Below are 124,196 nucleotides of genomic sequence, written 5' to 3'. Positions count from 1 at the left end.
GCCTTCGATACATTTCTATGTTATAACTTCCCGAAAAAACTACACAAACATATAAAACAAACTTCTAGCAAAATACTAACAGCATCTTACTTACCAATCCAAAAGAAATGTTGCAAGTTCAGAGTCGAACCTCATTTCTTTCATGTCCATAAGTTGTCTCCAGCGATGGAAAGCAGTGCCAATGTTGACTCTGGTTCTGTTCCTTTTTTTATCAGATTTTATTTGCGATTCCGAGCGCGGTTTTTCCCCTGCAGCGGGTGGTTGTGGTGGTGGTAAGGGTCTCTTGCCAAGGGCTTCAGCCATTCTTCCGCTCTCTTCCCTGAACTGAAATGTAGTAGTGGGCTGTACTTTCCACACGATTGACATCCGGTTCAAGTACGCCCACAAGCCGTGCGAGTTATTCGTGTATTGCAGTTTGGCTGGTGGTTATGTTGCCCGCATACCGCCTCCCATGGCCGAAACTGGTATTATGACACCTGTCGGGCTGTGGCTAGTAATTTAGCATGCTAATTCAGGTTGATATCTCTGCAGCACTATAACTTGTCATTTTTTTAATGACATCATCACCCTTATTTCTTCTCATTCTTTTGATGCGTGTAGCTAATTTTTTGGATATTTTTACCTCAATTCTTACACATGGCACCTTTAAGTAATTACTTAGTAATTAGCCACTAGTGCTTATTCTTTAGGTAGGCCTACTAGTGCTTTTACTTATTCATTAGATAGGCTACTAGCCTGTTACATTGGTACTAGTAGCCTACTTATTTATTAGATATTAGTAGCCTACTTATTTATTAGATACTAGAACTTTATTAAATACTAGTACTTATTCATTAGATACTAGTACATATTAAATACTTATTAGATACTTATTCCAATAGCGACTTGTAACTATTCTATTGAAACACTTTTTTTTTTACATTTTTGCCATTGACTTCTATTGGAATCTGTCATTCAGATATCAACTATTCAGTTTTGACTACAGTATGTATTCCAATTGTGACTAGTACATATTTTTTATATACTAGTAGTTGTTCATTAGGTACTAGTACTTATTTTTAGATACTAGTCATTAGATACTATTTATTACTAGTATTTATTCATTAGATATGGGCCTATAGTTCTTATTTATTAGATAGCCTACTACTTCTTATTCATTAGATACTCGTACCTATTAAATAGATACTAGTACTTATTCATTAGATACTTATTCATTAGCTAATAGTAGCCTACTTATTCAATAGACACAAGTACACATTTATTAGATACTAGTATTTATTCCAAATGTTACTAGTGAGATTTTTTATTTTACTATAAGATTTTTAATTGAACACTACAGTGGCCATTCTGACTAGTCCTATAACATAAGACGAGTAAAACAGCAATTGTGAGGGTGCAAGTGGGGTGCAACTGGAAGAAAACAAAACTAGTTTTTTCCGTATTTCATGGAAAGAGCACGATTGCGTACAGAGGGGCCTTAAAAGCTGCTAGATCTGCTTATTTTTCAACCGTATTAGAAGAAAATAAACAAAACCCTAGGTATTTATTTGAAACAGTGGCTAAATTAACGAAAAATAAAGCTTCAACCCTAGACGTTTCCAAGCAGCACAGCAGTAACGACTTTAAGAACTTCTTCACTTACAAGATTGATAATTTCAGGAAGAACATTGTAGTCTCCTTGAGGAAAAATTTGATTAATTCATTGCTTAAGAGAGGAAGAATTTTCTAAACTCGTTAAATCATCTAAATCGACAACCTGTATGTTAGACCCTATACCGACCAAGCTACTGAAAGAGATGCTTCCATAGGTCATAGATCCTCTTCTTAATATCATTAATTCATCTTTGTCATTAGGATACGTACCAAAAACTTTTAAACTGCACTGTAAAAAAAAACTGTAAATTTACAGGAAACGGTCTGTATTTTTTAACAGAATTTTGTCGTTTTGTCATTATACAGTGAATACCTGTTATTTTACAGATATTTGTTGTAATTTAAAGGTCCACTATTAAATTTACAGGTAATTGCTTTTATTTTGGTTTTACATTAATTTTACGTTTTTTTTAAAGGAAATTCTCTGTAATTTTATAGGGTTATGTGTAATTTTACATACAAAATTAAGTAATATTTTACAGATTATTTCTGTGGAATTAGAAAACAAAGAAAATAAGGTATAACTGCAGAAATTAGCAGTCACTAAACATGTTTTCCTTAAAGATTATTAAGCATGTGGGGGTTAAAGTGAGTTTTAAGATTTGTACACACATTAGGCAAGCCTATTTAATTATTTAGTCTTTTAATTTTGTCTTGCAAATAGATGTTCATTTTGATCATCTTTTGTAGGCTATTTGCCCGAAAATTTCATTTAGGCCTATATTTTATGTCTTTTATGAATCGTTTTTCCAAATCTGCGTGGCTTTGTGTGCGTTTGTATGTATGTATGTATGTGTGTGTGTGTGTGTGTGTGTGTGTGCCCGCGCGCGCGCGCGCAGATTCAAATTATCCGCCATTACGTTTCGTTGCTGCTAGTCCCGCCCACAACAGTTAGCTACCTACAGATCTGTCTCTGTCGTCGATCTGTGTCAAGGGCAAGCGGGAGATTTGAAGTTTCAGTCTACGCTCGTGAAGTAGTCGTGGATTGTGATCACAGTGATCAAAGCTATAATCGTATTCGACAGAAGCAGCCAGCCGTGAGCAGGAGCGCTGAACACATATTAGTTGTTTGTAGTCTGCTTGTCAGTCAGTCTAGAAATAACGCGCCCTTTTTCAGTGAGCCTGGTTCGTCGTCACAGCGGACCTCATCCCGACAGATCAACGGCTGAGGTAAGAGTCTCATACATGTGTGTACGATATTTTATATTACATTTGTGTTAAGTGGTTAGACAGTTTCCATGCTAACGTTAGCATTCTTAAATGATGTTCAGTTATAACTGGGTCAGGGCAAAACACTGAAAATGCAGCATGCGTTTTTTAATTATCGATCTGTGTTAAGAAAGATCAGTTGAACCCAACCCACATCTCTACTTGTTAACTTAAAGACCTAAAACAATCTTTAGTAGACTTGTTATTCATATTAAAGTCCATAATTGTGTATAAAATCTTCGTTATGATAGTCAGTAACATTAAACCAATAAATGGCGGGATATTTTGAAACACTGTGACTGTCTGGAAGCTGAAAACTTTTCTCTTAAAAAACATACTTTATTTTATTATAATAAAATTGTAGTAAACACGTTTTTAGCTGATTTTTTTACCATTGTAATAGCCACAGTTTTACTAAAAATAGGCCTACTAGGTGTGCAGCTAGGTCACAGTAAATCATATTCATTTAACATTACTTTCTATAAATGTAACTTAGCTAAAATCACATGGCAGCTCAAAATATTACTGTTAGCCTTTCCAGCTCAGCTTCAAGATCATAGTCATTTGAGTTTTTGCATTGTCCCAATGGAACATATTCTGACATGTGTAAATCTAATACTGAGTTTTAAAATAACTTGTGTGTGTGTGTGTGATTTCAGGTCACGTGGAAAGCAGATGATCATGGCAAACAAGGTATGGGAAGAATTCATTAAAACATAAAAATCATAACGGTTCTGATTCCATATGATTGCACTAAAAGTATGCACAAGGTTTGGATTTGCTACAGCAAGATTACGATTGTGTTAGATTCCACCCATCTTTCTTTCTTTTTTTAATTTTTTTTAACTACCCACTAAGCAAAATGATGTCCGAAAGACTTCTTTTCAATGTCTTTGTTACAAAAATCAGACGTTGAAATGCCGTCCACTGAGGAGCCAGAATGAAAGTTATGACGTCTTTTTTTGACGTGTTCTGCACGTCCGATATAGACGTTCATCGAACCTTCGTACAAGGTTAAAACTAGTTCAGATGTGGCCATTGTGGACATATTTCAACATCATTTATGGTCTCATTTAGACATAATTACTTTGACTATTGCTGTCAGATGATCTTAGTGACAATGAACAGAGGTTTAGATGTTGATATTCGTTTAATTTGAAGTGTCACCATTGTGGCGATCCGTGTTTGCTTTAGTTGGGCTCTTGGTCCCCGTTCCTTTTATTTTAACTTTTCTTTGGCTGCTGTAACAGTGTGTTTGTGTAACACAATTGTTGTGGCAGAGAAAGCCTAGAAAAAGTATGAGGTGTTATCAGTTCAATGTTGATGATGACATAATTATCACAAAAATGGGCCTTTAATATTGTGTTTAAAGTTTTGTGTTTATATTTGCCATTAATAACCACCAACCTTTTGGAACTGCATTATTGGTGAAGGTGTATTTATTTGAAGGTGTATAAAAAGCATGTGCACATTATGTTTTGAGCAAGAGTATCATACAGTCACACACAGACATCAAGATTTTGGATATGAATCACAACAACGGTGACAACCAAAAAAAGCTTGGGAATTAAGGATGAGTTTTGTACTATGAAAGCTACCCATCATGCATTGCAGCATGAAGCTTTTTTTTAAATTGTCACCATTGTTGGAAATCATATGCACAATCTTGATGTCTGTGTGTGACTGTATGATACTCTTGCTCAAAACATCATGTGCACATGCTTTTTATACACCTTCAAATAAGTGATCATTTTAATGTTTTTGGCACCAATAATGCAGTACCACAAGGTTGTTGGTTATTAATGGCAAATATAAACACAAAACTTTAAACACAATATTAAAGGCCCATTTTGTGATGATTATGTCATCATCAACATTGAACTGATAACACCTCATACTTTTTCTAGGCTTTCTCTGCCACAACAATTGTGTTACACAAACACACTGTTACAGCAGCCAAAGAAAAGTTAAAATAAAAGGAACGGGGACCAAGAGCCCAACTAAAGCAAACACGGATCGCCACAATGGTGACACTTCAAATTAAACGAATATCAACATCTAAACCTCTGTTCATTGTCACTAAGATCATCTGACAGCAATAGTCAAAGTAATTATGTCTAAATGAGACCATAAATGATGTTGAAATATGTCCACAATGGCCACATCTGAACTAGTTTTAACCTTGTACGAAGGTTCGATGAACGTCTATATCGGACGTGCAGAACACGTCAAAAAAAGACGTCATAACTTTCATTCTGGCTCCTCAGTGGACGGCATTTCAACCTTTGATTTTTGTAACAAAGACATTGAAAAGAAGTCTTTCGGACATCATTTTGCTTAGTGGGGCTCTGTCATTTAGAAACATGACTTTTCCTATCACTACTATCTTAATGACACATATCTCTACCTTTTAATCCAGCTAGATGATCTGACGGTTGCTGCTCGCATCTCAGCCTACCTGATGGAAAATTCTTGCTGGATGAATGACCTTCACCTTCAACTCAACCTTGCCAAGACAGAACTGCTTATGGTTCAGCTTTCAGCCAAAACATACTTGCTGTGATCCTGCTGATTTGCCTTATCATTAGGAGGATCAGGCCCTTCCTATCGGAGCTACACAACTCTCTTGTTCTATCCAGACTGGGCTATTGTAATGCTCTCCTGGCAGCTTTTTCAGTTTCAGTCAAACCTCTGCAACTGATCCAGATGCTGCAGCAAGAGTTGTCTTTAAAGGTAGTCCTATGCCTAAACTCACTGCTTCAGATCTGTGTCTCCAGAAGCATGTGTTCTGCAAGTGAACGGCGCCTTGTGGTGCCATCATCCCAAAGAGACACAAAACCACTTTCACTGACATTTACCTGGACTGTTTCCTGGTGGTGGAATGACTGGCGCAACGCAACACATTTTCAAGAAACTGCTAAAGATCCATCTTTTTCATAAACACTTCACCCAATAATACTAAATCTTTGTAAAAAAAAACAAAAACAAAAAAAAAAACACCTTTCTATGTGTACTGTGCTAGACTAACTGGGACTTGTCACTGCACTTGTTGCTTTTTATTATCTTTAATTATTATCTTAATTGGTTAGTCACTTTGGATAAAATGTAATTGTAAATGTTAAAATAAGTTATACTGTAAAGGTATACGGTAATTGCTTTTTATTGTGGATATTTTTACATGTTCTAAATTATATACTAAGCTTCTATTTCCTATCAATCACTTATCTTGATGTTTAGTGTTTGTTCAATTACTAATACTGTAAATATGCAGGTAATTTGTACTCATACATTTAGTTAATTTAAAAGAAATTGGCTGTACATTTGCTATTATTAAGAACTTAATTAGAGATGTTGTGAAATTGGATCTGTACAAATAAAAAATAAAACTGTAAATTTACAAACATTTGTATTTGAATTTATGTACTTGTGTGCATTTTTTATACATAATTTCATTGTTATTTTACAAATAAAAACTATATTAAAAGAAAATTACTGTAGATAGACAGCATTATTATATAAAATAATTTTATAAAACCTTAAATTTACAGTATTTAATTGTTTTAAAGGTGTATATGACTTTTTAAAACATTAAAAATCCCAATAATTACATAAGATTTAATGTAATATTAAAGATATAATCTGTTATTTAATTATGGAAAATTACTGTATTTTAACGAGATTGTTTTTTGCCGTTATTTTACGGTAATTTTCTGGCGCCCCAGCTGCCGGAATAATACCGTTTTTTTACAGGTTTTTTTTTTACAGTGTGGCTATTATTAAACCGCTTGTTAAAAAAACACAACTTGATCCTACAGAATTAGTCAATTACAGGCCGATCTCGAATCTACCTTTTCTGTCAAAGATACTAGAAAAGACGGTATCCTCACAACTATGTTCCTTTTTTAGAAAGAAATGATATCTGTGAGGATTTTCAGTCAGGATTTAGACCATACCATAGTACTGAGACTGCTCTCATTAGAGTCACAAATGATTTGCACTTATCATCCGATCGTGGTTGTATCTCTCTATTGGTGTTACTCGATCTTAGTGCTGCTTTTGATACTATGACTACAACATTCTTTTAAATAGACTCGAAAATTATGTTGACATTAGTGGAACTACATTAGCATGGTTTAAATCATACTTATCTGACCGTTATCAGTTTGTAGCAGTAAATAAAGAGATGTCTTATCGATCAAAAGTTCAGTACGGCGTATCACAAGGCTCAGTGCTAGGACTTTTACTGTTCACTCTGTACATGCTACCCTTAGCAGATATCATTAGGAAGCATGGCATTAGTTTTCACTGTTATGCTGATGATAGTCAGCTCTATATTTCTTCACTCCCTGACGAAACGCACCAATTCACAAAATTAACGGAATGCATAACTGATATAAAAAACTGGATGACTAGTAATTTCTTACTTCTTAATTCTGAAAAAAAACAAAGATTCTAAAAACTTCCTCACGTAATAACCTAGAATACTGTCTAACACTTGATGGCTGCTCTGTTAAGTCTTCATCATCAGTTAGGAACCTGGGTGTGCTCTTTTATACCAATCTTTCATTTGAAAGTCACGTGTCTAGTATCTGTAAAACCGCATTTTTCATTTTCGTCATATGCTCTCAATGACAAATGCGGAACAATTAGTTCATGCATTCATCATGACATCAAGGCTAGATTATTGTAATGATATTATGGGTGGTTGCCCTGCACGCTTAATAAACAAACTACAGCTGGTCCAAAACGCAGCAGCTAGAGTTCTTACAAGAACCAGGAAGTATGGCCATATTAGCCCGGTTCTGTCAACACTGCATTGGCTCCCTATTAAACATTGCATACATTTTTAAAAATTGCTGATTACTTACAAAGCACTAAATGTTTTAGCTCCCAGTACTTGAGCGAGCTCTTAATTAAAATTTAAAAAGTACTAGTCCCTGTTAAGTAAAAAAAAAAACCAAGTACTAGTTCTAATTTTTCTAAGCAAGTATAATGAAGTATAATTAAATACTAGACACTATTGGAATAAGTTCTTGTCTAATAAATAAGAACTTGGACCTAAAGAATAAGCACTAGTATCTTAAGAATAGGCACTAGTACCTAAAGAATAAGCACTAGTAGCTAATGGATAAGTACTAGTAGCATAAAAATAGAGACTGGTACTTATTAAGGATTAAATGTTAAAATGGCTTGCCATAGTACACCATTTATTTGAGTGCTTGTACTGTTAAAACATACTAAATGCCATAAAATATCAAAGGAAATAGACTCTGTGATGTGAAAAATTAGGTTGACTCTGAAAGGCAAAGCAAATATAATGATTAACATAATGTATTTTATTTGGATTGCTACAGACGTTTTTAATCAGAACTGACAGAGAATGAAAGCGTAAAGGCATTCAGACAATATTAACCTCAAGGGACATTCCATGGACAGAAATAACAGCAATTCACTGTGTGTATAGTTTAAATGGAAAGACATTATCATAGACATAAATGTGCCACAAGTGTTTGGCTGGAAAAAAGCTTTTGCGTAATGTACGATTAGGAGTATAGAATATATAAGTATATTTATATATATTATAATAATTATAATTATATTACCATTGACATCATTTAATGCTCACTTAAAGTTAATCTTTAAAAATGTAATTACTGTTAAAAGTAATCATACTGAATCCATTTTTGATGCCTAAATTCAAGTACAATAATATAATTCATACAAAATATTACATTATTTTATTGCCATTAGCTATCAGTTATTTACCATAACATGAAAATAATTATCGGCTTATGAGTCTCGGTCAAAAATATTGTGCATACTTAGTAATAATTTGTGTTGATATTTAATGTAAATTTATTGTATCTTTAATATTTTACCCATTCTTTCATTCAATGCCAAATTTGCCCTCACTCCAACTGACACAGCTTGATCGAGGCTCCACAGCTCATAAACTCAAAGCCAGGGTAGAGAGGTTGTGTGAATGTGGTCTGAACTCTGTGAAGGAGGGTCATTGATTCATCAATGCTGTAAAAAGCTAGTGTCCCGGCCCTATGATCTAGATAAACACCTATCTTTGACGAGCCAGGCTCTGAGATCTTACTGACAATCCTGTTGTGTCGGAAAGCGTAACCTCTCCTGCAGCAGAACAAACTCCAGGATTTGTCATTGTGACCGAAGTGAGCTTCATTGCTTTCCCCTTTCCTGGCAATGTTTTTGTATGCGACGGCAATGTTTACTCCCATCCCACTCCATTCCACCTCCCAGTAGCTGCAGCCTGTCAGGCCCTCAGTGCCCAGCACCTGGCACCAGTAATCAAAGCGCTCCGGGTGGTCGGGACAGGATTGCTCTTGGCTCTGAACAGCCGCTTCTCTGTTCCCATTGGACAAACTGAGGTCCTTGTGGGCTGTTAAAGAATTTAGTTGCAGCGGGCAGGAATCTGAGAAATGGATAGAGCATAAGAGATCAAAAATGTTTATTCATGATGTATTATATTCAACTCATCTATAAATACATATCAGATGAGAAGTTGAAGAACACTAACATCTACACTACACCGTTTAAAAGTTTGGGGTCAGTGAGATGTTGTTCTTTTAAAGAAATTAATACTTTTATTCAGCAGGGATATTGATCAGAAGTGACAGTAAAGCCTGTCTGCAGTGTTACAAAACAATGTACAATATTCTATTTCTAATCATCAAGCATCCTGACAAAATATATAAGCAGCACAACTGTTTTCAGCATTGGTAATAATCAGAAATATTTCTTGAGCACCAAATCAGAATATCAGAATGATTTCTGAAGGATCATGTGACACTGAAGACTGGAGTAATGATGCTGCTTTGAATTGTAATAATTTTACAATAGGCTATTACAGTTTTTTGAGCAGCCTTGGTGAGCATAAGACTGACTTACGGTGCAGGAACTCTGATCTAATTCTGGGCACTGTGCAGTGAAGGATCTTCATTGATCTAGCTGGAGAGAAAATGGAAAGCATTTGCACATCACAAGGAAGCGATTTAACCAAAAGGGCTGAATTACATAACAATTTGCAAATCAGTTAAACAGGAACTGCTTAGGCAGAAAGATTAGGGTGTTTCCCCTTCACCTGCTTGATAAATCCTGAGCCATTCCTTTTTAAAGACAACTTCAAGCTTCTTCTTTAGAGCAGATATTGCATCGTTCACCTTGCTAAAATCTGAGAGTGAAGCAACTGTGAAGGGTGGGTTAGGAAGGCCAGAAGAGAACAAATGACAGTTCTGTAAGGGGACAGAGAGAGAGAAGTATTTGTCAAATTGTTTCTGAGCAATTTTGTTGTATATATTTTCAGTCAGCACTGGGTTCAAGGTTGCCTGAAGAACATGAACGTGATCTTCAGACTTCAGAAGCATCTCAAGCTCATGATCCCTCTGTTTGAGCTCAGTGATTTCTTGCTCCAGTGTTTGCAGCATGCTCTCCGCAGCTCTCTCTTGATCTCGGATCAGATCTCTGAATTTACACCTCTTCCTTTCAATAGACTGCAGCAACTCATTGAAGATCTGTTCACCGTTTTCCATAGCAGCTTGTGCAGAGCTCTTTTAGGGCACAAAAACATTTATCCAGTGATTTTTATTATTAAAAAAAAGTATATATATATATATATATATGAAGAGTTCAGATGCAAAAGCCTCTAAGTGCCATCTGAAATTTTCTTCTAGAATGATCATTTTTATCAAGCTCGTATATATAAGTTCAATAATTTCACTTAAATGGCAATGAAAATGACCTATTAATTGCCATTTAAGTGAAATTACTGAACTTAAATAAACGAGCTTGATAAAAATGATCATTCTAGAAGAAAATTTCAGATGGCATGAGGTTTTTGCATCTGAACTCTTCATATTATTTAATAATATTTATTTTAAAATAAACTATAATAATTATTATTATTATTATTATTAATACAAAGTAAATAGTTAATTGATATGATGAGAGATGAATTAATTTTCAGGTTAATTGTTTTTGATTTAAAACATTTGAGGATTCATCTATTTTAATAAAGCAGTTCTGGAAATGTCTTACTTTCAGGGCATCCACAGCTTGTTTAAGCTCCAGCAGGTCCTTTTCTTTAGTGTGGATTTTGAGCTTGTATTTCTGTCGTGTCGTGCCCAATTCTTTCTGTGAAGAAACAAGTGTTTTTATTGTAATATTCATGCTTTTTAACTATAATTATGACTATAATTAGAATGGAGGAGTGATGTTACAGAATAGACATACTGCATTATTTGGGAATTTGTTAACATCACTTAAGTATAACTTTATGTTATATTTGATCTTTTAATATGTGTTACTCTTATACTCATTTGTCACAAACAAAATAGTGAAAACACTTTATATGTAAGGACATATATCTAGAATATTCAAAGTAGCTGACCAAGCAGATCATAATCTCTGATTTGTTAACAGGAAGCTCTGCTGGGGATATGTTTGCATAGAAGGTTGACATTTAAATGTGAAGCAGGAAGTTATTTTTCTTATATTATATAATCTTATAACATTACACTTATTTGCAGTTACTTTATTGTTTTGGGCTGGAAACCTGAACTCAAGGGACAGCCTCAAACACATCAGTTCTATGCCTCCTTTCTCTCACATTTTGTCCCTGTTACTCTGTTGCATGAACTTTTCTGTACAATGAAAGCTGTTCATATTGAGCTGGAGTGCACTTTGGAAAATGTGCATTGCCTCAGTGGAAAATGATTTTGGCTTCTAAAGACTTCTGAGTATACGGTAATTTACTGTGTCTTAGAACCATGAAAAAGTATCTTGTTAAATACTTACACACTCAAAGAAAAACAAGAAAGATGATTGTTATTTTATTTTTATTTACCTGTTTCTTTGTGCTTTCCACAGCTGCTAGTACTGTATCATGACCTTTGTGGTCCTCCATCACACACAAAGGACATATGCACTGTTGATCAGTTCGACAGTATATCTCCAAATATTTGCCATGATGAGGACAGATCTCCTGCTGGCTGAGGTTCACAGAGGCTTCAATCACCTTGTGTTGCTTCAAGGCAGGAGATTTGTTGTGTGCTTCAAGGTGATTTTGGCAGTAAGATGTCAAACATACCAAACAAGACTTCACAGCCTTTTGTTTGACACTTGTACAGAAATCACAGGTTACATCACCTTGCATGTAATTGCTACAGATCTCAGAGTTTCCTGGAAGTTCCAGTTTCTTCGGCTTGTCCACCATATCTGCCAGTATGGTGTCGTTCAGAATAGGCCTGGGGCTAAATGTCTGTGCGCACTGGGGACAGCTGAAGACCCCCAAATTATCTTTTTTGTTCCAAAAATCATTAATGCATTCTGTGCAGTACCTGTGCCCACATGGTATAGCCTCTGGATCTTTCAGCACATCCAGGCATATCGAACAGCGAAACTCTTCTGTATCCCGGAGCTCTTCCATTTTGTTGTCTACTGAAGGGAAATGTTTGAAATGAAAAAGGGTCCGTCACTGAGAAGCAGTTTGCAGTTTTGCACGGATGTTCCTGGGCCACACCCATTAGTTCTTCCTATTTAGATGACAGATAGGTAAATGTGTGTGCCCATTGCACTGTAATTGTAATAAAAATGCTGCACTGTGTAAACTTTAAAGAAAAAATATAAAATAAAATAAAGATATTTGAAGCAGGGTTGCACTTAGATTGCCTTAGATTGCCACACCTGAACAAGCTCTAAACCAGTGTTTCTCCACCAGGGGGCCTCAAGAGGATTTAAAATGATTCAAAATATGACAAAACAAGCTTTAAAATAAGATAAGCCAAAATGTCAAAATATCAAGATATTTCTTCTTTTAATTCACCCCCTTAACATTTTTCTTCTTTGCAAAACCAGGATTCATATGGCCTTGGAAAACTGGGATGTCTAGACCTGGAGAAGTAAATGAATAAAATATTTTTTTATTTTTTTATTTTTATTTTTTCTAGTTATTCCAAGCTTTCAAATACCTACTGGGTATAGATACAGATTAACATATTTAAAAAAAGTATTCAAGTAAAAAAAGTGTAATGGGTGAAGTGGCTCCAATAAAGCACGACAAAGGATTAAACAACAAAAACTGTCTTTAATAATAATTCAACTAGAACAAGCAAGAATTTCAAGAGTAATAGTTTAACAACCACATGAAGACGTAAACGAGACCGAACAAAGAACTGAATGAAATGAAGGCTTAAATACACAGACTGTAATCAATGGAAAACAGAACAGGTGCGTAAATTAGGAACAATGGAAACTAATCTACATTCACACACTGTCAGTCCAAATCCGATTATTTGCGTATCAGTTTGGAATCTGATCTAAAATGATTGACGTCCACATTGCAGGCCCGGGGTGGGTAATCGGGAGAATTCTCGGTGGGCCGCTTCACTTTTGGGCCGGTCTAGGATTTTTTTTTTTTTTTTTTCACATTTGTCACGTTAGTTACATTAAAGGCCTATTTATACTTCTGCGTCGAACTGCCGCCGTAGCTACGTCGTAGGCTGTGTGTAGCGCGCGTACCCTACGGCGTACCCTGACGTGCACCTCAAGGTTATTATAGTTTTGCATTTTTAAATTAGTTTTTATTTTAATATAATTTTCAAATTTCCTATAAATTTCAGTTTAGTTTTAGTTAGTTTCATTCATGGTTTTGTTAGTTTTAGTTTAGTTTTTATTTTGTGAACACATTTCTATTTAGTTTTTATATATTTAGTTTCAGTTTTAGTAATTATAGTTTAGCAGAGTTAACAGAACACTTCCAGTTAAAGACATTTAATTTCAGCAAAGTTTAATGTTTGCAGTTTACATTTAACTCTTGTGAAAACCTCTTAATAATAAAAATAAAATAATTGTTTGAGGATGAACAAAGAACCAAACAAATGCAACTAAAAAGTAAAAATTATATAATAATATTAAAAATGAAATCTTGTTAAACGTGGTGTATACAGTAAGAAAAAGAAAAAGATATGCGTATGATTATTATGATTATTCTTTAAGTTTATTTCTATGATTAATCCTTTCAAACATTATTCTTGTATTGATCCCTTTATGCTTTTTGTTTAAAATCATATACTCATAGTTATACACATATTCAAATGTTCTCTTCAGACCAGACATTTAGTATACTTTTACTCTGACAAATATACGTCTATTTCTGGGCTATAGACATGCTATTTGGTTTTTTTTTCCGTTTTCTGCCCAGTGTGGTATCTTGTCTAACATGTGTGGTAGGCCTATCTTGTTAAGGCTATAGTTTCACATGAGATGGTTATCTTATACCTGGAATTAAGGTACAGCTGTATTTGCATGAGGTGGAAATACTTATTTGGGCCTTTCTGCTTCTTAGGGATTCACACAGAAAGCGGTTTTGCTTTGAAAAACGGAAAAAAGACGCGGGCACAGTGGGGAAAAAGCGCAAGGTCTCGATACGCGTCTTTTAAAAGTTGAACTTATTTTAACTTGAGTGCTGCGTTTTTAGAGCGTCGTGTCATGCACGTGATGCTGCAGAAGACGCGAGACTCAAGCGCACGGGTCATACATTAGGCTTGTTTGAGATGCGCCTTGCCTCGCCTGAAATGTATGCGAGAGTAGGCGGCTGCAGTTAGAGGAGGAGTGAAAAAAGCGCAGGCAAGACGGACAGTTCTCTCTTCTCGTAGTGGATCTGACACCTGCGAGATCAAAGATGGATATCGCGGGATTCACCGGATTCACGCTCGTGCACAGTGTTGCTAATAAACTGGATGGAATTTAACTTCTGTTGCTTTTATATGAAAATAAATAAAATGAACAAGACACCCAAAGTAGCCTACTTATTAAATTCCATTCCAAATACATGTTTATCAGTCTTTTTTCTTTAATACAGAGTCACAGACATGTGTTTTTTTTTTCCTTTTTTTCTTTTTTTTAATAAAAATTACATTGCATATAACCCATAGAGATCGCACTGAGATAGTTTGGGAATATTACCACATAATGTATACACATAAAACATGATATCAGAGTTTTAAAATCAAACATTTTAAAAGAGAACAATACATCAGGGTTGTTTAAACCAATGAACATCAAGCTGTGTCGTCAGCAAGTCGTTTCCCATCATGCTTTTGATCAGCGCAGTCAGTGGAGAGCAACTGCGCTCGACTGCAGAATCCGACAGGTGCGCCTTGCGCTCGCGAGAGATTTTTGACATACGTCAGCATGACATCAGAGCAAGGCGGACTGCACTCGGACACGTTTCTAACCGGCATGCATCTCGCGCTGATCACCGGTGATCGATTCTGCGCAGATTTTGCTCATCTCAAACAAGCCTATTGAAAAATAAAGTAGCACAGTGGAAAGGAGAAAAGGCTTATTTAGGAGAGCTTATTAATTACGAAAACGATGATTTATTTCTGCTAATTATTATTTTGTTTCAGTTAGTTTTTCAGCAACTGTTGTTAGTTTTGTTTAGTTTTAGTTTTTCACCTCTCCAAAAATTTAACAACGCGTCAACTCTACGTGGACGCAAGCGCTGTGATTGGTCTGCTAGGACCGCTCCCTCGGGTTTCACATGCTCCCTCTGCGCGCGTCAACGCGGACAACGACGCAGAAGTATAAATTAAAACCAATGCGTTGCCTACAGCGTAGAGGCTCCGGTGTAGGTCCGACGCAGAAGGATAAATCAGACTAAAGGCCAATTTATACTTCTGCGTCGAACTCACGCCGTAGCTACGTCTAAAGGCCTCATTATACATCTGCGTCGGACCTACGCCGGAGCCTATACGCCGTAGGCAACGTGTTGGTTTTAATTTATACTTCTGTGTCATTGTCCGCGTTGACGCGCACCTAGGGAGCATGTGAAACCCCGAGGGAGGGGTTCTGGCAGACCAATCACCGCGCTTGTGTCCACGTAGAATTGACGCGTTGTTACATTTTTGGAGAGGTGCACGTCAGGGTACGCCGTAGAGTACGCGCGCTACACACAGCCTAAGCCTGTTTTATACTTCTGCGTCGAACTGCCGCCGTAGCTACGTCGTAGGCTGTGTTTAGCGCGCGTACCCTACGGCGTACCCTGACGTGCACCTCTCCAAAAATGTAACAACGCGTCAATTCTACGCGGACGCAAAGCGCTGTGATTGGTCTGCCAGAACCCCTCCCTCGGGGTTTCACATGCTCCCTAGGTGCGCGTCAACGCGGACAACGACGCAGAAGTATAAATTAAAACCAACACGTTGCCTACGGCGTATAGGCTCCGGCGTAGGTCCGACGCAGAAGTATAATGAGGCCTGTACCCTGACGTGCACCTCTCCAAAAATGTAACAACGCGTCAATTCTACGCGGACACAAGCGCGGTGATTGGTCTGCCAGAACCCCTCCCTCGGGGTTTCACATGCTCCCTAGGTGCGCGTCAACGCGGACAACGACACAGAAGTATAAATTAAAACCAACACGTTGCCTACGGCGTATAGGCTCCGGCGTAGGTCCGACGCAGAAGTATAATGAGGCCTTCAGACGTAACTACGGCGGCAGTTCGACGCAGAAGTATAAAACAGGCTGTAGGCTGTGTGTAGCGCGCGTACCCTTCGGTACCCTGACGTGCACCTCTCCAAAAATGTAACAACGCGTCAACTCTACGCGGACGCAAGCGCTGTGATTGGTCTGCTAGGACCGCTCCCTCGGGTTTCACATGCTCCCTAGGTGCGCGTCAACGCGGACAACGACACAGAAGTATACATTCAAACCAACACGTTGCCTACGGCGTATAGGCTCCGGCGTAGGTCCGACGCAGATGTATAATGAGGCCTTAACGGTACGCGTCAGGGAGGATGGATGGGAGGAAGAGGCCAGGAGGTATGGAAGCTTGTTTCCGCCACAGAATAAAACATTTTAAAAGATAATTGCGACTTTTTATCTCACAATCTCACAAAATTCTGACTTTTTTTCTAAGAATTGCCAGATATAAAGTCAGAATTGCGTGAAATAAAGTCACAATTGCGTGTTATAAAGTCAGAATTGCGAGATATAAAGTCAGAATTGTGTGAAATAAAGTCGCAATTGCTTCTTATAAAGTCTAAGTGAATTATTATTTAATCTTTACACTATTTGTTGAACCATATTAATACAAACTACACAATAGTAAGAGCTGAACTGTTGCTTCATTTATCCAATTTGGAAAAAGTACTAATTTGGAATTCCACCATGGAAAAAGTGGGCCGGTCTTGGGCCTGAAACTCCCGGGCTGAAAAGTGGCCCCACTCCGGCCCTGCCACATTGTGTATCGCAACTGTTCAGATCCGATTTGTGTGTCTATGCCACTTTTTCGTTTTCTGATATATTTGCATTGGTTTCTATGGCAACAATGTGTTGGTAGGCATAAGCCAAACAACAACAACAACATACAACAACAACCAAATGGAGGGTTTGCAATACAGATGTTTCTTATTTACAACATGACAATGTGTAGCCGCCACTGGACTACATCTTTTGAGTGAGCGACAGAAACAGGAGGCTGGTATGAGCGACTTTATTCTGTGCTGTCGCCTCCGCCAGTTTCAAAACATGTCTCTGTTATATTGTCATTTTCTGCTTTACAACAACACATCCTTGTTTCTGCAGAGACTTTCAGCATGTTTAACAACGTCTGACGTTTATGTTTATGTGGCGTGAGAAAGTCACATAAACCATGCAAAATCCGATCAGAGCAGACAGACTAAAACTGATTTCCAGAAATGCGATTTGAATAAGATTTCAAACCACATATGAATCGTGTAGCTCGAAATGAGAAATGTGTGCATTTCATGTGATTTTTTTGCCGTTCAAACTTGTTAAATTTCAATCAGATATGCACAAAAATCAGATTTGGACTGATAGTCTGAACATAGCCTAATAAGCACAGGGAACTCAGGGAAACGAAACACATAGAACTACACGTTACAAAAATGTTGAGAAAACTAGATCTTTATTGCAGTGATTAGGTGGTGCCAAGTGACTCATTATAAGAGAGTCATTGAATCATTCATTGATTTGATTAATTCAAAATAGCTCATTCATTTACGAATAAATTCATTAAATGAGTAAAGTCACTAAATGAGTAAGTCTTTATGAGTAAGTCACTGAATCATTTAGTCAGCTGATTTGGTCCAAAAATGCTGATTCATTTAGGAACCTGAAACACCTCACTGGAGACAGAGACCTATGAAATCAATTTTTTTAAATTGAATATTCTATACTTTTTCTGTATATCAACAATTGTTTGATTTTTATTTCTCCTAATCTTTAATTTTAGGAGAAACACATCTGGCAAAGGTGATTCATACATTCAACATAACTGAACAATCCAACCCAAGTCTCCTGAGCTGAGAAAAAGCGACCTCTGAGCAATTAAATGTTCCTCTGGGTGAATGCACTGTACGTGAATGTTCTAGAATGTGATTCATTAGCTCAGGGATGGAGAGTCAACAGATGTTCTGTATCTTTTCACACATGCATGACTTTAAACAAAGAATGAGTAAATGGTTGGTAAGTCTAAATCACTGTATACAATAGTAAATGAGGCAAGAGCGCAGATGCACAGAGATTACACTTGTTTCTTTATCATGGTTTTTATTCAGAGCTTGATTACACATTCACACAATGCTGCGGTGTGTGCTGTTCTCTCAGCACAGAGAGAGACACAGTGCTGCATGTGCTCTCTCACTTTTTTATAATACAATGAAAACATTCTCATTCAAGCATCGAGCACTGTGTAATAGTCTGTGACAGGCACATGCAGATCCCAGAGACTTACAGCACAGCAAACAACATTTCATTTTCCTTCATTATTGTGAGGTGTCTGTGTAACTGATACTGTCTGCTGGTGTACAAAAAAAAAAACAGCAATGGTTTCTATAGAGATTTGACAAGAAAAATATTTGTAGCATTTGCATACTTCGCAAATCCATATGCACATATATAGCAATAATATCCCGTAAATATGAATCCAGTACAACATGTATATAAGAATAACAATATATTCAAGATGTCTTCAAAGTTTAATGATATGTCCAAATATACATGTATATTTCCCTTCATCGTCAATGTGTCGAAGTTACATTTTAGGATTTCATTATGTACGGTTCATTACACCATATGGACTTGACACATATACAACAAAGAGCAGTGTAATGTACTGAAGCATATCAAGTATTACATAACAGACATTAAGTGCAAACACAGTTTTTAACTGATGCTGATTAACCTGAATGAGCTGAAGGCTGTTATATTGTGGTGATTGGTGATTTGACATTCACTCATACAAACTCACAAAGCTATAGTAGCTAATAAAAGAATCCTTCATGCAAAGCAACTTAAAGCACAAAGAAACAAAAATAATAATAATAAAAAAAATTAATGGAACATATATATATATATATATATATATATATATATATATATATATATATATATATATATATATATATGTTACATTAAATTTTTTTATATATTTTTTTTGTCAATGATTTATAATCATTAATTTATCCATTTGTTACATTTTAAAAAATAATTTTAAAAAGTCCAACTTTTTTTGCCTACTGTACACATGATTGCTAAACAGGCATGACAAAGAATATAGCTAACAGTGAATATAGTTTGACCTTTCATTTCAACATCATTGCTCTCCAACCCACTTCCCTCTTTTTGCCTTTTAACTCTTTGCCGTCTTCTTGTATTATTTCGAGCTAAACCCCTTAAACATTAACAAAAACCAGCCTGGCTGAGTAGATGAGATCAGCCAGATAAAGAATGAAGTTGAGAGCGCTGAGCACCGAGATGGCCAGCAGCTTGTCCCACGAGCACAGGCCGCTGCTGGAGCCACAGCTGCTGGGTCTGTGGCTTTGGCCTCCATGCTTATTGTCAAACTTATATATTGGCCAGATGATGGTGGCGGACAGATACAAGCCCACAGCCAGGAGGGCATATGAAGACAGGAAGCGGGCGAAGGAGAAGGGCAGGCAACCTGTGCACTCTCCTACGCACATCACGATGATGGCTGCCGAAAAGATGAAGCAGATGCAGTACACAGCCAGGCACCACTTGGTCGCCGCATTTTGGTCATACGATATCGGCTCGCTGATGAAGACGAATATAATGCAGGCGACGAAGGTCTCGCAGACCTTTAGCAGCCCTGGTGCTGTGGCCATGTAGCCAGCCACCTCTCCCGGACGAGCCTTACTGAGACTCACCTCGCTTAAGTACGCGATGGTGGCGAGGCAAGAGAATACGGTAGATGCAATGCGGCAGTTGATCATCTCACTGCGACCAGCAAAGCCTTTCAGGAAGTAAAGGGGGAATATAATCGAAGCGGAGAGGCAGAGGAGGGAGGCGTAGCAGGCGAACGTGATCGGAAAGTTCTTCCATGAGACAGGGGCGCGGGTCTGGAGGCCAAACATTTCCATTAAGATTATCAGAAGAGTTCCAACGAAACTGAAACTCCAGCAGAACACGCACCAGTCACCCGTGCCGTGGGTTACACCCGCTCCATAAAGAGCTACACTGAATGCTACACAGGCGAAAACCATGGCAGCCACACGGGCCCACAGGAGAGGTGAGGAACGCAACACCACCGGCATGATGGGCTCACAAAAAGACGATTTACAGGCCAATTAATGTCAACTGTGAGTAACAGGAAACAGGATTCTGTCTCTTCTTGGTTGTCTAGGAGAAATGAAGAAAAAGTAATCAGTCAGTCGTAAGAAAAAAACACAATATGAACAAAACATCTAATAGATTTCTCACAGATTAAAGGGAGAGTTCACACAAACATCTGCAACTCATGTTGTTGCAAACCTGCTCTTTCTTCTTTGGAACAGAAAAAATCGAAGATATTTTGACTAATTCTATCCAGTCGGAAGATATCAAACATATTTGATATGTTGAGCTGGTTCTTGAACATTTATGCATTTAGCAAAAATATTCCAAAACAAGCTCAAAATCGAAATATCAAATGTTTATTTTGAGACAATTTTAGAAAGCATATGAAGAGTTCAGATGCAAAAGCCTCTAAGTGCCATCTGAAATTTTCTTCTAGAATGATCATTTTTATAAAGCTTGTATATTTAAGTGAAGTAATTTCACTTAAATGACAATTAATAGGTAATTTGCATTGCCATTTAAGTGAAATTATTGAACTTAAATATACGAGCTTGATAAAAATGATCATTCTAGAAGAACATTTCAGATGGCACTTAGAGGCTTTTGCATCTGAACTCTTCATATTGTTTTTTGTTTGTCATGCGTCTCCAATAGCAACCATGCGCATATTTCTGTGTGGTTTTGTGTATGATGCCAAGTTTGATGCCAAGTGTTTTAAAATCTGTTCAGATTATAAAAATCATGTGTTGTGTTCCTCATTCGAGTTTGCAACAATATGAATTGGAGTAAATGATGACTTGAATTTTTGGATAACTTATTACTTTAATAACAAGGCTGAGTGAGGTTGTTTACTGAGGATAATCAGAAGTTAATCTGTGATTACAATCATTTCATTTTGGTCACATGTTAAAATTCCCCACAATGTTAAACTTGTAAGCCATGTATTCATGCAAATTAAATGGTCACATACTGAATAAATTTGGTGCTACAACAAAACGTCTCTGAGACTCTTTCGGGATTCCAGACTGGGAGTCAGTGAAATTATCTCAGTAATGCATTCAAGCTATTTAGACAAACTCGGCACAAGCGAGACCTTTACTCAACCCTACAGTCCATCTGTCATCAACCTTGTGGGAGGAGCCAGATAGGCTAACAATCGGAGCATTGAGGCCCCTTCCCAGCCCTCCTACACAGTTCTGTAACAGCCAGGAATACCTCCTTCATCTTGTCGGAGAGGTTCAAGTAAACAATAGAGGCATGCGTGTTTACATTTTCAGGGTTAAGTGGACAGAGGAGAACATAGTTAGGAAATAAGGGACAAAAAGTGATAAAGACGTTGTAAAAAAAAGCATAAAGCCATGCAGATTCATTCAGAGCCACATATGGACAGACAGCCGATGGGTTTGAAAAAGCATGCCCTTTCACCTCACAACGACTCATATTTTAAACACAGGCGGGAATAGCTTAGCTGTGAGTCATTTATCCCTTGCTCCCTCCTTTTTTTCCCTCTCTGCCTCTCTTACACTCTTTCTCTGCCTAGTGTCAAATTTTCCAACTTGCTGATCAATTCCAGATGCTCTGCATCCCATCAAACGGCAAAATGAGAGGGATGTACCTGGTGTTTTCCACTCAATTCCCCCAACCTCTCTTTCCTTACTTGCAGTTCTACCACACACACCCACCCTTCAGACGTTTTTTTTATACTCCTTTCGTTCCCTTTCAGAATTGGTTACTACAGAAATAGAATAGTGAAAGGAGAGTTTCTCCTTGCTTTAAACTTTCTCCTTCTCCTCAAAACCCTCTCCTTGCTTTAGTTTTGTCATCCACTCATGGCTATGTAACATGATGAGATGAAATATGCTGCTGAATTCAATGCAATACACAATTACTCATGTTCTCCGTCAGCAGCAGAAATTGCCTACGTCAAGGAAAAAAAAATCTTTAAACAGATCCAAGGAAACACGTATGAGAACACAGGACATGACATGGCTTGGAGAGCTTGACACAGACCTAGACGAGGGCGCGTTGATGTCTGAGACATGCCATTTATAACTCAATTTTCTCTCTTAATCTGGTTACAGTGCTGTTATTTGTCTGTACAAAAAAAAAACAAAAAACAAAAAAAAAAGCTCTCTACAGCCATATTTTCCTACCTGGTGCAGAAAGAAGGAAAAAAAAATAATGTGCCAGCTCTATTGACTGCCAAAATGTTTTTTCAGTGGAAAAATTTACTTTTTTGTATCAGAAACCATTTGGTCTTCTGTAAAAGACCAGAATGGAAGGGAAAGCATTAGACTAAGCTCAAATGGAAAACATAAAATTAAATTAATTTTATGTTGGCTACTATGGAAGCAGTAAATCAAAACAAATTGTATCAAATGAACGGATCAATTTAAAATGGCAAAAAGCGACAGGACATGAAAATGACATTTAGCTAGAAATGAAACTTCTATCATGGCACCATCCTGCCAGACCATAGACTGTAAGTGCCAGACACGACAAGTGGGCGCGCCTCCCCACGTGCCGCACCCATTCATACAGGATACATGAATTTTACTTTAAAAAATTTTAAAAGTCAGAATGTCAAGTAAGCAAATATAGAAAAGTACATTTCTGTCTCCGTCATCACGATTTCCACATGCTAAAGCAACACGTGACGGGTGCTCGAGGAAATAGCCTAATGGATTTTACATTTTATTTAATTTTATCTGACCAATTGATCGCTACGGATGCACACTACGCCACAATCAAAGTCTGAAGGAATAAAATAATGTATAATATAAAGCATTTTTATCGCCATCATCAGAATCCAGAACGCAAGTAAAACACTCTCTAGTTCAGTAGCCAACACATAAGTAAACATAACGGTGCTGGCTGCTCGAAACGTCTGCTTTTAAAAAGATGAAAGTAAACTATCCTCTGCCTCTTTCTTACCCTTGTCCCGTTCTCGTTCTCTCGAAGTGCTCAGTCTGAAACAAGTAGGCACGGTCTTGGATCTGATTTTTCAATCAGTGAGGACACTTTAAAACATGTTTATGAGGGATACCCCTCCACCCACCCCCAGTCCGCCCATTACATGCCAAATTAGGTAATATGTGCTCTCTTTCTCGCTCTCTCTCACTTTCTTCTGCTCTTTCTTCAACCCTCAAATAAACTGCTAATGCTCCTCAAAAAAAATTCTGAGCATGAGCAGACGATTTACTTTCTCATTCATGCAGTAATTCAACTGAATTCAGCCAAAGAAAAATACTGTATTTCCAGAGCATAGTCTTTTCTTGTTTTATTGACTAAACTGAACTAAACTTCACCACCATCTTTCATATTCTATCCCAGCAGCCTGGAGGATAACACAAGAAATGTGACCTGTCTGCTTTCAGTCATCTTGTCAGGCAAAACATGTAGGCTACTAAGAGGTCTTCAACCCTGCTCCGACCTGGAGACGCATTGTCCTTCAATGTTTATTTTCAACCAGCTTCCACACATATGACTTTTAAGCAATCCTGAAGACCATGATTAGCTGGTTCAGGTCAGGTCTGGCCAGGTGTTGCTCTAAGCAGCTGGGATACAATGAATGTTGGCATGCATACCTATCAGGATCTGCTGCCTCCGTGACTAGTATGCATGTGATACCGGACTAACCCACACCACAAAACATTAAAACCTAACATTAAAAGAATGCGTGTATATAGAGTGGATAAGGTGAATAAGAGTTAGGTCATTAAAGCATATTTTACCTCCCATATATTAAACTACACTGCAAACTGACATAAAAAGCCAGTGAATAAACTCTAAATGGCCATATCCGGCCTCTTGGTTGTGTAACTATTGTTATTCTACATCATCAAGCACTATACAAGTATCTTAAGTGGATGCTGGTCAGGAATGTTAGCATTTTGTTTTTGTTTTTGTTTAGGTCCATACAAGCTGGATGTCAGTGTTGCAATGTCACTTAAAGGGATAGTTCACCCAAAAATGAAAAGTCTTCCATTATTTACTCACCCTCAAGTTCTTTTAAACCTGAACCATGATGTTCTTTTTTGTGTTGAACACAAAAAAAAGATATCTTGAAGAAAGTTGGCAACCAAACAGTTGCTGACATCTAAAGAATAGAAGAAGAAACTATGGAGGTCAATGGGGACCAAAAACTGTTCGCTTATCAACATTCTTCAAAATATATTCTTTTGTATTCAACACAAGAAAGAAACGAATATAGCTTTGGAACAACCAAACTCTTGAGGGTGAGTAAATGGTGACAGAATTTTCATTTTTGGGTGAACTATTCCTTTAACTGCAAGTTATTGAACTATAGCCCCTGTATTTTATATTGTCTTTAATGCATGTCATTTGTCATGTTAAAGAAAGATTTGTCAAGACAAATGTAATTTAGTGGGTTTATCCATGCATATTGATGATAAATATCACATTCTCAATTACAAATACTTTAACAACAAATGCCATAAACAAAATAATTGTCCCAATAGGGTTTATAAGGAGGGTGACAATAGTGAAAAGAAGTGGTGTATATCCATTTCTGCATATATTTCTACAAAACGACTGTACTGTACGTTATAAGATTGGGATGGTATGTTGTAACTTTAACTCAAAATACAAACCATCATCCACAACCTTTAAAACCACTAGAAATATGTGCTCTGGTAAAAAGTTCACACTAGAAGTTATCATGCTATAACATCTACCTCTTGGTATTTATTTCTGTTGCTAGGATGCAGAGCTTGTTACTATGGAAACCAGATGTTTGTTTATGCTGTAATGTGGTTAGAGTGATGTGTGATTCGGAGCACATGTCCGCTCGCTGAGAACTGCTGCAAAAAGCGGAAATAGTGATTCCCCTCTCTCTTATAACCACTCCCTTCCTCACAAGATGCTGTTCACTCACAGAAATAGAGACTGAGAAAATCTTTACAGAGAGAGGACAAGTTTATGAGAAAGGAAGAGTGCAGCTGAGTATTACGATAAAAATAAAATGCCCATTTCGCACTCTCTTCCGATTCACAATTAAAAACACTATATAAATGTATCAGCATGGGTTGTGATAAAGCACACAAAGATGAAGACAATCTTTAATAAACTCCAAAGTGAAATCCAAGAAAAGGTCATCAAAGAAAACAGAACCTTAACACAAAATGAGACATGAGAACTGAAAAGACTGCAACTTAAATACATGGGAAATAATGGTAAAATAACAAACACATATGCAGATCAAATTAATCACCATGACAACCGATAAGTGGCGGGAAAACTAGACAAAGAAACTCAGGAAATGAATGAAAACAAACTAAAAGTCCATGAAAATGAAACTAAGACCAAAATAACTGAATGTCTGTGACAATATATTTTATTATATATTATTTTGTGTTTTTTAATTTAGAATTTGTATAATAATTAAACATATAAAGGCCTGGTTTCACAGACAGGGCTTGGATTAAGCCAGGCCTTAGTTCAATTAGAGCATTTAAGTAGCTTTTATAAATGTACCTTTAAAAAAAACATTACTGGTGTGCATCTTGAAACAAAACAATGCACGGACATATTTTAAGATATGTCAGTGCAAGTTGCTTTCAGTTAAAACAGTTCAAACATGCATTTTAGTCTAGGGCTAAGCTTAAAGCCTTGTCTGTGAAACCGGGGGGATAGGGATTAGAGTGTTTAATCAGACTGAAAGATTTGTAATTATCGAACAGAACAACAGACAAAAAATTACACACAACTAGCATATTTGAAATAAAATAATTTATTGACGGGCTTTTTCTGATAAGTTATCAAAAAGTAATGTATTCATTCTTAATTATTTTAATTATTAATTAATTATTGCAAATAAATTCAACTGTAATGCCATTGTTTGTTTACCAAATAAAGTACAAAGTATAGTGTTATAAATATACATAATATATGTGTATATTAATAATATATAATAATATATAAATATAAACGTTTACAGTCTGTGAAAAGGATCCATAGAGAGATAGACCCTACAGACCTTGCTAAAGGGAAGGGATTGGTGTTGTATGCTACCACCTACTGGTGAGCCACCAAACCAACCACCAAACACGCATGGTGAAGTACGGTAACTGACCCACCCATGCCGTTTTAAACACACACACACGCGCGCGCGCGCACACACACACATATATAAAGGCTATATATTTTATTTTATTTTTCTTCTTCTTTTTTTTTTTTCTTTACAGAGATTTTTGAGAAGGGTAGGCCAACTAGATCTTGAATGGGAATGTGTTAAATTTGCAGGTGTACCTCAGGTCAGGTGTGTTCGCCTGCGTCCGCGCGTGACAGCTGCAATAGCAGTTTGAATGCAGGCGAGGGCGGCGTGTCATCATCACACACACATCAACTGCAATTAAATCACACTGCGATGTCAGGAAGTAACAAGCCGCCAGTGTTGTTTCAGATTCTGGAGGCGAGATACCAGTCTTCCTTGTTTGTCGTTGAAGATTTCTCCGTGTCAGTCACGTTTGGTGTTAACAGACTCTTAATTGTTTTACCTGTGCCCTGTATGTCGGTTTATCGTGTCCGGTTACGTAGTAATGCAGATGGACGGCTTTGACTAGTAACTTATAGTTTTGTCTGGAAAGCACGACAGGATTTTTCCATGTTGGAAAGGACTCCGCTGTGGAACTAAACGAGTGTGTTTTGAAACAGGTAAATTTATTGTTGTTATTTTGATATAGGCTACTTTCAAGTTTTTAATTGCCAATCTCTTAAAAGACAACTATAGTCAGATTGTCTTAACTGTAAGTAGATAAAGGTAAAGATAGTTTACTTGTTTGTTGATTATTGGATGCGTTTTTATTGCGCAGTTTAAAATATATTGTAATACATTTGCTATGCCAGGATGGATTTTGTACATTTGTATTTTTCTTTAAAAATCAAAATAATAATAATAATGATATATTATACAAAAAATATAATAACAAAACCTGTGCCTCTCTATGTTCCGAACATTTAGGAAATAATCAACCTAATAGACAGAAAAATAGTAAAGCATAGATACAAATATAAATATAAATATAAACAGCAGTACTTAAATGCTGAAATTGAAAATATTTTGTTTATTATTAAATTAAAACTGTTTAATTTTGTTTGTGTCACAGTTTATGCTTATTTATAAACTGCTAACAGTTCCCACATTAGGCAAGTTTGTACACGCATGCACTGGTGGTCTGACTGCTGTTTCTCGCTCAAACTTACATTCTTTCTTCTCCAGATCCTTATCATGCTGTACTGTGCACTGCAGTATGCTGATGCATGTTTGTGCGTTTAAAGAATGAATGTCACCAACTGCAAGGGTACAAGCTGCCAGGATGAAACGGTCCACACTCTGCAAATTTACCACAGGTTATCCATCAAACCTGGGCAAGGATGCATCCTCAGGGTCCCAAAAGAGGCAACAGTTGCCACTGTCATCAAGATGGCTCTCACCACACTTGGCTTGGACACATCCAAGCCTTACATCCTCGTGGAGGTCCAAGAGTATGGTGGAGAGGAGTGGGTCCTTCAAGCAAGCGATCTGCCTGTTCATAGAGTCCTGCTCTGGCCAAGAAAGGCCCAAGATAAGCACCCTCAAAGTGATGGATACTATTTCGCCCTTCAAGAGGGATGCAAGGATGGATCCATCCAGTATGACGTTATGACGTCTGTACGGCAAGAAAAAGTAGCTCAGGGACTTGTGACTCGGGGTTTCGTTGCACAGCAGCCTCAGGAATATGACGATTTATGTAACCTCCCCGAGCTGACAGAGGAGAGCATCTTGGGAACCCTACGACATCGCTTCCACAATCAGAAGATCTACACATTTGCGAGCAACATTCTTATCGCCGTCAACCCCTTCAAGTTTCTCACCATCTACAATCCCAGATATGTCAAGATGTATGAGAACCATACGCTGGGCAAGCTAGAACCTCACATCTTTGCTATTGCGGATGCAGCCTTTCACACAATGCTGAACAAACAGGTTAACCAATGCATCGTCATCTCTGGAGAGAGTGGTTCTGGTAAAACCCAAAGCACCAACTTCCTTATTCACTGCCTGACTGCCCTCAGTCAGAAGGGCTATACTAGTGGAGTGGAACGAACTATCCTGGGGGCAGGCCCTGTGCTTGAGGTGAGTTCTGTAGGTTTGAGGTTTATCACTGTTCATTTCTTACTTTGAAGTTAGCAATAGGAAACCAAGAAAGGATGTAAGATGGTAAGTTATTTTGAGACTCTGATGTAATTGCTGTTTTACGAGGATTATGTCCTTTGGATGAATGGTAGCCTTGTTCAGGGTTCAGCAATAAATGGTGTTTCTTCAACTATGGGCTATTTTGCACTTCAAGAGACATTTTCACCACATTTCAAATGATGCACTGGGTTTTGCACAACTTTTTAAGCAATGTTGCCATAAACAGGCAAACAGGTGAGACACAGGGCCTACGACCGATCTAAAGTATCCAGATAGAAATTTGTTGGCTATTCTCAATGGGAAGTGCCCAAGCATCATTGCTCAAAAAAGTTCCCCCGTGTATCATCACCTTAAGTCTAGGCTGAGACCAATAGAAGGTTGAGTCAAAATCTAGACAGAGTCTGAGTCCATGACAAGACCATGACCATGGAAATATCGTCTTGAACTCAGACTTGAGACGCTCCCCTTTGTCTCGCTAATGCTCATTTCACAGCTAGCATTTTTTGTATCCTTTATACGCAATATTGAATAACATTTTCAGTGTCCAGGTCAGTTTTATTTTCAGTATTATTTATATACTTTTATAGTATTATTATTTATGATAATATTATTATATTATATTATTATATATAATCCACTATTTGTCATTTTATCCTTTTTTTTTTCTTCATATTTTATTTAAAAAATATTTCTATATAGCTTTAATTTATTTTTATTTCAGCTTTAGTTATTAGTAATCAAACTTATTTATTTCAGGTATTTGCCAAGGCAACATTTCTAATTTCTAATACAATTTTTAATAAAAATCTACCCCAGGACAAAAAAGTGCCTGAAGTTGAAGAAACACCTGAACAAATGGGATAAGATCAACTACTTTAGTTTTTTTCTTGTACACTCTGTATCTTGTCAGAAACTGTGGTCTCATGATTTATTATTGGGTTGCTCGACTCATCTCTATATCTTGATGTACTGATAAAGAGTGTCTTTCGGGCGGAAATTATGACCTCTGTGCAGGAAATGGCTTGTCCTCTCGTATTTTGCACGATTTTAGATGTTCATCATGTTGATGACTGAAAGTTTGACACTCTCCTTAAATCAAATGCCACAAATTGTGAAAGAATGGTTTCCCCTTTCCTCCCTTAAGCACGGTCAAATAAGGATCTAGAAACCATTCGGCCACGCCACACGCAAGGGGACTTTCACATCACTTCCTCTGCATCTCCCAGGAAAAAGGGGACTCCGAACAGACCTCTGTCTCCTTGAGCACTTTAAATAGACACTGTAGATCATGAAAAACACTGAGTCGCAGTTTAAAGGTTTCAACACACTGATATTTTTAGGTGTTACCATTGTTAATACATAAACAATGAAGTAAATTCACAACACTCTCAGGAGTTTAAGTTTTTCCACTGTTTATACAATGTGTTCATTACAAGTTTGGTATATTTCCGAACAGTCCACTTCCTACATTTCCTGTTCAGAATTTAGTATGAAGTGTGCTGGTGCTAATGTGATAGTGAAGTTCTACTGAGTAAATAGCTCATAATTCATGGGTTTTCTTTACTGTGGCCTGAAGTCCCGCCCCCTTAAACTGAGCTGTCAGTCACCGTTTGTCATGCACTGACCAACTGGGATTCTCAATCTGATCTGAAACCGGTCAAACAAGTTCTCTGTTTTTTCTTAAAAACTTTCTTTTATCAACAAGTCCACGCCCCTCTCAGTTCTGCAGTTTTGCTTACAAAGAAAGTAAATGGCTAAGAGGAACAAGCAACTTGTGTTATGCCTTGGAGGTTTAAAATAGAATTTCTTATGAAGAGATGTTTTTGTGTTATAGCTAAAGGAAGCAGAACAAGCAAGCAGATTGAGACTGTTAAATACGTATGGTAATATGTTGTGACCATTAATATTTGATGAGAATTATTATTTAAACAAATAGATTAGATGATAATTGGATCTCATAAATTATAAATAAAAGATCCACTTGAAATGAGTCATTGAAGTCCTGTTGTTCCCAGATTAGGTACTTTGATACACAACCGTTCAAAAGATCGATACTTTTATTCAGCAAGGATGCATTAAACTGATCAAAAGTTACAGTTAAGACATTTACAGTGTTACAAAAATGTCCATTTTTAAATAAATGCTGTTCTTTTGAATTCTCTATTCACACTATCTACAAAAAATTTAAGAAATACCATGATATTGTTCCTGGTTGAGCATAATGCTAGCAAAGCAAGTTACATTTTCAGGGAATGCACATACTGTTATTAAAGGTATAGTTCACCCAAAAATGAAAATTCGGTCATGGTTTACTCACCCCAAGTTGTTCCAAACCTGTGTGAGTTTGTCTCAGAATATCTTCTTTTGTGTTCAACACAAGAAAGCAACTCATACAGGTTTGGAACAACTTGAGGGTGAGTAAACCATGACCGAATTTTCATTTTTGGGTGAACTATCCCTTTAAGTCCATTTATTGTATATAAAAGGTCCTCCAGCTGAATAAATTTACATCTATTGTAAAGGTAAAAATAAAATAAAAACTGTGGTAGTGCTATGATACTTTTAAATATGAGTTGCTTGCTTCATGATGGGTTCTATGGTCTCTGCTTTTGGTTTTGTTGAGTCAAAAACACCTAACCTGTGCCTGTATTCCACTTCACTAATTCATAGAGACCTTTGTGTATTGCCTTCACGTGGTGTATCCCTCTAACAATATGCACATTGTTTGGCTGGCAGTGCTATTTACACATGTACTACTGTTTAACTATTATGCATCAACGCTAGAGACTCCACCTCCTTGGTAATTGTGTTTTATGTTTTGATTCAGACAGCTTAGCACTTAGTACAGATAATGGAATTGTATAGCTCAACTCCATTGTAGAGAGTTCATCATTAAAAATCCATTACCAGCGCATTTGTTCCATTTAGGCATTCATACTTATTCTAAAACTCTAAATGCTATGAAATTGACTTGGTAGTCCTGTTTTATCAGCCCGTTTGTAAGAAAATAAGAAGAGATATGTCTGAAATAGAGCCAGATATAGGCAATGTGGGTGGCATATATGTGGTTCGAGTTTTTTTCAGACTCGAGTAAAGTATTAACCATGTAGAACACTCTAGCAACTCTTTAACAACATTCTAAAAAACACTTACCAACTACATAGCAATGTGCTAGAAACCATGTGCAACTCTTTTGTAGGGACAAACTCCTATTACTTTTACTTAAAATGTTGGAAACGTACTGAACAGATGTTTGAGAAACAAAAATGGGTCACAAAAAACTGGGTCATCATATCTTGAGAGTAAAATTTGTTGCATTTGCACTGAATTTTTACTCTCACTTTCACTGAACTTTGACTGAGAGTCCATTTTTTTCAGTTTTCAGTTTCGTTTGATAGTTGTAAGAGGTGCCAATGCTCTGTTATGACATCTGAGGAGTGCGGTTGTGACCTATGTCCGTTTACTTCTCCAGTGTGAAAGGAATAAGAGAGAGCTCTGGGGGAAGAGAACACATAACAGCTGTTAAATATGTACAGCAGTGAATCTAGGCCTTGTTGTTGAGCTCTTAAAGAGATAGTTCATCAGTTGTCATCAATTACTCACTCTCATGTAATTCCAAACCCAGACTTTCGTTCATCTTCGAAACATAAAGGCATTTTTTATTGAAATCTGAGAGAGTTATGTCCCTCCATTGAAAGTCTATTCAACCCAAAAATCTGACAAACGTTCATAACGAGATAAATAAATCCATATGAATCGAGCTGTTTAATCCGAGTCTTTCAAAGAGACATGATCACTTTATAAACATTTTGAATCATCAGAGTTTTAGTTGAATGGACTTTCAATTGAAAAACAGAAATCTCTCAGATTTCATTAAAAATATCTTCATTTGTTTTTCAAATATTAATGAAAGTTTTATGGGTTGTGAACAACATGAGGGTGAGTAAATGATTACAGAGTTTTCATTTCTGGGTGACCAAACTTTTCTGTTTCATGTGTAGAAGCCCTGGGTGTTGGCTTTGTCAGAATACCAGAACGAGTCGGCGTACGTCAGCATGTCAAAACAGGCTCTGTCAGGCCATCGTATAAAAACGTATCATTTGAAGTAACATCTTTTTCTATTCTCTCTATTCTGGTGTTTTATGACCTTCTTTCCTCAGTATTTGTCTTCCTACACAATTTGAACATGGAAGTGGGACAAGGAAACCATTTGTATAAAAACATGTTTACTACAGGATAAAGTCCCGAATGATGGTAATGTCACAGATCGTGTTGAAAGTATGCACATATTGAGAATCAATAGAGAGCAGTGTGAAAACCTGTTGGTACATGTTCACATGTCAAAGTCCTTCTACAGAATGTTTAGTTTTAAAAGCTGCAGTGTGTAATGTATTCCACCTTTAGCTGCACAAATAACATTATTGAATATGATTTCTCAAAAACTGCAACTTTCTGCAACAGTTCTGGAAAAAAGAGAGAAACCAAGATGTTCACTGAATAATGATTTTTTGTCTGTTATTCACACACAGCTATCATATAACTTCATAAGACTTATAAGGAATTTTTATAAGTAATCTTGAGTGCTTTTATGTTTTTTTTGTTTTTGTTTTTCTTTTGGGGGTCAATTTTCAGAGGTTGGCAGCCCCTGGCCACAACATGTTTTCATTGTATCGAAAAGAGTGGTTAAGAGAGTCTTCAAACCATTTTATTTTGAGTTCCACTCATACATGTTTGTGGTTCCTGTGGGTGATATAAAAAGGAGTTCTGTGCTACCTACTAAATTTTTTTTCAGATTATCTATGACAACGTACTTTGCAGTTGAGCAACTAATAATAATGATAATCTATTGTCAGTAATGGGTCAAGAGTTGTCTGTCAGCATTCATGAAGACCAGACATCAGTGGGGTTTTTTTGGTCTGAAATATTTGTCTGTTTCCTCTAAAACAATTTGCCTATCTGATGCCTTTATCTTTGGTCTCCTCAGGCCTTTGGCAATGCTAAAACGGCATACAACAACAACTCGAGCCGCTTTGGAAAGTTCATTCAAGTGAATTATCTGGAAAGTGGCATTGTGAGAGGGTGAGTCATCTGTGTACTTCTGCCTATCATCTTCACACACCAGAACACCCACAGCTGAACATGATGACAAATGCATTTTATCTAATGAGGAAATGTTTATTTATTAATGTAAAATAAATGTTGAGCTGTGATGCTCATTCTGTTAAGTCAGGTTAAGATCCACCATATTACATTTTATGATATCATTCCCCCTTTTCTCTACTCTCTTCAAAAAATTGACAAAGACAAAAAATGACATGCCAGAATTGATCGGAAATTTCTAATACGGTTTGCTCTATGTTTCAGGGCTGTGGTTGAGAAGTATTTACTAGAGAAATGCCGTCTAGTATCCAGAGGAAAAACTGAAAGGTAAAAAAATAAGGAAAATCGTTATCTATATCCATTTTACATTTGAATTAAAAATGTTGGAGATGTGAAAAAATCTATTGCAACAACATGAATTCCATGCCTGTTTGTTATCTAACCTGCAGGAATTACCATGTTTTTTACTATCTTTTGATTGGAGCCTCAGAAGAGGAGAGAGATGAGTTCAAGCTCCTGCGGCCTGAAGACTACCACTACCTCGAACAAGTAACTCAGAACAGCCGTCACAAAGAATCAGTGTTTCTTAAAGGGGTCCTATTATGCCCTTTTACGAAGACTTGATTTTGTTTTTGGGGTGTACTAGAATATGTTTTCATGCTTGATTGTTCAAAAAATGAAGCCCCTCCTTCCGAAATACAAAATGTGCTGTGATTGGTTAGCTGGCCCAGTGTGTTGTGATTGGTGTGCACTTCGACAACTGCGAGTTCTGCTCTAGTTTAAATATTAAGGATATGGTGTGAATTTCAAACCAATTCGAGCCCGATTTAGTTGTTTACGACGATGTTAACCAACAAGAGGATTGTGCAGAACGGATTTCGTTCACGTTAACAGGACGTTTCAGAGCGTTATGTTTTTTGTAATTTTCTTATACATTATAGATACACCATTTAATCGTGATATTTGTCGGAAAACTAAGATAATACAAAGTGTAATCGGTAAAAAAAAACATGGTTAATCTTCCTGATGGGGCGGTAAACCGTCTTACAAATGCAAGAGCGTACAAAAGCTACAGAAAACAAGCTGTTCTCCATAAAATGTGCAGCGGATAGATAAATGTTGGGGTTACAATGTTTAGGAGCACTGTTAAAAATACATTTTAGCCACTGTTAGTTTGTCCGTCTTAAGATGGCCAAACAATGGGGTTTTGGAACTGGGGTGGTAAAATAAGCAGCTCTTCGACATAGCAGCAACACTGTTTATCTTCTCTAGCGCTGCTCAACCAGTCCTCAGCCCCCTTTTTTGTGTGTATTCCGTGGGCGCGGATTATTTAAATGAGTAACATTGTGACTTCATAAGATCCGGAAAAATCACATTGTAGTCCAAACGAGCCGTTCATTGTAGTTCTTGAAAAGTGGATTCTGTTAAATAAAATATCTCCTTTTAGAGTGGACTTTGAGCTTTGTAACCTTGCAGATATTTTATGCTCTAACAGCAACATTACACAATAGCTTAAGTTGAAAAAGTGGAAAAGCATAATAGCACCCCTTTAATGAAGCTGTTTCAGTTTTAATTTGCATTCATGATGCTCTCAATTGTCTTCGGAGCAACAGTGACATTAAATGGAGAGGAAATGGAGACTTCTTCTTGAGCTTGTCAGATTTTTGTCCTGAGAAAAGGACCATTTCTTTTCCTGAGAATGATCATTCTTCCAAGACTAAATTTTCTGGGCTTTCCTGTCCATGTTAATTGTATAGCTGTTTATGCATAAACTGTATGTCAACAACTGTCTTATGTTTTTTTTTTTCTTCATTATTTGTTCACTCTTCTATGTTTACACCTCACAGGAAATACCGATTTTGGAGGATCAAGCAGAAATGAAACATGAATTCAGGAGACTTCATCAGGCCATGGAGATGGTCGGTTTTCTGCCTCCGACCAAAAAACAGTAAGTGAAAAATGTTTTCAAGTACATAATAATGTTTATTAACACACATTTTATTTTTGGATCATGTGTAATCTATAATGTTTATTTAGCCCTGCTAAAACCATTACATTTACAATGAGCTGTACTCCAATAATTAGCCATAAAAAGTAGATATCTATAAATACAGAATACTTCCATGTGAATAAGGTTTATGGTGTTTAATTAGGTTTGTCCTGGAGGGATTAAGTCACACTGCTGAAAAATTACCATCTGTATGCATGACTAGCAAATGAAGAATTCTGCTCTGGAACAAGTCTGTGCTTGTCATGGAGGGGGAAAATACATCAAGACTTTCTGACTGAAATGCACTGTGCTCTTTTGGCCATGACGTAGAGTGCAATCATGTCAGACCTGACATATTTAGATCATAATGACATGTCTTCCAAGGAACAGCAGTTTCAGTGTTAAATGTTCTGGCAACTAATAATTATTTGCAATGTTAGAAATGTAATTATTTGAACAAAATACTAACTTATTAAATTATATTTAAGATGCATTCCCATGTGCCATTTGATTCACAATGTAAAATTACCTACAATTACCAAAACGTACCATGGTTATATCATGTAGCTTAGAAATGTATTATTTGAGGCACCTTCCAAAGAAAATAAATATATTTTGGATTTAATGTGGTTCAATGTTTGATGCTCTTTTTCAGGATATTCTCTGTGCTCTCTGCCATTCTGTACCTGGGAAATGTGACGTATGAGCGAAAAGATGTTGGCGAGTGTCTTAAAGTTGGGCCAGATCATGTCCTTTCAGCTGTCTCTGACCTTCTCAAGGTGCCACTGGCTACTTTAATGTTCAGTTTAAACTCTTCAAAGGAGGCTGAAATTCTGTTCCTCCTACTGGTTATTGTGGTAAACCACACAGAAATAGAAATACTTTAAATAGTTTAATGCTCCCAATTCTTTAGAAATGCTGTGCAGTGACATCTGTTGATGAACTTGAGCACCATCACTGCATGGTGAACAAAGACGACATCATTCAACCAGTTGTATCATTACTTTTAGAGGACTCTTAGTGGATCGGTCCATTTGGATTCTTTTGGATTGTCTTTCCAATTTTCCAATAGGAATCCTTTTCCCATTTTACACTTGTTAAGTTGTTATTTGGCTGTCATTTAAAGAATTACACACTCTGTGACAGATCATGTGACAGATTTCTGTCACCCTATGTTCAAATGTGTCTTTATTACCATAATGTTTGTTTGGTTACACTTTATTTTGATGGTCCACTTTAGACACTCTACTAAGTAACTGCAACTACATGTCAACTAATTCTCATTGGAGTATTAGTAGACTGTTAGGTTAGGGATAGGATTCGGGGTTAGTAGAATAAGTTGACATTTAGTTGCAAAGTTACTTCTAGTCAGTAGAATGTCTGTTGGGGAAGCATCCAAATAAAGTTTACTTTGCAGATATTAAGCAGACAGTATACTAGACTTCTAGTAAGAGTTAGTTGACATGTAGTTGCAAAGTTACTTATAGTTAGTAGATTGTCTAAAGTGGACCTTTCATATAAAGTGTTATCTTTTGATTTTATATAATTGCTCTTAAATTACAGGTTAAAGTGGAGCTGCTTGTGGAAGCATTGACTACAAGGAAAGCAATGACTGCTAATGACACACTAATTCTGCCTTACAGCCTCAGTGAGGTAACTTCATCTATAATGTGTTGGGTGGTGCAAATGATGACATTTTCTACTCTGTACCATTCATTCATTGACTAGTCATGTGTTAAGTGCATATCTATCATACTTTATGTGTGAAGTCAGCTGTTTGAAGAGGTCCCTTGTTTCTCTATCTTCTCCATTTGTCTTTCTTCATTCCTGTACTCTAAGAATCTGCTGACCACATGTTCAAACATTGTCATGTCTTTAGGCCATCACTGCCAGAGACTCTATGGCCAAGTCTCTGTACAGTGCCCTGTTTGACTGGATTGTCCTGCGAATCAACCATTCTCTACTCAACAAGAGAGATTTGGAGGAGTCTGTCCCGGTATGAATTCTGTCAAAATAATTTATGTATTTTAATTTATAAAATTTATATTTGTATCAAACACACACACACACACACACACACACACACACACACACACACACACACACACACACACACACACAATTCAATATTATTCTTACTATTATTCTTACTATTATTACTATACAAGATCAATGTTTGAATTAAAATTAATCTAATCTTTAAATTTATATTGTGATTATTCTATATAATATACACTACCAGTCAAAAGTTTTGGATCGGTAAGATTTTTAATTTTTTAAAAGAAGTCTCTTCTCCTCACCAAGGCTGCATTTATTTGATAAAAAAAAAAAAAACTGTAACATTGTGAAATATGATCTATGTGAATATATAGTAAAGTGTAATTTATTCCTGTGATCAAAGCTGAATTTTCAATACTCCAGTCTTCAGTGTCACATGATTCTTCAGAAATCATTCTAATATGCTGATATGATGGTCAAGAAACATTTCTCATTATTATCAATGTTGAAAACAGTTATTTAAATTTTTATTTCAGGATTCTTTGATGAATAGAAAGTTCAAAAGATCAGCTTTTATCTGAAATAGAAAGCTTTTGTAACATTAAACACTACTGTTCAAAAGTAGTAAGATTTTTTTTTTTTTTTTGGCGGATATAAATAAAAGAAATCAATACTTTTATTCATCAAGGATGAATTAAATTGATCAAAAGTTACAGTAAAGACGTTTCTGATGTTACAAAAGATTCTATTTCAATAAATGATGTTCTTTTGAACTTTCTATTCATTAAAGAATCCTGAAAAAAAATTGTACATTGTTTTCAACATTGATAATAATAATGAATGCTTTTTGAGCATCAAATCTGTATATTAGAATGATTTCTGAAGGGTCATGTGACACTGAAGACTGTAGTAATGATGCTGAAAATGCAGCTTTGATAACAGGAAAAAATACATTTTAAAATATATGAAAATAGAAAACAGTTATTTTAAATTGTCATAATATTTAACAATATTATTGTTTTTGTATTTTTAATCAAATAAATACAGCTTTAGTGAGCAGAAGAGACTTCTTTTAAAAACATTAAAAATCTTACCATCCAAAACTTTTGACTGGTAGTGTATATTCTCTAATAGAATACAATTTACATATTTTGCTTTTTAATATATGTATTATTCAATATTATTATCATTATTATAATAAAATCTAATCAAAATGCAAGTCTAAGTATCTGATTTAAATTGATCTAATCTTTCCTTTTTTTTTATGTTTTTTATGTTAGAAATACTTGACTTGATTCTTGCAGCTAAAGTGGCAAACTGAAAGCATCTACTTTGACATTGTATTTTATTACTTTTATCATTATATTTTCATTTTAATCTATTCCTCACAGTGCTTATCCATTGGTGTACTGGACATATTTGGATTTGAGGATTTCAAGATAAACAGCTTTGAACAGTTCTGCATTAATTATGCTAATGAGCAACTACAGTATTACTGCAATCAGCGCATATTTACCCTCGAACAAGTGAGTTATGACATCTGAGTTGTACTTTTGATGTCTCCTGTAATCATGGTGGACTGGAATGTCTGTAGCTCAGTGTGCATCTGCTCATGCTTGCATTGTGTTTTAGGAGGAGTACATGGCAGAGGGAATCACATGGCACACTGTTGACTTCCCTGACAACATTGGCTGCATCAGTCTCTTCAGCAAGAAGCCCACCGGGCTGTTTTACCTGCTTGACGAGGAGAGCAAGTGAGTTCCATCCCATAAACCAGTGTTTCTCAACTCTAGTCCTGGGGACCCACCTATCAGAATGTTTAGATGTCTCATCAATGCTTCTTGGGGCCAGATTTACTAAACAGGGCAACTTAGCATGAGAGCGAAATCTCATTAAGAACACAGACGCAGCCGGATCATTTCCATCATGACCAACGCAATCTACCAAGAGCAGCACAAATTAGCGTCTGGTTTAAGACTTTTTTTTTTTTGGACTGTAAATAATGGCGCAAATACCCAGTAAACTGACTAGCGCAAACCTTAGTAAATCACCTTAAGTGATTCATTTAAAAACTCTCCTCCCATAAATTTTGTGTCTGAAAGGGAAACTCCTACAAATGCATATGATCAATAAGGTCAGCCACAAAAATAACCCTGTCCACGCCTGTTCAGTGCTAATTTTTCACTGCGTGTCTTTAGTAAGCAGGCTGGCGCAAACTGTTAGTAAATCTGGCCCTTGTGTGTTAAAAAGAGAAGAATCTGACTCATTCTGGGAGGTGTGTCCCAAGGACTTGAATTGAGAAACACTGCCATAAAGCAATGCATATGCATTGTAATATTTGTACATAAAATGTAATTTTCTTTAGTGGAAAGACAGTAGATTTTACTTTTTTCTACTTATATTAAACATTTTCAATCTACTTTTCAGCAATGGCTTTGTTTAAAATCATGATTCCTCTTAATGGATAGAGATACATAAATATTGTATATTGTTAAAAGCATATGCACACTGTTGAAATCCACCGGAAAAAGGAAATAATCTGCTGATCCACTACTTGAATTGGATCTGGCAAGCTATTTAGAATGTATAATACAGTATGTGAATTAGTATGCATCTAATCGCTAATGTGGTTTTTAGTAGTCCATTAGTTAATATTCAGTGTTATGGCCTCTCTAGTTTTCCTCAAGCCACAGATAGCACTCTTCTAGAGAAGTTTAAGCAGCAGCACCAGGACAACGCGTTCTTTGTGCAGACCCCAGTGCGGGAACCAGCCTTTGTCATTCGGCATTTTGCTGGCAAGGTCAAATACCAGATAAAGGTAAAGGAACAGACCCTGAAACTAAACTTTCCCTTTGCACAAACATTTGGAGTGTAGATGTGTTACAAATGATGTGTCTATGGTGGGAAAACAATACTGAGAAGCATTTGTCATGTTCCTGCCCTATAGGACTTCAGAGAGAAGAACACAGACCACATGAGGCCAGATATTGTTGCGTTGCTTCGTAGTAGTGAGTGCAGTTACCTGCGGCAGCTGATCGGGGCTAATCCAGTGGCTGTGTTCAGATGGGGCATCCTCAGGGCCACGATACGCACACTGGCCGTGTTTAACGAGGCAGGACGCAGCTGGGCGGAAAAACATCCAGGTTACGATCTACTAATACCTTTTTACTTACAGCTTCCAGAAGTGGATTATCATTGATTTAACATGTTTGTTTCCCTATCAGATCAGATCAAGCGCTATTCCAGACGTTCTCTTGGGGAAATGAGGAGACCCAGCACTCTGATAGGGAATCTAAAGAGGTAAATGGACAGGATCGGTTCCTGTAGACGTATGACCTCTTGATGGAACAATGGATTTATGCCAAATGAACGTGTTTGTTTTAAGTTTGCTCCATACAAATTACAGTTCAACTGCTTATAATTGCAACTTGATCTCTACAGCCAGAAGTCTTTGATTGACTTTTCCTTTGATCGTTCTGAAGAGGGTCCACTTGAAGCATTTGAGGACATTTTTGCAACATTTGAAAATAAGAAGTAAGTTCACCATCACTCGAGGAGCTTGGAACTTACTGAGCTTGGGTTCTTCTCTATTTGATGATGATTTCCTTCTGTGGATTAATAATCTAACTGAGGTTACTGCATGCATTTTCTGTGAAATGGGTGATTGAACTAACTAATTTCGGTTGTTTACTCCCTATTGTTTTTATTTTATTTTATTTTATTGTGTTTTTAGTATTTATCTCCTTTCTAAACTTTTTCTGATTTGGGGTTGGGGCGAATCAGGGAATTGCATGCCAAAGTTCTCCACTCCCTAAAGCAGTTTGGTGGTGAAGTTCCTCACAAGCTGCGTCTGTCCACAATTTCTGTGAGGAAGTCTCGTCTCTTCTTTCAGTGAGTGGGACACATGTTCTGTGACCATCTGTCTGTGGCGGCACTACTGCTCTCTGTCTTAGCTTGTGCTTATTATGTGCAATTTAATTGGGACAAAATCAAATGGGATATTCTGCTCTGTTTTTTCCCCAAATCTTAATTGTAATCAAATCTTAATTATATGTTACTACTTTCTAGGAAGAACAGGCCAAACAGACATAAGCAGCTAATTCCTAAGGTAAATTAATGAATCAGTCCTTGTCGTTGTGGTTTTTGCTATGCCTATTTTATAGAGTTTAATACTTGAATTCAGCAGAAATGCTTTAAAGGGATAGTTCACGCAAAAATGAAAATTCTGTCATCATTTACTCACCCTCAAGTTGTTCCAAAACTGTATGAATATCTGTCTTCTTCTGAACACAAAAGATATTTTGAAGATTAGAAGATATTTTGGTAACCAAACAGTTGACGGTAGCCATTGACTTCCATAGTATTTTTTTTTTTTTTTTTTCATACTATGGGAGTCAATGGGGCCTGTTTGGTGACCCATATACAGGGTGGGCCATTTATATGGATACACCGTAATAACATGGAAATGGTTGGTGATATTAAGGTCCTGTTTGTGGACTTCTAAATGGCCACCATGGTCACCACCCATCTTGAGGAGTTTGCCCCCTCACATATACTAATGTGCCACAAACAGGACTTTAATATCACCAACCATTCCCATGTTATTACGGTGTATCCATATAAATGGCCCACCCTGTACTTCAAAATAACTACTTTTGTGTTCAACAGAAGAAAGAAACTCATACAGTGTTGGAACAACTTGGGGGTGAGTAAATGATGACAGAATTTTCATTTTTGGGTGACGTATCCCTTTAAATTTGATCAAAAGTGACTGTTAATACGTATACATTGTTACTAAACTTTCTATGTCAAATAAATGTAACTTGTGTATCATGGTTTCCACAAAAACTTTTCAATAATTGATCATGTTGTTAACGTAATAAGCAGTGAAAATGTAATAATAAATGTTTCTTGAGCACCAAATCAGTATATTAGAATTATTACTGAAGGATTATGTGACACTGAAGACTGGAGGGATGGCTGCTGAAACTTCAGCTTTGTCATCACGGAAATAAATTACACTTTTAAAATGTATTAAAATAGAAAACATTTGATCACAAGTTTTGTAGAATCGTAAGAAACAAATTAAATCAGGTATATCCAAAATTCGACTGGTAGTATACATTACAAAGGCACCCAAAATGTGTTTAGTGAGAAGAATATCAAAGACTTGGTCCAATGAGTAACCAGCAAGCAATGCCCTAGCAACCACACAGCAACATGCTGGCAAACTAGGCAACTGCATAGCAACGCCCTGGCAACTACCCAGAAAACCCTAGCATCAAGGTGCCGAGTTGTACATGGTAAATGGAAAATGAAAAGAAATTAAAAATAAATTATTGTTCATTATCTGTATTAGTTTACTTTATTATATTTTAAAATGTGAGTGATTGCATCAAATGATTGCATAAAATTATTCTTTTGTTTTACTGTACAGAATCTCATAGATTCACACTCTCTGAAATTCATCATGGCCCTCACGCAGCACAATCGAGCAACTAGGTCCCTGCTCCATCTGCACACCAAGAAGAAACCTCCGAGCATCAGCGCTCAGTTCCAGGTTCAGTATTATTATTATCTAAGTGTGGAAAGCATACGCTCCTTCATCATAGGGCCCAGGATTGGTTTGTTCCATCTCTGTGTGAAAGCCTCTTTTGTTGTAGTTGTAAATTAGATAAAAGGTTCAGACCCCCGAAGCCGTGGGGAGGTTTTGATATGATTTGCAGGGGTTTAATGGATGCTGATGGACAAATCAATGAGTCACATGATTTAATGTATTATACTGTCCAGGCATCTCTAAACAAGCTGTTGGAAACCCTGAGGAAAGCAGAACCGTTCTTTGTCCGCTGTATCAGATCAAATGGTGATAAGGTATGGTGGAGAGCTATTGTATGTTTTGGGATTAATCTATTATGTGTATTAATTAGGTGATGGATCATCCTTCTTTTATATGTTGGTGAATGTGTTTACAGAGGGAAATGCACTTTGATGATGCTCTGGTCCTTCAGCAGCTGAGGTACACAGGCATGCTACAAACGGTTCGGATTAGGAGATCTGGCTATGGAGCCAAATTCACCTTCAAGGTAGTGTAACATGACTTTTTTTTATTAATATTTATTAATTAGGACTGTTAATTTAATGCAGATGTCCATGGGTAAATAATGAGGTAAATAACCCATTTAATCATACCCCCTGACGCATGCATACATTTCCTAATAAGGAATTACATTTTATTAAATAACTTAATAAATATATCAAATAAATAAATAAGAAAACATAGAGGAATCCAGGTAAGATTAACAGACTCTTACAAAATGGATCACTGTGGACTGTTATGCGCAGATATTGATTTTTTAAAATGTCTGTATAATGCTTTACTGGTCTGCAAAAACAAGGCTCTTAATGTCATCCTCATTTGAAGACTTCTCAGCAGATGTTGATATTTTTAGAGATTAATTTGAATACTTAATAAGTAAATCATACTTAATTTGATGTTTTATTTGATTGATACCCTAGTGAAAAAAAAAAAACTATACCAAAATGTATTTAAAATACTTTTATTTCATACTAAGTATACTACAAATCCATTAATATATTTACTGACATATCGCTTGAGACTTACTGATATAATTATAATTAAACTTTATTTGGAGTACTTCTTTATTGCACATTGCACATTTATTGATATTAGGCCTTAAGGATAAGGATAGTATGATCTCTGTATAATATCAGTCTTTAAATGCAAGATATTTAAAGTGTACCTAAATAATACTTGCAATAGTTCCACTTTAGCACAATCAAATATACTTAAGTATATCTTTAGTTGGACCTCAGCACTATTTCTGGATAACTAAAGTGCATTAAGTACAAAATTAGTTGTTCCAATTTAGCAGACTTTTAAGTATACCAATTTAGTATACCAAAAGTTCAATTGCAGGGTATTTATAGTAAGTACATACATTTGTAAATGTATTTGTAGTATACTTATCATGAAATAAATGTATTTCAAATACATTTATTTTTCAGTAGGATAGCCCTGCTATTAATATTAGTTAATATGAAAAAATACATTTGGTGGAAAATGAATGTAAATGGATTTTTATTATTTGCTTTATACAGACATGTCTAAAAGTTTCATCTTACATTGTCATCGCAGGAGTTTACAGATCAGTTCAGAGTACTGCTGCCAAAAGAAATATCAACACCTCAGGAAGATATCACCAACCTGCTGATGAAAATGGGACTTCCCAGCTCCAGTTTTCAGATTGGCCGAACCAAGGTTTATTTCAGTTTCACTCTTCACTGAAGAGATATCCACAACCTGCATTTTGTCATTCAGATAAGTTTCCAACTTTCCATAATTGTCCACTCATCTGTGTGCACAGGTGTTTTTGAAAGAATCAGAGAGACAAATACTTCAGGAAACCCTTCATAAAGAAGTGATGCGGCGCATCATCATCCTGCAGAGATGGTTCCGTGCCTGTTTGATGAGGAAACAATACCTGCGTGAGAGGAAAGGAATTATAAAAATACAGGTACCATTCTTTTGGTTGGCTAGGGACTTCACATAATCTTACAAAACCTTGTCTGAAAACGATCAGATCAATAATGCGTCTCAACAATTTGACATATGCCTTTTTTGTCAGCTGAAACCCTGTGACCTAGATATATTTACTTGCTTCCTTTCACTAGTTTCAATTAATGTTCTAATGTTTTTTGTTTTTTTTTTAGATAAATGAATACTTTATTCAGGAAGGACATTTAAATTAGTCAAAAATCTTACAAAATATCTCTTTCAAATAAATGCTGTTCTGTTGAACTTTCTATTAATGCAATTATTATATAATTCTATTAATTCTTAGCCTGGTTAAAACCAGACCATTCTCAGTAGTAACTGAGTTATGGTCTGGCAAAGCTCCATTGACAAATCATTTCCAAAGGGGCGTCACCAACGGACGTCGCTCAAATGCCTCGTCAAGAGCGATCGTCATCGTGTAAAGCTGCGTCCCAATTCGCCTAAGTTACACTACGCCATAAAAGTATGTACTCTTTTTGTGAAGAAAAGGTATTTACTTTTGAATGTGTAGCAAAAAAGTAGGCAAGCTTTGGGACATACTACTTCGTCATCTTTATCGGACGGATCTGTCGCGTGCATCCTGTCACTTAAACTGCCCTGTCAATCATCATGTCACAGTTAAAATCTTCTATTAAATCTAATTTAATTTCCTACCTTTTCGGAGAGAAATGTAGTAGCATGTTCATCTGCCAGTGGGTCTTTCATGGAGACTGTCCTCATGTGTTTGCAATTTGAATATAATAATGCATTTAAAAGTTGAACGGACGTCGCTCAAATGCCTCTGGGCGCAATTGAATAGACCTAAAACCAATCAGAGCGATCGTCATTGTGTAAAGCCCGCCTCAACGTTTCTGATTGGTGCCGCGATTTCTAGGCCATGGAAATGGGCTTGAATGAGCTCTTTGCCAGACTACTTGCAGAGCAAATCTGAATTTGCCGGAAGTTGTCTGGGTTTTCCCAGGCTAATTAATTCTATAAATGCTTCATGGTTTCCACAAAACTATTAAGGAGTTTTCAACATTGATAATAATAGTAAATGTTTTTTTTAGCACAAAATCGGCATATTTAGGGCCTGAGCACCGATGGTGTGAGGTTGGAATTGCTCCGTTTATTTCTATTGACTTCTGAAGGATCATGTGACATTGAAGACTAAAGTAATGGCTGCTGATTTATGGAGTAATCAGATTTGCCATCACCGGATTAAATTACATTTTAACATATATTGGAATAGAAAACAGTTTATTTTAAATTGTAATCTTATTTCACAATAATCCTGTTTTTAGTGTATTTTATTGGTGAGCATAAGTCACTTTTTTCAAAACATTTTTTAAATCTTACCCCGAGCCCGATCATTTTACAGTAGTGTACGCATCTATTATTTATTAAATAGCAAGATGTAGTAATATAGTCGGGGTTTTTTTTCTTTTTTTTTCTCCTTTTCTTATTGGTTTGTGTGTGCATATGTTGTATGTATGTATATGTTGTGTATTAATGCAGCTTTGAGTCCAAGACAAATTTCCTGAAAAAGGACAATAAAGTATTCTAACTAACTAACTAATTTACTATACTTTACTATCCTTGTAAACAGACCAAAAATATTTAAGATATTATATATTTAATATTTAACAACATATTCTCATTTTATGTAAGGCTATTATACATTGTGGCTTAATTTATTGTTATTGTGAACCATCCTGACCCACACAGGGTTTGTGAACTTGGTTGTGAAACCCTGCAAAAAATGATAATGTACCTGAGCAGAGTTTTCCTTTTTCATCCCACAGCGATCGTGGCGTTTTGTGCGTGAGACATACAGAGGCAGAGCAGCTACTGTGATCCAGGCTGCATGGCGAATGTCCAAGCAGAGAGCAGAGTTTTTGAACCAGAGAGAAAAACTCAAAGCACAGACGTAAGTCCAAGTTACCTTTGGGTGTTTTTTTTACTTTAAGGTAAAACAATATTAGTTATTTTGGATTGTTTTTTCAGATCTAAAACAGAACTGGGCGATTTGAACAAGCCAAGTCAGCCAAAGCCACGGCCTCTACTGCCTGACGAATCTCGCACCCCTGAACGAAAGAAAGCGGAGGATTCGAGCCTGCAGTTAAACACCGAGACCAAGTCTAAGGTTACAATAGAACCTACTCCTAGAATCACAAAACAACTCAGCATCAAGGAGGACCGACCTGCTCGAGATGATAAAGGCAAGATTGGTAATAAAGAAAGACAACCATCTCCTTCAGGCCTCCCTCGGCCTGTGTCGCTTCCACTGAACATGAGCGAAAGTGGTACTGATGAGACTCAAAATGCTGGACACCTACAACGCCGCAACAAGACATCCAGGTTGAAGGAGAAGCCTGATAAATGGAAGGAGAGGAGCAGTGAAGCAGCACATTTGGAGAACATCAGTGCTGAGATAGTACGACTTCAAACCCAGAGGAAATTGCGTTTATGGTAAGAGTTATATTTTGGTCATTTTTTTAAAAGTAAAGTAACTCATTTTATGTTGTTTTTCTTTATAACTCTCTGGAGTACTTAATTCTGATTGGTCAGTCTGTCTGTGGTCAAATAATTTTGTATAATGATCACTATATTATATATCTGACTGTTGTATAAATATCAATATTTATGTCTGTTTATCTATTTCTAAAGCAGCCATGTTATACTTTTCAGGCAGTTAATACATTTTTTACCCTGCCTGAGTTTATTTTGCGTAATGCCTGACTGGTAGTACATTATCCCTTATTTATTTGTTACCGTTTCTTAGGAAATCTGGCATTTCTATGTCCCTGGATAATGTGTCCAGAATGAGTTCTTCAGAGTCAGACAGCTCCTCCTCGCCATCCAAAAATGAGGTACTGTTTAAAAACTAGTTATGGTCTTTCTGTTAAATGTAAAATGATGCAAAAAAAATCATATTTTTCATAATCATATAAAATCATAAAAAACTGACATATTGTGTGTGTGTGTGTGTGTGTGTGCGCGTGTATGTATGTATGTGTGTGTGTGTGTGTATATGTATGGATATGGATATGGATATACTACCTTTCAAACGTTTGGGGTCAGTAAGATTTTTTTTTAACTTAGAAATTAATACTTTTATTTAGTGAGGACACATTAAATTGATTAAAAGTGACAGTAAAGACATTCTATTAATCAAAGAATCCAGAAAATGTATCATGTTTTGTACATTAATATTAAGCAGCACAAAGTTTCCAACATTGATAATAATAAGAAATCTTTATTGAGCAGCAAATCAGCATATTAGAATGATTTCTGAAGGATCATCTGACACTAGTGTAATAATGCTGAAAATTCAGCTTCGCCATCATAGGAATAAATGAAAATATATTCAAATGGAAAACAGTTATTTTAAATTAATATAAAATTTCACAATATTACTATTTTTACTGTATTTTTAATGAAATAAATGCAGCCTTGGTGAGTATAAGAGACGTTGAACATTTAAAATATCTTACAGATCCCAAACGTTTAAATCAAGAGAATTTCATAGATTATTTTACAGTGTTTATGGATAACTGAATTCCCACCTAAACCGGTTCACGTTGAATAGGTTATGGTTCAAAGCCGTAAGCACCTCAAACACAAGCGCCGACTAGCACGTCCCCGCAGTGGACTGAAGTTGGATGTTTCGGATCTAAGCGACATGGAGTACTGGAGTTTTCCCCTTCCTCCCATAAGCCCCTCCACTCCCAACCAGTCTGGTATCCGCATGGTACAAGAGACTGTGGTAAAAGTCTGACCCAGTTACAAAGGGACCATAAGAGCTGCTGTGGGCCTTGCTTTTGCACGCAACAGCTAACATAAGAATTAACATTAGATACTGTATATGGGAAGCGTTTCAGAGACTGATCCTATACTTGGATGTTTCTGACTGGAAGCTGGTTTCTGACCTTTTTTGTATCATTTGACACCGTTAACAAACACTGAGGCCATCGCTAGTTGTGCTAATAAGTGAATGTAGTAAATAGATATAAGAATTATGTTGTGGTTGTTAGGTTGCAGATATGTTTTAAATGTATCATTATATAAGGGATTTATATTGGGTTTTATATAATATTATATATCACACTTTATTTTTTGTTAACTTTTTTGTAACATTTACTTCCTCAAAATTGGCTAACAGCCCCAGTATCCGGTTTTGTGAGGTTTTAGTTTCTTACTTATTTACTTTTTATCACAGAGCATGATCTCACAATGGTGGATAATGTGGCTCTGAAGAGCTTTGCTAACTAATTTAACAATAATTGTCAGGTTTTATGCAGGTTATACTAGACAATTTTTGTTCAGCAATCTGAAATATATCTAAAATTCTATAACGCATAGCAAAAAAGGTCAACATGGATTTTGGAATTCAGTGTGGGAGATTTAATGCTGGTGGTGGCCCAAATAGAAGGAAATAACCCCAATCAATCTGCATTATTAGTCAACATTATGATTACAAAACATTCTTCGCTAAATGGTTGTCAGCTAAACTTGTTTTGCATCCGCTTGAATGTGGTCTTGCTTTCTCATGAGCTGTCTGTGGTTGTTTTGCTGAAAAGAATGCATGGTGGGACTATGGGTTACAAAGTGACATGCTGTAAAATCTCATCATTAGTATGTGTAGGTTTGATTAGAGTGATTATCAGAAGTTCAGGATTTGGCTGAATGAACCACCTCATTTTTTTTCTGCAGTTTCATGATAATCATTTTCAATCTCTAACATGTTTTGGCCTTTCAGATCCAGTCGCCTGTAGAAGCCGATGGGTGCTTGAGTCTCTCAAGGAGATCACCAAGTGAGGAAGCAATTGTAACGTCCAGCACACCAGAAAGGTGATTAGTCCTTTCCCATCAGCATGTTATCTTGCTGAACTGTACCGTTCTAGATTTTACCTGAAATATCATTAATGTGATTTGGGGTTTTATCAGTTTTTAAAATTTTATCATGCATAAAAGTGCTTTCATGTCAATTTAATGAAAATTTTCTGTTTATATCCTGTAGGCGGGGATTCCTAAAATATTTTAGGAAGCGTCTGACACCCCAGGATGGGAATACAACAATGGCAAAGACATTGGCAGAAAAAGAGGAACTAGGTTGTATTATTCACCCAGTCCTACTTCATTCTTTCATTCATTTATTGATTTATCTATTATTTATATAATTGTTAATAAATTAATAAATAAAGCACAGATTGTTTAGATAAATATTTAAAAAAATAAAAATAAATATTTAAATAAATATATAAAATAAAAACAAGAAATGTTGAAAAAAAAAATGAGTACGTAGTAGACCAATTTTGAGTAAATGTTTCAGTTGCAGTAACTCGCCTCTTTTTCTCACATTTACCTCTGGTCCACCTACCTTTCTTCGGTCCAAAAGCCAGTGGCTCTCACTCGCATTCTCCACGTGTCAAGAACTCAGCCACTTATCCTGGACCCCGTCGCAACCCCACTATTAAAATTAGCCGAGCAACTCGTGTCCAGGAGCAGTGGAATGCTTCGCTGGACAGAGAAATCACTGATACTAATGAACTTCGCCACCTGGATGAGTTCTTGGGAAATCAGGTTTGTGTTGATGTTTATATTCATCCACTTTTGTAAAGGCTTTTTTTTTAATCCTACATTTGGATTTTTTAAGAGTGCTTCCAGAAGTTCCTTTTTGTTTATAGTCATATCTTATCAACATTGTACTTTTAAGTGCGTAATCTATTGGTGTAATTGTTGAATTCAGATGAACGATCTAAGCACCCGCACAAAGGAACTCTCAGAGACAGAAAAAATCTTCTTCTTAGCCACCACACAGTTCAGAGACACCATCAAAAGCATGTACTCCATCTCAGTAAGTTTATCTGTGTTCATATTTTACCTTCCCCTCATCATAGTTTCACAGATGCAGTAGATAATAAGCACTTAAAGATTTATTTTTATTTTAATTTTTTTAAGCAAATGTTTGAAATGATCTGTTTCCTATTCCCAAAAGAATCCCAATATTGGCTATAAGGCCCTGATGTCAGGTTACCAAAAAAGAGTAGCCAATCTCGCTGAAGGGCTGAAGAAAGTGTCTGAGGTGCCGCTGGTAATAAATCTTTTCCAATCAGTTCTGGATGGATTTATCAGGGGGGAGGTCAAACGACTGGAGGCAGAGCCTTGTAAGGTAACTTAAAAAGCTGTAAAGATTTCCACAGATGCTTAACTGTGCTCAATTTTTTTTTTTTTTTATATATAAGGCAAGTCACCAGACCCTCGAGGAATCTGGGCCTGCAGAATTTCTAAGAAGACTGATTCCCACTGTTTGCAAAATATACCCAGTTGCATTTAAAAGCGTTTACCCTATTAAAACCCATTTCACATAATTCTGCTAAGTTTCTAATGTTAAGGTTTCTAATGCTCACCAAGGCTACAATTATTGGATCTAAAATAGAATAAAAATGTAAATATTATTACAGTTAAACTATTTTAAAATGCTATTCCTCTGATAGCAAAGTTGAATTTTCAGTGGCTATTACTTAAGTCTTCAATAGTTGAACGGTAGTGTTATAAAATGTGGACCAAGCTGCCAGATTCCCAGTGAACCTTGTTATCAGTTATCCTTGAATTTATCCTAAATACATGCCCCTCTTTCTATTTTTCAGGTTAAGGAAAGGAACAGAAGAAAATCTAAAAGAGATGCACATGTAAGTTATTTTCATGATATATAGACATTATATAGCTATATTTATAATGCATGATGTGAAAATACAAAACAACACTAATATTTTACTCTCTCTGTAAGCCTGACAGCCCACTGGGTCACTTATTTAGCACATACCAGGTGACCATTATGCAATCATGTGACCAGTGCAGCTCATACATATGGGGAATGGAAAAAGCCTTCATGTGCAGCTGTAAGTATCCACCATCCTTTTCCCTGACCAATGCAAATTGACAAAGATTTAGAGGTACTTTATGCTGCACTTTCTGTTTCAGCTTGTAAAATGGTGTGTCACAAGAAGTGTGTGAGCAAGATAACAATAAATTGCACAGGTCAATGTGCCAGGAAGGTGAGCAGTATTACTGTATCACATAATATATATTCACAGGGAAAATTCTGCCATCATCTACACAACCTCACTAACATATGTAATGATAGACATGTTGGATCAAATGATTCGTTTTTTTTGTGTGTTTCCATTCTTCAGAAAGAGGGTGAGCATACCCTCCACTTTGGTTCACCTATCTGCGCCTTGGCCCGCACACCTGACTCTGTGCCCTTCGTCATGGAGAAGATGCTGGTACATGTTGAAATGAATGGACTGTACACAGAGGGCATCTACCGCAAGTCCGGCTCAGCCTGCCGGGCCAAAGAGCTTCACCACATACTAGAGAAAGGTAATAGTGTGATTTGATTGGTCTTTAACCCCTCATTATCAGAGATTAGAGTGTGCTTTTTCAAAGTAAAAGTTTTGTGTACTTTACTGTTGACAAATCTATTTTCATTTAATATAACTGCTTGACTTTTTTGCATTGAAGTTTTTTGTTTTTTTTCCCCTCAGATCCGCAGTCTGTCTGTCTTGACAATTACCCCATCCACACCATCGCCGGCCTGGTCAAACAGTGGTTACGGGAACTACCCGACCCACTTATGACATACAGACTCTATAATGACTTCCTGTATGCTGCGGGTAGGTTTTTGACCACATGCAAGTTTGGGTGTAAAGGCTAAACATTTATGCCACATATGTTGAAAGAAATGCTTGCTTTTTCACCCCTCCAGATTTGCCAGAATCATCCGAGCGGTTGCGTGCCATCTACCGAAAGTTAGATGAACTACCTCCCTCAAACTTCTCTACTCTCGAAAGGCTTATTTTTCATCTTGTGAAGTAAGGAACGATTGCATATGACTGGGATGAATAAAAGACATCCTGTGCATTGCTTCACCTCTTGCCTTATTTCTTTTTGTATTCAGAGTGGCAAAAGAGGAAGCTCACAATCGAATGTCAGCTAATTCTCTATCGATCGTGTTTGCGCCCTGCATTCTACGCTGCCCAGATTCTTCTGACCCTCTCCTGAGTATGAAGGATATAAACAAGACCACTCTGTGAGAATCATTTTGGTTTATTTGCCTTCCTTGTTTATGGTAAGCTTGTTTGTTTCACTTGATACTGGTGGCTGATGGTCAAGATAGAAGAAGGTATACTAAAAATACATAAATAATGTGATTTATCTAAGCATCTAAATCGTTAATTCTAGGCAAAAAATGTTCTTTGACTATATTCATCATATATGAACCCTATGGTTAACATTTATGTGCAGTTGTGTGGAGATTCTGATTAATGAGCAAACAAGGTGCTATAATCAGAAAATGGAAGAAATTCAGCAGTTGGAAAATGCAGAAGCTATCGCCATTAAACAGCTCAAGCTCAGGAGACAGAACACGGTAATAGAAGCTTCACATGCTTTTGCAATATATTAAAAATTAATTAGTACTTTAATTAGCATGGACACATTAAATTGGTCAAAAATGACCGTATATGTTACAAAATATTTATTTTACAAATAAGTGCTGTTCTTTTCAACTTTCTATTCATCAAAGAATCCTGAAAACTGCATCATGGTTTCCACAAAATTATTTGTCAACATTGACAATCAGAAATGTTTCTTGAGCAACAAATCAGCATATTAGAATGATTTCTGAAGGATCACGTGACACTGAAGACTGGAGTAATGATGCTGAAAATTCAGCTTTGCATCACAGGAATAAATTACATGTTAAGATATATTCAAATAGAAAACCTTTTTGTTTTTAAATATTAATACGATTTCACAATACTTCTGTCTTTACTGTATTTTTGATCAAATAATTGCAGCCTTGGTGAGCATAAACATTTAAAAATCTTGCCGAATGGTAATGTACATAAGATTTCACACTTTAAGAACAGTTGTGAAATAAGCATTATGGCATTAGCTTCATGACATAAACCACACTAATAAATCCTTATGGGTTTTCCAATTATTCTGAAATATGCAATTTAGCAACCCATTACACCTGTTAACCTTTAACTGTAGTGTAGATGCCAGGGAATGTATTTTGTAGTGGAAAGATGATACTTAATGTTCTGATTAATTAAATAATGTTTTCATGAAATATTGTGCAATTAATACTTTCAGTATGTGGTAACAATTTATAAAGGCAATAAACCACTCAAGGCTCTGTTATTCTGAATATTGTCTTAGCCGTGGGTGTTTCAGACACCCCATCACACATCCTGCCTAACTGTGCTCATAATGGAGCAAAGCCTCTCGTACTTTATTGCTTAAATATATGTGCCATTTCTAGTCTAATATTTAGCCCCTTTGGTATAGCAGTTTGCAAAGTGCTTCTCATGATCTCACTTTCCATTTAGATATATGAGCGGCCAAAATTAGTTTCAGATGCCTCCTCAATGGACAGAGCTGAGCTTGAAATCGAAAAGAACCTGCTGGAGAAGATCAAGTCCATTAAGAAAGAAAAGTGAGTTGAAAATGCATGTTTAACTTCTTATTTTTTCATTCATTGTTAAGTCAACAAATTTTTATTGTCTTATAGCACAGTTTTAAATGTGCTTCGATCACAGTGAAGTTGTATCATTTCACTTTTGCATTTTGATTTTATGCTTTCAAACTTAGTTTATAGAAGTTTATAGTAGTCTCTCTAATTGTACAGTTCAAAACTCATTCTGTTTGTGGTTTAGGAACAATTTGGCCTTCAGACTGCCTGAGTTTGACCAGGATAGCTCTGATGCGGAGAACATGGACTCCGAATCATTGGTCAGCTCTGAAAGTCTACTAGAAGATCATTTTGTGAGTTTGGACTTGGGAGGTCAGTACTGAGGTACAGAAAATTTTAAAATACATTATGCTTGAATGCCCTGCACGTTCTACGTTCAAGAGGGCTTGGATTCGCTGTTCTTGTGGTGAGCTGGTTATTGTGCTTGTTGTTATTTAACCTGCTGTTTCTCTAACCACGGGTTTGCTCTGCTGCTTTTATATTAAATATACGAATGTTTGTATATTTGGTTATTACATGATATTTGCATGTATTTAGTCCCTAGTGGCTAATCCAAGGCATCTATTTCAGCGAACACTGCTTTGAAGGGCTCCAAGCCAGAGAATTCTGCTAAACCTCCTGATCCAACACATGATCCCAAACCAGGGAGCAAACAGCCTGCTGAGGACCGCAACCAAAACCATTCCACCTCACGACGAGATGTCCAGTCCATGTGTGTCATCCAGAGCCAAGATGTCTCAGAATCCCTCACCACCTTTCCTGCAAGTAATCAGGGCAAGAGACGATTTTCAGACCTTGACATTCCTTTTATAGATGAGGATGTTTGACAAAAATTAACAGCAAAAAATCTATGCAAATATTTGTCTTTCCTGCAACTGTTCAAGCAACAATCATTTTCTCATTTCTGATCATAAATAAAATGCTGGATTCATGCATGCTGTCTTAGAACACCTGTTGTGTTCATAGAATACATTTGTTTAACATTTTTTTTAAAAGTAACTTTAAAGCCATTATTACTTTGTATCATGTTTTGCTAGGGTTATTTAAACATTCTCTATAATCTTGGCAACATTTGTAGTAGGTTTATAATATTTTTTTAATAGCTTTTTTCTTTTGTCTAATGCAAGTTTTTCTATGGACCACATTGGAGTGGAATGGGCCTTATATTATTGTTTTTATTGCCACAAGTCATAGTTCTTTATTTTTATCGCAAACAGGGAACTGTAGAGAACTGTTATATTCTTTATTGGATTGTCCCATTAATTGTTTTCTGTGAAATATCTGTATGTGGTGTAAATAGTTCTAAATAACAGAGCTTTCCCAATTAAATCAAATCTGATGAGTCCCCTAATATGTGAATATTTTTTTTATTGTTAATTTTTTTTCTTTTTCTTTTTTTTTTCTTTTTCTTTTTTGGAGGAGATTTGAAGATGTTGGAAATCATACCATTCTTGCATGCCAAGATATGACCATTTTTGTTGACAAAAATGCAGTCATGGCATAAAAACTGATCACCCATGAACTGTGAATATATATCTTGCTGTAGTGTGTACCTGGCCACTCAGGAATCTCTGTTAATGAGCAGACAGACAGTGCTGCCAAAGCGTTATCTACAGAACCAGTAAAATGCTCTATACCTTTCACAGATCTGAGACCAACGTTAAATGGCATACACCAAAAATAAATGGCAATCGGAATGGGATAAGTGATTAAAGTCCCTGCAATTAAATCTTGATGTTGAGACAAAACATATTACCTTTTAATAATCGCTGGGATCAAGTCATTTACACACTATGCTGGATAGTACACTCAAGATTCACACGTAAGAAAATTCACCAAAGTGTTCATCTTGTCAGCATCCACTGTCCATTTAAACATTTTGTTGGACTGTAATACTTCAACCCCTTTGAGGAACTTGTTTTACTCTGTTGATACTTTTGAAAAGAATTCCAAGAAATCCAAATGTAGTCTTAAGGTTTTTTGAACAAATTAATCTTAAACATCTTAGTTTTATTTGTGAATAACTAAACCTGGCTCTCACTATGAACACAGACAAAGAAGCTGGTGTGGCATTAAAAAAAGGAGAAAAAATGCAGTTATCAATGTCAGATTTAAAGAGGTTGTATCAGCAGTCAATTGACTTTTTTTTTTTTTTTAAAGGAATCAGTAAGAAAAGGGTAGTATCATAATGCAGCTGTTTTATACTGTTGTTAGGACTGTATGGATATATTCTGCTCTAGTGAGGAGAAATGGTTACAACAGGTGTGTTAAAGTAAGCGAATATTGCATATTGTAAACTAGAAATAAAATGTTGTTCAAGAAGTCTGTAAATCTTGACTGTAATCGGTTTTATTCTATTATGGAAATTTAAAACAAATTGTTTTGCCGTTGTCATTTTATAAATCCAATATAAAGTTCCAGCACAAAATTATTCCCAGAGTTTTTTGCCTGACAAAACCGCTTCTGCTCATGAGGTAAGTAACACAATACAAACAACACAACAGTCAGCAGTTTACAAGACAAGGATTCCTCATTGTTTTGGGTTCACTCGCACGGACGATGTACTCGGCCAATGAAATCGCGAAGAAAACCACTCCCGTGTAAAACTGACCAATCAGAAACCTGCGTTGAAAAATATGGGCGGAACTCCCGAGAGCGAGAGCTGAGGACAGGAAGTCGCGTATCTTAGCGTGGATGCTAACGGTAAACTGTAATATTTAGCCACACCTCGCAGGTCCATCTCCCACAAACAAGAATGGATATAAGTTAACGATGACTGGAGAGAAAAAGAAGAAAAAGCGGCTGAACCGCAGCATTCTTCTAGCTAAGAAAATCATCATTAAAGATGGAGGCACTGTGAGTAAAACATTTCTTTGTGGCAGTTAGCCATATGCTAGTCAGGGCTAGCAAGCTAAACCAGTGTTTTTACAGTATGAGCTGTAACAACTCTACACTGAGTGTCATTTCGATTGGCAACCTGGCAGACACTTTCTGGTGTTTTCATCTGTTTCGTGATGCAAACTAATAACTGTTATATCTGTACTATAAGGAGAAATGAACAGTAATATTTGAGAGACAATAGTTTCATTAGACAGACAACAGTGAAAACAACAAGCCAGCTGGCGAGAAAGCTGGCGTTTTGACATCGAGAGAGTTATCTTGTGTTCAAAACCTGTATATGAAACCGAAAGCTTGGAAATAGGACAATGAAGTAAGATAAATAAATAGTCTTTATGGTGAGCGTCATTGACAGAATTGGGTGTCCCGTCAGGATAGAAATTAATATCATTTTTTATGACATGTTCTGTCCGACAGTGCACCTGACGTGTTCTTTATAAGAATGACGTGTTTTTTATAAGAATGACGTGTTTTTGGTTTACCATGTCGTTTTGGTTGTGAACTTTAGAAAATAGTCGATTCGCCCTTAAATGTCAAAACATCTCCTAATGGGCTAGTAGTTGCCTATGTATTCACACATGGTATAATTTATCTGTTGTCTATGCCATCATTGTCCTTTTAGGAAACACCTGTCAAGACCTGTCCTTATACTCAAAAATTGATTAAAAAAGACAATAAGGCCAATGAGTAAGTTGACATCAATGTGTTGTAAACTTCTGTCCACAAACATGAATGTAAAGAAAACGAAACTCCCGACATTACGTTCCCAAATGCAACAAACTATACATCTTTAAACCACAGCCTTTGATTTTATAATCACAATTTGATAAGAGGCATCACTATTTAGTAAGTAGGCTAATTATGCAGCCCCATTTGTTTATTTTAACGTTACGTTTAATTAATGATTAGCATTTAATCAACTCATGTTTGGGAAACTCTGGTCTAATATTTAAGTGCAAATAAATGGTCCATTTGTACCAGGCTAAATTATATGCTTGCTCTGAAAGTAAATATTTTTACTTTGACCTCTCCTCTGTAATTTAAAAACTCGTCGTGTTTTCATGTAGTGTAAGAGGGTTTTACTCTGTGCCATAAACAGGTTGTACATTACCAGAGGTTTCTAATCATTGACTTATTGTACAAGTGATTAGCTTGGGACATGGGTTGAACACTATAGCTTTATGAATCAACAGCAGCTCCTCAATATCATTATTGATATCTTGCTCGTCTCAAATTTAATGAGCTTTTATGAATACATTACAGACTGTACAAAGAGAGATGTGTATGTTGACGTTGTGTCAAATGTCTGTTAACCTGTGTAGTCCTTTCAGGCTTTGTTTGCACTGTTAACTGCTTGGGCACAGGCCACGACTCGTTCTCTCCCCCCCTTTCTAATGATCCGTAGCATTGTGTTCAATCTGCAGGCTGTTAAACTTATTTAGTGCGGGCTTTCTTACGGACCATTAAGTGACTTCCGATTTTCAATAAGGGTTTGGCGAGGTTGTTTTGGCTGTTTAGGGGTTGATTTAGGGCCAGGCATCCATCTAATATTTGTTAAAGTGAAAGCTTTTGCGGTACACCAGATAAAGAGCAAATAAATGTGAAGTAATAAGTCTGTCATTGTATGCCCGTTGGACCCTGTTATTGCACACTATGATGTTGTTTATTTAATGGTAATAAAGCATATGTTATGGAAAAAAAAAATGCTTATGGTCTGTAATGTGTTTCATGTTTTCTCTCTTTGTCCAACCTTTCTCCTTATTGCTTCTTTATCCATGTTCTTCTACATTACTTGCTGTATTTTGTTTGTTTGTAGTAACACTAACTCCTCCTTGTTTAGCCACAGGGGTTTGGAGAGCCCAGTGTCTACCATGCAGTGGTGGTTATTTTCCTGGAGTTCTTCGCCTGGGGACTGCTCACCACTCCCATGCTCACGGTAAACCAGTTTTGCTTCGTCGCCCTCATTCACAGTTTCAGATCAGAGCGAATTACGAGCCATGAATGTTTGCATTCATTCTCCCTTCCTTTTGTATCCATAACAAGGAGTGACATTTCCCATCGCCCAGATCCGAGAAGCCTCGTACAAATTTATGAATAAATGAATCCTGATCAAATGAAGAGGGCAGAATGATGCTCTTTTAGTTGATGAGGGATGCATTGTGTTGGCTGAGTATAATTGACCAAGCGATATTAAAACAACATCAAACAGTGTCATGCTAAAAATGACCTTTTTATTCTGAAGGCTAACTGGAGGATTTGTCAGGCCACAATGGTTATAAATGAAGCCGAACCTGTGATTTACTTTGTAACGTAGTGCCAGTTGTTTTTAAGCGGACCAGCATGATACTGTTGTTGACACTGTATCCAGTACAGTCACAGCATGCTACATGATCCATGGCTCTCACTGTAACTGTTTCCTTACATTTACACTGCATGCAAAGTGGAATTGCTGTTTCCTTTTGATGAATAATGCATGAGTTGAAAGCAGTTTTGGGTTTAACTCTTTCTGCAGGTCAGAGCCCCTTAGAGTGAAATATGGTCCACTTAGGCCAAGTTCAGTACATTTGAATATATTTCTTTATATGTATATTTGGTCATATATATATATACACGTCTGTTCAAAAGTTTGGGGTCTAAGATTTTTTTTTTTAAATGTTTATGAAAGAAGTCTCTTATGCTTATCAAAGCCACTTTTATTTGACTAAAATGCAGTAAAACAGAATTTATTTGAAATGCAAATCTTTTGTAACATAATAAATATTTTTACTCACTTTTGATCAATGCAGTGCAGTCTTGCTGAATAAGAGTATTTAATCTTTACTGACCCCAAAATTTTGAACGGTACTTTGACCCATTCAGTTTACTGCTATTAAATTCAGGTATCAGATATTTCCAGCTTTGTTTACTTTGTTTCTAGGGATGTACTGTACAGTACATCTGTTACCATATCAGTATCTGCAAATATTGGCATTGGCATCTGTCTGTTCTGCGTTTGTTCAGCAGAATGAATTTAAACATTGTAAAATTTAAAATGGTCGAACAGAAAACAGAGCTGTGAACACAACCGTACTCTTTATTGATCAATGAAAGAATAATAATTACCTGAAATATTGACTTAACTAACTTTTTTAAAAAAATGGTATCCGTAACTTCTATGGCACATTGCAAAAGTACTAAACATTTATGCATCATTTCTATTGTACATTGTAATTTTTTGATGTCTGATTTCACACTGTTGATCAGTGTCAACACAATAACACTAGTTTAGGGTCTATATGCTTATATGCTATTGCTTATATGCATGCATATTACTAGAATATTGGCTGTTTATTAGTAATTATAAAGCACATATTAATGCCTTATTCTGCATGGCCATATTCTACATCCCTTAATCCTACCCAATACCTTACTAGAGAAAATACTTATTTTACATTATTACAAACAATAAGAATAACCGTTTGAGTGAAAATGTCCACATTTTAATAATAATACATTTTAATAGTCACAAAATTTTGTTTTAAATATTTCAAAATCCTAAAACTTGGAAATAATGTTTTAGGATTTTTAAATATTTAAAACAAAATTTTGTGACTATTAAAATGTATTATTATTATTAAAATATGGACATTTTCACTCAAACGGTTATTCTTATTGTTTGTAATAATGTAAAAGAAGTATTTTCTCTAGTGGTCAGTTTTTGAGGCTATATTATTGACTTTTGGTAGTGGCTAAAATTTAAATAGTCCCGGATAAATTGCTTATTCATTTTCCTTATTTCCCAATGTGGGAGGAGGATTTGCATTTAGTTGGTGCTGTTGAGCCAGAGAGTCGCCTCAGTGCTCTTTGCTCTGGGCTTTTATTTGATTAGCAGCCGCTGATACCGAAGCACTAATGAGCCTAACGAACCCTTCCAGATGAACGCTGCACTGACAAGACTTATCGTCTAAGCTAGTGGCACAGTTTTGCTCTTTCAGATAGTGCGATCGAGCTCTGCTTCAGTGCGTCCTAAAATCTGAGTGCTCAGCTGAGTGTTCAAATTAACACAGCAGGTGAAATGTGTTCACATGCTTTGTTTTCATCTCTCAACAGAGCGTAGGAACATTCTGTTCACAACATTCATTCTAATGTTTAGAGTGGGGCATAGCCTGAATTTAGTGATTAGAGGACTAGCTGTGCAGTTATAGAAATTTTTGTGCAAAAAAATTGTTTTTAGCCTATCAGAATTGAACATGCCACTGTATAAGTAAGGCATATGCCCTCTTGGACTGTTGACCTCTTGGAACTGAAGACTTTCTTTGAATTTGTATACAGGTTAATTGATTTGTTTCCCAGTCATAAGAGAACAGATCTCTTTTGTACACTTATGTAAAACATTGACACTTGGATACAGTGTGTTTAATGATTAATCAAGCCGTGGGAATCATTGCTCCAGTTAGAGGTATGCACCTGCCTTCAACGGCAATGACTGATCTTATGCTCAGCCTTAAATAGAAAGCAGATCAAATCTCAGAATGCTCAAGTAACATTTGTGTTTGCATACAGCCTTGCCTTGTACTTGCCTTGTTATGGCTCAGTCAGTTCTTTGCACATTCAAAACAACATGTTTTGTACCATGGTGGTTAAGCAAAAACAAATGACACTAGTTTATGTGGGAATGGATTGTATAATGGATTATATATATATATATATATATATATATATATATACACATATATATATATATATATATATATATATATATATATATATATATATATATATATATATATATATATATATATATATATATATATATATATATATATATATATATATATATACAAAAAGCCTCCAAGTCTATCTAAAGTTTTTGTTTAATATTAACATTTTTATCAGGCTCCTATGTATAGGTTTCTACCCAAGTACTGGCATTTTTGAATGGGCTGAGGCTGGGATTTAGTGAGTTTGAAGTGAAAGTATTTGATGAACGTATACTATGTGCAGAGAGCATTCACTCAATATTATCATCTCATTTTTGACAGAGGTGGCTTTTAGAGGCTTTTGCATCGGAGGTCTTCATATATGTTTTTTAGTGATTAATTGAAATCTGTAGTTTAAATAAGAGACTTTTAACACATCTTTGTCTCTTATACTCACAAGAGATGGAAGAATCTTGAAATTAGTCTAAAAGTGCATTAAAAAATTGTGATGTTCATTTGATGTTGCTTACTTTTAGAATGCGATGAAATCAGTGCAAATATATTTGATGTATCACCCAATCCTTATTGGCAAGTGTTGGCCAGTAGAAGTACTTCTTTGATGCGCTCTGCCATGGAGTAAATCTAGTGAATCATTTACCTAGTTATTCTGTACTCAACAGATTATCTGTTTATATGTACAGCATTTTATGGTCAGTCTGTTTTTTTGTTTCAGGTGTTACATCAGACATTCCCTCAGCACACATTCCTGATGAATGGACTTATTCATGGTGTCAAGGTAGGACATTGATTCCAGCCATTCACGTTTACTCATGCTTTTCCACTTCTCCCTTTCTGATGTGACAAGAGATAAGAGTCATGATTAGAGCTAGCTACTCTTACATTGCCATGTTTATTTATGATAAATCCTGGTCATACAGTGATGCCCTTGAATTTGGTGAAGTGGGTACAGAATTTTCCATTTTCAACCTCACCGATAAACAAGATTCTGCAATCCAACCGGACCCGGATGTTACTGTGAAATTTTAAGATCCAAACAGTTTGTCAGATCCGGTCAGGCTCTGGTTGCAGTTGTTTTTTGAAACTTTCAGATTATATGTGCCATTTAAGGAAATTATGTGCTTTTGTATTCACTCAGGGCCTGCTGTCTTTCCTGAGTGCTCCATTAATCGGTGCTCTGTCAGATGTGTGGGGCCGGAAGTCCTTCCTGCTGCTCACTGTGTTCTTCACCTGTGCTCCCATCCCTCTCATGAAGATCAGCCCATGGTAAGCCTATAGCATGAAACAGTTGCCTAACTGAGACAAACAGTATATTATTTAAATGTGTCTGTATGTATGTATGTATGTATGTATGTATGTATGTATGTGTGTGTGTGTGTGTGTATATATATGTATGTATGTATGTGTGTGTGTGTGTGTGTGTGTGTATATATGTATGTGTATGTGTGTGTATATATATATGTGTATGTATGTTATGTATGAATGTATGTATGTACATTTATTTTTATTGTATTAATTTTTTGGAACATTTTGAGAAGTAAAATTGTACGTCATGATTCTACTGAATAAAATTTTTGCCCTTTTTTTGTGTCCAGGCAGGATCTGTTTTTTAATAGACTATGTTTATGCAATATTTAGTTTCTTTTTTTAAATATATATATATATATATATATTTAAGAAAGTATTCTATTTTTATTTTAGTACTTCAGCTTATTTCAGTTAGTTTCTAAGGCAACATTTCTAATTTTCATTTAAGTTTTTCATCTAATCTTTAAATTTTATTTTATTTCAGGTTTATTTAAATTAATGGAAATTATTTTTAATATTTTCAGTTTTCGTTAACAAGAACACTGTTGTTAGCTTAACCCTACAGTGTCACAGTCATTGATTTATTGACAAACTATATGATTTGTTCATATTATCATCCTAATTTAATTTTTTATTTTAAACATTTCAAACTGTCTAAATGTTTTATTTTAGAATTAATCAGATATTTTTTTCTGGTATTCTTCTCATTCTCGTTGTCTGATCTTACAGGTGGTACTTTGCGGTGATCTCTATGTCTGGTGTGTTTGCGGTCACTTTTTCTGTGATCTTTGCATATGTGGCTGATATCACCCAGGAGCATGAAAGGAGTACAGCATACGGCCTGGTGAGCAGACGAACATGACTCATGATTTTTTTTTATCTTTTGCTGTAACCAACTTCACAGTAGCTGTGTGTGCAAAAACAACGCCGGATATTGGTTTCCTGTTATTTTGACAGCCGTCTGTGGTTTCCCTTTTGGCCCTGCAATTAAATTAAGGTGTTAATTGCATCATTGCAACATTTTTCTTGTGGTCAACGCAGCTGATTGATTTTAATATTTATTTTTCCCACAGGTGTCAGCCACTTTTGCAGCCAGTCTGGTGACAAGCCCAGCGATCGGTGCGTACCTGTCAGTGGCGTATGGAGATACATTGGTGGTGATCCTTGCCACGGCCATTGCCCTGCTAGACATCTGTTTTATCCTGGTAGCGGTTCCCGAGTCCCTGCCTGAGAAGATGAGACCGGCCTCCTGGGGAGCCCCCATCTCCTGGGAGCAGGCAGACCCCTTTGCAGTGAGTCACTGATGTCTATGCAAGTACAGTCATGGGGATGCAATGACCCTTGTCTGTCACATGATAAGGTTTTTGATACCTGATTGATGGTCTAGTTTTAGGGTTGAGATAATTGGTCAGATAACTGACTTATCAATTAGTTTTAATTTTAGTTGTTTCATTTTTTGTCGTGTTGCTTTAATAAATTATTTAATACATACATATACACTGCCATTCAAAAGTTTGTGGTCAGTAATATTTAAATTTTTTGAAAACTTTTCAGAAACTATGCATTAAATGTATCAAAAAAGTGACAGTCATTTCTAATGTTACAAAAGATTCCTATTTCAAATAAATGCTGTTCTTTTGAACATTTTATTCATCAAAGAATCCTAAAAAAATGATTATGGTTTCCACAAATATAGTAAGCAGTACCACTGTTTTCAACTGTGATGATAATGAGAAATGTTTCTTGAGCACCAAATCATCATATTAAAATGATTTCTGAAGGATCATGTGACATTGAAGACAAGTAAGCTGGCAAGTAATGATGCTGAAAATTCAGCTTTACCATCACAGGAATAAAATGTATTAATATATAAATATATTAAAAATAGAAAACTGTTATTTTAGCATTGTAATAATTTTGCAATATTACTGTTTTACTGTATTTTTGATCAAATAAATGGAGCCTTGGTGAGCATAAGACTTAATTTAAAAACATTAAAAAAACGACCACAAATGTTTAAATGATAGTGTATATATATGTTACATTTATATTACTTTTATTATTATCGTTACTATTATAACATATTTTAGAAGAAATGTCGTTTTGCATGTTCCTACTCTGTTTGCCTTGTTGCCTCAAATCAGTACCATTGTGAATTCCATTTTGGGGAGAAAAAAAACCATGAGCAGGCATTTGAAGAAGAATGGCAAAGATGTCGTCTGTCACTTATTAAATGAATCATGCTGCTGTGCTCCTGCCCACTCATTCTCTCTCAGTGTCTTCCTCCTTCTTTCTCATGCTCAATCTGTGACTTTTTTGTTCACAGTCCCTGCGTAAGGTGGGCCAGGACTCCACGGTTCTCCTGATCTGCATCACAGTCTTCCTGTCCTATCTGCCTGAGGCTGGACAGTATTCCAGTTTCTTCCTGTATCTCAGACAGGTACAGTGCACTGCACACCTTTATATCGATGACACAAAAACACACAACTGAAACTCCTTTTTATTTAGTGGCATGGTGGATCTCTGAGGTTGCTACTACTGCATGAATATGCTTTGGCAATTATGCAAACTCTCAAACGTTGTTGTTGCTTAAGCAAATACCCAAAACATGAGTCACATGTCTGTGAGTCATACCTCACCTAGGCTCCCTCACCCTCCAAGTAAACAGTTAGAAATAACTTGAGATAGTCATGTGATGTTTAACTCACTCAGCTTCTGCAGTAGTTAAAGGGCATCCGTTTTGCGGAAGGCATTTTTCCCATATTTCAAAACAGAGATTTGTTTGGTTTTGTGGATGCATGTACACAATGCTTAGAAACATCATTATGTAACACTTTCTTTTCTTCTACTGTCAGTTTGACAATTACTGGAAATTAAGCAGGTCTAAATAAGGAAACAGCATGAACGACACTGTATGCTGTTGATGTTAATGGGATTTATATTAATAAAATCAAAAGGCTATTTCACACCAGTGTTGCTATCGTAACTAATATTATTAAAAACATTTTTGTTGATTGAAATAAAGATAAAATAAAATGTGAATATTAGATGAAAAAAATGTAAACAAAAATAGAAATGCTAAATTTTCAACTAACTGAAATGTTTTAGTTGAAGTACTAAAATTACTAACTTAATAAAATAAAACCAAAAGCACAATAAAATTAAAATTAAATGAAATATTAAGCTAAAATTAAAACTTTTGGTAAAAATATAAGAATTAAAGCTATTTCAAAACTATAATAGTATCAAAATAATACTGAAATAACGCTGTTTCAGGCGATTAGATTCACTGGTATGTCGGCCGCTAACTAAAAACGCTCTGGAATTGAATGATTCAAATCTTAATTGAAATATGTTCTTAAACTGCCAATTTTGAATTCCCAGGTCATTGGATTTACATCAGAAACAGTTGCTGCCTTTATTGCTGTGGTGGGAATCCTGTCCATCTTGGCTCAGGTTGGTTTTTCAGGATTTTTTTCCACCCCTTCCATTGTGAGTTTGTACCGCCTGACTCTGAGCAGCACAGCGTGTGTTCATTCATACTAATCGGCTCACTGTGCGAGTGCATCAGGCTAGGGGTGTGCGATACGACCACAGTCCAAATCATTGAGGAAAATTACTCAAAAATATTGCACAAAATATACATCGCATAAAAAAGTTGTTTTTGCTTTACATAAGGTTTTATATCATCAAAATTTGAGACCATTGAAATTAATTCTTGTCACCAATTTCAATATCACAAAAAAAAACTAGCCTACATAAATTGTATAAAGTAATCAAATGTATAAAAAACTGCCTATCTTCAATGTGTAAATTAAATATACATTTATACCTGTTAACATGTGATAAAAAAAGTGATTCAGTCAAGAGCTTTGAGAGATTTTCTCTTTTGTTGTTTGATTAACATTAATGACACAGACGGCAGCATGTTTATTAGGCTGCTGTCACTTTAAGACTAAATGCACGGCTCCAATATACTGATATACACATGCGTTTTCTTTCTCAACTGTTTATGTTCACTTAAGACATGAATGTTTACAAGGATACTTGCAGAAACGGGCATTTTGAGACATGCTCACGCGTGTTATAAGCAGCGGCTTCATGTGCGGTGTCTCTCAGATAGCATGCACATATAGTGAAATGAGTTCCCTTTTGCTGCTTATTGCGTTTCAACGGTTTAAAATACATTTTTTTAGACCGCAATGCTTAATGCATGGAAGCTATAAGCTTTCGTCACCATACAGCACAGCAACGTCACGTGAGCATAACCGCAATAGAGGCGATAGTCCAAAATCTCTACCAGTTGACAAATTTCTACTGGTTAATCATGTCTACTGTTAAGTAACCCACCCCTACCTTAGGGTGCTAGATTGTAAAGGGAAGCCAGTGAAGATTTGCAAAGTAATGATTTATGTCTCTGTGCAGACGGTTGTCCTGGGAATCCTGATGCGTTCCATAGGGAATAAGAACACTATCTTGTTAGGCCTTGGCTTTCAGATCCTACAGCTGGCCTGGTATGGCTTTGGCTCCCAGCCCTGGTGAGTTGATCATCTAGAAAGTAACCCACTAGAGGGCAGCAAACTCTTAGTTAGACATGGTACATTTCAAATCACAGTTTGTAATTGGACTTTTTACTTTAAATCACTTACTATAGTGTTTCATAAGCTATATTTAAAGCACTTTACCAAGATATTTAACAGCTAGTTACTGTTATGAAACATTTTTTGTTGTTGTTGATAAATGAAGAAAATCAATGGATTTCATTCAAGATGGCATGTCCTGCTTATGTGACATTTTATCATGCCATTACAAGTGTCTTTTGGCTAGAACTCAAACAAACATGACCTCTGCAGTGTGTGTTTTGGATCAGTTCATGTTCCCGAATCTAGTTCCACATGCACGTGAACTGAAACCGATTGAGAGTCTGTGTGTGTGTGTGAGAGTCTGATGGTTTATTTTTCCCTTAAGGATGATGTGGGCCGCTGGAGCTGTTGCTGCCATGTCCAGCATCACCTTCCCGGCGATCAGTGCCATAGTGTCCCGCAACGCAGACCCTGACCAACAAGGTGAGACACGTGCAGCCATACACAGAACATTTAGTTTAGCCACAGAATAATTATAAGTCACTGTTTACTGTTATTTCCTGGAATATTTAATTCATCATTCACTGCATTCTCCGGTCAAAAACAAAGATAGTTTAATGTTTCTGTATCACTATTTAGTCTCTTCTTCCATAAAAAAAAATCATATTAACTGGTTGATTTTTCATGCCTATTTATGTATTTGGTAGCGTGTAAAAAAAAGGATAATATATAATCGGCCAGTGCAGAACAAACCCCTTCAATTTATTTTAACCTGGTAATGACTGTCTGACCTTATTACATTTTTGATTTAGGGATGAACTGAATTTTAGTCGATACTAATAAGCTCATTAATTATTTTCATGTTATGGCCGATAGGGAAAAATGATTGTATATTAAATTATTATATTATGTTATATTGTATAACATATTATTTTGTTTAAATAAATGTAAAATAATACACTACTAAAAATAATACAAAATATTTTAAATACATAAACAACTGCTCAAATGGGGTCGGTAAGATTTATTTAATATTTCTGAAAGAAGTCTCTTATGCTCAAGACTGCATTTATTTGATCAAAACTACAGTAAAAACTAGGGCTGTGTTGAAAAAATCGATTGTAAGTTCAAATTTTATTTACATTCTGATAGAGATGCGCGGTTGGCGGTTACAGCCGCGGACTCCGCGGATAAACCGTGGATCGGGCGGATGACGTGACGAAAAATTGTATTTTCGGATGGGTGGCGGGCGGTTAACCAATCAAATAAAAAAATATATGCATACATTAAGCGGATGGCGGGCGGGTGCTGTTTTGAAAATTGGTCAAAAACGTTGGTGCGGACGGATGAGTTTTGTGATGCGGTTGAAATAATAGCCCATCCGCGCATCTCGTTGTCTGTTTACTGTGAAGCCAGTAACCAACAATCTGTTTACATTTGCACTGGCTTAGAACAAATGTGTTCTAAATGTTGATCATTAAAATAAAAAATAAAGGTGCATTTGCATCTGAACTGTAGCAGCTTTTTGGAAAATTCTTAATGTCATTTTTAATAATAGGCCTGCCTACATCAGGTTCGCGTCTAAATAATCGGTCTACTGCTGCTGATATACCTCTGCGTCCTCGGTCGTCTACACCAGTGCAAGTTTGTGAAAGCAGTTGTATCAACACTCTGGAAGGGGGATTGTTCTTTACAACCACCAATACTCCATTAATTTGCATATATAATAATAGTATCAATATGTTGCATAACTACAGTCCTGTAATTCAGGTAACAGCTGGAAAAAAATGCTTTAAAAAAAAAAAAATTATCTAAATCTCGAAGATCGGATCGGATCGGATCGAATCGAATAATGATAATCGATTCAAGATCTTGAGAATCGGAATCGAATCGATTCTTGAAATTTGAATCGAAACCCAGCCATAGTAAAAACAGTAATATTGTGAAATTATTTTTATTTAAATATTTATATATGTTCAGTGTTTCCCACAGAATTAGATTCTATTTGCGGTGGTGTGTGGTGTTTGGGGGGGGGGGGGGGGGGGGTTATTAAGTTAAATATATCGTGTGTATATATATATATATATATATATATATATATATATACATACACAGGGTTTTTCCTGGCTCAAAATGAGGCGGAGGTGGTAAAATCCTAATAATGTATTTTAATAATAAGGTAATTAAATTAGTATTTTTCATAGATCATCATATAGCCTAATGTGTTTCCCACATCATTTTTGTGGGTGGAGCTCGGTACCCCTGGGGGGGTCCGGGGGCATGCCCCCCCGGAAGAAAATTTTGTACATTTTAAAGATAAATTCATTAATCTGGTGCACTTTGAGTCACCCGAATCCACTGTTAAAAATAAATAATCCACCCGCAAACCGCCCATATTCTTTGATTTATATATCTGCATCTGATCATCACATTACAATTATTCAGATTCTCAGTGTTAAGCATGATAACATGGTAACATATCACATTGAAGTTGGCTAATTAAAAAAGAACATTTATTTAAAATAAAAGTTCTTCTTTTGCCAAAATTACATTTCCTTAATAGCCTAAACAGAGACTTTACTCCAGGGTTCACCAATCTCGGTCCTGGAGGGCCGCTGTCCTGCAGAGTTTAGCTCCAACCCTAATTAAACACACCTGAACCAGCTAATCAAGGTCTCACTAGGCATACTAGAAACTTTCAAACAGGTGTGTTGGAGCTGGTTGGAGCTAAACTCTGCAGGACAGCGGCCCTCCAGGACCGAGATTGGTGAACCCTGCTTTACTCCCTTCAAACTTAAATTGTCAATGTTTCATTACATCACTGTTTGAAAACACTCGGGAATCATTTTTTGAACCTTTATAAAAGGCATTTTTTCCCCTAAATGTTTGCTCCATCTTTCATTTCAAAGTCTTAAATTTGATCAATATATTCAATTAAAATAATAAGACACTAGGCTGTTTCCAATCAAATTAAATAATTTACATTGAAAAATTATAACTGTATTAAATGAGATTATTTTAAATACTTTTGAATATACAAATAAGGAATGTTGAAAAGAATGATAGGCTACTTTATGAAACTAAACCGCCAGTAGGAGGCGGCAGGCGACCGTCTTAATGAGCGAGTCATTGAGTCATTCATTCAAACGATTCGTTCAATCGGCTGATTTATTCAGAATGAAGCAGTTTATGAATAGTTAATTGAATCTTTGACTCAACTGATTCGTTAAAAACGCTGAATCATTCAGTAATGAAACATGGCTGAGTGTTGCTGTGAGATTCGCTGTGGTTCTGCGGTGATCTTTGTTTGGAACTATTTTCGCTGCTGAAACAGAACAAAAACAGTCATTGCATCTAAAATGTAAGTGACTTAATTTTAACTATTTGTTTATTGAACTGTTATGAAATCAGTCTCGGTTTCAATCTTGATGGCATTCAGGAAAACAGCTCTCTGGTCGTGTGTCGCGTTTCTTAACTATAATATGTTATAAATAACTGCGTGAGCCTCAACAGCGCAACTTTGGTACATTAGGTAGGACTATATCATTATCAACTATATAGGCTATCAATCGCCACTTACATTAAATGAAATAAAACAGAATCATCCTCACGGTTTCGGTGATTCCCTAGTTATTTTTTATTTTATATTAAAAATTGTTTTAATCAGGGCATTTGTCCGGATTGGCTGCAATTCTCTCTCACTTTTCCCTTCAAAAAAAAGAAAAAAAAACACACGTGTCCTGGACACAGTCTATGGTCCCGGACAAGCGTTACTCGAGCCCTGATATGTTTTCCTTGATTTGTTTTCCCTGAAGAGAATTACGTTGTTGAAAACGAAAGTAAAAGAGTCACGCACGTTCATTGCGTTTTACCGTGATGCGAGTTCCATGTCTTTATTAAACTCAACACATTATAATGATTTATCTGTCATCCACCCTCGATTAATTGGAATGGAATGTTTTTATTACTTGGCCCGCCCGACCCGCGGATTATCACTATACGTTTTGAGAATGGACACAAGCGGTAATCGCAACAGAACCGTCACGCTGGGAAAAGTGTATCTGACCATGACATTAAATCAGGGGTGGGGAACCTTTTTCCTATCAAGGGCCATTTACAATTTTTTAACATTCTTTAAGGGCCATTGTAATGAGCAGGGGCGTTTCTAGGTTTTAAAAACATCAGGGGATGAGCCCGAAATATCAGGGGCTGGTGGTGGGTAACAAGATAACATGATTCGATACAGAGAATAATGTATATTTTAGGCCTATATGCAGGGGGGCAGACTGGTTAAAAAATTCCATCCTGGCACTGAAGCCGCACCAGCCCATATTACCACACACACACACACATTCAAATGTGAGGTAGTTAGGGGGGTTCGGGGGCATGCTCCCCCGAGAAAATTTGGATTTCTCGGACCTACATATGTGCATTTTAAGGTGTTTGAAGGCCAACATTTTTTGATAACAATAGCTTTAAAAACATGTCAGTGGGCAGTAGCATAAATTATTTGTCAAGATAACAGATTCTTAAACATGAGAATGAGGATAAATGTTGAAATGAATGATCCACACTACAAAATGGAAATGCAAAATGTTTCTGCTTATTGTTGACAATACACAATCACATATTCCAAACAGGAATGGCCTTAAATGAGAAATCTTTCAAGGATTATTTTGCATAGATGTAAACTTTTTAGCATTAAAGATTGGTTTCAGCAACTTGTTTCTTTCTTGAGTTAATCAATGTTTTTGGCACTATTAAATCAGTTCAATTAAATTTCAATTGTTCACTCATAAAGACAGTCACTTGTCACCACCTACTGGCTTAATGATGCAAGTTGTGCAAACACAGACAAGCGGTGTGATACAAACTGTGAAAAGGCTAATGCTGGTGAAATATTCCAACACATTCGAGGACCTTATATATATAGGCTACATATCAGAGTTAAATAGGAATACATTGTAATAATGTTAATCAAGCAGCCTAAATCACACGACTGCGCAGCAATATTTAAGCTCATTATACAAAGGAAATAATGCAGATCTAGACAAATTGGGTTGGTTATAGTTAAAATAATTTTTTTAGTCGGCCACACATTCCACTTGCTGTCGGCCACTTTTAGTCGGCTACTCATTCCACTTTAATACGCAAATGACAAAACAAAAGTAAAAGCAGCAGCCCCTCGTGGAACGACTACCACACACATGCACACGCAACACACACACGCACACGCAACACACGCACACACAGTAAAGTCCATGTCTGGTCCTCCGCTGTCTTCGTTCCGATCCTTTTATGCGCCCCGAAGCTGATCAGTGAGAAACTTGAAACCGATGCGGCGCCCAGGTGACTCATTAACTCTCGCGCTACTGGCCTCGCCCTGCTCTCACGGCTCGTGGACTCGTGCTGCTTGCCACTTTGTCTATTTTGTGTTTTCTATAACAGGAAAAGTAATTGCTGAGATTTTTGTTTCTGAAGTTTTTTTTTTTTTTTTTTTTTTTTGGGAGGAATTGACTCGCGGGCCGCATTAAACTGTTTCGCGGGCCGGTTACGGCCCGGGGGCCGGACGTTCCCCACCCCTGCATTAAATAGTTAAAAAAATCTGAATCAATCCGTGGCGGTCAGCGTTGATATTGTGGCGGGCCGCCACAAATTAATGAATGTATGGGAAACCCTGATGTTTTCTATTTTAATATAACGTGTAAGTGTTTCCTGTGATGCAAGGCTAAATTTTCAGCATAATTTCTCCAGTCTTCAGTGTCACATGATCCTTCAGAAATCATTTTAATATGCTGATTTGGTGCTTAAGAAACATTTCTTATTATTGTCAATGTTGAAAACAGTTGTGCTGCATAATCATTTTGTGGGAACAGTTATTCAAATTTTTTTTCAGGATTCTTTGATGAATAAAAAGTTCAAAAGAACAACATTTATTTATTTATAAAAAAAAATTTGTCTTTACTGTCAGTTTTGATCATTTTAATGTGTCCTTGCTGAATAAAAGTATTCATTTCTTTTAAAAAAAACAATCTTTTGAATGGTAGTGTATTATTACAATATAATATAGTAACCTGTTTGTTTTTGGGGGGGTTTCTCCCAACATGTGATTGGGAAAATACAGTCTCATTCAGTATGTCTCTTTGTCTCTGTCAGGTGTGGTGCAGGGGATGATCACAGGAATTCGAGGACTATGTAACGGTCTGGGTCCTGCGCTCTACGGCTTCGTCTTTTACCTGTTTCACGTGGAGCTCAGTGAAATGGACCCCGCAGAGAGCCCAGAGAAGGGTGCCAAACCCAACATGGCCAACCCCACAGATGAGGTGAGTGGTGATAAGACATAAGAAATCTCTCTCTATTACATAACATGCATGGACCCACAAATCTCTGTATATCATGCCCCTTCAGAGTGCCATCATCCCAGGCCCTCCTTTCCTGTTCGGAGCATGCTCGGTTTTGCTGTCCCTTCTGGTCGCTCTCTTCATCCCAGAGCACAATGGCCCCAACATGCGGCCCAGCAGCTACAAGAAGCACAACAATGGCGCGCAGAGCCACTTACACAGCTCGCAGGGCGGACCCTGCGAGGGCAAGGAGCCTCTACTGGAGGACAGCAGTGTATAACCCCACTGACGAGGGGGGCGGGCACGGATCCCAAACCCCCTCACAATCACCACCCCAACCTGCCCAGGCGCACATGAGCAGTGCACCTTTTTACAGAAGATCACCGCCGTCTCTTGTTCCCCTGCAGCTCGGAGGCAGAATGAGCTGTGGGAACTGGCGCACATATTACAAGTGCGTAACTGGGCCAACTGGGAGCTGACCTTGGCCTTGAGGAACAGGAAGTGGAGCAAAGGACATTTTGGCTGGAGGGAAATGCAAGCTGACAGTTGTGTGCTGATATGGACTTGGTGAAGGTTTTCCTCATTTTTATTGTTACATATTTTTTGTGTGTTTTTTTCCTCTCTTTCAGAGTTTCAATTGTATAAATGTTCCTCGTCCAAAGACCTGGTAACCGTAACAATAGGGAACGTGTCTATCGTGACGTTACAGGCTAACTTTTGATGTGCTGCTTTCTACTGGTTCTTCTTGGTTTTGTACTTAACAGATTAAAAGACGCTTCTAGGGAAGAGTGTGTCGTCTTTCCGAACCCTCAAGGAAATGTAACCAAGAAATGTCAGAAAGAAGGTCATCGGCGTCATTTCACACAGTCATTGCTGTTGTATCATGCTCCTTCAAACTTGTTCTTGTACATCAGATGAAATAGTTTGTACTTCCTCTCCCTTCCTCACAAGAGGTGTGTCAGAATTCCTGCAGAGGGAGTAAAAGTTGCCTTTAAGTGACTTTTCATCACAATTACCAAACCCAGATGAAGACTACGCTCTGAGAAGGGTCAAACGTATCGCTCCTGTCGGAGCCTGCGCATATTTGATTTTGGTTTATCGTCTGCTTCGCCACCAGAACCCCCTGTGAACGTCAGCACTGCCATGTTACAACAGGCTAGCAGGGTCACAAGCTTACTGACCCCATACCTAGTTTTCATATTATCGCAAGCACTGATGTGGGTGGAATAGCTTAAATGTGATTGGATGAGCATCGCTAGATCCAGTGAATCTAATATCACACATGCTGCTACTGTAGGGTGTACAAGGTTACAAAGTTCTGTGGTATAATACTATACTCTTAACGTGGTGTTTCTATTAGAGCTAAGCTTTTCTGGGCACGCCATTGTAATTTTAGACCCCAAATTTTGTGGCAGATTTCCATTTGCGGTGCTTTTTTTTTTTTTTTCTCTCTGGTGAGAAATTCTGAATACTTTTATCAGATCTCAACATTAAGGTTTGATTTTCCAGAGAAAACCTCAAGTGCATTCAGATCACTTTTTTAAAACCGATCTCTGGGTTTTGTTTGGTTTTAGGTGCCACTTTTTTTCTGTCTTTGTGCATTTTTATTCATTTTCTGGTATTTGTATGGTTTTCTTATTTTTATGTTACTATGAAAAAAAAATTTCAAGACAAATCCACGTATGTTCCACAGGCTTAGTCATTGTAACTTGTTTTTAGCTAACTTTTGGACCATTTGTGTTCTCTTACAGCATTGAAAACCATGTAAATGTTATTTAAAGGAGTTTTCCATCATTTTTGCATTGAGCTGTATGACCAAACTTGAATGGTATTCTTTGTCATATTCTCACCTTTTTTCTGTTCCTGCATAATAACTCCTTTCCACTAGCCACTAACATGCAAAGAAATCTGGTGTTTGCCTCAGAAAAAAAGCCAATTAATTTGTGCCTAAAATGTGCTCTAAAAGAATAGAAACAGTATATGTGAATGGTGAACTGGCTGTAAATATTAGGAACTAATGAGAAACTATTTATTAAAAGTTTATTGATATTGAAGTCTTTGTTTTCTTCTTCAAAAAAAAAATTATGAATCGTATTCTTACGGATTATTGTTGATTTTCTTGTAATGTTGTCAGCTAAAATAAAAAAATATTTCTTATATATTCTTAAGTCTCAGGACAAACATTGTTCAGGGTTTAGCAAATTGGAAATGGTTCAGACTAATATATTTGAAATCTCAACATTAAAGGTAGGGTAGGTCAGAATTGTCTAAAAAAACTTTTATTCAAATTTGTTTAAACTGTCTTTATATACCAATACATAATTAAAATGCAAGTACTCTGAAATAGAGAGTATAAAAAATTGAGTGACTCTAGTGTATTTAATCTTCAATAAACACAGCTCATTAATTCCATTCACTCCCACCTAAAAACGGGTGCGCGACTGCGCGCACGTGGGCAGAGCCAGTAATGGCAGCGGTAGTCATGGCGACGGAGAGTGACAGTCGCGCAAGCCAATCACTTGTTTCGTCCCGGTAGGAATTAATGAGCTGTGTTTTTTGAAGATTAAATACACTAGAGTCACTCAATTTTTATACTCTCTTTTTCAAAGTACTTACATTTTAATTATGTATTGGTATATAAAGACAGTTTAAGCCAATTTGAAAAAAAGTTCTTTAGACAATTCTTACCTACCCAACCTTTAACACTTGATTTTGAAAACCTCAAGTGCATTCAGATCACTTTTTTTTTAAAAAAAACTGATCTCTGGGTTTTACTAAACTAGATTACTAAATTAGCATACTCTGAAAACTAAGGTGCTAATGAATTAAGTCATAATAGCTACGACTTATTTCATTAGGACCTTAGTTTTCAGAGTATGCTAATTCAGTAATCTAGTAGAATAAAATATAGTGTTTGCACTCGTTTGACACTGACTCGTCTATGGATGTTTTAAAGTTATGACAAAAGTCCATTATATGTCCATTTAAAAGTTTTTTTATTATCATTAGAGAAGAGTTTTTTTTTTTTCTCTGACTACTGCCTTCTTTTGATAACTCGTATTTCTCTGAAGACATGCCTTTTATTGCTTTGAAACAGACAATGCAATGTTAATCCACTAGAGGGCAGCAGTGGGCAACATCGTATCCAACACTTACAGCATCTTTGTAAACTGGACGTGAGGCAGTTCGTTTATAGTCGCTACACGACAACCACAATATTATCAGAAGGCAGGGCTGCCAACTTTGGGACTTGGGGATTTGGGAGGGATGTAAAAAAAAAAAAAAAAATTTTTGCATCACAATAAGTGTATTGTGATTGTCAAAACATTTGGTAACTAAACAGAATTTTATTAAGTTCCATGTCAGTGACAGCATGTTTCAACATGGTGCAATGACTGGTAGGCCACTGTTTTTTTATTATTGCTTGATTTCAAATTTACAAATTTCACGATTTCAATTCAATATACGTTTATTTGTATAGTGCTTTTCACAATACACATCATTTCAAAGCAGCTTTACAGAAAATGCATGAGTCCATATTACAATTTAGAGTGATCTGTTATCAGAGGTAACTGTCTGTTGTACATTTCAGAATGTACATACATTTCAGAAATGTACACATACAAAGTCACAGTTAGCTAAAAATGTATTAATTTAAACAATGTAATAATTTAATGCAGAAACATTGAAGTAATGAATAGGCTAGCCTACCTGTTTGTTAACAAATGATTATGGCATTTTAGAAAATATAGCATTGGTGCAAAATACTCCTCTCTATAGAACATTAGTCAACTATGGTCATGACTTTCCTGGGGTAAATGTAACGTTATGTGACATTCTCCAGCTGTTTTATTGACCATTTCCACGGGTGAAAAACACTGATTTATCGATATTATGTATGAGGCATTTACATTTCTGTAAGTTGTACTGTATCTTTCAACATACCTATCGTTCATGCGTGTTTATTTACTAGTAAGAGTAGCTAGAGATGATCGGTTCACGTGCCGCTTGAACTGTCACTTACAAGCGCCAAAACGGTATTTATTGTTTGAATTTCGTAATAAAATTGACAGAATTTGAGAGGTTCATATTTATTTCATATGTAAAGTAACTTGCTCTGTCTTGTCTGTCGGTGTCAGTGTCCTCTTCTTCGCGATTTTTCTCTGCGTGTGAAAAGTGTCAGTTGCGTGAAGAGTTGGCAGCCCGTAAGGTGTATTACAATTTAAGACATTTTATTCACAGCAAAGTATTAAATTGTCTTTCAGATACAGATGTGATTTGCAGTAGGCTACTGAGGACATTTGTGGGTTTACTCGCTGGAAAAAGTTATTTCGCTCTTCGTGATGCTGATTGGTTTTTGGTGACTGGTTTAAATGCAGAGGTGGACAAAGTACACAACTTCCTTACTTGAGAGAAAGTACAGATACTACTGGTCAAATATTACTCCGTTATAAGTAAAAGTTGTAAAGACTGATTCTTACTTAAGTAAAAGTACAGAAGTACTCGTTTTTAAAAGTACTTAAGTATCAAAAGTAAAAATGCAGTGTTTTATTATTGTTGCCTCTGAATCTATGCCTGCCCCTACCCTCATATCAATATCACATTTAGCCTATTCCTAGAACACAGCTCCAGTAGTGGGATTGAATATGAGATTGAATAAGTGCACTCAATAACGTCTACAATGGTTTCGGACACCCAAATGGCTGTTCCCTCAAATAGTGCCCTTGGCTTAGTTTTTTGGCTTTGACGTCAACCCGACTTTCATTTCCAACCAAAATCCAACGTCTGTCCGACGTCGGGTTCTGATGTAAATCTGACGTCGGGTTTTGACGTCAACCCGACTTTCATTTCCAAACCAAAATCATCCCCTGACTGACGTTACTACTTTCTACTCAAGGACCTTGACAGAAATGTAGTGGAGTAAAAAGTATGATATTTATCTTTCAAATGTAGTGAAGTTAAAGTAAAAAGTTTCCAGAAAAGATAATACTCAAGTAAAGTACAGATACTCAAAAAGTGTACTTAAGTACAGTACTCAAATGTACTTTGTTACTGTCCACCACTGTTTAAATGTCATAGTTTTTGGACTTTGAAAAGGCAGCAGTTGGTGTAATGCTGACACTAACTGCAGCATGTGTTAAATGTTTATAACAAGGAGGTGGAATCACACATGAGGAGTGAGTTTCAAAACAGCCTAACACCAGAGCCATATTAGGCTTATTAATATGCCATATTAGACTCTTCTTGCACTATTTAGCGCTTAAGTCAAAAGTGTTATTTAATTTGACTTAAACCTCAGTAAATGAGTTTGCACTAACAAAAGTCAATTTAAGAGAGATTAGAAAGAAAAATCTACATATCAGATTCAGGGCTATTAGTTAACTTTAACATTTTCGTTAATTAAAGTCCCCCTGTAGTCAATAATTTTCCCCCTTAAAACTCATCTTTGATCACCAAAATTACATATTTGCATGTATTTTCCTTGAAAAAAAATTCTTCATGCCTTAAAATAACTTGAATGTTACTACACCCTTGACTCATTTAAATGATCCCTGCCTCCACTCACTCACACCAGGGCTGCGTTCCAGTCCACTTTTAGACACACTTGCGAACTTCCCTAAGCACTTCCTCTCGGGGGAATCCCTGCCTCCATTTTGAAGTGCGTTCCATTTCCTGAAGTGGACAGGGAAGTTTATATTCACAGACCCTCGCCCCCTCGATTTTGACCGAGTCTACTTCTTCAGGCAGCTCCATATACCACAATGCAACACGATTGTGCAGTTAACGCATATTGCGTTTAATTAACCCCACCACAAACAACTCTATGATATATTTATTATTATTATTTTTAAAAAATTTAAACTCAAACACACCTATATACATATATAATGCTGCATTAAATAATTTCGTAAGGGAAAAAAAATATAATAAATCAACCCCACAGTGCCTATTGCAAAGGTTCCACCAGTAGTGGGCACTCATGCAACGTACACTGTAAAAAATGGCTGTGAAATCTACAGTTAAATACTGTAGATTTCACAGTAACATTACTGTATAAGATTTTTACAGTAGAATATTGTAAAGTATACAGTAAGACCGTAAAAATCACAGTAGTCCAAGCATTACAGTTGAAATCACAGTAGTCAAATCATTACTGTAAAAAAATCACAATTTAGCCACTATAGTACTGTAAATAGTAAAGTAAACTACTGTAATTTTCCTTTTTTTTATCATATCTTTCTCTGTACCCCTTTCACATGGACGGCCCCCATATTATTGTTGTTCAGAATTCATTACCGGAATATGATATAAATACTCGGTGGTGAGCTTTAAGTAAAAGTGTAATATTAATAAATTAAAATGTGTCATGTAACTTGTACTCTGATGCACCTGCTGCAGGAGCTTTCTATTCCATACAATTTTTTTTTTTTAAGAATTCACATAAGATTCCAATAATATTTTTTGTTTGTTTGTTTTGTGACTGTAAATGGGTGTTTGTGTGTAAATGGGTGTTAACAGGGCAATAAAATATTTGATAAGCCTTATCTTAAACTTCTCCAAAGTCTCCCCTTACATGGTCTAACAATATAGGCTTCATAAACATAATTTTTTGAGATGTCATCCTCAGATTTGAAATGAAGCATGACCATTGGTTATAAGTTGCAATAGTATATTCACATAATTATGTATATTAATATTAAAATATTAATATTTTTATACATTTAATAAATATATTCTTAATATTTGTTGTTTTTATTTTTGAGCTTATATATCTCAATATTAATAACATATGATTAATTTTGAGTTTTGAACTTGAGCCAAAACTCCCAAGCTTTCTAAGGTTATGTGTCTATTCAGAATGACTTTTATTTTGGGTAGGCTATGTCATGTGCATTACTTGCCAAAATTGGGGATGTCTGGTTAACTCATAAATACGTACCATGGGATTTTTATTTTACAAAAATCAGTGTTATATATTTTTTCTTCAGAAGCAGGAGAGATAAACGTACATGTTTCCAGAGCTGTTTCTGAGGTGCAGGGCGAAATCATAGGGCGAAATCAAAGCGCCGGCAGAGTGGGCGGGGTTTACCCAGTCTAGAAAGTTCTAGAATCTGTTGGAAAAAAGCGCGAAAGAAGCAGCACTTGAATTTATGACTCGTCGTCAGTGACAGAAAAGCTCCATTAATTCTCAAATTTTACGTTTCTTTACACACGGCTTTGTCTTGTGGTTGTATTTATTTTGTTTTCGTCTTTGTGTTGATTTCTTTCACTTTTTGCCTGAGAGGAATTCAGCGAAAACGTTTCAGTAAGAGCTCCGACGGAGACGTTTTCACAGCCGTTAATAACAGACTATTATTTAAATTTACGTTTCTTTATACACGGCTTTGTCTTGTGGTTGTAGCTGCTATTTATTTTGTTTTCGTCTTTGTGTTGATATCTTTCATTTTTTGCCTGAGAGGAATTCAGCGAAAACGTTTCCGTGAGAGCTCCGACGGAGACGTTTTCACAGCCTTTAACGTTAATGTATTTTTCCCACCCGTGGCCTCTACCGGAGTTTCCATCTTGGAATCGCGGATCCTTCACCAACTGCTTATCGGGACTTCCAGAACATTAGTAAGTACATTTACCATCACTACTAGGAGTAAAAGTTAAGTAAAAAAAAAAAAATCATTCAGTACCACACCCTTAAAGCTAACGTTAAACCAGGACTTAAAAGGAAAATTGATGGAGTTGATTTGGCTTGCTCTGTTGCAGGTTGTAACTAACGTTATGTGTCAGCAAATTTTCCAAGCTTACATGAACATCTTCATTGGCATATTAAAGATGGCACAAAAGTGTCATGCCCTTATATTAATTGTTTAAAACATTTCCGTGTCCGTTCAACCTTTGCCTCGCACTTGAATCGGAAATACGTATATCTAGTTCTCCACGTATTAGCCAAAGTTCTAACGTTACCAGTACTAGTACTAACATCACCTGTGCCTTCATGTCATCAGACAGTGAACTAGATCACACTTTTGAGACAACCTTTCACGATGATAATGACAACACAAAGGTTTATAGAATGTATTGATATGAAATATAATTTTTGTGATGACTATTGTCTTTACTAAGGAGAGACAATCCTGACTGCAAAAAAAATGGATGCTGTCGATCGAGGGGAGGGTCGTAATCCCACCTGCTCACATGGCGGACTTCACCACTGCCTTGGCCGCTCTCTTCGCCTGTTACTATGTATTCAACCTAGAGTATCAGGTGGAAGCCAGCACAACACTGGAGTTTGTTCAGAGGTATTTTTTATCTTAAATAGTTTTATTGCAGTGTAAAAGCAAATTCACAATTGAAAAGCTGTTCAAAATCATCTTCTCCCTTTAAAATTAGGGGTGTGAACCGACACTGGTCTCACGGTTCGGTTCGATTATGATTATGTCATCGATTCAGTTCAATTCGATATCACAATGCATCGCGATGCACTGCATTCTCAATTTTAATTTTTTCTTCAAAAGTGATGTGTGTGCTTGCCTGTTCAAACAGTGACATTACAGTTGGGAGTAAAGCTTGTTTATGCCATTAAGAAAAGGAAAGTCTATCATATAAATTTTGTTTTAAAGAAATGTTAATTTAAAATCAGCGCTCATTAATCAGTGTATTATGTTACCATTAAAGATGCGCGCATCAACCGTCGCCGAATCTGCTGTTGAAGGTTACGATCATCCATTTATTATCACGCATAACAACGCAGAATAATTGTAATTTGACCATCGGGTGTGGATACTTAAGTCAGAGAATATTGTCGTCCAGTTGTGTAAATGGGGTCCATTGGATCCCATTGCGCCTGTTGTCAGTGGCTTGCCGCATGATCTAGTCGGCCGCATGATCTAGTCGACCTTCGAAGAGGAATGGTAATCGAGAAAGTAGACAGCCTTGACTAACTCCTGTTGAGATGTGAAATGCCTCTGTCAGCTGTCCTTTATGTATGATTCTACATTGCTCACTGCACTTACAGTTATTCATTAATGTGTACATATTGTCCCATCCCCTAACTCCTATACTTATGTTCATAGGTTTTTAGTCAGGATTAATCCTGACTCCAACAAGTGCACTGCCAAGGAGCAGATGAGCAAGACGACTGGGAGAGTGGTGAAGCGGAAGACTTCATATATGAACCTCCATGTATTTGCTAACTGACTAGATACAGGTGAGGTTCTGATAATAGCTTTAATAATAATTATAATATAATTACCGGTATCGATAGGGCTGGATATTGTTCAAAATCTTTCGATCCGGTGCCATTTTCGATACCTCAGTTTTGATACCGGTTCCTAATGATACTTTTTTCGATACCAATTTTATGAAATCCATTTTAACAAGATTACATAACACATTACCTCAGACAGATGTAAATGGCAAAGACAGTCAAACAAGACATAATGTAGCTTATCAGACTTGTTGATTGCTCTTGATTGACTAAATCATATATGCAAGTAAAACATAAACTGTTACCTTATTTATTAGGACTGGGTAAAAAAATATAGATTTTTTGATTTTAATCGATTCTCATTTTTACAAAACTGATATTGATTCTTAAACATTTTCATCGAGACATCAGTAGCTATATTACTAATATCAGTGATACACACCTTCATTCATAAAAATATATTCCATTAACATATAGGGCTGGGTAGGGATGGGTACCGAAAGCCGGTATTAAACGGGCCCCGGGGCTGAATTTTGAAAGACCGCTGTATCGATAAGCTCGGACGTTATCGGTTCTGCTCTCGGTACTTGGAAAAATACACGTAATGTTATTATTGCTATAAAGACGTTTTATCTCGCCAGCCATTTATATATACCATAATATTAAAACATTTCGACAGCCCTAATGAGTGACGACGGAGGACAGAACTAAACATTCAAACATAGCCTGGTTACACTTCAGATTTGTGATTAGTCTGATTTTATTTTAGATTTTGGCTTCCAAAGATTATAATAATAATATATTTGAGGTAAAACCATTAAAAACTATAGCTGCATTCCCTTCGCAGCAGTAGGCTACGCTCTCATTTTTCCCTAAAACTCAAACGTAACTTAAATTAATTTAGGTTACAAAGTATTGGAAATGGGCTTAGGTTTGACCGGTTGCAGCAAGTGTTGCAATTCATAAAACAACAGTTAACCTTTAAAACCTTTGCATAATAAACTAGACTTTCTCATTGATGGAGATGCAGTGCTGCCAAGCTGTACTTCATTGTTGCATTGGGCAGAAACCTTTTATCCCCATATTTCAAGTTATATTTTTTTCCATGAATTGATGCTCTTCTAAAATTTCAGCACATTGGCTATTTTCACCAGTAATAAAGGAATGGTTTACAGTTTAAACAGCAAAAAACTTTTAGCTACTACAACATTACACACAGATAAAGTGGTAACAGTGGAATCACTGTTTTACTCCAAAAAAGCCAGGAATAAAAACATTCTTGGCAATTGTGGCTTTATTATATAATTAGTTAAATAATTTATGTTATAATTAGTTATAATCTAAGTTATAATAATTATATATTACTTTGTACCAATTAGCCTACTAAACTAATGCTCGGACACACTCGGTCTCTCTCGTGCGCAGACACACTCGGTCTCTCTCGCGTACACTCGGTCTCTCTCGTGCGCAGACACACTCGGTCTCTCTCGTGCGCAGACACACTCGGTCTCTCTCGCGCACTTTTGGTCTCTCTCGCGCTCTGTCGCTCGCTCGCGCAGTTCGTTTCGCTTTTGTCCAGTACGGCGCCTCATATCGAAGATGTGTGGCGAGTGACTAGCCGCAGCCGCAGGTGTGTTGTTGTTGTGTGGAATCTGGTGCGCGGCATGGCGGCAGCCAGGTGGTGGGCGTACCCAAAACAAGGATAGGAAGCGGCAACGGCAGCATTGCTGATACTTTTTTAGCTCAAAACAGACAGATTTCACACAAAATAGGCAGAAATTACATAAATTGTGAACGTCAGACTTATAATCATTTTCGTTCCGTCTCGTCTCGTCAACGAAAACTCGAAAACGTCTCGTCATGTTTTAGTCACCTTAGAGCCATTTTTAGCTAGTCATCGTCGCGTTATCGTCATAAAAAAAGGTGCGTCAACGAAATCATTTCGTTATCGTCATCGTTGACGAAAACAACATTGCTCCGAAGCACACCGCAACGAGATGAGCAAATTATACTTTCGGTTTCATGTGCGCGTGCGTCTTAACGATCAAATGTACACAAAAATATGTCTAAAATGGACGTAGTTATGGAAATAGTTGGGAGAAAATATAGTGCATCAGTCGCCTATTAGATCTGCACTCGGTCTTAAAGAGGCAGTGTCTAATAAACATGCTGACGATTGAGCCATTACTGCGAATTAACAACAAAAGGCAAAGACGAAATCACTCACAGCTCTTGAATGAACAACTTCATCTTTAATAAGCATTAATCTATCTATGATAAACTATGCAGCGTTATTTTACATTTGATTACTTTAATAGAATTCTGTTTAGACCATAGCCTACCTGAACATTAGTAGACCTTCCTGAAATTAAAGCACTGTGTAGACCTATATAGTGTGTATCTTTTTTAATTGTTTATCTTTATATATATATATATATATATATATATATATATATATGTATCAAAAAGTACCGACAAGAATACCGTTAAAGTACCGGATCGATAAGCAGTATCGGTAAGAGTAGTAATACCATTAAAACCTTAACGATTCATATGTTCCAATTCGATTTCCATTCGCAAGCTTTCGATTCTCGATTTTAAATTAATAAAAAGAAATTAAGAGCCACAAACCTGTATATTAAACTCTTTTTATTTTAGGTACACTTGGGTACATTAAAACAGAACCCAACTCTATATTTCAAATGAATAGACAGGATTGTTATGCAAGTCAGAACAGTCGCTTGCCTTGATCAAACATGATCAGGTTATTTTATGTTTAAGATTAAACATACATAAAATTTTAGAATCTGTGGATTAATATACTCAACCTACAGGCTAAAGTGAATCAATGTTGCAGGAATTTACCGCATTATAAGTGGGAGACCAACGGGAATGATTAAAATGCGCAAAATACCACGCAGAAATTAGAGCCCTGAATATGGAAAAAAATCGATTCGTGGTCCCTAAGAATCGATTTTGAATCGACCACATTTTAAAAAACGATTAATCGAAAAATCTAATTTTTTTGCCCAGCCCTATTAACATACAGCCGTAAAACTTGAAAATCAGTGTTTAGCTGATCTAATGTGTTTTCTTCTTTAATTTCAGGGCTCCAACTTGGATTCTAGGTCTCCAAGGTCAGGGCATGCAAGAGGTCATAGACCTTTGTCAAGTGGCAGGGGAAGTTTATTTTCCTTTCTGTTTTAAATGTTCATACAAATGTTAAATATTTTATTGTTTAATGTTTTATTTTATTTCAATATTGCTGTGCATATTGCACTATATATATATAGTGTTATTTATTGCTCTTTAGAATGTGGTAATAATCAGTTATTTGCACGGCTTCAAAGTAGTTAAATTTTTTGACCGTATTGTATCAATTTGCATTATTGTTCCGTCATAGCAACCAGTCATGTGGAACTAGTGAATGAACTAGTAACAGTTTGCTCTGTAACTTTACAAAACTTGTAATGAAATAGCCTCGTTTTGTAAAATCTTCTTCAATTGTAAAGTAAATTTAGCAACAGTAGAATAAGCGTGATAATAGACTTACCGCCATTTGACTATCCAAAGTTAACACACTCCGCTGGGCGTTGTGGCTGCATTACAAACATATAATGTGCGTTGACTTTGGATGGTATAATGGCATGTTGTCCAATGTCCATTATCCCTTTATGTTGTACCTGTTTTGTCATTCCTGTTCACCAAATGTTTTTAAATAAATAACTATTAACAATTTTCTTGTCTGCAGTTGATTGCAATGTTTTAGAATATGGGTGATTCTTTTAATGATGGCTAATATTAAATCAGAGTGATACAGTATTTAAATTGTACAGTGAGAAACTGAATTTACAGTGATTAACTGTTATCTACTGTTAATAGTACTGTATTGCATACAATACATAAAAAACAGTGCTTAATCAGTATTTATTAATTTTTTTCTACAGTAAAACAATCAATACTGTAAATACAACTAAAATCGCAGTGTTTAATTGTTTTTTATTTTACAGTGAATACACAAAATACTGTAAATGGAAGTACAGTACCCTTACTGTAAAACGTATTCACAGTAACTTACTGGCAACAATTAGCCAGTAAGTTACTGTAAATACAACTAAAATCACAGTATTTAACTGTTTTTGATTTCACAGTGTATACATAAAATACTGTAAATAGAAGTACAGTACCCTTACTGTAAAAAGTATTCACAGTAACTTACTGGCTAATTGTTGCCAGTAAGTTACTGTAAATTTTACGGTCAATTTTTTACAGTGTAAGCAATGACGTACATCCGAGTGAACGAGACGTTGGGAAGTTAGCGAGTGAAGGGCATGACAATTTTGGACTGGAACGCAGCCCAGCTCAGAGATCCACTGGTTGGCGATCACACCTTGACGTGATTGGTTACAAGGAAGTTTGTGATGTCAGAAACACTTCAGCGATTTCACTTCATTGTCTTTGGTTCACTGCAAATTTAAGGAGAAAATACTCAGCAATGATGTTGACTTATGAATTTGCTCGTGGTTTGTCTTAAACTAAGCATATTAAAAACACCACATAGATAAAAAACTTTAAAATAAACATTAAACGAAATAACAGTTCTATTTCATTTTGCCAAGGCAACATGTTATTTTTGTTTAGTTTACTTGATGTAGCATACTAAAATAAAATAAAAAATGAAACTGAAATAAACATTAAAAACTAAGACATTTAAAAAAAATAATAATAATAAAAATTTGTAAAAACGGAAATTAGAACCTATAAAAACTGTAACTCAGTGAAACTAAAACAACACTTTTTCTACGATGCATACTCATAATTTATTATATCTGAGCTTAATGTATTGTCTCTGCATTCACTGTCACAGTACAGAAACGACATGGTGTCTAAGGGTTGTACAGTACACAGATGATATAGTTGCTCAGGACTGTTTTTCATAGCAGCCCTGGCACATGTAATCCTATTAGCCCTATTAGAGTGCTGAAGGGTCAGTGAAACAGGGACGGGGTCAGAAACAGGACACAGTCTGTTTTCAGAAGGAGGCTACTGTCAACTGAAGTGGCTCCGAATGAGAAACATAGGAAGGGTAAAGACGTAGAACTGATAATATATCAGGCCCTGCATATATATTTACATTAGATAGCAATGCATAGTGGAACCTTTGGGGTGAATCTTTATTGAAATTCATTCCTGACAGGCATGGGAGCCTGCCTGACCGCCTTCACCTCCTGTGCTGTTTCCTTTCCAGTTCTATAAGCAGATATGTATAGATTTCTGTCTTTTCCCCTTTGGTATAACTAAGCGCAGAAGTGAGCATTAACCCTCAGCGGGTGTGTATTCTGCTTAACAAAAGAAGTCAGAGTGCACGGGACCGTGCTGTCAGGTCATATTTGTGTTGTGAATGTCAGCGTGATGTGTTGGGATATGTGCATGCAAGTGGATTGAACTGCACTGAATGAGTTCATTTTATCAGGTAGCCTGCTATTCACAAAGAAATGATTAAATTCACCTGAATGGCTACATCTCTGGAACAGCAAACATTTTTACATGGGTGCTGCTGATATTTATGTGTTGTTTCCTCCTGAGGTTTCTCTGTTTCTGTAATGTAATGATGGACGGTGTAGAGTTAACATGGGATGTCAACACAGTTTCTCAGCATTGAGTGCTTCCTGGAGATAGCAGCAATACATTTAGTTTAAAAAGGTTAAAGGTTAGAGGTTCGTAAAAGGCAAAGCAAAATGTTTCACACATTGTATGAAATGACTAAGCACGGCATGTATGGCATGTATGTAGATATAGAGGTATACAAATGTAGATGAACACATGTGTTTATTTATAATGTATAAATGTATATTTAAAATTTATTAGACTAAAAAAACTATACAAAACCATTATTTAAAACAAAATTGTCCTGGACAATTAGAATTATTCCATAATATAATAATATTGTTGAAAACTTATTTTTAAATGTTTTTGAATTAAGCCCAAATTGCATTTATTGGATCAAAAAATACAGTAAAAACTGTAATATTATGAAATATTAGTACAATTTTAAATAACTGTTTTAATATATTTTAAAATGTAATTTATTCTTATTCTTCGGTGTCATATGATCCTTCAGAAATCATTCCGAAATTCTGCTGATTTTGTGCTCACTTGGCTTCTTCTTATTATTATCATCAATGTTGAAATTTATTATATTTAAAATAGGCTATATATTTTTGTGGATATATTAATACAGTTATTTCCCCAGGATTTTTTGATTAATAGAAAAGATAAGAACATTATTCATTTTAAAAAATCTTTAAAAGTCACTGGCATCCTTGCTGAATAAAAATATATTAATTTATTATTTTTTTAAATATACTGACCTGAAACATTTCCACGGTAGTGTATCTGAACACAACCAATATCGATCCCTGCTAAAGAAAATGATTTAAATTTAACGTTTAAATTACCTGCAACTACTTCACCATGTGACAATTTCTGCTAAAGAAAAGCTTATTGTGGACAAGAGAAGTTCCCAAAAACATTTCAGTAAGTAAAAAAAGACAAGAAAAATCATTCTCTTGGATCTTGATAATGCTTCATGTTCTTCTTTTAATCCAAAACAACATGGAAGGGCAGTTAATTTAATAAAGCAATTAATAGGACATATCCTGTGTTCTAATATGTGACCAGAGCAAAAAACATCCTGTCCTATTTTGTGTTCATTTTTAGCCCATCTTCAAAAGTGTCATGTTTTGTAAAAGTGTTATTTTCACTGGCCAATCCACCAACCACTGCGTAAGAACACAAAACACAATCTTGAAATTTAAAAGCATGTTGTCATGGAGACCTTTATACAGAAGCGATTAGTGAGCTGTAGCAATTTACTCCTTCCCATTCATGCTTATTTGTTCCTAATATGAATGTTTGTAAAACCGAAAAAGGAAATTAAGGTATTAAATGAACTCAGGCTATTCTGATGGCTAGACCTGCCAACAACCGACAGTCCTTGTTGGACCATGGCAATCACCTCCATATTGGCTCTGGTGCATTATTTATTTATTTATTTTTACCACAGAATTCAGACGTCTCCTGCAAATAATCTGAGATAATGAAAATCTTATTATGAGAGGTCAGCATGTTGATCCCATTTAAGTTGTTCCAGCATTGTATAATCTCTACTAGCCTACTATACATCAGATTCATACAGCATCAGGGATGCTATAATAGAGCGCAACAGTCGGGTTCCAGAAGTAAAAACTCCATTCATTTTCTCCATAGGGAAATTGATTTTTAACAATAACATATAAACCTTTAAAGACAGACCTACTTAGCTACGATAAAATTTGCTTCTGTTGAAGCCATTAGCCTGCATTATTTCAACATAGTTTTAAAAGTACAAAAGTCGAAACCATATATATATATATATATATATATATATATATGTATATATGTATATATGTATATATATGTGTATATATGTATATACAGTATATGTGTATATATGTATATATATATATATATATATATATATATATACACATACATAGATGCCTCATTAGCAGCTATACGTAAGCTGTCCGCCATATTAAAGCAGTCCGTGAACATTCAAGAGGAAGATGACTGAGCATCTGCAACTAGTTAGATGCATGTAAGAATATGAAATAGGGTTGACTTGAGCAGATGATTTTGCTAAATTAACACAATGCAACAAGACAAATCAGACAGCTGACACGACATTAAAAAGTTAACAGTAAAAGTAAAAATATTAAAAGTACCATAGTAAAAACATGTAATATTGTTAATACATATAGAATTTAAATCTCGGCGGTTTCACAACCAGAAGCTGCACAATGTCGTGGCATCATTGATTCTTACTGTGAGTGACGACACGCTGACCGTTGCAAGATGGCGGGCGTGCGAATGAGGCATCTACATATACATAGCCTATGGTCGAAACAAGCAAAATGCACCAAAAGATCTCGTTCGCCCTCTCCCATGAAGCACTGCGAATGACGTAATCGATTTGGTCTCCCGGCCTACACTGGCAAAATATTTTAATATATATGCATATTTTGAAATAAACTTCAAATATACATTTTTACATAGGCCTATGTATTTAATCAGCATTTTTAAATGCATGGTTTTATATTTCTTCATTTTGTTCGCAATGCTTCATGGGATTGTTCTTTCCCTCACTTAAGCCGTTAAGTACAGAGTCTTGTGCCTTCGTTTTTTGTTTTTTTGTCCGATTTTCTAATACTTTTTTGCTTCAAATCAGAGTTAGTAATGTTATGATTCACCTAGCGGGTTGGCTTGGTTCATGTCTTAAAATGCTTTAACGAAGACTTTTTTAAAAATATGTTGGCTGCATCAGATGAATCATTTGGATTTCTGTCCATTATGTTTCCCTCTTAAAATAAAAGTTCAAATGCTGCCATAAAAGAACCATTCAGTAAACAGTTCCTAAAAGGACCATGTTTTTCTTTGAACATTTTTAATAATCTAAAGAACCTTTTTCTACTATAAAGAACCTAAAGATTCCATTAATGTCAAAGGTTCTAAATGGAACCATCGATGCCAATATAGAACCTTTATTTTTAAGATTGCATTACAAACTTCTAAAAGCTATTATGCATTTTACATTGCAATGGCATTGGTGTCTTTTTTTCACTTCGAGTGGTTACGAAGACAGTTGTTTTCTCTCGGTGTACCTGACATTTGGAAGGGTTTAACGTGGTGTTCCCACACATAATGGTGTCTGTTCTTAGAACAGAGGATGTAAACAGGTTGTAGGGCAAGAGGGATTGGGGATGTTATTGTGCCTCCTCCTCTCTCGCATGTTCATCAGGAAGGGAAGACATCAGTCAGAATACGCATTGTGCAATTTGTTTTAGGACATGGCCTTTGGCTGTGTACTCACAGAGATGGAAACAAGTCACTCTTCAATGGCAGAACATGATTAAATTAGTGAAATAGCAGATTCAAATGTAATATGAATTCACATGGCCCCAAGGATTATTGATTGATTTTCTGTATTTTTCTACAGGGAAATGGATGTGTTAAATTTAGTTTAAGTTAAGCTCAACTGACAGCATTTGTGCCTCGTTTTCTCTTAAAAAAGCAAAAATAAGGTTACGGCGAGTCATTTACAATGGAAGTAAACGGGGCCACTTTTTTGAGGACTTAAAAGCAAAGTTTATAATTTTATAAAAGCATTTACAATAATTCTTCTGCTAAAATGAGTGTATTATTAGCTGTAAAACTGTTCTCGTCATTATTACAGGAATTTTATAGTTTATGGCATAATGTTGTAATGCAACAAAGTTGTAAAATTGCATTTAAAGGGATACTCCACTTTAAAATGAAAATTCTGTCATCATATACTCACCCTCATGTTGTTTCAAACCTGTATGAATTTCTTTCTTCTGCTGAACAGAAAGGAAGATATTTAGAAGAATGTCAGTAACCAGACAGTTTCTGGTACCATTGACTTCCATAGTAGGAAAAAATATATACTATGGAAGTCAATGGTACCAGAAACTGTCTGGTTACTGACATTCTTCTAAATATCTTCCTTTCTGTTCAGCAGATGAAAGAAATTCATACAGGTTTGAAACAACATGAGGGTGAGTATATGATGACAGAATTTTCATTTTAAAGTGGAGTATCCTTTTAACTCAGGAAAGGTTAGCTATTTTTCACACTAAAATTATGTTAAAGTGACGATTGTTTATGTCTTGTGGCTATATGTTTGAAACTGAGCATTTTATTGTTTACAGACTGGCCCCATTCACTTCCACTTTAAGTACCTCACTGTTTTTTTTAAAAGTCGGCATGAAATGGAAGTTGCAATAAACTTTTCTTCTCTATTGTGACGTATATCTGAGTGAAACGGCTTCTTGAACAAGAAAAACACACACACACAAAAAAAAAAAGTACAGAAAAACACGTCATTAGAGAGGAGAAGAGATGTCGCTGCAAGAGGGAGGGGAAGTTATTATGATTAAAGTATATGAGGGTACATGAATTTTAAAAAAAAGTTGTGCACGAATAAATTATTTATAATAAATACTGCAATATTCCATAAAAAAAACAAGAATTCTGAATTTTGATTTCATGGTGACTTTAAAGAAAAGGGGAGACTTTAACTGAAATGCCACAAATACTCAACTGGAATATTCCTAAACTTATGTGAGCAGAATGTGCGGCAGCAAATAACATTTTGTACATCTTGTACAACACAGTCCTGTTTCTTACCAACACAGTTCTTACTGATGGCCAGGATGTGCATGTTTATTGACATAGTGTACACTGTTTTTCTACGGTGATCTCCTTCCATCTTAGAGGCTCACAAGTTCAACTGAACTACACCCAATTCTAGATTTTCCCTTTTTTCTCCCAAATATTTTTCCTAGGTCTTGGACAACATTAAGCCAATACAGTTGTACTGCTGCCTCCTCAATGAGCGTCAAATAATGTTTTATGTCCAGTAAGCTCAAATAACACAAAACTAACAATTTTCCGAAGCCATTTGACTTTGCCTAAGAAAGATGATACCATGGATCACAAACTGAGTGGCTGGCAAATGTCAGCATCTTTACACCATCATCTTTTTTTCACCATCACCTATTCGACAAAATCTGGCATTATTAGCCTAATGCATAATGATATGAGTATTCTCTTAGTATTCAAGTTTTCCTAAAATAGCTGTTGTCAATGCATAATTAGAGATAGCAATGCGGAAAGTATGAGTCTTTACAGTATACGGTCTAAAACACTTAAAGGGATAGTTCACCCAAAAATGTCAATTTTGTCATCATTTACTCTCATGTTGTTCAAAACCTGTATGAGTTTATTTCTTCTGTTGAACACAAAAGAAGATATTTTAAAGAATTTTGGTATTCAGACAGTTGACGGCACCCATTGACTTCCTTTGTTTTATATGGAAGGCAATGGGTTTGATTACCAACATTCTCTAAAATATCTTCTTTTGTGCTAAACAGAAGAAATAAACTTATACAGGTCTGAAACAACATGAGAGTAGCCTAAATAATGACAAAAATGTTCATTTTTGGGTGAACTATCCCTTTAAGAGTATTTTCCATTATCACAAAATAAACCCTGACAGGGTAATCAGGACACTGACGTTTTTTTGTGTGTGTGATGATGCCCGGCTGGCTGGTTGTACATTATCTTGCCTACAAATACATAAATGGACATGAAATATTGATCTGAGCTGAAATTATTTTATTATGAGAGAGTAAAGAGACCGCAGAGCATCCACGATCACTAAATTCAATCAATCAAGTTGATTGAGTTCAGTACTTTTTGTACTTACCATTAAATTACACAGTAGCCTTTATGGAGAGGTTGTAGATTTAACTTACATTTGAAGTAGCTAAATATGGGAATGTATTATATGCATACATATATATGTAGTACAAAAATTTTCTATGCTGTGCATATAATTTCATATCGATGCATTCTCTAGAAGATAATGTTTTTTTTTAATAATATGTAAAGTGCACTCTAATGTTTGGAGCGCGCGCTGTTACTCTCAGTCCGTCGTTCCAGTCCATATTTCCCCTGTGCTCTGCCTCTCTGGCAGGTCTTGTTTACTGGCGCAAAGACAGGAAAGGAGATCCTCGAGCGAGGGGATAAGTCAATGCACTAGCTACAACCAGCGTGTGGACTAAATAAAAACACACATTTGTTCTTGCATTTTTATTCTCCTCGAGTGTTAAAGACTAGTCAGTGACCTCTGCGGAACCAGCTTCACTTCGTTATATTGGTCTGTGAGCCGCTCGCCAGCAAAAAGCGACGTAGAAAGACTGCATGTGTGGAACATTTGTGCTTGGAAGTGTCGCGGAAACCTCAGCGTTCTGCAGTGTTTTTGCAGACGCCCTCAGAACTGCAACGATTTACTAGGCTGTCAGTTTACAGTCTATAATGAGGAGTAGTACGGTGAAACTACTGCGTGTAGTCCGATGACCCGTAAACGCACTACGGCGAAAGCTCGCTGTCAGCAGGGACTTTGAAAAAGTACATAACGTTACTGAAATCCGCCCATCACGAACCCTGGAAATCTTGAACATTTCGCGAGAGCAACTTTTGAGTCTGTAAAGCGTGTATTAGCCTATAACTACAAGGTATTTCCTTTTGAAAAAATAAATCGAAACATTGCAACAAAAAAGTATCTCGTGCAGATGCTCAATTGATTATTTTGGCCTGCGCTCTGTGCGCAGCCATTCCTCCCCGTGCTGTAACAGTGTTTTTCCCTTTTTTTTTTTTCTCTCGCCAGGCTCGGTTGGAGAAATCTGCGCAAGTTCTGGACAAATATATGCAATCGATCGGAAATGATACGGCTGCTCATCGTAGATGATGCCGCCCGCATGCTTTACGTGTGGATTATTTTACACTGAATGAAAGTCGCCGCACGCGCTGTCATTAGCTTAGCGCTCGAGCCTTCATATCAGCATCCGTCAGTGCGCGCGCGGAGCAGCAGCGCGAGTGGATTGAACACGTTGAACTTTCCTCTCCGCCCATTTTTTTTTTTCTGAGGGGGGTGACGGAGGTCTTTTTTTCATTTCTTTTTAATTTTTATCTTCCAAAACAACACCGGACTATTAAAACAGATTAGTACCCACACGAAGACAACTCGGAGGGGATTTTCGTACTGATTTTCGGCTTCCCTGGGGTCAAAATGCGGCTGCGGACTTTGATTGTTTTGGTTGCGTCTGTCTACACTGTTTGCTACTGTCAACAAACAAATGGAGAAAGTAAGTGCAACTTAACGGCTTTTTTTTTGTCTTTCACATGAACACGGATTTAATATTCTAGGAGTCTTGTCTGTTTAAGTGTTATTCTACAAACGTTATCGACCACTCTGAAAGGGAAAAGGGGATCGTAGTTCTTGACCACTGTGACACATTTGGTAAAGCAGAGCCAGACAGAAGGACATTGCAGGGCAAGGGACGAGCAAATCAAATATTGCATCGTTTTGATTTCGATTAATCATTTCACTGACTGGCTTTAATGACACGGTCGATTATACAGAGTGTGTGCCTTGAACCTAAAGCCAGATTATCGATCGTTTGAGGACAGTATTGATCTATTCGTAGCTCGAACTGCTAGTAAGGCTCGGAAATGTTTTTCAAGTTCAGCCAGGCCCCTGTTTCATGCAGCCATTTGCAGAGTTGACAGAGTTGCAAGAGGATTTTAAATCCTAATCAGATAAATCGAGACCTATAGCCCCGTCTTTTTATTAATTGTTCAAAGAAATCACGAAACCTGACTGTGATCCGATCTTTATGAGTTTGGAAAGTTCATTACTTTAGCAGAAAAGTTATACTAGAGCTCTCGGATGTCCTTTTAACATTTTGCTTTCAGCACAATAAAACTACTGTAGATTGATATCACCAGGGCAAAATTTCTATTAGCAATCTAGTCAGAAATATTCTGTCAACACTGAGGCAGTCAATGCGGAACATCTGATCAATTTAAGTCTTCATGTATCACTTATTTAATGCCTTGATCAACTCAAGGCAGTGCAGTTTTAAAGACCTGTTACATGAGTAGAAAATGTTGTTTAATGCAGAATAATAGATGAATGTAGTTTATCTGTATGCCTGATTATTACTATTTGTAGAGAGATAGCTCATTGTATAGTAAATAGTTTAATACTTATTAAATGCTTAATTTAGTTAATATGTTACTTTTGAAGTAAAACTTTATTTGAAACGCCCAGCTTAGAATGTATTACTAAACACATGCCATAAACATGCTGGTAGTTGTTTTTTAATGAGGCAGTATATTAGTGATCTAAATAGTTGTTTAATTAGGTACCACTTGTTTTCTTTTTTAGTGCTCTTGGAAGACTTCTTGCAACAGCTAAATAAATATAAGCATGCTTTTGACACACTTGGCTGTGTTCAGCTCCTAACAAAAGATTGGCTTACCTTCAGTTCACCCAACAAATTAGTTTTACCATATATATTTTGGGAAAATTAAACATTACAGTAGTATTTTTGGCATCATGTTTTTTTTTTTTGGGTGAAACCAAATGAAATACTCAAAGTTGCATTTCATTATAATGAGACTTTAAGACAATTTCAGGCTTTATTTGTTGATTTGTGAGCAGTATTAAACCCTAAGCACATTTTTCTTATCTTGTTGCCCTGCGGATTTCTAAATATAGCCTTGGTTTGGATGAAATTTATGCATTCAAAGTTCTGCCAGTTTCCATTTTGGGACTCTGTTCCATGTGTCTGACGGTTAGACTACTGTATGTCAGAGCAGTACTACGTGTAAAAGCTATGCTAGGTTTTAAGTTAAGGCCTACAGACGTTTGAAAAGCTAATAACAAACACTGCATGGAAAGTTACGAATGAAAAGACTGTTGGTCCCTTTCTGTCTGTAATAATCGGATGTGGCTTTATTCAGCCTTTTAATTCGCATTACACTGTAGGCCTCTCTCAGAATATATACATTTTAGTACTGATATTAATTCCTGTTTATTTAAAATGTTGCTTGCCTAAATTTTCTGTATCGTCAATAAAATCGGTAAGATTGGCTCATTCCCAGGTAATGTGAAAGGAACATATTTGAAGTGCGTTGCGTCTTTGTGTTTTGTCACAACATAGTTTTTAGTAGTAGGTAAGTTAACACCTTAGGGTGCATGCTACCTTTTTATGAAAATAAAAGGATTGAGTAATATCATGAAACCAGTTTGTGCGGGATTTTAAGAGCAGATTGAACATAAACAAGTTGTGTAATTGTTTGCCCCCTTCTTGTTCCTCTCAGGCTTGTAGTGAACCACTGTAGGGAAGAGTGAAACTATTTTGGGGCCTCAGTTCAAGCCTGTCAGACTGGAAATCTGCTCAGAGCCCAGCTTATTTTGGAACATTTATTGATGCAAAGTTAAACATCTGACTTACATACAGTGGGGTTAAAATCTCTGATAATTTTTCTGATTTCATGTTTTTTTCCCCCCATTTCAAATTATAATCTGTGAGTAAAAAAAAAGATTAACAAGAATGTCTTTGTATGAATTTGGTTTGTGGCCCTTTTGCTGTAATGACAGCACAGCAGCACACAAACTGCGTGAATTCTCCAAATAAAAGCTGATGATCATGTTCTGATGTTTCACAGCTTGATTTGAGACAAATCAAAGAGCATCTTGTACTTAAATTGAAACAAGAACATCTGACCTTTGTATATCACAAATTTCTTTATTATTATTATTATTGACTCTGAAATAATGCAACATTTAAATGATTTAGCCTATTCAGTGTGTCATAATTTTTTCTCAGTTTAAAAAAATACTTTGTTTATTTCCAGGTTTAAATTAGATTTTGAGTCCCAGATTTGACTATATATTATTAACAACAACAAATCCTTTTTGTGCATTTCATGCTTAATTTCAATCTAAAAGGAATGCTCTTTCCTGTACTGTAGTGCAACATATGCTAATTTAAGTCTTATTTTACTATCCGTATTCCTGCTAGTCAGTCAGTTTGTTTGTACGTTTTTATTTTAGCAAACTAATAGTACAGCTGTCACTCTTAAAATTCTTCTGTCAGACTTGTCTTTACAGACACGGAAAGCATATGACAACATAATGTGTACCTCTACAGACAAGAATTCGAAACCGTTTGACTCAATCACCTGCCTGGTTACATTACTAATATCCCAAAACAGGTCATGTAATTTTGTAATTGCTATGTTTGTTCATCCTTGTGAATTCCTGGCTGACATGACAATGGCCACTTCAGCTATGAGAAATCATTTCAAATGTATTTGCTGCACCCTGTAGCCACATCACTCCATGTGTTCTCAGTGTTTCCTGATTGCGTACACGTTCAGTTTCTATTGTGATTCCCCTTGTGATCACCTCATTCAGTCTGTGCGAGCGACATTACAACCTTTCCCTCAAGAGCTGTTATAGTCCAGGCGTTTTAGGAAAAAAGGGTGAACAAATTGCAACAGAATCAAACTCAACTTATTTTGGATCCTCCATATGTCCTGATTAAGGAAAAAAAAGCCCAGAAGAATCCCATTAGGGGAAAGTTCAGAAAAGACCCAAATATATCCTATTTATTCTTTTTCTCACGTGAATAGGGTAACATTTTTAACCTTTAGATATCACCATGAAAATGACTGAGTTGATTACTTGCATCAAGACAAACAAAAAATGTATTACAAGTTTTTTTTTAATTGTTTGTTAACATGGACAAACGGTGCATAATCTAAATGCATATGTGCTAATTTGCATAAATACCACAACAGATCTAAACATTGGGTATAGCCATTAGCCAGGTGAAAATGTCTTGTTGAATCTTGTTGACACATAACAGTAAAATACTTAATGTTAAGGTCTGAATGGAACCCATTTAGGCTACCCATGAGCATTAATACATAGAGGCAGGAAGAAGTAGAAACCAGCCTTTATTCATTTTTAAGAGATTGGTTTTGGGGCTGGGTCCGTGGGACTGTTTCTGGGGGACGAGTCTGAGGGAAGAACAGGAGACAATGGTAAGAAGAATGCAGAAGACAAAAGGTAAGTAAAATAAAAAGTGAATCCCCAGAAACAGTCCCACGGACCCAGCCCCAAACCCCATCTCTGCAATAATAATTAATAAAGGCTGGTTTCTAAAGTACTTCTTCCTGCCTCTATGTATTAATGCTCATGGGTTGCTAAATGGGTTCCATTCAGACCTTAACATTAAGTATTTTACTGTTATATGTCAACAAGATTCAACAAGACATTTTCACCTGGCTAATGGCTATACCCAATGTTTAGATCTGTTGTGGTATTTATGCAGCACATACGTAATTAGATTATGCACCGTTTGTCCATGTTAACAAACAATATAAAAAAACTTGTAATACATTTTTTTGTTTGTCTTGATGTAAGTAATCAACTCAGTAATTTTCATGGTGATATCTAAAGGTTAAATTTTTCACCTTATTCATGTGAGAAAAATCATGAATAGGCGTATGAATAGGATATATTTGGGTCTTTTTCGGAACTTTCCCCTAATGGGATTCTTCAGGGCTTTTTTTTTTTCCTTACTCAGGACATATTGAGGATACAAAATCAGTTGAGTTTGATTCTGTTGCAATTTGTTCACAGTTGACCCCCATTTTGGCTTAAAACGCCTGGACTATTATTTGTTCTGTCTTGAAGTCCGTCATGCCTGTTCAGGTGGTTTTATTGTCTCACAAGGAGGTTACCTAGTAATGCAGTTTTTTGCTATATCATTGTGGTTTACGTAATTTGTAACAAGCCTGATTGTGCGTCACCCATTAAATCTTGTTTGAATTCAGGGCTTTTATCAATTAAGGCTCATTAATCCTTTTTTTTTAAAGCACATTTGTGGGTAATTTGTAATGCAAAATGTTTCATACATCAAATCTAATGTAATTCCCAACCTTCGAGCAATTGTAATTTCACGTGCAGCTTGTCTCACAAGTTTTAAAATAGATTCAGATTGTTGCAACTTATTCCGCTCGTGCAAATTCTTGAGCAACAACTGTTAGACCCCTCTTTTCTCTGTATTTTAAGTGTATGGGCAGAGACTTACACAGTTTAGCGGTGGGAACTCTCCCAGTAATATTGTTCTTCTCATCCAGTTTGAGGACACCACAGCAGCTGGTGTGCAGGTGCATCTTTAAATCATCCCATGTCTAGACTCTCTTCTCCTCTCGCTGTTACTGGTTACCTAATATAATTCTGTGTGCTAAATTTATTTTCTGTAACCTTTGTTGAAGCAGGGGGGTGGTAGCGTCAATGGTGTCACTTTTATGCCCCCAACTTATATAGAATATTGCCTAAATATGCTTTAAAATATAAAAGAGATATGAAGGATGTTCCATAATTGTAGTCTGGCCTGATGCACAAAGCATGTCCATGACTATTATGAAGTTGTTTGATATTATTTTTAATGCTTTGAGATAAAATGTATATTAATGTGTAAGTTACTTTCTTAAAAAGCCAAATTGTTCAATTACAATTTAGTTTATTGTGATAAACCAGTGAAACCTCAAAGAGGAAGTGGGACGAGAGGTGTGGAGACACGCCTCATTTTAAGACTTCTGCTTTTATATGGTCAAACAGTTCCTTCCTGTGTCCTGGTTTAAATGTTTGCCATTGTTTGTCTTGTTTCAGAGTAAAGTGAATACTTTGTGTGGTTTGGCCTTTTGCCGCATTTATATTTTTTCATTCAAGAACATTTGCATTATAAATCATTTGATTTATTTTGATCTCTTAATGGTGCCTGCTAAGGCAAACACACTTATGCAGATTGAATGCAGATTTCAATCAATATGTCAGGTCTGAATATACTTTTCAGGTCTGTAACAAAGCAGACTAGCTTTTCCATTTGAACATTGCCATAAATCACTACCTCAGTTAAGTGCCTTTTCTTCTTTAAACATTTTCTTTTATTCTTGTCAAAACTTATTTTAAACCTAAATTTTTCTTTAAATTGAACTTCAAACTTGTTAAAAGTTACGATCTATGTGTTTTAAAATGAAATCTGCTTTTACTTCTTATGTTATTTTATGTGTTGTTAATTAAATTAATTAAAGTTAGTTAAAAACTTGTTCTCTGTTTCTTGTTGCTTTGAGAATATAAATGTAATTATATGTAAATAATTTTATTTAAAGTATTAAGTAATTGAATTTTTGTCTTTAAAACAAATTTAATCTACATGGTTGTTTGTGGTTTTCCACATAAAAAAAAATCAGTTAAACTGATGCATCCATCTCTTAAATTAATGCATGCTTGTTACTTGCATTACTCACCATTTGATGTTCAGTGTTTAAGTTTAGCTAGAGCGTCATTCAGGGATTCACTGCATAAAATTAATGACTACACACAGCCAACCAGGACACGTCTCGCTTAACTCTGCTGCCCTTCCTTTCATGTGCTTCAACGCTACTCTTTTCAAGTGCCAGGCACCCCATTTGTACATAGTGTATTAGGAGTGTGGTGCTAAAAATAAGTGTTAGTGTAGAAGTATTGCACATTATGTGTGTGTGTGATAGAGAGAGAGAGAGGACACACATGTCAGTAGGGTTATACTACGCATTTCAGCTTCCTCGTGCTCCAAAACTTCCGGACTGCCATATTCATGAATCCTTGCGGTGGGGCCACTGTTATAACTAGTGTAAACAAGTAGCCAGCGCAAGGTATTTTTGACCTTTCCAATGCCTCATGCTTTGACTGCCCAGTGTTTGAAAGGTCTCAGTTATGCATAGGCTGACCGCTCATCAGAGTTCATGTATGCGTGTAATTCGTGTAAACCATTGTGGAATCTTTAAAATCCTGAGCAGTGGGGCCATTTTTCATTTAAAGGGGAACAGGGCACTAACAGGAAACAATAGTCTCTAATTAGCCATGTAACAGTCTAGGTCTAGGAAGTGGAACTTAGGCTATGTGTTCATGTTGTTGTAACCTCTATTTAATTATGCAGTTTTGTTATTTGTTGTCTGTTAATTTTTGCAGCGTTTTTTGTTTTGTTTTAGTCTTTTAAAGAAACTCATAGTTTCATAGTCTTTTGAAGAAACTCATTCATTTTAGTCTATTTTAATCTGACCACTTGATACTATTATTAGTATCTATCGATTGATCAATTAATCGATGGGTTTTGTCTAAAACCTTAAACCAGTGGTTCCCAAACTGGGGTACGTGACATGGGTATGTGAACAAAATGCTGAGTTTTGCTGTTCGTTTCATTCTACCCCACCTTAAAATAATATTAAAACCGAGCATATATTTCTAACAGGCAAAATGGTGTAGGCTAAAAGGTGAAATACTTGACATCCAATCAAATTGCCTCATCTTTTGCAGTCAAAACTGACTGCATCCATCCACACAAGAAGTGTGCATATGATGGGGTGTGTGTGTGCAGAGTATGCTGCCTTAGCAAGTTGCACTACATTTCTGCCGTTCTTAACAATGTACCTTTGTAAAAGTGGGAATTTAGCACTTATTAGCATGAAGAACAAATATAATCACAGACTGTGCATGCAGATCTATTTCAAATCTCAAACTCTATCTCGAACTCTCTTCGATACATTAAACATACCCTGTGTGAGTTCTTGTTTTTAAAGTTGATAATATATTATATGAGCAAGAATGCAATTTTTCCCAAATATCCACATGACTGCATCCGTGGTCTGTGTCTATGGTCTGGAGATATGATTGATTTCATACAACAGTTAATCAAACAAAAAGGGTCATATTAAGTGATGTACATTTTAAACACAGTATTGTGTTATTAAGCACCGCATTGTTTGTGAACGAATCTGCAGCTTTGAACGAATCGTGAGAGTCAATGATTCAATGACCCATTCATAAATACAGCCACTTGCTTCATTACTGAGTGAATAAATGTCTTACCACCACCTACTGGCTGTTTTAGTTAAATATTTAAAAGTATCACTTCGTTTTTACCATCATTGCATATTTCGCTATTGAACATTTTTTATTTAAAACGTTATTTATTTTATAAAGGTAAAAAAATCTATTTAAGGGGGCCGATATTGTCCCTTAATGGAAAAGGTGTGACTGCAGTCTAAGTAGACAAGACGGGGTACGCAGAACGATGTTGAATGCCTCAGGGGGTACACCACTCTAAAAAGTTTGGGAACCACTGCCTTAGACAAAGCATTTTTCATTCACCTGAAAATCATCTCTCCAGCTGTACAGCTCATGCACTAGTAAAGCAGTACTGGAATGTGAAAACCTGCAGGAAGAGCTTTTATTATCTTCATTAACCATGTTATGTCATATGGAAGGTATCAGCTCAAAATTGAACAGTCCGACAGAAAACTTCATGTAGTTCTAATCATTTTTTATGGTTCTGTGTATGATCGCCTTTATTGGTTTCTATATAATACATTTTTGCATTCCTTGTTTGTTTTTGATTGTTACAGTAAAAATCCTGTTAAATTGAAGGTCATCATCTGTAAGCAATTTTTGCTGTAGATTTTCACTGAACCAATTAACATTTCGCTGTCCTTTTTGTCATTGCAGTTTGCCCAAGTAAAGACATCAGAAATAACGTGACCAACCTACGGGCGCTGGAGAACTGCACCGTGATCGAAGGCCACTTAAAGATCCTGCTTATGTTCACGACTAAACCGGAGGATTTCCGTGGCCTGAGTTACCCCAAGCTGACAGTAGTGACGGACTACCTGCTCCTGTTCCGTGTCTATGGCCTGGAGAGCCTCAGCGACCTGTTTCCCAACCTCACGGTGGTGCGAGGCAATAATCTCTTCTTCAACTATGCACTAGTGCTGTTCGAGATGCTGCAGCTGAAGGAGATCGGCCTTCACAGTCTGATGAATATCACCCGTGGTGCCGTGCGCGTGGAGAAGAACCCTGACCTCTGCTACCTCTCCACCCTCGACTGGTCCATGATCCTTGACTCGGTGGAGGACAACTACATCATGGCCAATAAGAATGATCGTGAGTGCGGAGACGTCTGCCCCGGCACGGTTCTGGGCAAAACCACCTGCCCCCTCACCACCATCAACGGGGACTTCAGCGAGCGCTGCTGGAACCAGAAGCATTGCCAGAGAAGTATGTAACCTTAAGTACTACTTTTTATTGAATTTTTGTACTTTCAAATCATCACTCAGAATCTATTTACACCCTCAAGAAGAATCCTACCCGTTTTCTCCTCCCCCTTATTAGCAGATAATCGTTTCAAATCTTCGTTTTCACTGGCACGTAAGGGTACATTTTTTTACATTACCATAGAGTCTTGAGATGTTTTGAGAAGTGAGCGGAAAGTTGTCAGGCCTGTGTGTGTGACAGAATGTGTTGGCAGTTCTTTTCCTGGTTACTTTCAGCAATAGTGACGGCCAACACCAACCATGCTAGAAGCAACAAGTCAGGTGATCAGCTGCAGTTAAGTAAGCCAAGTTTCTGTGTCAAAGCATGAACCATGTTCCAGATTATGACGCAACTACCCTGTTTGTGCAGTAGTTTGGGGTGTGGGTGGTGCTTTGTGTAGCTGTTTGTGTTTTCAACCTGACAGGATCAGTTGGAGTGGCCAGTCGCACATTATAATCTACACTGAGATGAGGCTGTCTGCAACAGTTTGGTTCATCCATTCAATTCGAAGTGCCGAAGAGTGTGAGTTTGAACATACGGAAGAACTTTTGCATATTGGGGCAAAGCCCTTGAGCTTGCACAATTACGCAACACATGGGACACATCATGTAACTGTTCTTTGGACCAGGTATATGGTGTCATGTGTGTCTGAAGGCATGATCCTGTTCTGTTTGGCTGTGGTCTTTCTGCAGCCCCATTTTAAAAAGAAAAGACATTCCTCTCTCGCTGTCTTTGCTTAGGTGGGTGTGAGCAATTAATTTTCAGGCAAAAATAGATACATAGAGGTGGGCTATTTTGACTTACCAATCATTTAAACCACATAGCAACATGCTAAAACCATTCTTAACTCATCAACTTTTCAATAACAGACAGCTCATTTTCGTAACTCTGCTTTATCTGTTTTAGTGGAGTTGAGGGACAGACTGTCTGGAGGTGATTAATGCAGGAGGAAGGATTGGCTGAAGTCCTTGTTAAGTACTTTGATAAAATCCTCGTTCGGGCCGCTTTGACTCATGTCTGCTGAATTGCAGTTGGGCAGTTGGGCAGTTGGACAGTTGGGGATGGAGTTTTTTGGCCAAAAGCACAGATTAAAAAAGTATTATCTAATGATAGAATCAGTCCTGGCCTGCTGCTTGGTTAGTGGTGAAGGACTTGTGGTTTGGGGTCCAATATTGCTGAGAGTCTGCAGCAACTTATAAAACCACAGAGCACTAAAGAGCAAAGAGATACTGGAACATGAATGTTGTTTTCAATCAGCTTTGATTTGTGTATGTTGCACAGACCTCATAGTGTTTGTTGTGTGTACCACAGGAATTATCTTCTCTGTCTATAATGGATTGGATTATGAAGGTAGTGAATCCGTAAAGTCCCTTTTTGGATTTTGCCAGAAAATGGCGGAATGTGTAAAGTGAGTATATTTTGTGCAGCTTTATGAGAGGTTTTCTTTTCTGCCATTTGGCACTTGACCTCAAGAGCTGTTGTAGCAGTGCCTTAAGACATCAGCAATTACATTATACATATCTTTTACATATAAATTTGAACCTAAAATACTCTTGGGGAAAAAAGCACTATGTTTTCAGTGCCTTAGCGACACAATACCAGATAAAACTGGGCCACTGACATCAGTCATGGTTGATCCGATCACAGGTGGTTGGCCGAGAGAGACATTACTGTTTACTCTTGGCATTGGCATCACAGCTATGTCTCTTGTGACCACTTGTGATCAGATTTTGTTGAGAGGAGAGCCTTTAGATTCATAGCTACATACATCACTTACTATATCAGTATATTGCTGCATAAAAAAAGACATAGAAAGACACTGTTGCTCTCAAATATATTGAAAACATTTTTACATTAAAATACAGGCACAGTGTTTATTATTTTTAATCAAGCTTTAGTATTATGGAATTCATTCATCTTATGCAAAAGTAAGCTATCTTCTGTGAATGTGTGAGACTTACAATTATTTAGCGGCTATAGGTAAATAACTAGAAGAATATTAAAGTGCAGTAAACGGTAAAACTATTTGCACTACAAACTAAGCAGTGTATTTATCAATATGATAATAAATTAAAATAATTTAATGACAAATACCAGTTTCCAGTATCAAACAGACACAGGAAGCCTTGCACATTCAAGTTAAAAATGGCAAATACATTAATCAATTTAGAGGAGGATTTTATCCAAAACAACTGATCAGTCACAGCAATAATTTGCTTATTAGTCAATTATGTCACTGCATACAGCATAGTGAAGATGTTTTGTGAGGTCTGTTTATGTGCAGGCCTTTCCTATATCGGACAGTTTTTTTTTTCTTTAAAAGCTGTATGTAACTGGCAAAGTTTATATATATTAATTATTTTTTAATTATGTATTATTTTATTTATTTTATATTTATTTTTTTGCTCAGTTGTTGATTGGCTGGTGAGGAGAATTTTTTGTGGTTGCTTCGGAATGCGAAACCATTTTGAGTTTCTTTCACTCCAAAGGTGGTTTGAGTAATTACTTACTTTAATTCATTGTTTATTTCATAAAATGTTATTTCTGTATTTTATTTCTACATGCAATTTCTTAGTGTTAGCATTATCCAAAGCTTCATGAGGGCTTCGACACAACATATCGGTTTGACAATAATAAAGTGTTAATCCCTGTGGGATTAAATGGTTAGTAAGGTAAATTTTCCTTGCTCGTTAATCCCTCTACATGGAGGACCTCACACATACTGTGTCTCTCTCTCTCTCCCATTCTTAATCATTTGCAGAGGTCCCTCTGTCCCCTATGCCTCTATATATAATATTGAATCACATTAAGAGCTTTTGTCTCACACATGACTGTCCAGCTGCTGGATTTCAACAGGGATTCAAGTGTGTCCCTCGCCCTCAATCCTAATCCACGTGGAGGGAGTTGCAGAATTGCATTGCTTAATTCTGTCTGTAGGTGATTAGCGGCGAGTGGTCGACTGCAGCCACTCACCCTTTCTTGTGTCTGATCCAGAGAAAGAGGAAAGTTACTGAGGACAGCCAGATCAGCAGGCCTCTTGCACAGCTGCCTCTAAAAGAGGAGGAGGAGAGAAAGAGATAGTGAGGAAAAAAAGAGACTGTGGTAACTGCACGGGGATGTGCTGCCAAAATCTCTTTTGCAGATTTCAGCGGTTTTGTTGGCAGCCGTACAAAAGTGGTTTTGTTTCATATTTGGAATACTTTTGGAAGTGTTGCCACTGTTTTTTTTTCCTGAGAAGCTTTGCTCAATGTTGGCTGTTGGAAACAGAAAAATAGATTTAAGTCTATCGCTGTTGAGGAATTAATAAAGTCTGAAGGCAGATGAGGCCCTTTTTTAATGAATTTCAAATGCTCACTTATACCAACCAACCACACTAAACTGAATAACCAAGCATCATTGTGCATCATTGTGTTCACCTTGTGGGGAACTAAGGCATTAAATAGGCTAATAATAAGGGGCTTTCGCACCGGGTTATAGGAACTCCGTTATAGGAAGTAGCAACCAGGACAGTCCCCTGAAAAATACATTTTCCCCTAGGGCCATTTTCCTGGTTGCATTCACACCACGACTGACGTTATTTAAGTGCGCCGTTCAACAACGACAAAATCTACTATGACAACTTGCAGTGCTACATATCATCGAGGCTGAGAAAAGAACACAGGACAAAGACGATAGGTAAATGGCGTTAACATTAGCTTTCTGTATGGTCCATCTATCGCTGGTTTCCCATGTTCATAGAGTAATTTTTAAAAATGGAGGTTGCCTGTAGTTCTAGAACTATGAAAACATTCCTCTAGTGCGAAAGCAAATTGGGTAAACAGGAACCAGTGAAGAACGATGATGTACCTGAATGTTTTATTAAAGATGCTTGTGTAATTGTGTACAGTGCAAATGGGGAGAGCATTGGAGATTTGAGAACAGTTTCAGCCTGTTCTTCACACCTGTGAAGTTCGCTGTCAGTGTTAAGTCTATGTTTTGTATTAGATCTGTTAGGGGAGCGCCGAGGCTTCTGTTCAGGCTGTCAGCCAGTGCTGAATATGCTGGGCTTCCCCCAGCACTGAATATTTTACACACATTTTAAAATGATCTTTGTTATCTGTCCTCAGAGGGGATTAGAAACACAGCTGGGATGGAGAAACATTAGTTTGACTGAGAGAATAAAAACACTACATGCAGCTAAATGTTTTAGTTTGTAGCTTAACGTCCACATCCCCAATGACTGATTGCGTTTGGCTTAAAGAATTGGCTCATATTTGATTAGCTAGTACAGTATGTTTCTTTTTATATTATTGAAATAATGAGCTTTGTGTAGCAACTCGTATCCGATTTGCAAGGCTCAGTCTGGGTCATATAGTTAGTCTGTCTGCTTATTCACCCACAGCAATGTGGAGGAAACTACTTTGAAACTGTAGCTTCCCAAGCTACTAGCTACACATACTTTAACTTCATTAAAAGTCTGTCTACCCTTTTAAAAGTAGTTTACGACACTACAAGCTACTAACGAAGCTACAAGCTCAAAATAGCTCACTGGATGCTACTTAAGGGAGTGTTAATTTAGGTTACAAAATTATTTAAAGTACACAACAGATCAACATATGATTGACTATGAGATAAGGTATAATTGTAAGGAATTTAGTGTAACAATTCGAGTTCCAATTCCTATTTACAATTCTTAACAATATTTTGTTAAAATGTTTAAAAAAATTATATTTAGATAATTTCTATAATAAATAGATTTTTTTTTTTTAATTGCAAAGGAGTGTTACACGAAAGAGACTTTTTACAGGCAGCTTAAATGCAATCCAGTATTTGGCCTAACAATATGTTAAACAACAACACTGAACAAAACAAATGTTTCAAGTAAGTTGTAAGCTGTATGGATTTGATTCACTAAAAAGAATCAGCTTGTAAGTGTTATTAGTTCAGGAATTGGTTGGACTACATGGTTTCGCACTGTATATTTGTTAGTAGTGTTGTGGTGCCACTGAATAGCAGTACAGGAAGCACTGTCTGAGTGTTTCAGTGTTGTTCTGCACACATTGGTGGAATAATTTCACATTTTTATATATCAAAAAATCATTCTATTCTGGTATTATTTTTAAAAATGTAACCGGTTCTAAAGAAGAACATTTCAAAAACATTTTAAATAGGCAAATATGATATGTCTTCCTAAATGGTTGTTTAAGAAATTAAAAAGATACACACTAGAAGACATAAGAGAACTGTTAGAAAAAAAAAGAGAACTGTTAGCAAACATATAACATGCTAGAGACATAAAATTCACTGCAATAATGATCCAATCATAGACAATTAAGCATTTACCTATTTAAATCTTTTTTTTTTTTGGCCAGGCAGTGTATATTAATAGCATGAAAAAATAAAGGTAAAGGTTAGAGGAAACTTTTGGAATGAAGTGGTTTTATCTTGATCCTTCCTGTATTTTTTCCATGTGAGATGACTCCAGATTCACAAACGTCAGCGACCTTCACGTCTCCATCCGTTTTAATCTCTTGAGGGCCCGTAAGGGTCAGTTTTGTCACCCGCTAGAAAATAACTCACCTATGCTTCTTTTATTTATGTGCGGAAGTGGGATCTTATGTATAAACTTGTTTCTCTGCTGCTTAGAAACGTGAGTAATTCTTGGGTAAAAGTGTGTAAAGTGAATGAAGGGGTGTATCCTATAGGAAGGATGGTCTACAGCAGGAGGTTACACTATCGAGTTCCCTGTTTCCCCCTCAGTTGCCTGACACTTCGGTACTACAGGATACACTGGCGCCAGTTCAATCTCAGCATGGAACAATAGCTGTTATCGAACTTCACAGAATGTTCATCCCAATTGTTTCCAGGCATTGTTAGGCTGCTTCCTACTGGGATGTTATGAATGGTCCCAGGGGCATTGCTCCTAGACCCTCTGACCACCACCACCGCCACTATTAGGCAGGAACCAAACCCTTTAGTGCGGCACGTCACTGCGGGGAGGATAAGATTGTTTTCTCCCAGAGTTCAAGGGAAGACCAAGGCATGTGTTAGGATCTGTACACATGGAATGTACTTGAATTGAGAGAATGGCATAATGGCAGAGTGGGCAATTGATATAAACCAGTGTTTCGAGACCCAAAAGTGGGTCGCAAGACTGTTTTTTTGAGTGGGTCGCGGAGTGTGAAGGCAAAGAAACAACAACAAGTGTAATTCTATGTTTTTCTGATGAGAGATTACTTTTATTTTGAAAAACGTGTTGTCCTGTTTCAGTATCTGTGGTCAGATGAGATTTTGTTATTAATTTAACATTATTTTTGTAAGTTGTTACGAAATAAATTCTCTCATCTCAGAAAAACTAACTTTCCTGTCCAGTCAGCCATTAAACTTTGCACGTAGCATGCACAATTGTTTTTAGTTCATTCCTAAAAAAAATTGGGTCATGGCTTAATGACCATGGGAAAATGTGAGTCCCATGGCCAAACCGGTTGAGAACCCCTGATATAAACAACTGAACACCTTACCGATAGTCACATAGAAACTTCCTGATAACCACCCACAAGATATGTGAAAGTGGCATTTTTATTTGCACAGACAGACTTGCATTACTCACACTTTCTTCCGAAAATGTTAAAATGTAGTTTTTGAAAGTGATTGTACAGTTGATCAGTATAGTTCAACATAGCATTTTTAGTCATATGTGTAATATCTTTTTTAAAAATGCCTTTGTTGGTATGTGGCACACTAGATGTGTTAAATTAAAACTGAATTAATAATTATTGTATTTAAAACATAAAAAACTTGAATGGTGAAATTAGAAATGTTGAAACTTGATGGAAATTAGAAATGTTACCATGGCGGTTAACTTGTTTAAGTTGACGTACTAAAATGACTAAATCTGAAATAAAATAAATAGAAAATACTAATTAAAATGACAAAAGTACATAATTACTACAACTTAAACTATAATTAAAGAATAAATACTATAATAGTATATAAATAATACTGAAATAACATTGGTGAAATTGGGTAGTGTTCGAGCGCATCGTGTTCAGCTGTGAACCAAGATTTGCTGCTTTCTAGTCATTTTCAGTTGTTTTTTTGGGTGGAACATTCTCATTCTAGCATTTGCTTGGACAAAGCTTTGTAGTGTAGGATGAATCAATATTTTTATTCTGTTTTCCTGGAAGACAGAGACTTGAATATGTAAGTGAATTTTGCAAACATTTAGGAGAACATAGCAGATTAGCCTAGAAGTTCACAGACATGGACCTAAAAGCCAAAAGAACTCAACAAGATTTTGATTTCATTTCTTAAATAAGCAGGGATGTGAAGACAAGGGATGAAGAAGATAGTTGTATACCTTTGAGGAAGCAGGTTTCTCTTTAGTGTATTTAATTTGGTAGTAAATTGATTAACATTTGAATGCTCAGTTGACACCATTTTTAGGATTAAAGCATCTTTTTGACGTTCGCTCAAAATGTAGAACTTCAGTGCAAGACATTTTCAAAACTCTTCCGTAGCAAGTTCTCACTACACATCTTGGAGCCTCCTAAAACACACGTTCATAAGCCCAGCCAGAGCCACTTCATTGCCTCTAAATTAATCACTTTTACTCTCTTCCTCTCTCACCCTTGTTCTCTCTGTCATCACTGTCTGTTTAAAGCACACACTTACTCTACGCCTTCATCTGTAACCAATCTCATTCACTCCATCTTTCTTTCTCTAGCACAGCCTTACTCAACAAAGTTCTTCCTCTCGGTAAAATGTGGCTTATGAACACGCATCCCTAAAAGTGCTTCCTTAAGCCTCTTTTTAAATAGCCCTTCTGTAATCAGGAAATTAATCATGCCATATTCAGCATTAACCCACTGTAATTATATGGGCTCTGCAACATTTTGTGGATGGATGAAAGTATGCATTCTTCAGGTGGAGTTTTTTACCCTGATGAGCAGAAAGCCAAAAACTCCTTTTGAAGGGTTTCTCTTCCCACTTATGAGGTCACTAATGCCACTTTTCCACTGCATGGTACGGCTCGGTAGTGGCTCACTTTTGGGGGGGTTTCCACTGTGTAAAGTACCTAGTACCTGTTTTTTTTTGTTTTGTTTTTTAGCACCACCTCGGTTGAGGTTCCAAGCAAGCTGTACCGATACTAAAATGTGACGTGTAAACTGCAGATCACTAGCCCAGAAATCTAGACGCACCCTAGCCGCAGGAAAAATGTATTTTGCAGCCAGGGTAGTCTAGCAACTCTCCGTTGACTTTCGAGCTGGAAAAACCAAACTCTAGTCAGGCCAATCAAATCGTGTATAGAGTCGGTGAGCGGGCTTAAAGGTCCTGTATTATGCCCCTTTTCACAAGATGTAAAATAAGTCTCTGATGTCCCCAGAGTGTGTATGTGAAGTTTCAGCTCAAAATACCCAACAGATCATTTTTTACAGCATGTTTAAATTGTCATTTTTTGGGGCTCTGAAAAACGCGCTGTTTTAGTGTGTGCCCTTTAAATGCAAATGAGCTGCTGCTGGACGACACAGGGGGCGGAGCTTCATGAGCTCGCGCTCAGTCTCTCAGGACAATTTCATCTTACGGAATGATGATAATATCAGAAACTCTCAGTAACGGTGTTCATTTCGAGTCGGACAATAATGCCTACAGAGTCAGAGTGCTGTATAGAGATGGAACAGGTATAGTTTAGTAGTTTAATTACGGTTATTATAATGTATTTGTCATCTGCTTGTATGTATCCATTATTTATTAATAGCCTACAAGTCTGCTGTTTCGGACCAGGTCCGAATGATGATCAAACATATACTGATGAGTTTAATAAAGTTTATTGTACATCACACAAAAGATGAAGCGTCAGTTTTACTTCAGAAAATCACCGTAAGAGCTGAGTAAACACAGTAATTTATAAGAAGTGCGCAAGTACATAAACGAATTTCGGTAGAGATGAGGGAGCATTCCTGTGGGCGGAGGTTAGTCAAAAAACTGTTCTACTGACGTCATTAAAGAAGGAAGTAGAGGGATGTAGTCCAAACGGGCCGTTCGCTGTAGGCGACTTCTGTTAAATAAAATATCTCGCTTGGCATTGAACTTTGAGCTTTATAATTTTACAGATATTATTTATGCTCTAACAGCAACATTACACACTAACTAAAGTTTGAAACATGGGATCACGAAGAACGGGACCTTTAACATAATGACGGCAGAGTTGTGACGGTTCTGCGTGAATTCCCTGCTACTTGAAAACAAAAAATGGCGGCTGCTTCTGGCGAACAGCAGTCTTTCGAATCGGCTTTGACCGCGACTCTGGAGGACTTGTAGTTAAGCTTTTCTTTGAGAAAAGAACAAATAACGGCACTTAAGTCATTCTTAAAAAAGGAAGATGTGTTCGTAGTTTTGCCGACCAGATACGGCAAAAGTTTAATCTATCAACTAGCTCCGCTGGTGGGAAAACGCTCTGGTTGGTTATAGCGCTATCCTATTGCGTGCAGTACATCTTGATGTAGGCCTGGCTTGCCAGGCTAGCAGATCACTGATTGGATAGAGAGAATCGTCACTACCAGCATCATTGGATTTGCGACACGAGACCCCAAACCCGCTAGATTTAAATAGTCAGCAACAGCCACCACAGTATCATTTGTTCGCATGACTTTTTTAAAAGACTTGCTTTAAACAATTGTCGCACACAACTTAAAAAAAGAAATGGCTGTATCGTGGTCAGTAGACAAGGTGGTGGCGCAACTATAACAATCAGTCTATAATCCCACCCACTTTGAAGCTGTACTAAACTGCAGTGGAAAAGCAAACAGAGCCAAAGTAAAGCGAGCCGAGCCGAGCTGAGTCGAGTCGTACCACGCAGTGGAAAAGCGGCTTAAGATCTGGAAAAAGATTAAGATCCTTCAGCCACTTAAAAGAAACAATTATATGTCATTTGCTAATTGTAAGTCCATGATTTTTGATTATTATTAGCTGATAACAGCCTGTTTATTGGATCTGGTTAACTTTTTTGAAGTTTCCACACACTGGCTCTTTTGGATGCTTGAGTTCTCACTGGGCTGATTATCAAAGCTGTATACTCAAGTGGAGCCCCTCCTTTTAGGCTGAGACAAGTCCATCGAATGCCAAAGGCATAATTAACTCAGTCAAAACCCTTACTGCTCCTGGAATCCCAGACATCCAAAGCATTCATCATTTTATCAGTGTTTTTAACAGTTTTTTTTATTCAAAGCTCTTCTGTGAAGATGGCCAGGCTCTGTAGATATTCTGCACATCTGCAGATCTGCTTTTATGCTGATGAAAAGTGTTTTAACTTAATCATGACAATCAGATTTGATTTGTGAAGCACCAAAGCATGAAATATAAAACAAGATTAATCTAATTTTATTCTGGATATTGGCAGTGTATTTGTTTTGTGCAGTCCTACGTAAGAACTGGTGCTTGGAAAATTTATAACTGAAGGATTTACTTTTTGGCTACAATCCTTTCTAGATTTGCTGGTTATTTTTAAGAGATCAAAGCCTGCAGAGAGAGATATTTCTACACTGGGTGTGCAAACTGTCAGAGCATTCCTTGCAGCTGGCTGAAATTTCAAAATCTTAGGTTTAGTCAGTTTATAAATAATTAAATAATAAGCTGCTGTAACAAATTTTGCTGTTGACTTGTTAATTTTGTGATGCCATCTAGGTTTTCCTCAATTTTATTTTATTCTTATTTTATTATATATCTTATTTTATTTTAGTTGTATTATTTTAGCTCCCTGCTTCTTGTCTTCTTACTAGGGATGGGCATTTTTCGAAAATAATATATATATATATATATATACTATATATATATATATATATATATATATATATGTGTGTATATATTACGATATAATATATACAGTGCCCTCCACAATTAATGGCACCCCTGGTAAATATGATCAAAACTGGCTGTAAAAAATAAATCTGCATTGTTTATCCTTTTGATCTTTCATTCAAAAAATTTGCTAAATTCTAACATTTCATTGCAGTAAAAGAATTGAATGTGGGGGGGAAATCACATTATGAAATAAATGTTTTTCTCCAAAACACGTTGGCCACAATTATTGGCACCCTTTTATTAAATACTTTTTGCAATATCCTTTTGACAAGATACCAGCTCTGAGTCTCCTCCTATAATGCCTGATGAGTTTGGAGAACACCTGACAAGAGATCAGAGACCATTGCTCCATACAGAATCTCTCCAGATCCTTCAGATTCCCAGATCCATGTTTGTGCTTCTTCTCTTCAGTTCAGCCCACTCATCAGGTCAGGGAACTGGGACGGTCATGGCAGAAGCTTCATTTTGTGCTCCCTAACACATTTTTGTGTTGATTTTGATGTTTGTTTTGGATCGTTGTCCTGATGGAAGATCCAACCACGGCCCATTATAAGATTTCTAGCAGAAGGCGTCAGGTTTTGATTTTTTATCTGTTGATATTTGATAGAATCCACGATGCCATGTATCTGAACAAGAAGTCCAGGACCTCCAGCAGAAAAATATGCCCACAACATTAAAGATCCAACGGTATATTAAATTGTACACATGGGGTACTTTTTATCCTTGTGTGCACCAAACCCATCTAGCGTGTTTGCTGGCAAAAAGCTCTTTTTTTAGTCTCATCTGACCACAGAACCCTGTGCCGTTTGAAGTTCCAGTCATGTCTGACAATTAAATTTGCGACGTTCGTCACGTTCGTCTGTTACAGGACAACTTAGTTTGAATAAAATTAATATTTGTGTAGTGTTCAATGTTGTTATCAATAGAGATACGCGGATGGGGGTATTAGTTCATCCGCAACCCCATCACAAAACTCATCATCATCCACACCAACGTTTTTTGACCAGATTTCAAAGCCGCACCCGCCCGCCATCCGCTGATTGTTTTGCGGTCTATGGACGATGCAATGCTCTGCTGATGCAAGCCGCAAGAAAGCCTTTGTCTGTTCTAGAAAGGATGCAGCGAAGATATTTAATGCTAATGTATGAGGCATAGGCCTACGCTGAGTTTCATTCATTTACGATGAGATGCGCTCTAGTTCAACTTCACAATGCAATGCAAGTGAACGCGGCACATCGGAGCCTCAATGTCACGGTTATATTGTCTCCTATATTTGCTTTTTATTTATTAAATACATGCAATTGGTTGATGAAACATTTATTAAAATTAAGATACAATTTGTACAAAACGAAATTCGCTTTAAAGAAATGCTTTCTATAAAGCAAAACTTAATGAAGTGGTAAAAATCATGTCTGACGATTTACAAAACTAAACTTCATTAAGTGGTAAAAACCATGTCTCCCGATTGCAAATGTTCATTGCTAATGTTTATTATTGCAAATGTTTTTCATTTGTTTAATAAATCTCATAATGATGGCACATCACTATATCATAGCTTTTATTTCTATCTCAAATGATTGGCGGTCGCTTGGCAAAGAACAGAGACTGTTAACAATTGTTTTTAATTAGTATTTAAACATTCTCTATGATAAAAAATGTTTGTAAAAAATATTTTAATAACACGGTTTTGGCGGTTATAGAGTTGTAATGACGGTGTTCAACTATAACCGTCGGTCTCACGGTTATATGTTAACCGTCACACCCCTAGTGCTAAGCTAAGTTTCTTACATTGCTTTGTGTTTTCTGTTCTTAAACTCATCTCCCTTGACGAAACTTATAGGAAGCTTATTACGAGAAAACCTTTAGTTATCTTGTAAGTTATCTTGACTCACTCGGGGGTACAGCTGCACTTACCTGCAGTCGTGAATGCAGTGATGGACAACTGTATTTCCTCATTTGACTGGTCTTTGGATTTCATGGTGGTGATAATTATGATAACTCAGTTTAACCTGACAACGATATGGTGATCCATTTGATCAAAAGTAATTTCATTTTGTAAGGTCATTTGGTAAAATCATTTTTATCAAAATAATTCCAAACTTTGCTGCGCCTGGAGGCAGACGACGACATTCTGTGATCAAATACAATCAACTGGTTTACACGCTCCACAGCGCCGACCAGTGCATTTAGTTATAACTGTGAGTTTACGTTTGCCTGCTTAGGATTTCACTGCATTTATGGCCAGCAAAGCAACAAATGTAGCAAAATTTAAATAGTATTTCTATTTTTCGAATAATAATTACAGATCAAATATTCGTGTACATCTCTACTTCTTACCATGAGTTCCCTATGTCATGTCTTTAAAGACCAGGCTGGTCTGTCTCCTCCTCCATGTCTCTATAATTTATGTAATTTTCCAAATACATAATCAGTTACAGTGGGTAGTTTAATTCTGTGCTTCTAATTCAGTTTGCAGTTGATATTATTAGGAATCTGCACACTTTCTTCATGTTTTTGTGCTAATTGTGAGGGAAGTATACTGCAAGAAAATGCTGAGCTTCCTAGATATATTCTGAAACCATACAATAACTTTGTGTGAGAAACAGACCAAAATTTGAGTCATTATTCACTGAAAATCTTGTGGATGCCAAGTAATGAATTAATAACGATTTTGGCCTGTTTTCACACAAAGCTATTGTATGACTTCAATAGAATTGGAAAATGCTGTACCTTTCCCTGTCAGTTTTATGTAAGTATCTCTTAGGTATGGATGTCACAATACTGGAATTCCAACTACGATAAAATACCATGAAAAATATCGATAATCAATACCATTTTTGATATCACATGGAAAAACTGCCATATAGACACAGGACACAGACAGCAACAGGTTTATTATGCTGCTGTCACTTTAAGAACGAATGCACAGATCCAATATACTGTTACACATATTTTATTTCTCAACTGTTATTGTTCACTTTATTGTTCAAAGACAAAACCAACTGTGTTCACATGAATACTCACTAATGTAGGCATCTTGACATAATTTTGTGTGTAATGGACCATTTTAGCGCAAAAGGCCGGGCAAAAGAACTCAACTTGGTAGTCGCAAGCTGTTTGAAAGGTGTCTTAATGTGTGTGCGCTTTGGGTGGGACCGCGAATGAGTAAAATCATGCAATCCCTCGCTGAAATTCAGGCCCTATTCAACAGAAGTGAATGAAATCGGTGAGTGAGAAGAGGCGGGTATGTGTCAACTCGCTGTTGGTATCGCTGTATCGATACTAGGGGAAATGAGTATTGGAAACATTTCAGTATCGATGCATATCGAAAAATCTATATTTTGGACAACAGTACTCTTAAGTATCCTTTACAGATCAACCCCAAACCAGAGACTAGTGTTTAAATCTACATTTATGTGGTACAGACCAAAAGGGAGATGGTGCTGTTGTTTCAATAGCCTTAGGGGTGTGTAGTACAGACTGATCCTCAAGCTTCAGTTTGGGGTGTGGTAGTCATAGTTGATCTGACATTCCTCTCTGCAGTTTAGAGAGAGAGAGAGAGAGAGAGAGAGACTAAAAAAAAACATAACTAAAACAAACTCAAATTAAAATGGAAAGAACACTATTTCAGAATAAAATAATAGTAACTCGATACTATTGCTTTAAGCCTTTTCATTTAGCTTAATTTCATGTTCATTACAGTCTCAATAAACTATTGTAATACAATGTAGGAGGAACACATTTCCTAAATGTTTTTTTATTTGCATGATGCCCCTGTGTTCATTCATCAATACATTAGTACGGTTGATGTGACGCTGTCGATGATCCTGGTTCGTCATGTTTAATTTGATATCCTGACTGTCATTGCAATACTCAAATCGGTGATTCGGTGGCAATGAAAATAAAAACGTGAGCAAGTACGATCGTGATGTTGGAGTGTTTTTCCTTCATTACGGGTGGCTGGCTGCCTAATGAAAGTGTTTACAGCATCTGTCTCGGCTCTACTGCTAGTAGCCACTGTTTCACCTCCTGCTGTGTGTCACATAGCGCCGTCACCTCTCTGAAACCACAATTAACCCCAAAACATAGAGACTAATTAATAGCTGTCCTTCTAGCATCTCATTACTCTGTCTTCTTCTCACAGGCCTCGTCCAGTCATAGAACGAGCGCACATCTCTGGCGTGTTAGGCTGCCCACAGAACTCTTGCATGGCCTTATTGCCACACACATCCTCTTCAATGCGCTCAATGAATGTGTAAGCACACATTAAAACAGCATCCTGTCAGGCTAAACTGGTTACAACGACCCAAATACACGTGATAAGACCAAGTGAACTGACTGACTGCCAGCTATTGAGCCAAATGTGCATTCTCTGACGCAGTTTCATTCAGTATAAGATTTATTTTTTTGATCCAAGCTTAAATGACAATTTGTTTGCGACTCTTGAAACAGCCTAATGTTCTAAATGGCTTGTTCCTCTCACCCATTTAAGAATCTTATTGAGTGAATCATAGGTTATGTTCATTGTCAATTGACCTCACTGCATTTTTCATTTGTTGTCATTGTTTAATTCAGCAAGTGGCATCCTGTTATGATGTTTTAAAATAAAAGCTTATTTAATTTAATTTAATTTAATTTAATTTAATACTATTATTTTATTGTTTTATTTATCAAAAAATGCTGGTTATTACTTCCAGTTCATTTATTGCAATGGTAATGAAAAGTCAAGTCAGGTGCATTGCATTGTGGGTGACAGAATTCAATGCATTATGCTCTGTTATACTGCTCGTTTGGGCTAATGTAATAACTTGGTATTCTATGCATACTGATAATTTGCATACCGTGCACAGGATACAGGCTGTATACTGCTGAAATAGTAAGGGGCCGTTCACACAGAATGCGTTTTTCCATTCCACTGCACTACTTTTCCATTGTTTTCCAATGTAAACAGGCGCTAGATGGAGATGATTGCGCTCACGTCTTGTGTCTTTTCAGCGTCTCGAGCATGACACGGCATTCTAAAAACGCAGCGCTCAAGTTAAAATTAGTAAAATTTTTAATAAATGTGTCTTGAGACCTTGCGTTTTTCCCCCATTCTACGCTTACAATAATTTAAGACGTAAACGACTATGTTTACGTGAATACTTGCCAAGACAGATATTTTGAAATAATTCTGTGTATCTGACAGTTCATATCAGCATCGCAAAAACAATTATATTCCACAGCTTTAATATTAAGTGGCGGCACAGAAAGCTCCTAATGCAACTTTGTAAAATGTCGAATTAGCAGTACAATCTAAAATGGCTGAGTTTGTTTAGACAAATATTTATAAAGTACAGTGTTTACAGGATGTATTGAAAGCTCCTTGTGTTCTCTTTACTTTTTTTTGTAGTAAGCTTAGTCTTAGTTTGCATTCTCTTCATACTATATAAGAGATTAGGATTAGTGCATTCCAAATAATGGAATGTTGTAGTGTTTTGTTGATCTGGTGTGCATGCTTTTTGACTTTGTTTAGCTCACAATCCCTTTCGCTACAGAAGTTATGTTTGTGACATTGTCTTTTTGACTTTTTTATTTGTAAAAAAAAGACAAAGATTGTGAGGCTGCCATTGTCAGGTTTGGGGTGATGAAAGTAGTGAGGACTCAATGATGCAGATTAATGGGCTTTTATTAATAATAATAAAAAAAAATAACACAAAAAAACTACCCAGAAGGGGGAAGACTTGAATTGACTTAAAACACACGACTGGAAACATAAGACAGGTGAACATACGACGACAATCTGGCACAGGACTGCAAACACGAGGAGAATAAACAGGGAGCAAACAAGGCAGGTAACAAGGGAGGACAGACTCCAGGAGTCCTGGTGGAGGATGAAGGCGCAGCCAGGAGCTTGGGTGGAGCCAGCAGGGCAGGAAGCAAGGGCAGAACCGGCAGGGCAGGCATCGAGTGTGGAGCCAGCAGGGCAAGGCGCTTGGTTGGCTCTGGGGCGGAGGAAGCCCTCTTCCTCCTCCATTTGCGAGGGCGAGGCGACTACATGGAGCTTACTGCCTCTGGGGGCACTGCAGACTCTTCGGCCGCCTCTGGGGGTGCTGCAGCGTCGACATCAGTAGAGGTGGCAGGTGACGCGGACCCATTCTTCCTCCTCCTCCAATAACGGGGCATCGGAGGGCTGGGGCTTCCACTGACTGTAGGTGGAAGGGGGTAACAGTCAGTGTGGTGGAACTCCGTTTGGGGTGGGGGTTCAGGCTTCCCACGATGGAAGACGTGATACACGAAATCCCAGAAGCCAAGATTCCCCAGCTTTTCAATCTCCCACAGGCTAAGAGACTAATCGAGGCAGATCTTGAAAACCTCCTTGATATCTGCCTCATTGTAGTCCACATGGTCCACCTCAATAAGGAAGTCACAGGTGAAGTCCCTCATGTCAGCCCCCTGCTGACGGATGTAACGAGAGTGTACATGTTGGATCAATAGCTGGCGGGGTGGAAATTCCAGTGGTGGGAGATGGAAAAAGGAAGATGCCCATTCTCTGCTGAGTCCTCTTGTGACATGATCGTACTGATGGGTTTGGGGGTGATGAAAGGAGTGAGGACTCATTGATGCAGATTAATGGGCTTTTATTCAAAATAAAAATAAAACAAAAAACCAACAAAAACTACCTCTAAGGGTAAGACTTGACTTGAGACACACGATGGGAAACATAAGACGGGTGAACATACGATGACGATCTGGCACAGGATTGCAAACACAAAGAGAATAAATAGGGAGCAAACAAGGGAGGACAGGTGGGGCAACTGAACCAATAATTAGGTAACAACATGGGTGGGGTCAGACAATAGACACGAGAGAACATGGAGCACATGGCTTGGGATTGTGTTTGCTGGCCATGTCAGCAAACACAATCCCAAGCCATGTGCTCAAACACTCATAAGCTGCGTGTTCACACAAAACATGACAACATGAAAGCACACAGCCGGTGAAAAACACCAGCCACGTGCTACACAGAACACAACACACGCGGACAGAAGAGTGTACGGCCCGGTTGACTTGAAACCGCACGCTGACACAACGAGAACGAGCGAAAGCTCATCCTTTGCACTCACAAAAAAATACCAACACTCAGAGCATAAATGTCCGAATCCCGACACAGAACCGAAACCAAACTAGACATGAGTGCCGGAATCCAAACACCTGCTCCGAACATGAAACAAGGAACACAGACAAGAGAGCGCACGGCTCACACAAAGACAAGACAATATAGGAGTGTCAGGGCTCTGTCACAAAACCAAGAATAAACTAGACCGAAGTGACAGAACCCTGACAGCCATAGCAGTTTTTTAAATACATTAATAATTTAGCTAGATGTCAATGCTAACATGCAAATTCAAAACCTATGCGACCAAGGGGTCTATGATATTAGAAATGTACCTCTTTGTATTAATTATGCTTTTAGTGCATTGTTGAAATATGCGAATTAAATGCAGCGATATACTTCAAAATGGATTGGGAATACATTTTTTTAGCTGTCACTTGTCACAATAGCTGACTAAAACAGGGTTATCAAGGGCATTCAGAGACTCTAGAATTGCTTAGCATTGATTTAGTAGGTAGTTGTCCTACTAAATCTCTCTAATGTGAAGCTGTGTAATGCTGAGCCAGTCTCTCAGTCCTTTCTTAATAAAATGATTGTCCTTCTGGGATGTTTTTCTAGCTCTGCACAGTAACTTGGGAGCTCTGAGGGGCCATCAGGTGCTTCGTCACCTTCGCTGACTTTGGTTCTCAGAGTCTTCAATGTTAATTTTATGTTCTTCTTGAGGGTGACAGCCCCAGAG

General features: G+C 36.7%; 5 protein-coding genes and 1 long non-coding RNA gene across 15 annotated transcripts in view; 4 read left to right on the top strand and 2 right to left on the bottom strand.

Annotated features, from left to right (window-relative positions):
• Nucleotides 1-8,711: 8,711 nt before the first annotated feature.
• On the bottom strand, nucleotides 8,712-12,396 carry ftr66 (finTRIM family, member 66). 2 transcript variants are annotated; one of them, XM_079876142.1, is made up of 5 exons: nucleotides 11,732-12,396; nucleotides 10,924-11,019; nucleotides 9,971-10,436; nucleotides 9,778-9,837; nucleotides 8,712-9,301 (listed from the first exon to the last, which is right to left on the bottom strand). In XM_079876142.1, the coding sequence occupies exons 1-5, from the start codon at nucleotides 12,311-12,313 to the stop codon at nucleotides 8,772-8,774; spliced, it is 1,734 nt and encodes a 577-aa protein (XP_079732268.1). In that variant the 5' UTR covers nucleotides 12,314-12,396; the 3' UTR covers nucleotides 8,712-8,771. The 2 variants fall into 2 exon arrangements, with proteins under 2 accessions (XP_079732268.1, XP_079732269.1); XM_079876143.1 differs by having other exon boundaries at nucleotides 9,971-10,121.
• Nucleotides 12,397-19,339: 6,943 nt separating this feature from the next.
• myadmb (myeloid associated differentiation marker b) lies at nucleotides 19,340-23,559 on the bottom strand. 2 transcript variants are annotated; one of them, XM_079877568.1, is made up of 3 exons: nucleotides 23,425-23,518; nucleotides 22,501-22,584; nucleotides 19,340-20,553 (listed from the first exon to the last, which is right to left on the bottom strand). In XM_079877568.1, exon 3 carries the CDS (start codon nucleotides 20,466-20,468, stop codon nucleotides 19,587-19,589), a length of 882 nt encoding a protein of 293 aa, XP_079733694.1. In that variant the 5' UTR covers nucleotides 20,469-20,553; nucleotides 22,501-22,584; nucleotides 23,425-23,518; the 3' UTR covers nucleotides 19,340-19,586. The 2 variants fall into 2 exon arrangements, with proteins under 2 accessions (XP_079733694.1, XP_079733693.1); XM_079877567.1 differs by lacking the exon at nucleotides 22,501-22,584 and having other exon boundaries at nucleotides 23,425-23,559.
• Nucleotides 23,560-26,872: 3,313 nt separating this feature from the next.
• Nucleotides 26,873-56,043, top strand: LOC307161432 (myosin IXb). Of its 7 annotated transcripts, XM_079876132.1 has the most exons (42): nucleotides 26,873-27,165; nucleotides 27,731-28,627; nucleotides 33,672-33,766; nucleotides 34,052-34,114; nucleotides 34,237-34,336; nucleotides 35,635-35,735; nucleotides 36,433-36,556; nucleotides 37,341-37,430; nucleotides 37,657-37,773; nucleotides 39,167-39,301; nucleotides 39,408-39,529; nucleotides 40,452-40,593; nucleotides 40,723-40,918; nucleotides 41,000-41,075; nucleotides 41,217-41,309; nucleotides 41,559-41,666; nucleotides 41,844-41,883; nucleotides 43,213-43,335; nucleotides 43,566-43,646; nucleotides 43,748-43,858; nucleotides 44,932-45,054; nucleotides 45,161-45,310; nucleotides 47,136-47,260; nucleotides 47,338-47,802; nucleotides 48,116-48,203; nucleotides 48,923-49,099; nucleotides 50,093-50,184; nucleotides 50,354-50,445; nucleotides 50,732-50,916; nucleotides 51,083-51,190; nucleotides 51,332-51,505; nucleotides 51,984-52,025; nucleotides 52,124-52,235; nucleotides 52,318-52,391; nucleotides 52,530-52,719; nucleotides 52,884-53,012; nucleotides 53,105-53,210; nucleotides 53,297-53,428; nucleotides 53,644-53,767; nucleotides 54,735-54,841; nucleotides 55,062-55,189; nucleotides 55,448-56,043. In XM_079876132.1, the coding sequence occupies exons 2-42, from the start codon at nucleotides 27,791-27,793 to the stop codon at nucleotides 55,702-55,704; spliced, it is 5,934 nt and encodes a 1,977-aa protein (XP_079732258.1). In that variant the 5' UTR covers nucleotides 26,873-27,165; nucleotides 27,731-27,790; the 3' UTR covers nucleotides 55,705-56,043. The 7 variants fall into 7 exon arrangements, with proteins under 7 accessions (XP_079732258.1, XP_079732259.1, XP_079732262.1 ...); XM_079876133.1 differs by lacking the exon at nucleotides 41,559-41,666; XM_079876136.1 differs by lacking the exon at nucleotides 41,559-41,666 and having other exon boundaries at nucleotides 55,062-55,201.
• A 1,476-nt stretch (nucleotides 56,044-57,519) lies between these two features.
• On the top strand, nucleotides 57,520-76,863 carry mfsd14a2 (major facilitator superfamily domain containing 14A2). Of its 2 annotated transcripts, none has more exons than XM_079877540.1 (12): nucleotides 57,520-57,733; nucleotides 59,616-59,711; nucleotides 63,188-63,250; nucleotides 63,611-63,738; nucleotides 64,510-64,624; nucleotides 64,854-65,072; nucleotides 66,107-66,220; nucleotides 67,165-67,236; nucleotides 68,206-68,318; nucleotides 68,749-68,846; nucleotides 74,520-74,686; nucleotides 74,772-76,863. In XM_079877540.1, the coding sequence occupies exons 1-12, from the start codon at nucleotides 57,650-57,652 to the stop codon at nucleotides 74,982-74,984; spliced, it is 1,482 nt and encodes a 493-aa protein (XP_079733666.1). In that variant the 5' UTR covers nucleotides 57,520-57,649; the 3' UTR covers nucleotides 74,985-76,863. The 2 variants fall into 2 exon arrangements, with proteins under 2 accessions (XP_079733666.1, XP_079733667.1); XM_079877541.1 differs by having other exon boundaries at nucleotides 57,566-57,733; nucleotides 59,622-59,711.
• A 4,955-nt stretch (nucleotides 76,864-81,818) lies between these two features.
• LOC307162341 lies at nucleotides 81,819-87,634 on the top strand. The gene is made up of 4 exons (XR_013821905.1): nucleotides 81,819-82,318; nucleotides 82,820-82,995; nucleotides 83,770-83,903; nucleotides 87,012-87,634. It is a non-coding gene; the product is annotated as an uncharacterized lncRNA (long non-coding RNA).
• A 7,885-nt stretch (nucleotides 87,635-95,519) lies between these two features.
• insra (insulin receptor a) overlaps nucleotides 95,520-124,196 on the top strand; it is a 61,180-nt gene continuing 32,503 nt past the window's right edge. Inside the window, exons 1-3 of the mRNA XM_079875856.1 lie at nucleotides 95,520-96,043; nucleotides 96,196-96,673; nucleotides 104,938-105,486. Coding sequence (XP_079731982.1) covers nucleotides 96,598-96,673; nucleotides 104,938-105,486 — 625 coding nt within the window. The 5' untranslated portion in view covers nucleotides 95,520-96,043; nucleotides 96,196-96,597. The remainder of the gene's footprint in view (nucleotides 96,044-96,195; nucleotides 96,674-104,937; nucleotides 105,487-124,196) is intronic.

The sequence above is a fragment of the Squalius cephalus genome (assembly GCF_949319135.1).
Source record: "Squalius cephalus genome assembly, chromosome: 7".
Classification (NCBI taxonomy): Eukaryota; Metazoa; Chordata; class Actinopteri; order Cypriniformes; family Leuciscidae; genus Squalius; species Squalius cephalus.
The sequence above is the reverse complement of the archived record's forward strand: the minus strand, read 5'-3'. Positions and strand labels throughout refer to the sequence as shown.

Coding starts and splice junctions, on each gene's coding strand:
- mfsd14a2 (XM_079877540.1), top strand. CDS start 57,650: ATGACTGGAGAGAAAAAGAAGAAAAAGCGGCTGAACCGCAGCATTCTT. Junction 68,847..74,519: donor CGCAGACCCTGACCAACAAG/GTGAGACACGTG, acceptor TGTCTCTGTCAG/GTGTGGTGCAGGGGATGATC. Junction 74,687..74,771: donor TGGCCAACCCCACAGATGAG/GTGAGTGGTGAT, acceptor ATGCCCCTTCAG/AGTGCCATCATCCCAGGCCC.
- myadmb (XM_079877567.1), bottom strand. CDS start 20,468: ATGCCGGTGGTGTTGCGTTCCTCACCTCTCCTGTGGGCCCGTGTGGCT.
- LOC307161432 (XM_079876132.1), top strand. CDS start 27,791: ATGAATGTCACCAACTGCAAGGGTACAAGCTGCCAGGATGAAACGGTC. Junction 28,628..33,671: donor GGGCAGGCCCTGTGCTTGAG/GTGAGTTCTGTA, acceptor TGGTCTCCTCAG/GCCTTTGGCAATGCTAAAAC. Junction 53,768..54,734: donor AGCTCAGGAGACAGAACACG/GTAATAGAAGCT, acceptor CTTTCCATTTAG/ATATATGAGCGGCCAAAATT.
- ftr66 (XM_079876142.1), bottom strand. CDS start 12,313: ATGGAAGAGCTCCGGGATACAGAAGAGTTTCGCTGTTCGATATGCCTG. Junction 11,020..11,731: donor TGGAAAGCACAAAGAAACAG/GTAAATAAAAAT, acceptor GTTTCTTCACAG/AAAGAATTGGGCACGACACG. Junction 9,302..9,777: donor TAGATCAGAGTTCCTGCACC/GTAAGTCAGTCT, acceptor TCCATTTCTCAG/ATTCCTGCCCGCTGCAACTA.